The sequence below is a fragment of the Miniopterus schreibersii genome (genome assembly GCF_964146895.1).
Source record: "Miniopterus schreibersii genome assembly, chromosome: 2".
NCBI classification, from domain to species: domain Eukaryota; kingdom Metazoa; phylum Chordata; class Mammalia; order Chiroptera; family Miniopteridae; genus Miniopterus; species Miniopterus schreibersii.
The window spans coordinates 139,363,317-139,484,426 of record NC_138102.1 but is presented as its reverse complement, the minus strand read 5'-3'; the positions used below and the strand labels follow the sequence as shown (position 1 = coordinate 139,484,426).

The 121,110-nt window shown below is 47.7% G+C and overlaps 5 protein-coding genes across 10 annotated transcripts in view; 1 reads left to right on the top strand and 4 right to left on the bottom strand.

The window, feature by feature from the left end:
- The first annotated feature begins 6,690 nt into the window (after window positions 1-6,690).
- Window positions 6,691-26,759, top strand: COPZ1 (COPI coat complex subunit zeta 1). Its single transcript, XM_081130131.1, has 9 exons — window positions 6,691-6,765; window positions 17,845-17,913; window positions 19,256-19,337; window positions 19,953-20,044; window positions 21,634-21,689; window positions 22,998-23,075; window positions 23,244-23,295; window positions 24,480-24,518; window positions 25,343-26,759. Exons 1-9 carry the CDS (start codon window positions 6,748-6,750, stop codon window positions 25,388-25,390), a joined length of 534 nt encoding a protein of 177 aa, XP_080986257.1. The 5' UTR covers window positions 6,691-6,747; the 3' UTR covers window positions 25,391-26,759.
- Window positions 26,760-36,365: 9,606 nt separating this feature from the next.
- Window positions 36,366-38,437, bottom strand: GPR84 (G protein-coupled receptor 84). The gene is made up of 2 exons (XM_081130151.1): window positions 38,288-38,437; window positions 36,366-37,796 (listed from the first exon to the last, which is right to left on the bottom strand). The coding sequence occupies exon 2, from the start codon at window positions 37,786-37,788 to the stop codon at window positions 36,580-36,582; it is 1,209 nt and encodes a 402-aa protein (XP_080986277.1). The 5' UTR covers window positions 37,789-37,796; window positions 38,288-38,437; the 3' UTR covers window positions 36,366-36,579.
- Window positions 38,438-42,064: 3,627 nt separating this feature from the next.
- ZNF385A (zinc finger protein 385A) lies at window positions 42,065-62,883 on the bottom strand. Of its 6 annotated transcripts, none has more exons than XM_081129228.1 (8): window positions 62,667-62,883; window positions 56,326-56,462; window positions 48,203-48,313; window positions 46,412-46,574; window positions 44,355-44,597; window positions 43,843-44,012; window positions 43,523-43,618; window positions 42,065-43,374 (listed from the first exon to the last, which is right to left on the bottom strand). In XM_081129228.1, exons 1-8 carry the CDS (start codon window positions 62,674-62,676, stop codon window positions 43,144-43,146), a joined length of 1,161 nt encoding a protein of 386 aa, XP_080985354.1. In that variant the 5' UTR covers window positions 62,677-62,883; the 3' UTR covers window positions 42,065-43,143. The 6 variants fall into 6 exon arrangements, with proteins under 6 accessions (XP_080985354.1, XP_080985357.1, XP_080985355.1 ...); XM_081129231.1 differs by lacking the exon at window positions 62,667-62,883 and adding an exon at window positions 57,540-57,646 and having other exon boundaries at window positions 48,203-48,326; XM_081129229.1 differs by lacking the exon at window positions 62,667-62,883 and adding an exon at window positions 57,540-57,638.
- Window positions 62,884-66,460: 3,577 nt separating this feature from the next.
- ITGA5 (integrin subunit alpha 5) lies at window positions 66,461-88,371 on the bottom strand. Its single transcript, XM_081130827.1, has 30 exons — window positions 87,901-88,371; window positions 81,290-81,420; window positions 79,902-80,014; window positions 79,644-79,764; window positions 79,396-79,457; window positions 79,256-79,301; window positions 78,865-78,990; window positions 78,585-78,629; window positions 78,406-78,449; window positions 75,834-75,890; window positions 75,599-75,651; window positions 75,083-75,291; window positions 74,624-74,815; window positions 74,353-74,398; window positions 74,075-74,176; window positions 73,823-73,878; window positions 73,535-73,689; window positions 73,082-73,219; window positions 72,884-72,951; window positions 72,367-72,517; window positions 72,176-72,268; window positions 71,972-72,051; window positions 71,783-71,863; window positions 71,571-71,676; window positions 71,010-71,162; window positions 69,800-69,886; window positions 69,586-69,699; window positions 68,875-68,976; window positions 68,203-68,325; window positions 66,461-67,553 (listed from the first exon to the last, which is right to left on the bottom strand). The coding sequence occupies exons 1-30, from the start codon at window positions 88,275-88,277 to the stop codon at window positions 67,470-67,472; spliced, it is 3,315 nt and encodes a 1,104-aa protein (XP_080986953.1). The 5' UTR covers window positions 88,278-88,371; the 3' UTR covers window positions 66,461-67,469.
- Window positions 88,372-120,140: 31,769 nt separating this feature from the next.
- The window catches only part of GTSF1 (gametocyte specific factor 1), a 14,435-nt gene continuing 13,465 nt past the window's right edge, over window positions 120,141-121,110 (bottom strand). The window contains exon 9 of the mRNA XM_081128555.1: window positions 120,141-120,480. The gene's annotated coding sequence lies outside the window, so the exon portion shown is untranslated. The remainder of the gene's footprint in view (window positions 120,481-121,110) is intronic.

Genomic DNA, 121,110 nt, shown 5'->3' with positions numbered 1-121,110 from the left:
GGGAATCTTCTTTCTTAAATGTCACTAGAGAAATATTGACAACATTTTTGTTGTTGTTGTTGGAAGGGGAATTCTATGCAGACAATCTCCCCCTTCTATGAAGACAAGGTACAATTCAATTGATTGGGTTTCAGCTCCAGCTTCAGTTCCAAGTTAATATAATTGATTCTGTTTATGTTCACTCCAGCCATTTTATTATAATTGATTGAGTTAGCCTTTGATTGTATTAGGGCTCCAGCCATTTTACTTTAAGTGATTAGGCTACTAGAGCTTTAGATATATTGAGAGAATTATGCTTTCCTGAAACTACACCAGGTCATTTACTACTTTCACATATTAGTAAAAAGTGTAATCTCACCCATTACATTTTGACTTTTCCTAATTTCACCTGTACACAATCTTTTGGGAGCATTTTCCTACTGTTACTATTTAGGGAAATGCAAATCAAAATCACAATTAAACACCACATCACACTAATTAGGATAACCTTTTTCAAAAAAGAAAAATAAGGGTTAGTAAAGATGTGGAGCAATTAGAACCCTTATACGTTGGACTATAAAATGGTACAGTTGCTGTGGGAAATAGTTTGGTGGTTTGTCAAAAAGTTAAACAGCCCAGCCAGGTGTGGCTCAGTGGTTGAGCATCGACCTAGGATCCAGGAGATCGTGGTTCGATTCCCGGTCAGGGCACATCCCCAGGTTTCGGGCTTGATCCCCAGTCGGGGGCCCTGCAGGAGGCCGCTGATCAATGACTTTCTCATCATTGATGCTTCTATCTCTGTCTTTCCCTCTCCCTTCCTCTCTCTGAAATCAATAAAGATATATTTTAAAAAAAGTTAAACATAGAATTACCATATGATCTAGCAATTTTACTCCAAGTTATAGAACCAAAAGAATTGAAAATTGGTAAATTTGTTATACCAATATTCATAGTAGTACTATTTATAATAGTTAGAAGATGAAAACCACCCTAGTGTCCATCAATTGAATGTATAAACAAAACAGGATTGACTGAGCAATAGAACATTATATGGCCATGAAAAGAAATAAAATGATGATACATGCACCTTGAAAACATTATGCTAAGGAAAATAAGCCAGAGGCAAAAGATCAGATATGGTATGGTTTCACTTATTTAACTATTCATAGATACAGAAAGCAAATTGTTGGTTTCCAGCAGCTTCGGGGAGGGGGAAAATGGTAGTGACTGCTTTATGGGTATCAGGTCTTCTTTGGGGTGATGAAAAGGTTTGGAACTAGAGATACTGGTTGCACATCATTGTGAATGTACTTAATGCCACTGAGTTGTACACTTTAAATGGTTAATTTTTGTTACATTAATTTTGCTTCAATAAAGAAAAAATGCTTCCATAATCTCATGCCTCTGCTCAGAAGTATTCAATGGTGTGCAATTATTTGTAAGATAATAAATAACAACAGTAGAGCTTTTTAACAGTTTACACATATTTTTACACATATTATCTCATTTAATTCTCACAACTTTATCCCCATTTTGGTATTCACTTTTTTTATTAGTTTAAAATTATAACCCAGCTGGAGCGGTTCAGTTGGTTGAGCATTGTACCATGCACCGAAAGGCAGCCGGTTTGATCCTTGTCAGGGCACATGCCTGGGCTACCAGTTTGATCCCTGGTAGGGGTGCTTATAGGAGACAGCCGATCCATGTTTCTTTTCTCTCCTTCCTCTCTCTAAGCATGTGATCAGGTGAGGATTTAAAAAAAGAAAGAAATTATAAACATATGCTTGTTGTATCAAAGTCAAACAATACCAAGATATATAAAGAAAAACTATTTAGTAATTCACTCTTTCCATCTCACTCTAGTCTAGGGTAACATATATTAATACTTTCCTTCCACTTTTCCTCTATGTTCTCTTTGCCTGGAATGCTCTTTCCCCAGATATCCTCGTGGTTCATTCCCTGACTCGTTTCAGGTTTTTATCAAATGTCCCCTTCTTAGTAAGATCTTGACCACCTTATTGAACTTTCTCCCTGTCTCTCACTTTTCCACAAAGTGCATAGAACCACTCCAAATTGTGCAACATAGTGTGATTGCTCCCAGCCTCCTTTTCAGTTTTAATTTTCTCCATGGCACTTATCACCACTTAACCTCCTAAGCATTTACTTATTTCTTTGGTTATTGTCTGCTTCTGCTCCCCAACCATAATGCAAGGTTTCATTGAGGGCAATGATACTTGTCTGTATTGTTCACTGTTTTTGTATACTGAGTGCCTAGAGTGAGTGGCTGGCCCATGGCTGGCATTCAATAAATATTTGCTGAATGAATGGAATAAAATAGAAACATTTCAAATAGAGTTATTCATAATCAGTCTTACATTTTTTAGTGGAGAAAAAAAAGAACTTATACTACATAAATTCCTCTTCAACTTTTGTTATTTAACTTTTCATTATCATTTCTCCAAGTTAATGCATATAGCTCTAACATACATTTTTTCTTTTAAATAGTTTATTGATTACTAGAGAGAGAAGAAGGGAGAGAGAGAAACATTGATTCTAGAGCACAACATCAAGTGGCTGCCTCCTGCATGCTCCCGCCCCACCCCCCACCCCCAGGATTGAGCCGAAACCCCAGCATATGCCCTTGACCGGAACAGAACCAGCAACTTCTCGGTATACAGGAGGATGCCTAACCAACAGAACCACACTGGCCAGAGCATAACATACGTTTTTATTAATTGCATATGAATGCACAGTCTGGATGTACAATAATTTATTCAACTATTCTCCTCTTGATAGGCAATAATGTTATTTTGCCATTATAAACAATGTTGCATGAAAATTCTTATATATGTATCATTATGTAATGGGTTGTGTTTGTAATTCTTTAGGAAACGATGTACCCATGTTTAATTTTACAGGATATTGTCATAATACTTTCCAAAAGACTGTAACAGTTCCAACTCCTACAATCACCTGGTCTCCTTACAGCAGTTACCTAGGTTTGTATTCAAGGCATTTCACCGTCTGGCCACAAAGTACCTTTCCAACTTGCTCTCCATTCCCTTCCTTATTTGAATCCTCTGTTCCGTGAAATCAATCTCTCAAAGATTTCTTACACAGCCCTGAAAACATTATGTTAAGTGAAATAAGCCAAACACAAAAGGACAAATATTATATGATTCCACTTATCTGAGGTATTAGAGTAGTCAAATTCATAGACAGAAAGTAGAATAGTGGTTTCCCAAATGTTAGGGGGGAGGGGAGAATGGGAGTTATTGTTTAATAGGTACAGAGTTTCAGTTTGGGATAATGAAAAAGTTCTGGAGATCAATAGCGGTGATGGTTACATAACATATGTGAATATGCTTAATGCCACTGAATTGTACACTTAAAAATGGTTAAAATTTTAAATTTTATGTTATGTATAAAAATTTAAAATAAATATTCTTACACATCCCAGCCTCCATACCTGTACTGATGCCAAACCCTACCAGTCATTTCTTCACTACATGAAGGAATCAGTGCCTAACTCAACATCATCTCTTCTCCTGGACCTTGACACCACCACCCCCAAATCCCCAGGGATCACTCCTTTCTCAATTTCTGTGTCTTTTATTTGGCATTTAATCCTAAATTTTGCTTTAACACTGCTCATGTCTTTGTATCTTGCATTTTCACACATATTCATTCTATTCAGTAAACATTGTTTGAGTGTTTACCATTTTAGGGCTAGGTGCTAAGGACATAAAATGAGTGGGAGAAAGCATACCTCAGATGGCAAGTCTGGTGAGTTATGTGTTAAAACATGGCTATGACCAGTCAATGATGGCACCAAGGAGGAAGTGTCCAACTCCACCCAGAGAAGATGTTGATTTTGTTCTTTAAAAAAAAGCTGATTGGCCCTGGTCAGTGTGGCTCTATGGGTAGAGCATTGGCCCTCTGGCTCAAGGGTATCAGTTTGATTCCAGTCAAGGGCATGTACCTCAGTTTTTTTGTTTGTTTTTTAAATATATCTTTATTGATTTCAGAGAGAGGAAAGGAGAGGGGGAGAGAGAGAGATAGAAACATCAACGATGAAAGAGTCATTGATTGAGCCTGCAACCCAGACATGTGCCCTGACCGGGAATCGAACCCGGATTGCCTAGATCCTAGGTGGATGCTCAACCGCTGAGCCACGCCTGGCCGGGCAGTTTTGATGTTTTTTTCTCCCTCTCTCCCTTCCAGTCTCTCTGAAAAGCAATGGAAAAAGTATCCTTGGGTGAGGATTTTTTTAAAAAGCTGATTTTTCTTTTAAAATAGCACCTAGACATTTTAGAACACCTAGAAAATACAGAAACATGAAAAAAGTCCTAGCACTTTAAAACAGCCATTGGTTACAATTTGGTATATTCTTTACAGTCTGTCTTTTCTCTACATGTTTTTAGTAAATTGTCTGTAACCATATATATATACATGGTTTTAATATATTATATATTATACATTATATATATAGTTGACCCTTGAACAAATTGAACAATGCTGGGGTTAGGGGTGCTGACATCCACGTACAATTCTTGACTCCCCCAAACTTAATGTTGACTGATAACATAAACAGCCTATTAACACATATTTTGTATGTTATATGTATTATATACTGGTAATCTTATAATAAATAAGCTAGAGAAAATTTTATTAAGAAAATCATAAGGAGAAAATACATTTCCAGTATTTATTGAAAAACATGCATATATATGTACCTACGCAATTCAAACCCATGTTGTTCAAGGGTCAACTGTGTGTATATATGTATATATAGTGGAGAGAACATACACATTTTCCATTTGATTGGTTCTTAAAGGTTTTCCAGTTGAAGGGGAGATGTAAGTAAAAGGAACAAGAATGATCATAGAACTTTAATTCCAGGTTCCTATTTTCCAGAAGTGGCAGCTATAGTCCAGAGAGGGTACAAGGACTTGCCAGAATTCTCCCACTTATTAAGGCAAAGTCACAACAAGAACTAATGTCTCCCATCCAGTTAGTTGTCTTTCCCCCATTCTACAGTTACCCAATACGCTCTAGAGCTAAGAATCAGCCATCTTCTGAAACAATGTCTGACTATTAAAATTCATCAATTACTCCACAATCAAAGAAAGAGGAGCCAATCCTCTCTCCCAAAATCACACATTTTTCCTCCTCATGGTCCTTACAGATCATCTGGCACTGGTGTCGGGTACTTAAGATAGGACTGGGATACTGGGCAGCCTGTGTCACAAATCAGAGGAGTGGATTGTGGGTAAGAACATGGTTTTAGAACCAGACCCCTTGGGCTCAAATGTATGTATGTCTGCCAATTAATACTTGTATGGCCTTAATTAAATTATTTAACTGCTGGAAGCTCCACCATTCTCATCTACTTAGTAAAGGTTTCTAAAAATATTGAATAATGTATTCAAAGATTTAGCATGTGCTGGGCCCATAGTAAGGGGTCAATAAATGTTAGTATTATCATTAAACTGCCAAGCCAGGGATAGCCTTGTGATGCTAGGCTTAGTGCTAAATGTTTGAATAACTTCCCAATCAGAATAAAGGCTAAGACTTTGCTTCTTCCAAATATGAGGATTGCCACCTGGAATTTTACCAGAAAATCATATACCCTCCTTTATAGCAAAAGTTAGCTCTGTAGTATTGTTCTATACTTTCCTCTTAGGACCTCTGACTCTACTCTGAAATTATTAGAAAAACTCCTGAGTAGGTTTGGGTGCTCTTCTTGGAGAACTCCTAAAGACATAATATCAGAAATGGGGGGGGGGTCGTTTTGGGGATAATATAAGGCAATAGACGGTGTCCTTGTGGGGGCGGCGGTCGGGGACCAAGGAACAGAGGGGTAGGGAAAAGCTAAACTTCATCAAAACCCTTCCCTATTGTGAAATCCCTGAGTTCAGTAAACTTCTCTTTTCTCATTTTGCAACAGCTTGTCCCTAATGGAGAACCACAGACCCTACTCCCTATATCCTTCCTTATCCTGGACCCTTTATCCCTCTGTCCCTCCTACTCTCTCCTCTCTGGTCTCCAAAGCTCTAATAAAAGAAAACTTGCTTTTACAAACTCACCGGGTCCTTCCCTGGGTTCAGCACAACCTGGCACTCCACTTTGGAGAGATTATTACTGTAGCAATCAACTTTCTGGAGATTCGGTTTATCTACTTAACACTTGGGCAACCCTTGGCTTTGTTCTACAGTTGTACAGCCTTTCTGGGAGGATGCTTAAGTGATCTGAGCGAGTCTGAGGGAAGAGCTAGCAGTGTTGGCCAACGCAACCGTGGGTATCAGGGACTTAATAGAAGTTCTTAGTATAGGGATTGGGGTAGGATTCTATCGGGAGCAGCCAGTTTTAAGGGCTAAGGAGACATAGCGCCCCCTAAAGGAAGTGCGTATTAAAGCGGCTAAAGCAGGACGATATCACGTGCTCTTCGCCCTGCCAATTGAAAATTAATATTCGTTTCCTCTGTTCCCCATGGAAACAACCCCGCCCACGGACACTCCCGCCCCATTCAGTTACGAGGTTTTGCCATTTTATTGAGTGTTTAAACTGACAATCAAATACCTGAGCCTTCTGGCTGGACAACTTGCTTCCGCTAAGCAAACTAGTACATTTATTGGTCAATAAAGCAATAACTGGCAGTCGGTAGTCCAATAATCACCATGCTGGGCGGAGTCTAATGAGGGTGTAGGGCCAATCAACGGTGGCGTTGTTTTTGTGGCTCCACGTCGGCACCAGCTGCGGGGCAAGATGGAGGCGCTGATTTTGGTAGGAGCCGGGGCAGCTGAGATGCTGCGGTGTCTAGAGGGGCTGGGAGTCGGGGTTCAGCCTGACTGGGAGGGATTTAAAAGGGGAGTTCCGGGTAATCCTCGGGGACAGAAGGTTTTGTCAGTCCCTGGAATAGCGTGTGGCCTAGAGCAGGAGCTAAAGCCTCGGTTTAGAGTAGGAAGCTCTGCCGCGGAGAGGACGGAGTCGGTGGAAAGTTGAAGGGAGCACATGGAGTCCTTAGGACGCAAAGGTTCATGAGGGTACTGAGTTGGGGTCTTCCAGGTTCCCCGATTTTGAGCATTGTGGATGATATCCTGATTTGAGTTTCCCCAAACCTCCAAATTCGCCCCAAATTGTAAGAATAGAGTTGCAGGTGTTTGTTTTCACAGGCTTCTCCAGTTGGTTGTCACAATTTGACACTCCTTTGATAATTGCCTGTCACATTCCTTCAAAAAACTGTTTTCTTTTTACTTAGGTTTCCTGTTAATCCGCTTTATATAGATTTGTCATGATAAAGAATCAGTATTCCATCAAAGTTCTGGAATACGTGGTAGAGTTAGCGTGGATTGTGGAACATTTTTTCAGACTTCTTATTCTGCTCTCCTTTTTCCTACCCATTTAAATTTTAGGAATTATTGTAGGATCTGGGATGCTAACTCTCTCTTTGGTTATATGAAAATTTTAGTGGTTAAAGGGGTGTATTAGCTCCCTTGTCCATATGATCTTTTTTGCTTGTTCAAACAAATAAAACACTATTACCCCTTCTTTTAAAATTGGACCAGAGAATTTCTCTTAAAAGTGCCCCATCTGTTTTGCAATTTGGAGATGTTAACACAGATTTTGTGTGTGTGTGTGAATTTAGCTCCCAGCTCCTTTCTTAATTGAGTTGAACTCTAGGCCTCTTTCTTGTCTTTTTCTTTCCTTCAGCTCCCAGCTCTTCATCAGGTAAAAGAGAATAACAGGTTTCAGTTACCCTTTTTCAAAATAGCAGATAGAGATTCTTTATACCATATGAGTTGGTCAAGTCTAAGTAGAAAGCTTAAAATTTGAGTGTTGTTTTTTTTTTCGTTTTTGTTTTTTAATTTGAGTAGTTTTTAATGAGATATTTTCTGTCCCAAGAAGTTAACCACTATTAATCAGTTAACAGATTGGGTAAGTTCTAGGGTAGGGTGGGGAATGTCCTGCCTGAGAGCCATACATAGCCCGAGAAATCTTTTGGTTTGGCCTTGCCAAGGCAACTGCAGGTGGGACTAGAAATTCATTAAATCTAGGAACTTTTTTCATAGCTAGTTTTTTTTGTGTGTGTTTTTTTTTTTTAAATATATCTTTATTGATTTCAGAGAGAGGAAAGGAGAGTGAGAGAGAGAGAGAGATAGAAACATCAATGATGAGAAAGTCATTGATCAAGCCCGCAACCGGGCATGTGCCCTGACCGGGAATCGAACCCCGATCGCCTGGATCCCAGGTCGACACTCAACCACTAAGCCATGCCCCGGCCGGGCTCATAGCTAGTTTTTAAAAAAACAAATATCTTTATTGATTTCAGAGAGAGGAAGGGAGAGGGAGAGAGAAAGATAGAAACATCAATGATGAGAAGAGAGTCATTGATCAGCTGCCTTCTGCACGCCTCCTACTGGGGATCAAGCCCACAGCCCAGGCATGTGCTCTGACCAGAAATGGAACCCCGATCTCCTGGATCATAGGTAGATGCTTAACCCCTGAACCACGCCAGCCGGGCTCATAGCTAATTTTTAAGTTGATAATTTTGTATGGCCTGCAAATGATGTAAATATCTAAATGGCCCTGGCAGAAAAAAGATTCCCCACCCCTGTTCTAGGGAATTGGTTTCTTTAGAAGTTTTTAGAAATTTTTAGACTTTCCTACACCTGTTTAGAAGGGAGCCTGTTTATAGGTAAATGAGTGAGGGAGATGATACTTGGGGAGCTGTGTCTAGTGGTCAGTTGAGGGACTTATATGTAAAGTCTCACATTTTCTCTTTCCTCAGTTCTCTGTCTCTGTTTCCTCAGTGAAATGTATTTCAACCTGCTTCTTTCTTATATCCATTTTAATCTGTACCTAAGATGCTGAATTCACAGATCCCTGTTAACCTGGTCAGGTACCCCACCCCTGAACTTTGCTTTAAAAACCATACTGATTCTGCCTGGCTGGGTGTGGCTTAGCAGTTGAGCATAGACCTATGATCCAGGAGATTGCAGTTCCATTCCTGGTTGGTCGGGGCACATGCCCAGGTTGCTGGAGGCAGCTGATCAATGACTCTTTCATCATTGATGTTTCTATCTCTCTCTCCTTTCTCTGAAATCAATAAATAAAAATTCAAAAAAAATAAAAACCATACTGATTATTTGTCATGATGAACCTATATATTGGGGTTAAGGGAAACCAAGGTATAGGGAAAAGAGCTTGTTCAAAGAAGTACAATGTCAAAACTAGATTAGATTTTGATTTCTAATCCCAGACTAATTCTCTCTCAAATGTTACCTCATCATTAGCTTCCACCTCTTCAGTATACAAAATTGTACTTTGACTATCAGTTATATAAAGTGTCAACAGGTATCAATTCTTGTGCTGATTTCCAGAGTTCTTAGGATATTAAGCTAGTATTTTCCTTCGTCTGTGTCAGCTCTTTCCAACTTTTTTTTCTTTCTCTTTACAATTTCAATATATTTGGGGCTCCCAATTAAGAATTTATATACTTTTCTCACCATTCTAGCCATTTTCAACTGGAGTTCCAGGAAAATTAAGCCCTAATGACATAAGGCATTCATTGTATGTAATGAATCAACTTCTCTATCCACAATGGCACTAGTTTTGTACCATGCTTCGGAGAAGTGAGAAAATAGTCATGGAAATAATTTTCAGCACTTAGTGGTTCAGATGAGGAACCCTAGTTGGAAATTAGGTGGTATTTCCTAAGTTTTTCATTTTCTTCTCACTACCCTCACATACTGGCCCACAAAATTTAGCTCCATCTGATTCAGAATCACCCTCACTGCTCCTTTTAATCTCTTCCCCTCTTCTGTCTACTCAGCAGTATCTCCTGATTCACAGGTCACCATCCTCATTATGAAAACTATGAAGAATCCTTGGATCTTAGCTCTCTTCTGAACTAAAGAGTTTACTATAACTGGATAGTATTTAACAAGCCATTCCTTAGAAAGGGAGACAACTTCTAAAGTTCCTCCTTTTTTTTTCCTTTTTTTTTAAATTTTACTTTTTAGTAATTTTTAGAGAGAGGAAGGGAGAGAGAAACATCAATTTGTTGTCCCACTTATGCATTCATTGGTTGATTCTTGTGTGTGCCCTGACTGGGGATCGAACCTGAAACCTTGGCATATTGGGACAACACATTAACTGAGCTACCCAGCCAGGGCCAATAGGCTTCCTCCTCTCACTTTTTAAAAAAAATATTTTTTTATTGATTTTGAGAGAGAGAGAAAAAAACAATAACAACACATCAATGTGAGAGAGAAACATCATTAGGCCGCCTCCTGCATGCCCCTTACCAGGGATGGAGCCTGCAATTCAGGCATGTGCCCTGGCCAAGAAGGGAACCGGCAACCTTTTGATACACAGAATGATGCCCAACCAACTGAGACACTGGTGAGAGCCTCCTTTCACATTTTTATTACCTGGTTTGGCTGGACCTCTGTGGAAAGCTGATCAAAGCATATTCTGTCCTCACCTCTGCAAGCGTATAGCCATAGAATATTGAGAAGAAGGGAAGGGTAAGCTAGAGGAGGTCAAGAAGAACCATCAATTGAAATTTGATCTGATTATTGGTATAACTAAATATCAATATATTCCCTTCATTTAAGGATTTTACAATAGGTCACATTTCTTTCTTGAATTAAGTAATCCAGCCCTAGCTCTCAAGCATATTTGTCTAATCTTTCTCAGGTCTCCTTGTAGTTTCTAAGGAAAGAGAACTTTTCATTTCCTTCTGTTCCCAGTACTTAATAATGATGCTCTCAGCCTGCATCTTTGGACTTAGCTTTCTCTCTCCTGCTGCTTTCTGCTGGTTATCCCTTCCTTGGGAATGGAGAGGGATCTCTGCAGGTCACCATTCTCCATTAATAACCTGTGGAATCTTAAAGATAATGGCTTATCCCCTTCCTCCTTTGGTCTACCTTTTTTTCTCAAAACTGAATTACTCTAGCAGACTAGGTCCTTAAATCTTCCCTCATAGATTTCATTTTTCCTGATCCTCTTAGGATTCACTTTCAGAGTGCTTTTCCAGTGCTTTATGGATCAGACTTCTTGTTTGTATCCTTTCTCTCCCCTTAATAACATTTTTACCCTAAAAAAATGACAAAATCCTGAATTGTAAGCCTCATTCAAACATCAGGGCATCCAAAGTGCACAAGAGTATGCATATATATGGAGGAGGAGACTATGCAGAATACATCAGTGACTCTTAAAGGTTGATATTGCTCTGTGGCCTTCGCTTCCTGAATCATCTTAATGGGGCTTTTGTTAAATTCCTTTGGCACTAACAGTAGAGGTACTTGGCCTAAATGTCCCCTCCTCCTGCTCTGGGCAAAGGTATCAATTACATTAAGCCCCCAAAGCACTCCCATCTCGTTCCTGGCAGTCCCCTGTGCCCCTCTCCCAGCTGCGTCCTTGCTGGTGCCTGGCCCCTCCATTTCGTTAGGAGAAGCAATCTCCTCGTTCCTGCATTGTGGAGATATATTTCTCAGCTAGGGCGCGAGCAGTGCCAGCACTGCCCCCGGTGAGGTCCCTGGCAGCCATAAAAAATTTTATTGTGATTATGTTGGTGTCGGGGTGTCCATCTGGGTTATTGCACACCTAGTTTAATTGATTGAAGTTTAATTTATTGACACTTCAAATTAAATGATCAGAATAAACTGTGCTGTTACTCTGGCCGGCTTGTTTTAATGGTTGATTGCTGGAAGCAGACCTCAGCTTGAACTAAAACCCCTAAAGAGCAATTGACGCTGCTTCTAACTCTCCCCATGTCTTGCCCTCCAAGAAGACCTCGTTATAGATTTCCGACATATTTATATATATTTTTTCCCTCTCCCTCACAGTGGTGGGAAAGAGTTGGTCCCTGGCAAGGTATAAATTACATCGAAGGTCTAAGGGAGCCGTCACATGGTCAAAAAAGGAGGAGGGGCCTCCACATGAAGAAAGCCAGACCCTTGAGAAGCCAGGTCTTCCCTGGGAGGTAGAATATGAATGCAATTATCAAAATATTTGAGGGAGCATAGTGACGGATTTAGAGTCTTTCTCATCTAGATATTTGCTACTGTTTTTCACTTTATTCCATCAACATGACTTGGTTAGGCAGGATATTGACAAGCAAACTAATTATGGAAAAGGAAACTAAAGAAGCAAATAAAGGATAGAACAAGAATAAAGAATTAGTGCCAATCTACCCATTTGTGCTAGAGTAGTTAAGAAGACAAAGGCAGAGTATCCACAGGCAGCTGATGAATATGGATTGGGAGATTAAGTCCATGAACATTTTAAGATGCCTCTGTTATCAAGGGCTGGCCCACATTCTGCCTCTCCTGATTCTGCACAGAACAGGCTTTCTCTCAGATCAGATTATTATTAGAGTTATCCTGTCCTTAGAGTCCCTAGCCTGTGTAATCTCTTCTGGTGTTTGACCACCACATCTCTTCAGGAAATCTTTCCTGTTGTGTAACATGAGTCTTACATGCTGCAGATGAAGCCTAGGTCTTCTTATTTGACTTTAATTTTCCTAGTATCAAGGCAGATAATTCCTATTTTCAGCCAGTTGGCCTGGATAGCTCTGTCTACCAATTTTCTCCCTCCTTTTCTCTTATTTGTATAGTTTTTAGAAGGAGACTGAAACTAGGGGAGTGGCTAGCAATTCTGCCTCAAGGATTGATTTGGGGGAGCAAATAGATTGAAAGATGAACACAGAGGCTGTCAATTCAGTCTTTTAAAAGACTAGCTTTTGGGTGCTTGCTTTGGCAGCACATATACTAAAATTGGAATGATACAGAGAAGATTAGCCTGACTCCTGCACAAGGATGACACACAAATTCATATTTAAAAAAAAAAAAAAAGACTAGCTTTTTGTTTTCAGGAGCAGATGGAGGGGGAACTTGGGAATAAATTAGGATACAGATCATGACCAAGGACTCGTCAGAAATGGATCTACCCCTACTTGATTTTTCCCTTTGCTGAGTGATATTTAAATGAGGGCTCCTGAATTACCAAACTGGTAAGGCAGAATATTCTAATGTTGCACCCAAGCCTCAGGTGGAGAGTACTCTGATTTCTGCTTGTTCAGTTCATTTCTCTTCCCAGTAAGTACTACTTGCTTTGTCCCACATTTCTGTAATTGTTTCACTTCCATAATAGTGGAAGAATTAGGGACTGTGTGACCCCTGGGCATAAAATTCTCTGGCTTTCTGAATTTTAATAAAGAACCTGAAACTTTGCATTCCTGAAGAGCTCGGGAATTGATTATCTTTGTCCTGCCTGTCTCACAGCCACCAAATTTAGTCATTGAAAGCTGAAGGGATGTGGTGCTGACCTTTGGTCCCCTTGCTGGCTATGTTAGTTTTCTCAGTCATATTTATTAATTTATGAAGGCCACACACATTGTCATTACTTGGTGCCAGGCAGAGGAAAGGGGGTGATTTACAAAAATATCACTCATTTCTCCCCTTTTTCATTCCCTCCCCACACCTTCTCTCTTCCTAGAGAGAATCTTACTTAATTCTAAACCTAGGTCTATGAACTCCTTCAAGTCATAACAGTTTGTGAATGTGTATTTTTCTGGTAACAAGGTCCATAAATTTCATAAGCTTATCAGAGGGGTCTGCTGTACTTCAAAAAAGGTATTAACATTAACTGATTTAGCTCAGGCCTCTCATTTCTCCAGTGAGGAAGCTGAGTCCTAGAGAAAGATAGAACTTGAAGTAATGGCTGATCCAGTCTATAATACAAGGATTTTTTAGGAGTTTAAAGACATTTTCTTCTGTAGTGTCAGAATTCTTGGTGACTATGCATTCATGTTTTGTATCTATGTCAGATAGGAAGATTCTTTCTAGGTATCTCTTCTGCTGTCAGTTTTTCCTTCCCAAGATGTGTTCAGTTTCCTCGGTATAAGCAATATTTGGTCTCATATCATTTAGTTCTGTGGTACCTGTGGTTCCTATTCTTTCCTCAACTGTATTTCTTGAATCAAAGAAAACCTCTGGGTAGTATGTGAAAACTGCTCTTCCCTGTCACAACATTTACCTAATTATTTTCTTTTCATCTGAAGTCCCTGGGCTCGTGGCTGGCAAATTGGAGCCCTTCACCCCAGAGGAGCTTTTCATTTTCAAGAAGTTGGCACAGAGTTAGGGAGCAAATACCTGCTTAGGCCATGTAGAACTGGGATTGGTATCTAGGAATTTCTCCTTCTAGTTTTTACTGTCTTGGCTTTACTTTACAAATAGGATTGAGGGAGAGCATCTTGTTTCTAGTTGATAAAGATCTATTGCCAAGCCAGGGTACTACTTTTTGGCATGACCATAAAGATTTCTTTTAAGTGGGGAATGAAGAACTTTCTAGGAATCTCAACCAGATTCTTACTTGTGCCCTTTCAGCTCTGGGGATAGCATCTTCTAACTTCTCGAAGGCTTCTTGGTCCCCCTCCTCCAAGAGAATCAAATAAAGTAATTAATCATAGCCCCCCAAATATTGTGTCTACCTTCTCCAAACACTCCCCCAGTCCTCTACTGATGGCATATCATGATCTTACCCCAGAATGTTCTCTTACTGTATACATTGTGAACACAATTTAGTGCTTTTTTGGAGCCCATCTCTCCTAGTTTGACTTACAAGACACACAAATAGAGAGCTTTTATCCAGGGCTGCCTTTTTAATACTTTTACTAATGACTATAATCCTTAGGAAGCTGCAGGTCATGGGAAGGCCCACAGAGGGCAGCACTAGGAATGGCTCTTTCCCTCTAGTCCTCTGTGCTGGAGGAGGGGATACTGGGAGATGTTGATTTTTTTCACCAGGCTTCAGAATCCCCTCTTTGAGATAAAAGACTCCTTTGCAGCAGGCTGCTTGCTCAGTGTTGTTTCAGCTCTCCTGAGGAGTCCAGTCTCGGTTTTTCTTGATAATAAAAACATACATAAAAATCTATCTGAGCCACCCAGCCTCCCACAAACTAATCTGCCTACACATCATTTCCAGGCACCATTAGCATTTGAGGTGAAGTTCTGTTATACACTCAGGCTGTGGCTCTCTGAAAGTCAGTGCATCACAGAACTTTGTCTCGAAAGCTTTCTAGCAGCTACCCATTTGGGAGTGGGAGGGAAGAATAGATCTTTTAAATCCCTTGAACATGGCTCTAAGCTTATAGGGTCGTTCTCAGTAATCAGCATTTAATGTGTTACAAGTTCAAGCCTAGTCTATTGTCCATTTCTCAATAGCTGGGAGTTATTTATAAACTTGCCCTTTGCAAAAACTTAAAAATGAAGTTACATTATTAGTAATGGCTTTTGGGGCCTTTAAACTGGCTGGCTTTATGGTGTGAGAGGAACTCCTGGGCCTCCCCACTCCTGAGAGGTAATGGGCCTGGGCTGAAGTGGAACCAGCTGCAGTCAGGAGGTGGCAGGAGAAGTAAAGAAGAAGCTGCTGGCTCCAGCTGTAGCAGAATGGAGAATTAAAGCAGCATTTAAGCTCTTGCCTAAATTCTCAGCTTGATTTAGTGTAGTTATTCCTTTGGAAATTTGAAATGACCAGCCTTTTCTCTAGTGCTTTCTTACCCCTTTTAGAGCTGTAAAATAAGTCAGATCTGATCTTGTTGACTTCCTCTGCCTGTCTTTTATCTTTCCCAGGAAGATCCAGTATTTTTATTTTGGGGGTTTCCTTGATAACGTCTTCTAAAAAGCTAGTGAAAAGTGCCAGAAATTTGTTTCTCTCTTTTTGCCAGCTGTTTTAGGTCCTCACACTTTGTTGGCCACAAAGGACGTTGTCTGACTCTCCTAATTGGCAGGTGGCCATAAGGGTTTTTCTTTTCTTTGGGATCCCATTCTTTACAGGGATGCCAGACTCTGTGGTGCAAGAACCAGTTACCTATGGCAGTTCAATGCCCAGTTTAAACCATTAGGAAGCTCTCTAAGGTTGCTGTGAATGCAGATAGAAGAACAGAGCCAAAGATTTCCAGGGAAAAGATTGTGGGGGAAAATATTTCTTCTAAATTCCTTTCCCTATGGACTTCTTTTCCTCTCTTAAGGAAACTCATTCCCATCGGTATCTTTCTTTTGGTGAATTGAGGATCCAAGTTGCTATAGAACTGAGCCTGCTTTATGGGATGACCTTTCTGTGGGGAATTAGGAGTTAGGAAAACTGCTTTACTTGTGACCTATTAGATGAGACTCTAGAGACTTCCCTCTGTTAGACACAGAGTTCCCTTCATTTGAGAGAGGAGTTCCTCATACCTTGTTTATTCCAAAGAGTAATCTATATAAGGTGGGCATCTCTAAGGAGTGTTTATCAGATGAGAGATAAGTTGGTAGTAATATCACCCAAAATGGCCACACTAGGTAAGCTATAAGAGGGTCCCCTAGATGTATACTACATCAAAACATTTTTACTTTATTCTGAAACTTTATCTAGTCTCATAATCATTCAATAAATATTGAGAGTTTAGTATGGGTCAGGCATTGTTTTGGACACTTGGGATAAATCAGTGAACAAAACACAAAAATTGCTGTCCTCAAGAATTCAGTTGGGGAAAGCTTACATTCTTCACCTTGTTGTCAAAAGACTGGGTTACCTATACTCTCATTCTTAACTCCCTGAGCTAGGGTTGGTCCTTTGCATGGAACCATAAACCTCCTGGAGCCTCAAGGGACAGTTTACCTTTATAGATACTGCAGTTTCTGGATCCTTGGCAATGATTCTTTCCTCCTCACTCTTGGGTCTTTGTTAAACACATGCTTGGAGAGTATATTTGGCTCCTGTGAGGACTGTGGTTTTCCTAAGCAAGCCAGGAAAGGGAGGTAGCAAAGCAACAGCCTTGTCTTATAGCACAGGGGAGAGATATCAGTGGTAAGTAATATTGATTAGAAAGTCAAGGAATGAGAGCCTGCAAATACCTATACACATACCACTGCCTTCCCTCCCTTCTCTTTCTTCCTCCCCTGGTTAGTTGGTTCTCTAGAAGTTGCAGGCGTAGAGGAGCTTTTTGCAAAGTGATGTGCTATGCAGTTATTTGAGTTGTAGTGTAACCATTAAGGCTGAGGCTGTGATTCCTTTATGAGAGCCAGTGTCCTCCAACTTTGATTCTTGATAGTGAAGAAACACCCCCTCCTGCTCTTTATTTCCAGGCCCCAGAGTGTTTCTTAGATGGATCCTCTTCGCATTGCTTCTAAACTTCTCCAAAATTCAGATTGGTTTTTGTCCTGGCAAGTTAAGTGGTGGTGGTCAGGGTATATTAGAGGAATTGGGATCATAAGGGAAGTCTTGGAAGATGGATGCCTCACTGGGCTACATTCAGAACTGGTGTGTGTGTGTGTGTGTGTGTGTGTGTACACGTGTGCACACATGCACTGACATTTCCCTCTGGTCAGTGTGTGGGTGGTTTAGGGAAGGCTTGCTTTATGCCTCTGCATTGCTACTGCATTGGGACTGCAGAAACTTCCAAGTACATTAGGGCATTCAGCCCTGATTTCAGATAGCTTCGTGCAGTGCGTATTAATTAATCTGGTCACATTCCATACCCACCTGTGCATGGGAGACCAGTGAGGGAGAGTAATTTGGAAATAACTGTAGCATAATATTTGGAAATAACAGCATGACCTTCTTTGATTAAGCACTCTTTGGGTCTGGCTCAGAGAAACTGTTTATCTGATGCTGCTTTTGAGTCCTTTGTTAAAATGCCCCCTCCCTCAATTCACTTCACTCATCACTTGGTCATTCTCAGTGGGAAATGTCAATATCTAATCAGGTTGGGATAGGAGACACACAGAAACACCCCAGTGGGACTAGGAGAAGGTATATGGTTTGCCAGTAGTGTCAGGAGCATTCAGGACTGAAGGTATGTTCATATCTCTTCAGGAACCCTCCCTGTATACTGTCAAAGCCATCCTGATTCTGGACAATGATGGAGATCGACTTTTTGCCAAGGTGAGATTCCCTTTCAAATTAGTTTAGAAGCAAGACAAAAACTTACTCAGATTTGACTTTTGGAACTGGCCCTATTAACTCATATTCCTTGATACGATACTGTAAATTTGAGAATTCTTCCATCTTTTCCATGCCTACTCCAGATAAAACCTGAACTGCTTCCATCCCTTAGTTGGCCTGCTTCTCTGCTTACTATCCTCAGACTTTGACCTCTTTTGTTGTCAGCATCAGAGCTGTGGAGAACTTTGGAACTTTGGTTTCCAAACAAAGCAGTGTCTAGATGTGAGATGTAGCCTGCCCATGCCCATCACTTCTGTCCCTTTCCCTTCTACCTTGTCACCTGCCTGGGCTTTTCCAGGGAAATTTCTTGTACTTCCAGAGTTCCAGCCCTAGGCCTGCAGTTACCACCAAGCTTGTTACCTCCTGATTTTCCCAGTGTGTGATGTTTCTAACTTTGGATCTATTAAAAAAGAAGAGAAAGGACACCCCTCTGCTCTCCTCTATATTCTCCCCCTCCTGTAGAAATTTTTTCTGTCCCTGGTGTATTAACTCCGGGCAAGCATAACATAAATCAATCAGCAGGTAGAGATTAGTTTAGAATTCACCAGCTGTTCCTCCCTGTAATTGGATGTAACTATGCAGGACACCTTTTGAAACAGTTATCCAGTTACTAAATGCCAGACCTGTCATAGGTCTTCAGCTGACTGCGACGGATTAGCCCCTAAAGAGCTGAGCGATTTAGCAGCCTTCATCTCCGCCCCCGTGCCAGGGAGAGCTTGGGAGTGGGCTTAGCAATGTGCTAGATTGCCTCCTGCTTCTTTCAGTTTGCAGAAAAGAAAGCTAAGATATGAGAGCACATAGGGTAGGGTTTTCTTTTCTTTAGAGAAGATTTTTGTAGCCTTTCCCCATTCTTCACCTTCATATAGTGAATGAGGGTCTGCAAGAAGTGTTCTGTGCTCTTAGGGCCTTTTGTGTTCTCTAGCACTGCTCCCTGACATGGGGTAGCTTCTAGGAAGCACTTGAAGAGAGTGGCCTCAGGATTGCTCTCTTAGAGTACGGACAGGAGCAGAACCTCATCATAGGACTCGTAGACCTCTGCCTTTACAGTCTTAGAAATGTGAGATGGGGTTGCTTAGAGCAGAGTCCTTAAAAAGTTATTTTTGTATTTGATTACTTGCTGCCCATTCCCTGCCTCCATAGTTCTTCCTTCTTCATATCAGTATTTCTCCCTTACCCCATGCCTTGAAAGAGAGAAATCCAAGATCAGGTGCAAAACACAGTCACTAATCATTCTGGGCTCTGAGCTCTAATGACCCAATCCTTCTGCTTTCCCTCTGACCAGTACTATGACGACACCTATCCCAGTGTCAAGGAGCAAAAGGCCTTTGAGAAGAACATTTTCAACAAGACTCATCGGACTGATAGTAGGTCATTTTCCTTTCACTATTCCCTGTGTTGGGGGAACCATGGTGGGAAGGGGGTGACAGCAGGACTGCAGAGAAAGGATAAAATGACTGTGCCTCCTTTTTCTCTTTTTTTCCTCCTCCCCTCATATAATAAACTCTTCAGAAATGTAATGGGGAGGTGAGTGTACCTCACACGGGAATACTGTGCTGGAAGGTTGGCTGTTAGCTACCTGTCTAGTCCCTGGATTTATGAGCCTCACTTGACAAATTTAACTGCAGCTCTGCTTATTGTACCGCATCCATTAGGGCAGGTAAATGGAAGTCTGTAAAGGTGACCGCTCTGCATTTTCACCTCCGAAGGATCGACTAGTATCCTGTCTCTTATACAAAGAGGGAAATAAGGGTAGTCGCGGGGAGGGTGGTTAGAGGAGAAGATACATTTAGATTTCCTCAAGTTTATACTTCCCTTCTGCTACCACCTGAAAATAAAAAGCAGGTCAACTTTGATCTTTGGGGGTTATTCAACCTACATTATCTCAGCCCAAAACAATTGGATACCAGGAGTTCATGATAACTCCCGTCCTACTTCCTTGTCTTAGGCCACCTACTTTTTCCACCTTTTTTCCCCCCTAGGTGAAATCGCTCTCTTGGAAGGCCTAACAGTAGTATACAAAAGCAGTATCGATCTCTATTTCTATGTGATTGGCAGCTCCTATGAAAATGAGGTGAGAATCCCTTCCCCTCTTTGCTATCTCTGATCCCACTTCCTAAACCATAGGCAGGACATAGTTACTGGTTCTGGGCCTTAGGAGTACCACATCCCTCTGGCTTCTGACTGGGCTAATGAAGTTGTCAGAGATTCCTGCTAGCCTCACAAAAATGGCCTAGCAAATGAATCGACCTAAAATAGAAGTTTTCCCAGATCTTTTTTTTTAATCTTCATATAGGAGACACCACATGTGTTTTAATATATATTAATGGACAATATCAATGGCCTTTCCTGGATAGTGTGTTTTAAGATGGATTTCTGAGATATGGTCAAGGTAGGGGAATGCTTGCTCTTGCTATGAAGATTTCACACCTGACTGAGTTTGGGTCAGTTAGCTTACATTCTGGGTTGAAGCTATATATTCTGACTGGGTATAGTCCTTGAGACTTGAGACTTGTGCACTTGAGAAACTGGGTATAGTCCTAACCTGCTTCCTCTGTACAGGAAAAACTATTTACCTCAGGTAGCAAGTACCAGGAAGGAGAGTAGATAAGTAAAAATAAGCCTCCACATAATGAGGCAAAAGTAAAAGTTTGAGAGAACCAACTCTTACTACTGTAAGTGCTTTGTACAGTACATTGTTATTTAAACCTTACAATACTTCCTTTTTTTTTAAATCCTCCCCTGAGGATATTTTCCATTGCTTTTCAGAGAGAGTGGAAGGGAGAGAGAGAGAGAGAGATAAACATTGATGCGAGACGCATTGATTGATTGCCTCTCCAATGTGCCCCAACCAGGGTGGGGATTGAGCCTGCAACACAGGTACGTCCCCTTGGCTGGAATTGAACCCAGGACCCTTCAGTCCGTGGGCTGACGCTTTAACCACTGAGCCAAACCAGCTAGGGCTGCAGTATTTAACCAGTGTTGAACTACAAAAGTGGCAGTTTCATGTGGTTCAACCTAATTTTCCCAGGGTTACACATCTAGAAAATGGCTCAGCTGGGATTTAAGCCCAGATCTGTCTGACTCCAAAGCCCATGCTCTTTCCACCAACTTTCCGACCTCAGCTATTGCTTGGTTAATGATTCTTTATCTAAGACTGGTGGGTAACGTCCAGCCCACAGGCCCTATGTGGCCCATGAAATCATTTGGTTTGGCCCTGCAAAGGCAGGACTAGAAAGTCAGTAAATCTAGGTGCTTTTTTCATAGTTAATTTTTAAGTTGATAATTTTGTATGGCCGGCGAATGATGTTATAAATATTCAACTGGCCCTCGGCAGAAAAAAGGTTCCCCACCCCTGATCTAAGACATCAGGTAACATACACAGTTGGTAAATACATGAGAGGATTGTGATAGGAAAGTTCTGTTTGAACAGACTCATCAAAGAGAGACATCAAATTGTAGAATCATGTAGCAGAATTTATTTCTGTGAGAAACCACAGGTCCTCTTTCTGTTTTGCTCTCACTTGCACCTTATGCTTTTGGTCCTTTGTGAAAGCCTGTGTCTTTTGATGCTTAATGAATTAGAGGGTTTTATTTTTTATTTCAGGTAGCAGCTTTCAGGGCCTTGAACCTTATCCTTCTGCTTCTTCTATTTCCCAACAGTTGATGCTCATGGCTGTTCTGAACTGCCTCTTTGACTCATTGAGCCAGATGCTGAGGTGAGCAGCCCATTCTTGACATCTGTTTGGGAGAGAAAGTCACTATTCTTCAGGCACATGGATTTGTAGGGAATCAGCAGAGGCTCCAGGGAGCTGATTTACCTTGAGAAGTTGGGCTTTTTTTATTTCAGAGTAATTCACACTGAAGGGAGGACTGGATGGAGGGGAAAGTATGTCCTTCTGGAATAATTCTAAGAAAGGGAGCAGAATCTTCACCTCTGTGTCTATTCTGTTCCCCAGTGGCTCTGTCAGAGTTCTAAGCACCCTCAAAGTGCTTTTCTGAACTTCATTCTTTATATTAGGTATAGGTAAGGGGCAAGCATAGGGAAATGTCCCAGATAAAACATCCGTACCTTGGGAATGGAGGCAACACTCCCAGTTTTTCACTTTTAGCCCTTAGTTTTTCCCTTCTTTAGAACAGGAAGAACGTGCCAATTACCTCTCCTCCCCTTCCACTACTCCACCAGTCCTTTGTACCCCATGTAGATGGGCAGTAGAAAAGACATAAGATACTTTTCCTGAAAACATACAGGGCTCTGAACTTCATTCCCCCAGCAGCTCCCAAGTGAACCCAGCACAGACAGCCATCCGGAGCCGAACAGCAGGCATTCTCAGCCTCTCAAAATCAGCAGGGTGAATGGCTCAGATTTCCTCAGGAAGGGGTGATTTATTTCTTAGCCAGGTGAATGAATAGACTTCATTTCGGGTAATCTAGTATAAGAGTCAAACTGACGGATGTAACTGGCCACAAGCACCAACCACCGGATCTGAGGCTGGTGGATGTGGGCCCTGACTGTTCCCAGCCCCCTTGTTGGGCTTCTTTTCAAGACCTGAACAAAGCTGGGGAGGAGGGGGAGGGGTTTGAGCAGAGAGAGGCTTGAAGATTTGTCAGAGCTTGAGTGCAAATAGAGTTTGCACTCAACCCCTCTCCACCTCCTGCCACCTTTAGATTGAGTTTTAGCTCTGTTTATTTCCTTTTTTCCACCCACTGATGTCAGCATTTATGAGCAATGTCATGAGCAGCATCATGGCAGGTAGGAAAGAGACAATAGCTCTGGATAATCAACCCTTGAATAGTCAGAAACTAACCGTATTTTTTGGATCTCTTTCCTGACATTCCTGATCCTTTCTTAGCAAACAAGAGTAGGAAGGGATTTAGAGTGAATTAGCTAAAAAGTTATTGTTTACCTTATTTCTTGGTGTGGTTGGTGGAGACATTTATTGGTCTAGTGTAGGATCCCAACTCAGATTGTGTCCTAGGATTCCTTTCACACATGGGCTGTTTCTTCTTTTTTCTTGGGGACTCAGGAAAAATGTAGAAAAGCGAGCTCTGCTGGAGAACATGGAGGGGCTCTTCTTGGCTGTGGATGAAATCGTAGATGGAGGGTGAGTTTTCTGACTTGCCTGGACCTCCCTGGATCTAGGGGGTATGCGGGGGGAGGGGGCAGGTAACTGCCCCTATCCTAAAGCAAGTGGGCTGAGTGACCAGAGTATCTCCACAGTAAGTAGGTCCTTCAGGAGACAGCGAAAGGTGGTCTCTTCTTTGTCTTTTAGGGTGATCCTAGAGAGCGATCCCCAGCAAGTGGTACACCGGGTGGCATTAAGGGTAAGCATGAGTGTGTTCCTCTATATTCCTCCATCTACTCACTCTCCAGGGCCAGACTTGCCAAATGTATTTTAAGGGTCTGGGCTTGTAGAATACATACAACCTTTTCCTTTTTCAAATTCTTATTGTCTCAAAGGGAAGCAGAGGAATGTTATTTCTGCCCCTAACCTGGTACCTAGTACTTCATATGATCTTTGCATAGAATGCACATTTAATTGAATCAATGATGAAATAAAGAGATTTTAATATTGCTGGTCCTGAAACTATAAAGGAACTTGAAGTTGGCTTATTCTTCCAACTTCACAGGATAGATCACAGTCCTTTAAAGAGTGTCTTCCTTGTCTTTTAAGGTCTTATAAAACTGAGGATAACGCCTCTCCATCAGGAAGTATTTATTTGCTAGAACCTCAGTCCTCTGGTGCTAGTGATATTAGAAAGGGGCCTCTAAGTTAACCATAGAAGGTTCCAGATCTGCTGAGGAGATAATGATGGGTGCAGAGAGAGCCCACCAGCAAATTGGGGGGGGGGGGTGCAGAGATGTCTAAGCAAAGCAAATCTCCCCATTCACAGAATGTCCCAGCTCTGACCTCCACAAAGTGAAGGCTGACAGTGCTGGGTAATGGGAAATCTTCTCCCTTAACTGCCGTGGGCTCCATTTGCATACTTTAATCTTCTCCTCTAACATATGTCTCTATGTGGCAAGAGAGAGGGTCCCCCCCACCAACTCCCTCCTTTCCCTTCTCAGGCTGCTGTTGCAGCAGTTTATTTCTTCAAATTAACATGCTGTCGTTACCCATCAGGCCTTGCGGGACCCATTAAACTATCCCTGGCTCCCCCTCATCCTTTCCCTTGTGATATTGATATTCAGGGAGGGTCTTCTCTGACTAGGGAATCAGGTCCTCCTAAGTTGTGGATCACATAACCTGCTGATTACTTGGAATTGAATAAATTTTTTAAGAAGTCCTCCTGCCTTAAAATGGATGAAATGACCGTTTTTTGCTCACAGTCCCTCTGGCCAAGTAAAATTGTGGCTATACTAGTCCTTAGAAGGGACTGGTAATTTTTAAGATATCTGCCCTTTGCTTCAGTTTAAAGGACCATCTCTTTCTTGTCTCCTGCCAAACTTTGATCAGGCCCTACTCCAGCTTTCTCCCACACTAACTGCTTTTTCTTCTGTGTTGTAGGGTGAAGATGTACCCCTTACAGAGCAGACCGTGTCTCAGGTATGACTTTTTCCTTTCTTCCTCTCCAGATGGGACTGGGTCACTCAAGAGGCTAGAATAGCATTCCACCCCCAATCCACAAAGTCTGAATGAGGCTAGAGACTGAAGACACATCTTCCTTGGCTCCCTCTTATTCTAGAGAACTGGGATTCATACAGCCAAATGCTCCTACCCCACTCCAACTACCATCCCAGTTTGCTATGAGCAGTGGCTGTCAACCTTGGTGTGTACCCTTCAAACTCTCCCTGCCTGATGCCTCATTCAGTGATTTATTCCCCAGCAGAAGTTTCCCTTAAGCAGATGGTCTGTGTGTATATACACTCTCTCTCTTTCTCTCTCTCTCTCTCTCTCTCTCTCATTATTCAAATGAGGGCTAGGCTGGAAATGCATATTCTAGAATATGCAGGTTTTACAGATCCATCCAGCTACTTTGCAAATAGATTTGTCTACCTGATTGGGGGTGGGGGCAAAGGAGAGATTCTGTTTTCTACCCATTTGGAATTCTCACTAAGAAGTCCATCTAGATATGGTAACACACACACACCCCTTTTAACATATGTCCAGTAACTCCCAGTTTTTTTCTTTCCTCCCAGGTATACCTCTTCTCTCTTCATCCTCCCAATGGATTTGAATTTTTTTGCAATTTCCCAAACTGACAATCCTCTAGGGTCTTAGAGAGCTTCTTACCATTCCTCTACCTTTGGGGATTTTCTCTTTGCCATTCTTCTCAGGACAGGGAAGGCAAGTGAGGGGAAGGAAAGCCCCAATCCCCATCCCCACCCTATCCCCAAACAAGCCCCTCAATGCTGCCCTTGTCCCTGCAGGTGCTGCAGTCAGCCAAAGAACAGATCAAGTGGTCACTCCTTCGGTGAAGACCCCACTGGTCCTGGCTCCTCACCCCCTCAAAAAAATCCACATGTCTGCTGTGACTTCTCATCCAGTCCCCCAACTGATGCTCTCAGGATCATCTCGGGGATCACAAGGGATCCTTAAATCTCCATCCTGTCTGTGGTTGCTGCTCCCAAACCCCTAGAAGCTTCCCATTCCTTCTCACTTTTTTGTAGTTCTGGGAGTAAAGCTCCCAGGAGATCTGGATGCAGGGCAGGGGAAGCACCTCTTCCTTTCTAGATTGGATTATGCTCCCACGTTCTCCTACCCCGCATATTTTCTTCTTAACTTCTGTGCCCTTTGCTGCAGCTACGTGTCAGATCAAAGCAGGAGAACGAATGTGCTGAGTGTTTTTCTCCCTTTACCTTTATCCGGCCTTCATCCCAACAGTTCATATGTCCAGCAAGGGGAGGGAAAGAGAATTCTTTTCTATCGAATGAGTGGGGGGTGGGGAGAGGTATATCTAGTCTCAGTCACCCTACCTCCCCCTTACTGGCCTCAACATTTTCTCCCATTCCTTCTTAATGCTCTGTCCTCCAGCCTTGGAGGAAAGATTGGAACAGCTCATAGGTAGGGGACAGAGCAGAAGAAGCAATGATTTAAATTTTATTGGATAGGGCTTATAAAATTCTGTATTTCAGTCACAGCTGCATTCTTTACCCTGATTCTGGCTTATACTTTAAAAACTGCTGTGGTCTGTGTGTTCATTGTGGGAGTGTCCATTTCTTGGTCCCATACCTTAACTCTACCTTCACTACCCTGGGATCTTTGCCTGGCTTGTCCTCTCTGTGCCCTGGAGGAAAGCCAGTTCCTGAACTAAAACTCCATTCTAGTCTTGGGAAGAAGCCTTTCTGCTCAGAACTAGGGAGGGGGTAGAATTTATGACTTGGGCCTCTGGGCTCTCTCCGTCCTGTTTGCTCCCCCACATGCTTTTCACTCCTCTGCCTTGGGTCTGCAATCCTCGCCGCTTAACCCTATCCTCTCTCTGCCTCAGCCTTATATCCAGGCAGTAGGTCTGGGCTCTTCCCCTCCCTAGGTCGCTGAGAGAGGTGCCTTCAGAAAACCTTCAGGATATGGATTTCCCCAGGAAGATGGAGGATGGAATACCCGCTCTTGGGTCGAATCTTTTCCCTTGACCCAAAACTTCCCATGAAAATGTCTCAAAAACCTTCCTGAGACTTAGGGTTCTGTCCTACCCATTACCTGCTGATTCTCCAAGACTGAAGTGGGGCACATAACTGGGCATATTTGAGGGGGCATTTCTGTGTAAGAGATATATGGAGTCAGGAGATAGCCACCTTCATGTACTGCTCTGTGCGAAGTGGAATAAAAGGAGATTTCTTTTTCCAAACTGCCTTTGTGTGATGTTTCTTTTCCTCTTCCTCTCTTTTTGGCAGCTGCTCCTATTCTTCTAGCATCCCCCTCACTCCCCATCTTATAATATTTCTTCCCTCTTACCTCAGAGACTCCCCGGCATTCTCCCCCACCATCACTGCCGTCCCTAATTTACGGGCCTGTTTGCCTCCTTGGCATCTCTCAGTCCCCTTGCCTGGAAATTGGCGCCAGGGGTGGGGTGGGGAATGGTATTTTCTCAGTGGGAGTCCCAGGGAACTGAGTTCTCCCCCACCCCCCCCAAAGCCAGCTGCCTGCTCCCACCTCAGCCATTAGTAACCCGGAGACGCGCACCTGCGTGGAGGCTCTCCTCCAGACCCTGCTCCCTTCCTGAACCTCCCACTCCTGCTCTGAAATGGCGCTGAGCCGGTTATTTATCGGAGCCAGTGCTGCTCCAGAAGGTCAGGACGGTGGTGTAAATAACCTCTTCTCGCCATTTCCCCGTCCCTCCAGAGCCTGCTCCCCTCCCCCTCCTCCACCTTTATTCTCACAAATGAATGTGGCTGGGCTGGCGCAGAGCCTGGCCCTGCATCTTAATGGGGCAGTGAGCTCACAAGATGGATTTAGCTGGGGGTTTTATGGTTGCCGCGGCGACAGGAGAATGCTTTGGTTTTCTTTCCCCCTTCCTCTGCAGGATTTTAAGGAGGGGGAAGTGTGGGGAGCTTTCCTCTGCACTGCTATTTGAAGGGTCTCCTCAGTCACCTCTGCTGCTCATAAGATGGGCCCCTGCAATTCCAGGATTCAGCAAGAGAGACCGCATTTAGGACCTCAGGAAAGGATGAGGGAAAGAAGGTTAACGAGTGCAGAAGAGCCTCTCCAGTATCAAGACATGAAACCTAGAGTTGTCCAGTCTTGCCTGCTCTTCTGTGAGAACCTGGCTATTAAGCTGAGCAACTATGGGGCACCTGTGCTCAGGATACCCCTCAGCAGATAGAAAAAAAGAAAAATGCTTGGGTATACCATCCCTGTATTGAAAATTGGCATATAGAGGCTTGGATGAGGGGTAGGTATGTGTCTTTGCCTATCTGCAATGGGGAAGAGCAGTGTCAGGCACTACCATCCTGATATTCTTACAGATCACTCAACATTGACCCTGGGCGGGAGGCCTGTCAGTGTGAGAACTGAGAGGTGATCATTGACCATGTGGAGAATGGAGTTCTATCCAGCTCTCAAATTTGAAATTCTCTGAGCTTGTTTCCCCAGCCTGGCCTGTTTGAACTTTTCCTGCCTTCTCTTTCCCATGGACCTCTGGTGCCCTGACCTACCCAGTCCTCTGGCCAACAATTTTTTTGCAAGACTATGAGCAAACCATCGCCTGCACTGACTAAGCAGAGACTGGGGAGCAGGGTCTGATTATCTCCCTCCTTTGGTCTCTTTCTGTTTGATTCTGGGCCTCTGTCTCTGTTTGTGAGCCCTTCCCTCTTCCCCAGGGAACCCGGGTAGCCCCTCCTCCCCTCGCTCCCTTCCTCTTCTTTGGCTGGGAAAGTTACTGCAGCCTGAACAGTGCCAGACACCTGCCTGCCAGATGTGGCGATTCTCCATTCTTCTCTTCCCCCTCCCCAAATGTCTATCCTTTCCCCACCCCACTGAGCTCAGGCAGAGAGAGCCCCCCCACAGGGTGATTTAGTGCCACAGCCCCTCTTCCTCATCTACCCCTCCAGTTCCTCTCCCTCCCCCTGGTCTCATGCCCCTCCCCCCTTTTTTTCCACCAAGTCCTGCAGAGTCCTTACTGGTACTGCCTCCTCCCACTCCCACCCTGGGGAGCTGGCTGGTATAAGCCCCAGCTCCTGGACTGGAGAATGAATGGGTGGGGCAGAGGTTATTGGCCTCTGTTTCACCCATGGGAGAGTACATCAGCAGGACTGAGGACAGTGGCAGCCAGAGCTGATGTCATTCTCACTGGTGGGGAGGGGAGGTGGTCAGGGAGGGGGAGGTGAGTGGGGAGGGAACCAGCTCTCCAAGACTGCAGAGGAGAAAGAGGTCTGAGAGGTCTTCTGAAGTAGGCAAGAGAGCTCAGAATTGTGGCTGCCTGGTGGACATCATATCTTTGTTTCTCTGGCTGGTTTCCAGATCTTGTCTCTGGATCTGTGTCTCAATATGACTCAGTAGATGCCCCTCATCTCCTCCTCTTCAGATTGACCTAAAACACACACTTAAAGGGAACTCTTAGTCCTTAGCCTTTTCTCTTTAGTGTCTTTATAAATCTCTCTTCCCTCCCATTTCACCCCTCCTCCCTTAGATGAGCTCTCTTGGTCACAGGCCTCCCCCACCCACTTTCATCCCATATCATAACACAATATGATCCCAGACCGCCCACCAAGGCAGGGACTCATTCAGAGCCTCTTTTCTCTTTCCCATCCCTCCTTGAAATCTGACTGTCCCCCTGGGCCAGGCAGAGGTCTCTGGGGGTGGCAGTGAGGTAGGGGGATGGCTGGGCCTAAGAGGGCAGAGGTAGGGCAGATAGAGAGTCTAATGAAGTAGGAGAAGGGGGAGGAGTGGGGCAGGAAGATTGAAAGAGAAGCACAGTAAGAAAGAAAGTGACTGAGAGACAAAGGCAGAGGCTAAGAGTTAGCAGAAAGCCAGCATAACAAGCTGGGAGAGTGAGAGAAACCCACCTAGAGATCAGCAAGACTGGGAACAGAGAAAAAGAATGGAGAGAGAGAAAGCAAGGAAAGCCACAGCTAGAGAAGGCAGCTGGGGAGGGACTGGGCAAGGGGCAGGCTGGCTCTCCTGGGCTCTCTCCTTCGGATGGACCATAAATCTGTGTGTGTGCACACGTGTCTGTCTGTCCATCTATGTGCATGTGCACACTGCACGTGTGCAGGGGTTTGTGGTGGGCATAGGGATGATTCCCACAATATTCTCATTCCCCAATTTCTTTCAAGGGCCTCCCTCCTCGAGGCACCCCACACCAACCCCTCATTTCCCAGTATTCCTGGTGCTCCAGGGGCCATTCCAAAGGTATTTCCACATCTCAGGAATCCTGGCTTTCTCACTTGGAATGCAGACCTCCTGGAATGTGCAGCCAGAATCTGTAGAATCAAGAGGCCCATCCCCTCACTGCCCACCCCCCCATGCCTGCTCACCAGCTGCTCCTGTCCATCTTCTCCTCCCACTCCTGTATCTCTCCCTCCTCCTCAATGACCCCTCCCCCAGCCTCTTACCCCTAGCTGGCTGGGGCCCAGGTTGGAGGGGAGACAAAGACAGGATTTATCACCAGGACGGAGAAGCAGCCAGAGACCAGGGCAAGGGCAATGGCTGACCTCTCTGGGATGGGAGGGAGTGCTTGGCCAGATGCTGGGAGGCTGGAAGCCTGGGTTCCAATGGCTCTTGCTAACAATCCCTACCTTTTCCCATTCCAACCTTGTTCTCTTCCTTGTCCCTGAAAACTTAGGAAACAGAGAGAGGATGGCCTCCAGCTGATTTTAGGCCTCTGAAGGAAAACCTGGGAGGAGATTGATGTTTTATGGTTATTCTCTTATGGATACTGAGGAGGATTTGGAAACCAGGTAGCAATCACACACCCATTATTTCCAGGACTAGAAAGAAGTTCAGGCTTAGTATTGCAACAGATGAGATGAAGAGGGACTTCCTCTAAAATAGAGGAACTTCTCTCAAGAACAGGCCCTGATTGCCAGTAGAGAGAGATAAAGGTAATTATTGGTCCAGAAAGATGGGAGATAGGGTCTCACCTGGAAGTAAAGGAAGAAATGGAATTCCCCAAGGGTTACTAGCTCCAGTCCCTCTGAGGCAGCCTTCCTTCCTGAGACCCCCGCCCCCCCAACTGCCTCCTAGGAGGTACGAGGCTTGCAGCTGGACCCTGCCTTACAGTAAATAGACTATTGGCCTGAAATTGTCTCTACTCAGCAGGCAGGGTGTGTACTCAGAGAGGGAACTGTCTGATCCAGGAGTTTCCGAGAAACCAGACCATATATCTTTTAGTGGACAGCTCCTGTAGCTTCCCTAGCTGTCCTTGGAGGCCCATCAGCCCCTCCAACATCTTGGTGTATTAGAGGCCTCCACAAACCCAACTCTGAAGCTCTCGCACCCCTTTCACCTCCTGGAACCCAATATCCTGCTTCTTGCCTTCACCCTACTGTCCTGGGAGAAAGCTGTTAGAGTTATATCTAGTGAGAAGACGGTGGAGGGAAGAGAAACTGAGGCAATTTAGTGCTTCCAGATTACCAGTCCCACCAATCCATTCCTATCCAGATCTGGTATGGGAGACCTTTTTGTGGTTTCCTTTTAAATGCTTCTACAAGTTGAAACCATTCCTTCAGTTCCTGATGGAAAGCCAAAATTTGGAAATTTTCAGTAGGAAGGGGTTATGAATTGGGGGGAAGAGACTGAGAGTGTACAAAAGAATTGGGGGGAGGGGTAGCACAAGGTAAGGGAAAAATAAGAAAAGGGAAAAGAGAACGTTTCATTTTTTCCTCACTCCCCCTTCCCCCAATTGAGAAGGCAGATTTACAGCCTTGGTTTGGGGAGGGGGTGGTGAGCATAAGGAAGACAGATCTGCAGTTCTGCCCTCTGAGTGTCTGGGTACTTAGCTTTAACTCCCCCATTAGCATCAATCCCCATCTTGCTGCCCATCCGTCTTCTGACATCAGCTCCTTCCCCTTTCTGTAGCCCAGGCTTTCTGACCCTAAGTGGCTCTTAAAGGGCCAGTCTAGACTCTTCTCTCCCTCCCTTCTCCCACTCCAAGCAACACAGTCTGGTGTGTGTGTGTGCGCACACGCATGAACTGTGTTCATCCTTGCTTGTGTGTGCTTGGGGGATGAGAGCTCTTCCCTAGCTCTCTTTGTTCTCTTTAGACCTCTCTTATATCATGGACCCCACTTTTTGTTCACTACCTACCCAAGCCCAGAACAAGCCCTCTCACTGGGCTGGGGGTCACAGACACATGGCTCTTGGAGCTGAGTGCTGGAGAAGGCATGTGGATCCCTGGACAGATCCTCTTTCCTCCCTCATTTCCTGGAGGCCCAGGGCAAGGGGTTTTTGATTCTCAGCCAGCAGTGGGGGTGGACTGGTTGGGGACTGAGACTCCTTGGAGACGCCCTGAGCCCCACATTCCTAGCCTCCTTTCCCAGGGACCCAGGCTGTGGCGTGTGGGGGGGAGGGGTGGAAGATTTCAAATCTTCCTCTCCCTGTGAGGGAGGTGACTTGCCAAAGAAACCTGCCTCTGAATTTCCTGGCAATTCTCCTGTTCCTCAGGAACTGAGCTTAGGGCAGCAGAGGGGAAACTGGTTTCTCCCTATTTCTCTCTATCTTCTGCAGAAATGCTGTAACTGCACTCCAGGGGCTATGTGAATGCCAGGATGCTTGGAAAGTTCCTCTCCCATCTGCCTTCAATCCTTTCTGCTGCAAAGATCTGTAGTCCTCTGAGGGGCTCTCCAGGAGAGTTAACCCTCCTGCCTGATATGTGAAACTCATTCTCCACCTCCCTCAGTGCTCCCTTCTCTGGTTTAGGATGAGAGGGAAATGGTGGGTGGGGGCCTTGGGAAAGTGGCCACGCTAAAAATAGGAACCCCCAACTGCACCCCCCAGCCCCTTATTTATCACCTTCCAAACCTCACCCTCAAAGAAGCATAAATATTCCTAATTCCTGAAGACCAGCCCTGAACTCATAAATTTGACTGGGGAGGTGGGCAAGGGGGAGGAATGAGGTGTATCGGGAATGGGGAGCCTACTGCAGCCTGGAGGAAGTAGAAAATCTCCTGCAGGAGGCACCTGGCTTGTCCTCTTGCTAGCACCTATGGGTCTTCATTGAGAGGAGGAGTAGGAGTTGTTTCTCTTAGTGGTTCCTCTGAGGATTAGACTTTTCTCACCACCCCGCCCCCGCAAACAAATAAAAAACCACCCTAGTCCAGTCTTCTGCAGTACTTCTCCGTCCTTCTCCCTCCCTCTTTTCTTTGCTATTACCTTCCAGTTCTCCTCTCCGGCTCCTCTCTCACCTCTCTATTGAGCTTTTCTCTAAGCCTTTGCTCCTCTAAGCCCCCCCTTTTTAGAGCCACTGTCTGAAGAGCAAATTTCCCTTCTTATTCAATCTGGACAGCGATGTTTGAAAGGAAGTCTCTCTCAGTTCCCGATCTCCCCGTTTCAGCCCATTTGCCTCCTTCAATGCGCCCTTTCTTTTCAGTCTCCTTCTTTCTTCTCCTCAGATCACCTCCTTTTTCACTCCCTCGGTCTTTTCTCCTCAGCTTTTTTTTTTTTTTTTTGGTCACCCCTTTGGCCTCCTCAGTTTCCCCTTAGCTCTTCAGGTCAGTATCCTCTCTCCTCCCTCCCTGTTCAGTCGTCTCTTCTCCCCTTACTCCACCATCACTCCCACCCCTCAGATTCCTCCGCCCAAATTTACCCCCTCAGACCCCATCCTCCGTTTCAGTTCCCACCACCACACTCCATTTCCCCCTCCCGCAGGGTGAAAGAGGAGGGAGGAGGGGGCTTGAGGAACAGGTAGAGGGGGTGGAGTTCCTTGAGGGGAGGGAGAGAAAGAGGAGAAAAACCTGGGGAGAGGGAGACGGAAGAGGTGACGAAGGGAGGGGCATCTTCACTCCCCGCTACTCCCCCCTTCCCCGCAGTCGCTGAGCCATAAATCAGGGCCGAAGCGGTTTGGCCAATGGTAGAGTGACTCGTAAATCGGCCTGTCAAGCTCAGCCAATGAGAGGCGGCGTTAAATCAAGTCCTGTCAGCGCTTGGCCAATCAAAGGCCCTGTGTTAACCATAAATCTGTCTGTGAGAGACAGCGAAAGAGAGAGAGTGTGTGACCGAGCTAGAGCGGCGGGGGCGGGGGTCAGGGGAGCGGACAGGAGGAGAGTGGAGCGGGAGGATGGAGAGAAGGAGCTTAAGAGTAAAAAGGCGGTAACAGAGGTACTGGGAGGTGAGGACAGCCTGCAGAACAGACGGACAGATGGAGAGACAAAGAGAAGTCTTGAGAGAGAACATCAGAAAGTCATAGATAGAGCTCGGGCGCGACACTGACAGAAAGGGACAAGGAGACAGACACTGACTCACACTCAGGAGGGCCCCCAAATGCACATACTCTCCCGAGACACCCGTGGGCTCCGAATTATGAGGGACTTCAGGCGTGGACTCACGCGCACCATGCACACCCGCCAGAGAGAGAAAGCCTGAGCGAGAATTTTCTTTCTCTTTCCCTTCACTCAGCCCTAATCGAAATTGAGGGGGTGGGGGGTGGGGGAGGGGGGTGTGTTTGAGCTGTAGAGGGTGGGAGAAAAGGGGGTTGTTTTCTTGCTAAGATCTGTCCTTTTGGATCTCAGACTCCAGAGTTTCTTCCTGTGTCCTCTTGAGTCATTTCTTTCCAGCGACTGATAATTGGGAAGTCCCTCCTGAGGTCTAACCTCAATCCCTATTGCTGCTCATTTCTACTTGCTAAAACTTTTAAATTGTTTTCATGGAATATGAAAACTGAACACTTACAAACTTTCAGAGAACTGTCAATTTTCAGAACCTTACAAGGTCTGAGCAAAAGGGACTTAGGGATCAATTGGTCACTTGATTCTAGTTTTAGAAAGGCTGCTGTCCTGTTATGGTTAGATAGGTGGGCTGGTACTGAGGTCAGACTCAGCCCTCAACTCATGCTCATACCACTTACTAGCCCTTTGACTTTGGAAAATTGCTTAACCCAAATTGCCTATTTATTTATTTATTTATTTGGAAACAAGATATTATAAGAGGTACCTTATGGTAAATTTTGTGGGGATTACACAAATAATATAGTTATAGGATTTATGTGCCCTGTATATTTAGGACAGTACTGGGGCACATAAGAGTGCACACCACCCCCATCTTTGTACAGATAATAAAGCCTGAGGCCCAGAATGGTCAAGAGTCCTGCCCAGGTTCACAGCTAATTATCAGAGAACCTTGACTGGAACCCTGGTCTCTACACTCCTGGGCAACTTCCAGAACCTTAGAAGGTCTGAGCAAAAGGGACTTAGGGATCAATTGGTCACTTGATTCTAGTTTTAAAAAGGCTGCTGTCCTGTTATGGTTAGATAGGTGGGCTGGTACTGAGGTCAGACTCAGCACATGTTCTTTTCTCTCTCTCTCTCTCTCTCTCTTTTTTTAATCCTCACCTGAGTATATTATTTCCATTGCTTTTCAGAGAGAGTGGAAGGGAGAGAAAGAGAGAGAAACATCGATGTGAGAGAGACACATCAATTGGTTGCTTCCTGCATGTGTCCCCACGGGGGCCAGGGATAGAGCCTGCAACCAAGGTATGTGCCCTTGGTCAGAAATGAACCCTGGACCCTTCAGTCCATGGGACAACACTCGAACCACTGAGCAAAATCAACTTGATTTTGCTGGGCACATGTTCTTTTTGGTCCTTTATTGTTCACCCCACCTGTGGGGGCCCCTCCCTGCCTCAGTACCCTTGAACTCCTGAACTTGATTCAGCTTAGGCTGCTGTGATTTTTGTGGAAGAGGTCACTTCAGAAGCTCATGTTCCAGATTAGGAGGCAGAATTCCTGGGCCCTGGAAGTATGTTAAATGTGAGAGTATAGATCTGTCCACCCCACTATCTGAATCTCTCTGGACTTGACTTTGTTCTCTCAAACCATGGACTTGGGGGCAGGGAGGGAACAGCATGCAGCCAGAGCAGTGTCACTGTCAACATGATTCTCCCATTCCATCCCCAGTGCCAGCAGTATGCCCACCCTGACCCACCACCCTAAGTACTGTACACGATAAATATCTCATGAATAATAAATGTATAATTAATTCTTTACTTTTCTTCCTAAGTTTGAGGAAAAGGGACCTATACAGATACCCGGGTCTCCACTCCTGCTGAAAGGGGAGGGGGTACCTCTGGACTCCCAGTCCCTTTGACACCTTCTGTCCTCAACAAGGAAGCCAGAAAGAAAACACAGAGAACCAGCGTCATCTGGTGGTCATGGATGCTTTAAGTTCGGGTGTGTGAGTGCACAAGGGTGCACAGGATGTTGGTCAGTCTGGAGGAAGGGAATGGTATGATTTCCCCTCAGCCCGGCCCCTGAGCCCTCTTAACTAGAATCTCTGTTCTGCTTTCATAACCCAGGTGACAAGAGCAAGTCTGGGGGAAGTGAGGGGTCAGGTAAACTAGCTCCATCCAGTGTGATCCTGCAAGGGCAACTAGAACTCTTGTCTAATCATTGCCTCAGCTAAGCTCAGTTCCACTTCCACAGAGTGAGAGTCCTCTCTCATGACCATTCTCTTTGGATAAGGCAAGAGCCAGGGGCTAGCCTCACTGAAGTTGTTATCAAAGCTGGATTTAAAAAAATTTTTTGAGCTGAAAAACATCTGTTTGTAGGGATTGGGGGGGGGGGTCCTGGCAGCAGTAGATAGGGGTAGGGACCATTTCTGGGAAGTTTTTTAAAAAAGCAGATTAATCCTCTTAAACAAACTCACATGTTTTTTACCTAGAAATTCCTCAGCTGAAGACTATGTCCCTGGCCCACTGCTTCCTGCTCTTACTCTGACATGGGCCCCCCCCCCCCACTATTAAGTTTCAGTTGCAAACCAACACTGGCCTATTTCCTTCTTCCCCAAAGACCATACCTGAGAATTAAAAGCATGGAATTCATTTATTAATAATTAATAATGCAACTTGGGCAGCCTAGGGCTGAAACATTGAGCAAGAGATAGAGAGGTCTGGTTTGGGGGTTAGGGGGAGGTTGTGTGTGAAAATGGCCACAGGTCTTACTTTCATCTACTCCCATGCCAGCTGGCCACTCTAGTTCTGGATGAAACAGTCCCAGATTCTGGTGAATGGAACACAGTTCTAGCGAATCCTATGGAAACTCTGGAGCCTACGGAAACTCTGGGGTCCTCGTTTTAGGAGGGAGCTATAAGCTTGGCGGAACTGGCGGTTCATGGCTGCATAGAGCACAGGGTTGATGCAACCATTGAGCCATGTGAAGTTGGCAGCAAGCATATGGACAACCCGGGGAGCCCGGACCCTGGCATCCAGGATGTTGAGCAGCAAGAAAGGGAGGTAGCTCAGGGTAAAGCAGAGGAACACAGCAAAACACATCCGAGTCACCTTCCCAAACTCTGATGGAGAGTCCTGAGTTTTTTGGGCTCCTTTAGTTGGCCTGGCCTTGGCAGGTGCTTCTGGAGGGCTTTTCTCTGCCATCTGCTTAGCTACCTTACTGGTGCTCTGGTCCCCCACTTCTGATGAGTCTCCTTCCAAGGTCTGGGTGGTGACAGTGCTGACTGGCTCAGATGAAATTCCCTCACTGGGCCTTCCTGATGCCACCCTGCTGTCCAGTTCCTGGAAATGACTGGGCATGGCTTCATCTGTTCCAGCCACGTGGCTGGATGGGATACTTGTCTGGTGCAGCTTGTACTGAGCCAGCGCCTGTGCTGCACGCTTCACCTGGCAGTGGATGAGGCAATAGAAGACGCCAACACTGCTGAGCCCAAGCACAAAGTAGATGCCCATGAGGATGGTGGTGTAAGGTCGGCCTCGGATGCGGTCAAAGCTGCAGGTGCAGACTACTGGCACCAAGATATAGACAGACCAGAGGGGGGCAAAGCTGGCCACACCCACCACCCAGGTGCCCACCAGAGCCAGCACTATCCCCTTGGCACTGAACACTTGGGGAAATAACTTAGGGTGGGCAATGAGGAGGTAGCGTCCCAGGGCGATGAGGCAGAGGGTGAGGATGGAGACAGAGTTGGATGTAAAGAGGAGGAGCCCAAAAACTCTGCAGAAGGTGGCGCCAGTTCTCCAGTGCAGGTGAAGGTAGGTGTCCACAGAGAAGGGCTGGAGAAGGGTGCAGTAGAGCAGATCAGCTACTGTGAGGTTGGCGATAAGCAGGTTGAAGTGGGTACGGAGCTTGGGCTGGATGGCCAAGGCCAGCAGGGTGAGCACGTTGCCCACGGTGCCTGTCACAGCCACCACCACCCCCCAGATAACTGCCACGTAACGATAGCCCAGCACGGACTCATGGTAGCAGGAAAAGTTGGCATCAGAGGTGTTCCGCATGATGGAGGCTGAAGGGAGTGGGTAGAAGAGGAAGAAGGAGTCAGAACTTGACTTTGAATTTATATCTCTTGAACTACTCTGGGCCCCTGGACACCTGAACTGCTTTGGTTGCTCAGCAGCCTCGCAAGCCATTCCCAGGCCTCCTCATCTCAAGATTCCCAGCCCTCTCCTTAGGCTCTCTTAGTCCTTTCCCATTCTCAAAGATTCTCCCAAATTCTTATCTAAATATCTCTTAGTTTCTGTACACTTCAAACTCAAGGCCTCATTCAATATTTATCCAGATACTGTCAGTAACCCCAGTGCCCTCTAACATTTTTAATTCCTCCCCTGTCCCCTAATACCGCCCAGGAGTCCCCTCTCTATATCCAGGATGCTGCTATAGTCCTCTCTGCCCTGTTTTGCTACACACACATGCTGGTCTCAGTTTTTTTTCTGTTTTTACCACCTGGGAGATGAAGAGACAGAGAAAGAAAAGTGCACCCATCACAAAATTACTCACCTGAGTCTCCCAGCCTTCAATTCTCTCTCCAGTGGGAGGAGAAATCAAACTCGTTCAAAGGGCAGTCCTTTCTAGCGGGCAGTCAGGCATCAAACAGGAGGAATCTTGCTTTCATGTCTCTTATACTAGACTGAAAAAATAAGAAACTCCTCAGTTACCCAACCTTAGCCACTTCCTTCCTTGTCTCTGGTCCTACTTGTTCTCTTTGACTAGTGAAACTTGGGCTTCTCTGTTGAAACTCCCCTGCTACTTACTCCAAGGCCATTTCATTCCTTCCTTTCTCCTCTCTCATACCTGAGCTCTGTTTCCTTCCTCTCTTTGCATAGCGGAACACCCATAAGATCAATGCCGAGAATTGTTGAGGCATGGAGACAGAGCATCAGAACATCCGGGCCCCTTCTCAAAGGGTCAAAGGACAAGACCAAGTTCCAGGAGCAAGTCTAGGCACCCCAGAAGCGTTGGCTTTGTTTGGGGTGAGCACTGCTTTCCCTCTTTCCAGGACTTGGAGATGGTTCAAGTCAGAGGGTACCATGTGATATCCTGGCACATGTAGGACATTCTAGACAAAGGGCACAGTATGCATAGAGTCACAGAGCTTTATTATTTTATTTTATTTCATTTTTTTAAATGTCTTTATTGATTTCAGAGAGAGGAAAGGAGAGGGAGAGAGAGATAGAAACATCAATGATGAGAGAGTCATTGATCAGCCGCCTAGCCCGCAACCTGGGCATGTGCCCTGACCGGGAATTGAACCCTGATCGCCTGGATCCCAGGTCAATGCTCAACCGCTGAGCCCCGCCCCGCCGGGCGAGTCACAGAGCTTTAGGTAGAAGTGAAAAGAGTGTGAGGTAGGGAGCAACAGAGAAGATCCCGGAGCGGTGAGCAAGGCTGAGATCAAGGAAGGCCTTGTGTATCATGCTGAGGAGCCGGGTGTTTAAAAAAATATATATGTTTTTATTGATTTTAGAGGGAAAAGAAGGGAGAGAGAAACATCAATTGGCTGCCCCCCCACTCCCCACCAAGGATCGAGCCAACAATCCAGGCATGTGCCCTAGACTGGGAATCGAACTGGCAACCTCTTGGTACATGGGATGATGCTAACCAACTGAGCCATACCAGCCAAGACAGGAGCTGGGGTTTTTCCTGAAGGTGATGCAGAGATTGGCACTAAGATGGCTGTGAGTAAGGAGTGAAAACATGCAGGCCAGAAATGAGAGCAGTAAAGAGGCACCAGTTCTGACAAGAGACAGGCAGGGCCTGAGTTAAGGCCAGGGTAGGCTTCATGGGCATGCTACCTGTGTCATCGCACTGAGCCAAGGTCCAGTGCTTGGTTTAATGTTCTGCAATCACTGTCTTTTTGAACAAGGGGCCCTGCTTTTTTCATTTTGCACTGGACCCCACAAATTATGTAGCCAATCCTGGTTAGGGCAGCGGTTGTGGGAACAGAAAACAGTGATCAGGATCTGTAGGTTGTTAAAAAGTCAAATAGGACTTACTTAGTGACTTCTTAGATTAAGGGTTAGTGAGAGGGAGGACTAGGATGAATCCATTTTCCAGGTGGATGGTGGTGATCTTAATAAGATAGGGAAGCCCTGCCCAGTGGCTCAGTGGTTAGAGCCTGCAGAATCTGGGGTTTGATTCCAGCCACAGGCTGCAGGCTAGATCCCCAGCACATACCTCGGCTGGCATATGCTGGAGGCAACCAATCGATGTGTCTCTCTCACATAGATTTTTTTTTTAATCTCCCTGTCCCTGTCCCTGTCCCTGTCCCTGTCCCTTTCCCTCTCTCTCTCTCTCTCTCTCTCTCTCTCTCTCTTTCTCTCTCCCTTCCACTCTATCTGAAAATCAATAGAAAATATCCTCAGGTGAGGATTTAAAAAAAAGATAAGAATTGTGGGGAGTACAATAGGTTTAGGGAGGGGTTAAATCATGAATTCAGTTTTAGACTAGGTTTGAGGTGGACTCTAGTATCCCAGCACCTCTAACCTTAATTTCTTCTAGCCCCTCTCTCTCCCCACATGTGACCCAGCCCCTGTCTTTTTCTACCCACTGTCCTATAGGGCCAGACTTCTGGATATACAGTCTCTGTTTTTTTGTGTGTTTTGTTTGTTTGTTTTTTTTAGCTAGAAATACCTAAAACAAACATGCAAACCCAAAACTCCTTGTTGGGTTCCATTTCTGAAACCACAGGAAACTCCAACCCTAGACTTCACAGTTGACAAACCCAGGAGGTCCCTATTCCCCTCTCCTTCCTCTTTAAGAGCCATCTTCCTCCCTCCTCCTTTAAGACTGAGAAGGGGATAAAGAGGAAATGAGCAAAGATGCAATTCAGGAGGACTCCATGGTTTAATGTTCTGCAATCACTGCCTTTTTGAACAAGGCCCCTGCTTTTTTAAATTTTGCACTGGACCCCACAAATTATATAGCCAGTGATGGTTAGGGCAGTGTTTGTGGATTTTGGTCTGGCCTTTTTTTTTTTTTCAGTCCTCACCTGAGGATATGCTCTTATAGATTTCAGAGAGAGAGGAAAGGAAGGAGAGAGAGGGAGAAAGAGAGAGAAGAGAGAGAGAGGAACATCGATTGGCTGCCTTCCTTCCGTAGCATCCAGACCAGGGATCGAACCTGCAGCCTGGGTATGTGCGCTGACTGGGAATCAAATCCGAGACCTTTTGGTGTATGGGAGGATTCTCCAACAGAGCCACACCGGCCATGGCTGGGCTGACCATTTTTGTTTGATCTTTTTGTCACCCAGCAGGGCTAGAGGGCGGGGTCACAGAGTCCCTGGCTGCTTTTGGGAGTGTGTGGTTGAACTGAATTCTGTAGATAAAGGGAACACTGCTCTTCTTCACTCACCCAACCCCCATTATGTGAGAGAGAAGAGTGTCCTCTCCTGTCCCACAGATCTTTTAGGGGACCAGATGAGAAGGTATTCTAGCATATCTGTAAATGCATAGTTCCAGTTTTTTGGTCTTGGGTACATAAAGTCTCAATAAATTTAAAATATATATATATATATTGATTTCAGAGAGAGGAAAGGAGAGGGAGAGAGAGAGATAGAAACATCAATGAGAGAGTCATTGATCGAGCCTGCAACCCGGGCATGTGCCCTGACAGGAAATCGAACCCCAATTCCCTGGATCCTAGGTCGACGCTCAACCGCTGAGTCACGCCCGGCCGGGCTCAATAAATTTTTAAAAGACCCAAACCTGCTCATTTTGCAGATAGGGAAATAGGGTACTAGAGAGGGAAGGACTAACTGAAGGACACTATTTACATGGGGCCAAGCAGAGCATAGAGCTCAGATTCCCATTCCCTGCCCCCACTCCTCATGCCTTGCATGTCTCTGGGGTGGGTTTCTCACTAGAGGCACAAAAACCTTGATTCTTTCTTTGGCTGATACTGGGTCTAGACCTGTCTCCCTAGAATCGTGAGACACCACAGGAGAGTAAGACTAGGGGAGACTCCTTTTCCATGTCGTTGGCGCCGCCTGGTGGAGTTGCGGAGAATTCTCAACAGCCGTGGCTGCAACCCGAGACCTGGGCTCGGAATGATTCCCCAAGGCCAAGTTTACACTTGAGCTGGACCGGAGTGGGGGTGAGTGGGAGGATGAGTCTCTGCTCGCTTTTCACAAGCCTCAGATCTTGCCTCTTCCCACCCCAGATTCCTCAACCCCGTCCTTCTTCTGGTCCCATTTCCTGTGTGCCAGTCTCCTTCACCATATCCCGATGTTATTGCTCCCAAAAACAGCGGGCAAAGATTGAGAGTCTGAGTCTGGGGGACAGAGGCCAACGAATCCAGACTTTATTGTCAGGGACAGGGAAAAGGGAAAGACATGGGTCGGGGGCCAGGGTTGCTACATTATCAAGCAGAAAGAGTTGAAGGCCAGTGGGGGGCTGTCCCCCTCCCGGGTCAGTATTTGGAAAGGCTGACAATACGGAAATCACAGGGTGGGGGAGGTCACGCCCCCGCCCGAATGTACTGTGGTGTCTGGTGGGAGGGGACAGCCAGGAGGTCTAGGGGCTGGGATGAGGAGGCTACAGACTCTGCGAATCCTGCGGAAGGGCGGGGGCGAGGCTTCTATTGCTTTTTGCTCACAGTTTTGCGGAAGGCGAGGCGGGGGTGGGCTTGGACTGGACACCCCTTGCCCCGCTCGGTACCCCTTGGGCGATGGGTGCTGGTGAAAAGAATGGAATCCGGACTGGGGAGGAAGGTGAGGGAAGGGTCTATAGGGGCATCTACTTGGTCCCACCCAAGTGCCAGAGATGCCTCCAAGTGCTGCCCCCTGCGATGGGCCCAGCTAGACCAGGGGCAGGTGCATGGTGCAGGGCGGGCACAGTGAGGTTGCAGGCGGTAAAACCAAAGTGCTTATGAGGGATCCCGCCTGTTCCCCTCCCCCTGTGGAGGACGGGGGTGTTCACGGAAGCGCTTCAATTTTGGGGTGTGGGGCCGGAGTCCCAGAGTCCGCTTATTGCCAAGAAAATCCAATTCTGCCCCCCGGACCCCGACCATGGCTTGTGAACCCCATTTTGTGCTAGGTTTGGGGGGAAGGGCTGGATGGACATGGCTTTTGGGAGGGGGGGTGTCTCTAAGGGGGCTCGGGGTGAGACGGCCCCCCCTTTTCTAGGGGAAAGGAAAGGGCAGGGGGTGGGGTTCCCTGAGATCTGGGGTGTTCCCCCCCTTCTGAAGCCCCCCTCCCCCACTACCCCTCCCCTTTCCTGGAACCCCGTACCTCGGGGTGGGGGGGAAGGAGAGAGATCATTCAGGGAGTGCCGGGAGAAGGAGCGGGCTGGAAGCCCGGAGGCCTGGGTCCCGGCTGGAGGTGGGGGCGTTGAACGGGAGGGGGTTCAGGGTTCAGGTCAATAGGGGGAGAACAGGATGGGTCCGTGCGCTGTTCGGATGGGTCCAGGGGCCGGGTGGAGCAGGGGATGGGTGATCGGCGGTCCCTGGAGAAGAGGTGCTGCTGGAGCTGGACGCAGGGACAGCGGGGAGCCCGCTGCTGCTGCCATTACCGCAGCCACCGCCAGGGGGCTGGGGAGCAGGCCGCCGGCCAGGGACTTGGGCAGCTCCTTGGAGAAAGTCAACGTGCTCTGCAGGGGTGGGGGGAGGAGGTGGGAAGAGAAAGGGAAAAGTCATTCTTTGGCCCAGCAAATCCCTGCTGTCCCCCAGTGCCTGCGTCCCCTTATCCTCCCAGCACCGGTTCCCCATTGCCGAATTTTCCAGTCTCCAGGGCCTTACCGCCAGCTCCACAGGGCCCCTAGGCTTCTTGTGACGGCTCAGAAGCGGGTTGGGCTTCCCGGCCACACCATCTCGGTGCCGCCGGCTGGAAATGTGCTGCAGGGGTGAGTGGATAGGGAGCTGTGAGTCCCCAGAAAAGGAGCAACTACCAGGAGGCAGAGCCATAGAACAGTAATCATCCACCAAGTACCTGGCCCCGCCCCTTCCGTGGAACCAAGGGATGACCCTGTAGCAGAGCCCTCACTCAAATTCCCTGTTCTCCCTTCAGTTAGCTAACTGGTGGAGCTCCCCAGAATTTCTGGGAAGGGCCTTGGACCCACCTGTTTCAGCTGGACCTCCGAGTTCACCTTGACATTGCAGATCTCACAGTGGAAGGTTCGGTCCTGGGCAGGGGCCTCCGGTTCCCCAGGAGTGGTAGGCCCCAGCCGAGGATAAGCTTTGATGGGGCCCAGCCCACTTCGGGCCTCCAGAATTGTCTTGTGCTTAGTACCTGAAACCCACAGAGAGCAGAAGGTAAGGAAAATTCTCCAGGCCTACTAGGCCTCAAATACCCACATTCTCAATTACAATATGGGAAACATCAAGTGTGTGTGTGTGTGGGGGGTTTCTAAGCCTCTTGGGATCTTCTCACCCAAACACAGGGTGGGTCAGGGGAGAGTCATAGGTAAAAGAAGTAAGGTGGGGAGGAGTTCAGGAAGTAAGGACTAAGGAATGGTGGCTGTGATTAGGGAGGCAGAAAAGCTGGTAGGTCTTAGAGGGTACAAGGGTATTAGAAGCTAGGGGAGTTAGGATGTAGGGAGCAGGAGTGGGCTGAGGACAGGGGAGTCCATACCTTTGTTATGTGCCTCAAGCTGGGACAGGGAATTCACTGCCACCTTACACAAAGCACAGTAGAGCAGCCGCTTGGCCTTTTCTTCCTCTTCCTTGCTACCGCCAGGAAGGGAAGCTGAGGCTGGAGTTCCCCCTTCACCCTTGGTTGCACCCTGACCAGTCTCCGGAATGCTGGGAGGGGATGGGGAACCAGGCTGTTTCTCCGGGGATCCTGGCGCTGGATCCAGTCCATTCTCCATGGAAACTGTTGTTGGGGGAGAGACACAAGGATCATCCCAGGTGGCTTTTGGAGAAGATTCTTTATGTGGAGGAGACTCACCCCCATTTCCTGGAGGGCAAGAGCCCAGGAGTCCCCACCCTGTGACAACATGCATGCTCTCATGCCCTGGGCCAGAGCCAGATGTGGTCCAGCTGCTGCAGGCTGGGTGTGAGACTGCGATGCCTGGCTCACTCTCCATAAGCTGGGAATGGCTGTGGGGGGTGGGGGAGTCCAGCCCCACTGGTATCCCCTTCAAGATGAAGCTGGTAGCCAGCCTAGACAGGGGGAGAGGCATGGCATAAGGATTCACCCCTCAATGGCCTGTCAGCCAGGGGGGCTTTCCTGGCCAGCCCCCTTCCCAGAGTCCTGTCCAGCTTCCAGGGAGGCATATGCCAAAGAACTCTAAGAAGGCACAGAGGCAGGATGAACAAGGAGAGGTTGGGAGAGACAGACACAGACATAGCAAAAGGGAAACAGAAACAGCAGAACCAGAGAGGACAGAAACAGGGATGCATGCTGCTCTATAATTCATGGCTCGATTAAAGATGCACAGGCCCTAGGCCTCAGCACTGGGTTCTGGCCTCTGTACAGGGGAAACTCTAGCGCTCCCATTCTTGCTCCAGCAGCCGATCCAGTTTCCGGGTCATGAGGAGGCTGGCAGTGGGGGTGGGGAGCTGGTGGGAGGGGACTTCCTGACCCCTGCAGGTGTCCATTTGCTTGTTCATAGTATGATATTTCCCTTTATTTCACTTACTCCTTTCTGACATCCTTTATTTCCATCTCAGCCCAGATGGCACACTCACATCTCCGTCTGGATAGGACTTACAAAAGCAGGGCAGGTATTGTTATCTCCTTAGAGAGACACCATAGGAACTAAATGATGTAATATGCATAAAGCACCTAGAACAGAGCTATTGAAGAAATGTTACCTACCACCACCATCATCTCTATTTTACTGACATGTTATCAAATTAACCCAAGATGATTAGGCTAAGAAGCAGCCAGAGCAGTTAGAGCTCAGGTCACCTGCCCACCTATCTGTGTATTCCTGAGGGATGCTTGGCTCTCATTCTGCTCAGGGTGGGGCAGGAAAGACAGGCAAGGGTAAGGAGGAAATAGGCTGCTGGGTCTCTCTGGAGGTGGCCATGACTGACATCTGATGTGGTAATACCAGGATGGGGGTAGCTCATCTTCCAGTCATGATATTCCTTCTTTCCAGTTTCTTGGCTGAAAATATGTTTAAGATGGCCATTAGCCATGAGGGAGAAATAATCTCAGAGTTGCCTTTTGTAAACCTCGAAAAGACCTCAAAGATCTTAAAGTTTCATTCCCCTGGCCCAGAGGGGTCAAAATATCTACCCAAGATTATCCAGAAAGTTGCCTGGGTGTCCTGGACTTTCAGTCTTCCCTGAGGGGAGCCCCACTGAGCAGGCTCTCAGATATCTTGACTCCCTATCCTGCCCCTCTTTCCAAGATGAAGGGGCTTCTCCCTGGATTTGATGGTTCCTTTTTTCTTGAGGAAGTTTTCCAGGTGGCCTCACCCTAGCCCCTCTCTGAGTCACTGGGCGGTGGGGAGGACAGACAGTGGGAACTCTGTTGAGAGGACCTGGGGTGGGGGGTGGGGTGACAGGATGGAAATTGTGCATCACTGTACTTGGCTCCAGGACTCACCTTGGATGGGGGTGGGGGTGAGGTGGGGGCTGAGGAAGAGAGACATGAAAGCAGAGGAGAGTTCTGGGAAGTGGGGAAAGAACAGAGGAGACAAGATCAGTTGAAGAATATAGGGGACTCAGACATACCTGGGTGGGAGGCTACACCCTCCCCATTTGGGGGTGTGCTGCCTGGGGGAGCTGTGTCTCCAGGTTCCCTGACGCCAGGCTCCCTGCCTCGGGTCTTGGCAGCCTCAATGCCTTTGACTCTTCGGGCATGGCGATTACCCTTGTAGTGTGCCTCAGCCTGGCTCTATAGGGACAGAGGAAGAAAATGGAAGCTGAGATCACCTTTCATCTGACAATTCTCCCCACAGAGCTCTTTCAGGTCCTGGGGTAGTCTCAGCAGGATGCAGTGAATCTCTCCCTACACCAGTGAGATGTAAAGCCCCATGCCAAGGAGCCCTGCTTAGTCCTGGGGCTAGGACTAGCTTCTCAAGTTTGAGTCTCTGGGAACCTGGATCCCTACCTAGCCCAGGCTCCACTCACTACCACACCCAGGGCCTGGTTGCTGATTCAAGCTTTCTACCTAGTCCTGAGGTGAGAGAAGAGGACCCCACACCTACAGAATCCTAAGTGGGAGGGGCCTACCAATCAAGCTAATTAGCATCCTCTTAGACCCTGGGCCTGTGTCCCCTGGTACCAGGATCCAGCCTTTGCCGCTTCTACCCTCAGTCTGGGTGTCCCAGAAGCTCCGAGGCCTAGGCTCTACACTGACTACTGCCCCCTGGGTCTCATTTTCCCTGAAGCCTCTGCAGACACCCTGGAGGACCCTGGCCCCAAGCCCAGTCAGCTCTGGAAACAGAGAAAGCAGCAGAGACAGCTGTCAAAACAGACTTGGTTGGGGAGGGCAAAAAGAGAAGGCTGCCTGCTATTGGCCCCCTCTTCTCTGGTCTTCCACCCTCCACCAACAAGTGGAGCCTGGGTTGGAAGAGAGGATGCCTGGGATTGAGGTAAAAGGGAGGCCTAAAGCTGGGTTGGTCCTCTTTCCCCTCCTCCTTCCATGTGTACCCCCTGTTAAGAACACACAATCTTAGAGATACAAGGTCGCCCAGACAGGAACAGAGTAGAAATAAAAGGCGAGGAGAGGCAGAAAAAGAAGATTGACAGTCCCGGTGTGGGCAGTGGTGTGCAGAGCCTGGCAGGATGGTGTGTATATGTGTGGACTGGGTAGACAAACAGAACATGCTTTATTTTCCCATACTCAGCAGAATGAGGCTCTGTTTTTTCTCCCCCAAATCTCTTAGAACCTGCACCTCACAAAGGCCCCTCTAGACCCACACAGAAGTCCCAAGGGAGCCTTGGAGGGAGGAAATCTGGGAGGCCAGACACCTAGGTTCTGAGTTCTTGGTGGCTTCTCCCCATGGGAAAGTCCCATGGGAGGGAGTAGGGGCCAGGCTGTGTGTGTGATTTGGAGGAAGGAGGGTGGAGAGAGGAGGAAGCCAAGAGGGTAAAGGGAAGTAGGTGGGCCAGGGGAAGAGTTCAGCAGAGGCCAAGGAGGGCACAGGCTTTTCAGGGGAGCCAATAACCTAACTCAGTTCTGCTCCCAAGAACCAGTGGGCCAGAGGCCACATTCCCACCCAGACACTGATGGCTACCTGTGTTCCAAGAAGTTCTGAGCCAGAGACACTAGTCTCCAAGGAAGGGAGGGCTCAGCCTTAGCAGACTGGTCTACATCATGCTGAAATATAGTCATCTCTTGGACTTCTTAAGTGCTTTCTGTCATTTCATGCCCCTCCTACAGTGCCCCATTCCCTACTCCTCTCTGATATCCCCTTAATCCCTGCCTCTTACCCAGAGCTCCCAGCCTATGTCCTTCCCCAAGATCCCCTGGCTGCCCCTGCTCCATCCATTGGGTGGGTGAGTGGCTGGGCTTCTTACCTGAGAATTGAAGCGGATCTGACAGACATTACAGGAAATGATGGGCCTCTTAGTCTTGAGCAAAGGTCCCCCAAAAGTGTGGGAAAGCACAGCCTTCTGTACAGGGTCCATCTGTGGAGGCAGGCTGGGGTGAGCCAGGAGCCCCAGCACAAGCTTATGTCCATCATCCCCCCATTGGCAGCAGCTGGGTTGAACCAAAATCCCCAGAGCCTCCTCCCTATCCCTCAGTACGCCTGAGGGTTCTGAGTCTCAGTTCCCCCTGATTTCCTCCCAGCCCTATCTTCATAGCACTAGAAGGGACCTGAGGCATCACTGGCCCAATACTTCCATTTGACAAAAAGCGGAAGTGGTTTGCCTAAGGTCACACCATGAATTAACAGGAGAGCTGGAACTTGAACCTGAACCCCTGTCTTGGTTCATCACACCTCTCATACCTGAAGATCCAACTCTGTCACCTTGACTTATCTCCTACAGCTAAGCTGATCCACCAGTGGCACACTGACAGGAAGTCTCAAAGCAGCCCAGAACCTAGGGCCTTCGGTTAAGGCCTTTTTGGCTTCCCTTCTGGGGCAAGGCTGTCTACTAAGTCAAGCTTTGGTCCCAGGAGACAGATGTTCCCAGGTTCCCATCTCTGGGCCCCAGGTTACCTTAACATACTCACTCCCTAGACCTCTTTAAGGCAACAGATTCTAGAGGGAGTAAAAGAACTCAGGAGAGGGTAGGGGGTACTAGCAAATAATGGAGAATAAGTGAGGAAACCTAAGAACCTGGGCTGGCCTGAGGCAGCCCAGAGATCTTCTAAACACTCTCTCCGGGGTCACAGGGCTTCTGGGGCAGGGCTGTGGGGCTGGGCGGTATTAGAAACAGTCTCTGCCCCCACCCTGGGTCAGCAGATGTCTTTGCAGTCTCCTGCCAAGAGTTCACATGAGGAGGGGAGAGGATGGGAGTTTCTCTCTGAGGTCTTCTGCTATCAGGGGATGAAACTAGGGGCCTAGAGGCAAGAAAACTGCCTCCCTGCACAGTCCTCCTCCCTTCTGGCCCCTAGGCAGCCAGGGAGAGTGGAGACTGGAATGCAGCTGAGGCTGAGGAGGATTGGGTGATCCTCCTGAACTTCTCATAAAAATGGAACCAAATTAGAGCTGAAACCTTATCTTCCAGGTGGAAGGATCAAGTAAAAAACAGTTGCTGGGGACTTGTATGGATTCTTAGCTCCTCAGCTGAGCCCCTCCTGTGCCTAGACTTCACGGTTCCAAGTAAGACACCAGTGAGAGACAGGAATGTGAAGCAGAGGGAGGAAGGTGGTTCAAGTCTGGAAAGGCCACACATCCGGTCTTCCCTCTGCTCTCCCCAATAGTCTCACTGGCTGGTGGGCATAATGTCAGAAAAGGGGCTTTAGCATCCCTGTGAAATGTGCTGCCCCACTTGGTAGTGGTAGAGGCAGGAACCATGACCAGATTGAGATAACTGGTCTGACTGATGAGTGTCAATCTCTTGGCCTGCCTGCCATTGGCTGGAAGCAGCTACTCGGTGGCTCACTCTCACCTCCTGAAAGCCCAGGACTTATTCAAAGAATAGCTAAATGGGAAGAATGGGTGTGTCTGTGTATGTGTCTAGGCAGGCTGTGATCAATCTGTGCATGGGTGGAGTGTGAAAGAGTGTCATGTGCTGTGTGTATATCATTTATGTATCAACATTTCTGTGTCGGGGGTTCTGCTGACACCATGAATGGCCAGGTTGTGTAATCTTCAGCTGTGTGTTTGTCTGTGTGACTGTATGATGCGTTTGGCAGAAAGAAAGACAGACCAAGTTGGGAGACGAACTTTAATCAGAAAAAGGAGACAGAAGAGTGTTCTCAGCTCCCAGTCTCCAGTCTTTCCTATCCAGAGACACCCCCGACTCTGCCCCAGGGCTCTCCTCAGTCCCTGGGCTTCCTCACATGCTGGGTGGGGAATGGAAGTCAGCCCAAACAGAAACCCAATCTGGGCTAGGAAACTTAAGTAGATTAAAATAATAGGGAGAGAGGAGTGGGGTGGAGAGTGGAAAGCAGAGGCCCCTGATTCTGTCTATGCCCCACCCATCACTCCAGCCTGCTCCCCTGAGTGGCTGAGGGCCCAGTGTCCTAAGGAAAACTTGTGGGCTGACTGTCCCAGCATCCATCCCCTGATAATGGTTCCTGACTTCCTTGAGTCCTTCCTCTAGTGTTAGAGCCTTTTCTCTTGCACAACCCACTCCTCAGGCTTAAGTCCATTAATACCAAGTAGGCATGGGGGTGGGCAAGAAAGAGGGCATCAACCCAGTCAGGTGGGTCCTTCCCAACCTCTCCTCCATGAATTGAGGAGACACCAGGCTGAAGATGAGGGCTCCTGGGCCCAATCCCTGCGCAGGTGGAATGTGAGCCACTGAAGTGCTGCTTCAGGCCAAGGTCAAGAGGCCCTGGTGACCTAGATGAGGGCTCTCTGGGGAGGGGAGGAGGCCAACATTTCCCAGAACCCATTCCACTCCAGAGCCCCTTCCCTGGGATTTTGGCCTAGGAACTGCCTGAAAATGTCCACAAAATGGTCCCCTCCCACCTGCCCTCCAGCAGCAGACATGAAGGGGAATTGCTCCCTGAAGCTGGGGCATAATGAATCGGGAAGGGCAAGGGGGAGGGAAGGGGGGAAACCAGATCAGGAACACGAAGGGGGGGGCTATGATTATATTTCCTTCCATTGCCCTTTATCTGATGGTAACTGCTGCCCCTTGTTTGACCACCTTACTTCCCCATCCCCCAAAATAAAGGTGAAAAGGGAAGGGGCGAAATCTTAGCGGTGGGAAGACCTGAGGGACAGGACAGATAGAAATAGGAAAGAAAAGGAGCTAGGGGTGTATAAAGAGCAGGTGGAAGCTGGTGGGGGAGGAATGCTGGGAAGGAGAGAATGGGATGGGGTCAGGGCTGGATAAGAGGGATCTGAGCGGCATGGTAATTTCAGGGTAGGTGTAGGACCTGACAGGATGTCTGAAGATTTGGGGGACTCCTAGGATCTGAAAAGCTGAGTCTGGGGTATCCAGTATGGTGGCAGCAGCCTGGGGGCACCAGCTGGGACCCAGAGATTGTTTCGGGCCGCGCCGGCTGTGGGGGATGGGCCGGAGAACCGGAGGACCAGGCGACGGGAGAGGTGGCCAGTCCCGCAGGGGCGGGCGGGCGGGGATGGGGTGGGGGTGGGGGGCGCTGCGGCAGCGGCGGGAGCCCGGGAGAGAGGAGGGGATGGGTGGCTTACCCTGCGGGACCCTGGGGGCCGTGGCTCCATGGCCCGGGGTGGCGGACCCGGGCGGGGGCCTCGAGCCTGGCCGGGCCGGGCAGGCCTGGGAAGCGGCTCTGTAGCCCGGTGGCTCGGGGCTGTGCAGCCGGGCGGACCCGGAGACGGGGAGGCGGTGCCAGCAGGGACCGGACCCGCCCCGGAGGCGGGGCCGAGGGCGGGCCAAGGGCGGGGGCGGGCACAGGGAGTTCAGGGGGATGAAGAGGGGCTGGGGCGAAAAGAGGAGTGAGAGTCCATGTCTAGACGCGAATTCCAGGGAAGACCTAGTAGTGCTGTGAGGGGCCGCTCGGCCTGGCGATGGAGCATTGACCAGATGACTTCGGCTTTCCTCCATTGGGGATATTTGATGGGTTTAGTGTCCCCACCAATCCTATGGAAGACCCTGTTTCTCTAGCTCGGACATTTCTCCTTTCTTTCATCCTTTCCTCCCTGCCCCTCTCTCCTCTGCTGACAGCCTCTCTTCCGAGTTCCCAGACGATCCTTCCCTTGCTCCCTCTGCACACGGGCCCTGTGCCCTTTTACATGCCACTTTCTCTACTAGGGATGGGAAACCGAGCCCAGGTAGCCAGGTGTCAGGCAGTGCTCTCTCAGTGACTCTGAACAGCTGGAACTGCGGGTGCCCAGGGCAGAACGATCTCAGGCTGGGAACCTCGTTCCTAACCTCTTCTGACCTCCTTCCCTCGCCTGCCACCTGCTGGAGAACCAGGTTCCTTAAGAGTTTATGCTTCGTGCACTTGCTGCCCTCTGGCGGTGGAGTGGGGGCAGCATTGGGGGACGAGGGCCTGGAGGGCAGAGCAGCCCACTCTCCTAGACACCTCCTCATCCTCCCTGAACAGCTTCTAGTATTACCTCTCTCATCTCTGGATCTCATCACCCCCCACTCTATCTAGGACAGAGAGATTAGTGAAGAAGAGGGCTGGATGTAGATAGAGAGAGGCTGTCTTTGGGAGACCTGAGGGATGTCCAAGGGCAGAGGGACACATAATGCAGGGAAGAGTCAGAGGGGTAGGGACTGCCCAATTAGGAGAGTGATCTGAAGGTATTAGTCCAGGGAGGGGGAGTCTCTGCCATAAATAATAATACCACCACCACCACCACCACCAAATGTTGGTTGAGCCCTTGGAATGTGCCAGCCTCCATATTGTAAACTCTTTGCATGGATTATCTAATTTAATCTTCACAACCACTATTCTAAGTACTATTATTATCTTTATTTTATAGATGAGGGAACTGAGGTCAAATAAGTTGCTCAAGGTCATAAACTAGGAAGCGGATGAACTGGGATTTGAATTTAAACCTGGGCAGCCTGACTCCAAAGCCATGTTCTTAATTGCTGCACAGTACTGCCAAAGGCCTGTCTGCAGCTTTTCTGCAGTCCTTGTTCCCCTGCAGAGTTCGACACTATTGATGCAGCCCATCATACTCACTCTCCTGGCTTCTCCAACTCTACAGGAGCCTGGTTTTGTGGTTCTGTCTCCACTCCCTCCAGTGGCTCCTCCATTACCTTTTCTCTAGTTCCCACTACCCAATTCTGCTTATTCCCCAAGGCTGAGGCCTTGGCCATACTATCTTTCTCTCTCTGATCCTCCCTTAAATAAAAATAATAGCAATAACATAATAATCATAGTAGCTATGAACACTAACTGAATATTTACTTTGTGCTGGGTGTTATGACTATATAATACAATCCTCACAGCCTCGTGAGCTGGTACTATTACTATCTTATTTTACAACTGGTAAAACTGAGGTTCAGAGTGGTTAAGTAATTTGCCTAAGGCCACACAGCCAGGACCTTTATAACGTCAATTCAAATCCTGCCAGTCAGATACCAAAGCTGGTGCTGCTCAATACCCTGCTGCACTCTTCAAGCTCTGCTCATGGCTTTAAATTGCTACTCCTCATTCCTCACTAGAGGCAGTGGAGCTATGCACCCTGGAGGAGTCAGAAACTCTGGATTATCCACTGGAATCACTAAGTACCTTTGTGACCTTGGACAAGTCATTTAACCTCTCTTGGCCATTATTTCCTTATCTATAAAATGGGGGAAGTGATGGGGGACCTGAGGGTAAGTATAAATCAGGTATTTAGATGGGAGTAAGTATTCCCAGCACCTTCTGCTCTAGTTACATCCAATCAGTTGCACTTTCTCAAGTGCCCTTTTCTAGACACTGTTCATGCTATTTGCTTCCGCTTGGAATGTTCTCTAAGGCTCCTTTTAAAATCCTACTACTAATTCTTCAAAGCCCAAATCATATATCACCTGCTGCAAATTCAATCTCTTTTTTCTCTTCTCTCTTTTTCTCTTGCTTAGCTCAGGTTGGTCCCTTAGGCACCACCACATCCAGCAAGTCTTTCTTGACATCCTCATGGGATCCCATAGAAGCTAAGTGCCTCTGACACAGTTCTTCTCACACTATAGGGTAACTGTTAACTTGTTATCTTTCCTACTAAACTGTGAGTTCCACAAGGGCGTGAACTGAGTCTTGAATCCTTGACACCAGGCACAGTGTCTGGCACATAGTAGGTGCTCAAAATAAATTTTTTTTTGGTTCAGTTGAATCATTGTTAGTGTCCATTTCACAATATTTATTAACTCTTCCTCTGGTTTGCATTGCAGATCACTGCATACATGTCTATATTTCTCCCCTGAATATAAGCTCTTTCAGGATTGGACCATATCACATTCATCCTCATGTCTCCATCATATGTAGAACAGTGCCTTGCTTATAGTAATTACACAGTTTTCTTATCTGTAAAATGAGGATAGAAATCACAGCTACCCAATCAGGTTGCTATCAAGATTGAGATATAAAAAAATGCTTTGTAAACTTCAAAATGCAATGCAGATGTTGGTTTGGATTCTTTGAGAAAAGTTTGGAGGAAGCAGCTGTGGTATTAAAAGAACTCTATTTGGAGTCACATGCTATGGGTTCAAATCATACCTTAGGCACATACTGTGTCAACTTAGATAAATTAGTAAACCCTTCTGAGCCTTAGTTTCTGTTTTCCGTATGTTGAACAGGAATAACAATATCTACTTTGTTGGGTTGTGGTGAAGATGAAATAAGAGCATGTACAGAAACATCTACCACAGTGCCTGGTGCATAGTTGATACTCAATATATGTTTATAGCTGAATATGGTTTGATGGTGGGTTATTTGAACTGAATAAGGCTGACTTCCCCCAAACCTTTAGCTCTAGCCCAGCCTCCAGGTCCCAGATTCTAACTGTTGGACATTTTTGGCTCAATGTTCCACTGGTACACCAACTCACCATGTCCTAAAGGGAGTTCAGGAGCCTCACGCCAGATCAGCTTCCTCCTTCAATCCTCTGCCCCTGTCAAGGTGACTTCTTCCACCCAATCACAGAGTCTTGGACCCTGGAGTCACCCTTGACTCACCCTTTCCTCCCCAACCCCCAAACACCAGTTGGTCACCATAGTCTGTCAATATTTCCTTGGAAATGCCTTGCCTATCTCCCTTCCTCTCTCCTCAAACTGCCACTGTCATTAAACACCCGCTAGTCTGGCTTCCCTGTCCATGGGTGGGGAATATCCGGTCACAGGGCCATATATACGGCCATGAAATCATTTGGCCTGGCCCTGCCAAGGCAACTGCAGGCGGGACTTGAAATTCAATAAATCTAGGAGCTTTTTTTCATAGCTAATTTTTAAGTTGATAATTTTGTATGGCCCTCGAATGATGTTATAAATATCCAAATGGCCCTTGGCAGAAAAATGGTTCCCTGCCCCTGCTGTAGGTCCACATTGCTGGGAGAGCCTCCTAATTGGCCACCCTCCTCCAGCCTCTGTTCCCTTCCAGCCAGCTGTTTCACTCACCTTCCTTAAACACTACTATTGATTGATTGATTGATTGATTGATTGATTTTAGAGAGAAAGGGAGAGAGAAACATTGATTCATTGTTTCACTTATTCATGCATTCATTGGTTGATTCTTTTTTTTTTTTTATTAATCCTCACTCAAGGATAGTTTTCCCATTGCTTTTCTCAGAGAGAGAGGAGAGAGAGAGAAAGATTGATGTGAGGGAGACACATCAATTGGTTGCCTCCCGTACACGCCCAGACCAGGGCCAGAGATTGAGCCTGCAGCCAAAGTATGTGCCCTTGGTGGGAATCAAACTGGGACCCTCCAGTCTGCAGTCTGATGCTCTAACCATTGAGCCAAACCGGCCAGGGCAGTTGATTCTTGTATGTGTCCTGACTGGAGTTTGAGCCTGCAACCTTGGAGTATTGGGACGATGCACTAATCAACTGAGCTACCCAGCTAGGGCTTTAAACTCTGCTCTTCCCAAGTCACTCTCCTGCTCAAGACTGGATAAAGGCTCTCTATTTCACATTGCATTAAATCTAGACAACTTTACCAGCCCTCCAAGACGTACACCACTGATCATACCCACCCAACTATGGACTCCAGAGAGCTGGAACTTACAAACAGGAATGCTTATTCCCTCTTTCTGGATATTACTGTCTTTATGGATAGCCTATCACCCCTCCCACTTCACCGAGTCACTACCACCAACCTAGGTCTTGATGTGTCTCTAGATGATGGACTAGATGAGATAAATCATATCAAACACCTAGCACAGTGCCTAGCCTATAGCAAGACCTCAGCAAATATTAGCTATTATTGCTATTGTTATTAATAATATTTCAGATAGCCAACAATACCTGTAATGACTAGAAGTAAGAGAGATGGGATTCTAAAAAGAGAATTAGATACAAAGAGAAGAGGAAAAGAAAGCAGGGGTGGGCCAGAGGGAGAGCTGAGGTCACAGGAGGGTGGGGTAGGCAGGCTGGCTGCTACTCACAGTGCTGTAGTTGCTAAAGAGGCCCAGGGTGGGGGCCGGCTCCAGTGGGAAAGGCAGGATTTGCTTGAGGTCCAGTGGGGGCTGCATTATGGGGGTCTGCCGCAGCAGAGGGAGGGGCCCTGCCCGGCTCAGGCTGCCTGAAGGACAGAGAAAATATTATGTGAGGCAGGAAGATCGAAGCCTGTCAGTTCCACTCCCCAGCTGGGGCCCCCACACTCAGAAGTATGACCCCCATGCACACATACTTCCCCTGCTTGCTGGCTCCAGAGCAATGCAGCACAGTGCCCTGTGGGTCTGGGGGAGGGTGCGGATGAGTCCTTCCCTTCTGGGTGGTTTTCACTTCCCCTTTCTCTAGTGTCCCTCCTCCAAGACAATAGGCATTAAACAGACCCAGGAAGAGCACAGACCCCTGCAGACTGCCTGCTGGACCAGCAGGACTTGGGAACCCTAGGCCCTTGGCCACTCCCTTCTTCTGGTTTTGCTTTCCCCCAGGGAATCCCAAAAGCTAGGTTTTACCCTAGGGAGAACTCTCAGGGGGGTGATTCATCCCACTACCCAGAGGGGAATATTGAGGCCTAGATTTGGAGGAGGGCTACTGAATCTTCCAGGTTCCCTAAAAAGTTATGATTTTTGTCCCAGTCATAATTCTTAATTAACTGTAGACACCTCTGGGGGTGGGTAGTAAGTGAGTGGCATTTGCTCTGGGAGGTGGGCTGCCTGAGGCCCTTCTCAGGGCCCCTTCTCCCACCCTTCCTGTCTTCCCCAATGGCCCTCTGTCTAACCTGGAGTGTTCAGCTCCAGCTCTGCAGGAGGAACTACGACCAGGCCTCTGGGAGGGGAATGCCTTGGTCTAACCCAAAGGGGAAATGAAAGTCCAGGCCAGCTACTCCACTACTCCCCTCCCCACTCAGACCTTCTCCTCCCTCCAGAGCCAAGGGAGGAACCCCTCCAGGCTCCAAAGGGGTGGCCCAAAGGCCTTCAGGATCCCTCTGGGCTTCCACTGGCTTAGCTCCCTTTTCCGACCTCCCTGTCCACCAGTGGGAAACTCTAGCTGCCCTTCACTGCTCAAGCAAGCCCGTCAGCAGCAGAGGTTCCCAGGAACAAAGGCAAACCCAGGAGGCTGCAAGCTTGGCCCTGTCCTCCCCGACCTTACAGGGCACAGGGTCCCCCATATTCTTCCTTGCTCCCTCCATAAAGACTGCCCATTTTCATACCTTCAGTTTCTGGTGCCTGCTGCCCCCAGGCAGTGGCCTGCCCCTGGCCCCCCAGGGGCCTGGGCCTGACAGCGTCCCCTTCCCTTGGTTCTGCCCCCTGCCCTCTCCCTTGCCAGCACCCCCCCAGTCCAGTCAGTAGAATCAGCCAATCAGAGTCCTGCAAAAGTGGGGCAGAGGGGAGGGCGGGGGAGCAGGGATTAGGGGAATCAGAGGAAGAGAGGGAGGGGGTGGGGAGGGCTCAGGCACAGCTGGGGGCAGGGAGCTGGTCCAGAAAGGTCTGGAGGGGTCTGTCTCTTCCACCCACTGCTAGGACTGGGTAGCCATGGTGCCTGAGGCAGAGAGGGGTCAAGACTGCAGGAAGCTTGGACTCCAGGGGTCTAAAGATTGAAGGAAAGGGCAGGATGCTTGGCTTTGACCCTTGGGCATGTAGGGGTCTGTATACCCTGTGTCCATTTCCTCTTTTTCTGTACACCCTGTGTCCATTCCCTAGGAGTTTGGATGGGATAGGGTAGGAGGAGAGAGACAGACACAGATAGATGAGAGTGAGTAATAGGGAATGGAAAAGACTGACAGAAGCAGGAATAAGTGACTGAGAAAGGGGACAGAGACACAGAGATAAAAGGATAAAGAACAATGGAGAGATGTAAGAGAGTGAAACGAGAGAGAAAAACAGGGACACTGCTGAAGAACTGGACACAGAGCTGGAGACTAGGGTAGAAAGACCAAAGTATAGGAAACAGAAAGAGCAAGACAGGGAGAGACAGACAGGGACAGACAGACTAATAGAGTAATTCAACCATCTCCCCTTTCCTGGTCTACCCCCTCATGGCTTCTCTTCTCTACACCCCACCCCCTCCTGCCTGGCATACAAGACCAGGGCAGCCTTAACGAGCCCCGGGTGGCATCAGGAATGGTGAGAGAAACCTGAGCACTCCCAGAGTCCCAGGCACCCAGCAGCCACCCTTAGCAGCTGGTTTGGGGCTGGCACTTGCCCACCCCACAGCACCAGAGACAGCAGCTCAGCTCCTTGACCCTTTTGCGGATTGAGTATTATCACATTCAATCTCTGAGGCAGTGACGACTCTGTAGGGGTAGCTGATACTATTTTTTCCCATTTGACATATGAGGAAACTGAGGATCAGAGAAGTCGAAAACTTGACTGATGTTACACAGCTTGTAAGTATCAGAGCTGGGATTTAAATCAAGATCTGTTGCACTCTGCAAATTCTTTCTCTGCTACATAACCCCAAAGGACTTCAGTCTAACTCTGAAGCAAAGATCTGAGGGCTGGCTTCCATCTTGTTCAAGGACAGGAAGGGGAGAGCAAGTTCCATGCACTTCCTAGGACTGGAAGAAAACAGGTAGCAGCCACTCAGTTTCCTACAGCCAGCAACTCATCTTTTCCACTGACATGAGCCCTGGGGGTGGGGGTGGGAGGGAAGGGAAAGTGGGAGGAGGAGGTGAGATGAGGATGGCAGTTTATAGGACAAATGGGCAGAAGCAGGGCTCTTGGTTTCAGGTAGTCCAAGACTCGGTTCCCTCCTCCACTCCTTTTCTGAGAATAATAATAGTTGCCACTTTTTGAGGGATATAGTTGCCACTATATGCAGGGCACTTCTCATATATAGTCTCCCCGTGGAAGGCGCCACTTGCTCACTAGCTGGGTGACTAGCTAGTTTCTCGGACTCTCTTGGACTCATTTCTCGTTTGTCAAATGAGACAACAGTACCTGCCTCATGGAGTTGTTGAGAGGATTGAACAAATTCATGTAAAGTGCTGGCATGCCACAAGGGAGCTCAATAAATAAATGGTTGCTAAATAAATTAATCCTTATCTTACAGATGATGACAATCAGCTCAGAGAGGGGGACTTACTTGACTAAGGCCATACAACTGGTGAGGGATTTGAATCTGTGCGTCTGGCTCTAGACACAGGGTTTTCAAGCACTACACATTTTTGGGTAGACTAAGGGTGGGAGGGGAAAGGCAGGAATGATAGTAAGGACTAGGGAAGCGGGAAATGAGGTAGGAAATTCAGGGCTATTCAGGGTTATTTGGTTAGGTAAGAGCTTCTGGCAGGTTTGGAGGAGGGGGTGGAGAGCAAATTGGAGTGTGTGTATATGTGCGTGTGTGTGTCAGGCAGGGCAGGGAGAAACTGGGGCCTGGCTGGGGCAGGCCACTCCAGAGGGTAGCTCATTAGAGTACATAATTACCTTCAGCAGATAGAGCCCCACCCAGCTCTGTGGGGAACTGCCAAATGCTTTATTAAAGACAGTTCCCAATGAACTTTAGAGGGGTGAACTCTCAGACCCTTGGATGGATGTCCCTCTGTCCATTTCTGTGCCTTACCTTGCCCTAAGCCCTTTGATCCTGCTCAGGTTTCCTCTCCAGCACCAAGCCACGGCTGACTCCTTCCATCCCACTGAGGTCTGGTCTTTTCCTTCCTCTCTTCCCCAGAAATTCTGGCCTGGTCGGAGTCCTAGCCCTTTGGCTATCTTAGGTCGGGTCTGGGGCTTGAAGCCCTTGTAAAGAATGGGAGTGTTTGCCATGAGCTGGCTCAGGGAGTGGCTGAGTAGGAACAGGAACCAGGAAAGGTGTTAGGGCTGTGGGTTAGTGTTGGTCTGGAGAATGGGCCAGGATGAGATTCAGATTAGATGGGTATCAGGGTTAGGGTTACAAGTTGTATTAGGGCCCAAGGTGGTGTGAAAAGCGGAGGAATTAGACTCTGGGGCCAAGGGAGAAATTGGATTGGAGTCTGAACTGGGATTTCTTCTCTAATTCATCTCATTTTTGCTTCAGGCCTTTTGGCCTCTTCTCCCTCCCCAGAAATGCCTAATGTTGGGGGTTGAGGGGAGAATCTTGATACCCTGGATCTTGCCTTCTTGAGCATTCCCTTCTGCCTCAGTTTCCCCTGTCTTGGCAAGAGGCAGGCTGAGGGCTGGAAGGGCTTTGAAGTTAAAGATGAAAGCAACATGGGATGATTATGAACTCAAAACATCATTCCTAATAACTTCGGGGTAGCTGTGGGTGGGGGCAGGGCCAAAGGAGAAGGTGGCCAGGAAGGGAAGAGAGAAAAAACAACCCTGGGACATCTTCCCAATCTGATGGGAAAGGGCCTCTTTCAATGGCTCCCCCTTCACCACACTAGGGGCCCAGCTGGAGAGGACAGTAAGAAGGACCTAGAACAGGAAACCTGAGTGCAGAACCACCACTTAAACCTGGCCCACAAGCTGGGCCTTCCCTGCTGGGCAGGGCCACCATGCACACAGACTCAGTAGCCCTCAGCACTCAGAACCTGAAAACCTTAGTATGGGTCCCGAAGGTAGGGCCTGAGCTCAAGCTAGCAGTTTTCTCCTCCCCTTCTTTCCTCAGAGGGCTAAGATGTATGGGCTCCAGCCACCAGGCTTCCCACCCCTCTGTGGGCTGGGCACAAGGAAGGAGTTAATTACAGTGTCCTCCAGGGAGAGGTGTGTGGGGGGGTCCAATTGCTGGATCCAGGCATTCTTCCTGTGGTGGGACCTTGGTTGGGTTTGAGCAGGTCCCTGAAGTCCTCTTTAGGGCCTATTGACCATGGAAAGTATGGCTCACACTGGCCTGTGCTGGACAAACAAGATGTTGTCTTTGGGCCTCATGCCTAGGGTGGGGCCCATGCCCAGGGTGGAGCCAGGGTACGGGAATTGCACAGGTTGGAGGAATGTGGAGCCTGTGTTCTGGGGATCTGAGTCCAAGTTGTGGTGGTGAGGGACACTCTAGAGTAGTCTTCATAGATGGGTGGGAGTCTCTTCCCTGTAGAGATACCCTTGGGAAGGAGGCAGACAACCGGTCAGTCATGCCTTCATTCCCTCATTCATTTAATAGCTATGATGGAGTGCCAGGTGGAGACGGTCAGACATAAAGTGATGAGAGAGTAAGGAAATTCAGGAGGGGGAGAGAAAGAGATGGAGGAAGATTTGAAGAAGGGAGTAAATAGTTAGTGGGAAGTCAACAGGGGTCAAATGAAAGAAGAAAAGAAAAAGAGCCAAGGACACAAACAGCAGAGGGCTGAGGCAGAAGCCAGGCAGACCCTGGGACACCAGCATGGAGCTAGGTGTCCCCAGTGTGTGTGGAGGGGCAGACCACACATGTCTGGGCCTGGTCGGTAGGGCTCCCACCATAAAGAGGGCCCAGGAACTGACCTAACCAGGGTAGAGGTCAGAGGTCAGAGGGTAGAGCAGGCCTGCAGAGTATTTGGAGGTAGAGACCTGGAGCCTAGCTGATGAGGACTCCAGCGCACAGCTCATCTGTCCCTCTCCTCCCCCACTCTGGGGTTCCCTTCCGATGTAGGTCATGAGGATGGGGTGACTGTGGCTGAAGGGCTGTCAGAGCCCCGCGGGATTCCCCTCCCCCATCCTTACTCTTTTCGTTGCCCCTTCCTCTCCTGGTCTCCCCCGCCCCCTTGGGCAGGGATGGGGGTGGGGTAGGGGAAGAAGGAAGAAGAAGGAAGCCGGGAAGGAAGGGCCCAGGCAGCCAGAGCAGGGAGAGAGAGGGGCAGGTCCTGGCGTGTTGGGGCAGGATGGTTGCGGAGACAAGATCTGAACCGCAGGGGCCCTGGGACGGACAGTTTCCCACCCCTTCTTCTCCCTGCCCCCTAATCTCCAGCCTTCAGGTTCCCACCTCCCACCATACACACCTCCAAGCTACACCCACCATCTTCTCCCCCCGCCCGCCCCTACTCCCTCCTTTCCCTCTTATCCTGGGCCCAGGAGGATGTCGGAGCGCCAGAGCGAAGGGTGCGGGGAGAGGGTCAGAACCTTTCGCTCAACTCCACCAGGCCAGGGCCAGCCCCCTCCCCCAGCCTCTCGTAGACGGACATATAATATTCATGAACCTCATGAATACGCAATGTTCTCATTATGGGGAGGGGGTCTCCCTTAGCTGTCTGCTCCTTTAGCATTCCCTAGATTATCGGGAGGAGCGGCAGCTTGGGGAAGAGGGGAAGAAGGGACCCCAGATTTGGAGCCCGATGAAGGGGGAGGGGGAGCAGGTCGCTGTCGGGCGGCCGCAGTCACCGCGGTGCCGGGAGGTTGGGGGGGGGGGGGGTGACCTATTGAGAGGGACCCAGGAGCCTGGAGCTGTGGAGCCCACTCACCGAGGATCATGCTGGGGACCCAGGCGCCCGGGTTCCGCGTCGCTCTGTCCCGGGGGCCGGTCTGGCCGGGCTGGGGGTACTGGGGGAGGAGTCGGGGGAGGAGCAGAGGCCGGTCTAGGCGGAGCCCGCAGCAGGTGAAGGAGGGAGGAGGAGGGACGCGGCGCTCAGGGCTCCGTGAGGGGGCGTCCTGGCGGCTCCTCGCTCCTTCCCGCTTTCTTGTCTCTTTGCTGCCCCTGGGTCTCCTGGATTTACGGTGTCACTGCAACCAGGGCTGGGGAACAAGACATCTAGAAGACTGTGAGATGACGGAGGAAGCTGGAAACGACGACGCCTGGGTTCCTGGGAAGGGCTGAGTCTGAGGGCGGGCAGTCTGGTCGCGAGCTGACACGGGGTGGAGGATGGCTGAGTACTCTGGGCAGGGATGGGCCTGGGTTGGCTGGGTCACCTTGATCCTCTCCAAAATGATGGGCTGGGCAGTGGTGGGGGTGGGGTGCAGAGAACGTTTGGGTCTGAGTTTGTTTCTATCACTTTAGAGCAGGATGCCCAGGGGGATTGGGTCTCAGGTAAAATGTGGGGTTGAACAGGGTTGCCAGGTTCATCTATGACTTGGGTCCAAATGCCTAGGTCCTTAGGAAAGGTCTGAGTGAAGAGGCTGTAATCAACGGATCCAAAGAGGTGGAAAGAGGAACTTGCAACTGAGGTCATTAGGACAACCAGAAGATAACAGAAGACCAGAACTGAGGCTCAACCTTGTAGAGATGACATGGATTGGGGTGGGGATAGGAGTATCTATCCAGGGCCTGAACCCAGGGCGTTCCCCACTAAGGTGAACTTGGATTGAAGAGGACTGGTGGGAGGTGTTTGGCGAGGTGGAGGGGAGAGGATGGACAGGACAGAATGTATGGGGTGGGGACAATGTCTGGGGGAGGCCGAGTACAGGACACTGAATGTATGCGAAGGACCAACAAAGGGACTTGGCAGGAGGCAGGCAACTGGGACGCCATCAGAAGGCTGGAGTCTGGGAGTCTAGAGGTGTCTGGGGAAGTTGCAGCTGCTGTAGCCTGGACCTGTCTGTACCTGCCCCAAGAGGGAGGGTGGCCGGAGGCCTTCCCACAATGCCAAGCAGCCAGCATCAGGCCAACTCCAGACAGAGGGAAAGGAGGTGTGACTGGGAACCAGAACACTTAAGATTTAGGGAGGATGGCGGCAGGAAGGAATAGGTCAGTGGAAAGGTGGCGGTGGGGCTGGAATCTTGGAACACTCTAGGAAGGGAAGGGGAATGGGGACTGGCATTCCTGGGTTCTGCAGAGTAGTTGGGACTAGCTGGCTAATTAAAGTACAGCAAGTTCAAGTTCCTGTTTCTGAGCCTCAGCAGTCTCTTGCCCCCACCCCACTGATCTGGTTGGCTTGAAGAAAAGATCTGTTTCTGCGTCTGCCAAGATGCTCCAGCTCAAGGGCAAGAGAATGCTGGGCTTGCCAATGCCTTGGTAGTGTTCTGATCCAGAGGCCAGAGATCTTAGGGTGCTGTGGCCTTGCTGCTCAAATCTGGCCTTGGGGGAAAATGTGGGGTCTTTGAGCCTACCTGAGGTCCTCTTGATCCAGATCCAACCTACTACTATGCCATCCAACCCTAGCATCACAAAATCAGCTTCTCCCCAGACCTTGTTATCCACCCACCACACATACACTTCTTGTCTCTTCCCATTTTTTCTCTTCCTAGGTGGACTCTAAGAACCAGGCATGGCTGATTGGTGATAGAGACTCCTTTGCCCTCAGCCTTGTCTACTTTCCCACTGCCCTAGGGACTTTGACTTAGGGAGGTCTCAGCAGGGGTTGCTTAGCTTACTAAGGGCTGGCAGCTGGTAAAGGGCGGGGTGACCTTGCAGGCAGCTGGGAGGGGTATGTGTGGGGTGAATTCATTATTGATGAGCCCTGCACCCCGGGCTACTAATGAGCCCAGGCCGGCTGCTCTAATTGATGTCAAGAAACTTGAGACCCCCAGATCAGCTTCCCGCCTGCCAGCTGCCTCTCCTGAGCCCCCTCCCCCTCCCTGCACCCCCAGCTGCTCTGTTCCCTTCCTAGGGCCTCCTTTCCATCTCTACCAACAGACAAGGAAAGGGCTCAGGCCTCCTAGCCCCCCACTCTCATGTCCTTCTGGATCACTCAACTGTCAAAGGTGGGACGTAGACAGAGATTGGGAAGGGGAAACAGACCAGAGTCTGAGAATTACAGTTCAGGGACAGAGAGGCTGGTGCTAGATTACATCTGCAGAATTTCTGAGCCTAAGAAATTGCTTTCTTATATTGTGAGACCTTGTCACTCTCTGAGACTCAAAGCTACAGGCAAGACACTGATACACCCATGACACCAACCCAATACTCAAAGCCTATTTCCCCTCCTCATTTCCTCCTCACAATAGTGTAAGAAGTCTCAGATCTAGCCCATGAAGTTTGGCTGATGCCATTCCCACCCCTCCCCCAAGAGGAGTAGTATGGGATTTCTTTCCTTGAGAATTCCCAGTGCCTTGTTATGCCAGAGCTGCTATCCTTGGAAATACTGGGTGGCTCTTTGCCTCATCAGGTCTCTTCTTCCCCATTAGTCCCTCTTTATTTATAGGTTCTGGGAAGAAGTTCCTGAGGTACAGAATTATCAAGAAGTCAGATTAGCGTGGAGCAGCCTTGGTTTCCCAGGAGAGAGATTATGAGGTGATGCAGGCATTGCTAGGCAGGAGCCTAGGTTAATAATAATAATCCTGGCCCTGGCTGGGTAGCTCAGTTGGTTAGAGCATCATCCCAATACACCAAGGTTGTGGGTTTGATCTCCGGTTAGGGCACATACAAGAAGCAAACAATGAATGCATAAATAAGTGGAACAACAAATTAATGTTTCTCTCTCTCCCTAAAAAAAAAAAAAAGTAGTCCTGGTGATGGGGAAAGAAGGTGAGATGGACCTAAGGACCTCGCTTCCCCAGATTTCCATAAATTTGTAACTTTGCTGCCCTCTGGTGGCTGAACTCTGGTATAGCATGATGTGGACAACCGTTAGAATTTTAGCACCCCTCTCCTTTCTCTTGCTGCATGTTAGGACAGGCCTTGAGGAGACAGAGGACCCTGAGGGGCTCCCTCACTTTCATTTCTCTTCAAAGACCTGAACCTTACAGCATGTTGGTTAAGGAGGAAGGCTTTCACAGTCAGATAAGGCTAAATTTGACTCTGCTGTGGCATTCACCGTGTGAGTTGGGCAAGTTACATAACCTCTCTGGACCTTAATTTCCTCTTGTATAAATGGGGTTAATTGTACCTACTTCACAGGATTATTTATAGAAATTAAAGGAGATTATGTATAATATTTAACACCCCCTCTACCCACCAGCACACAATAAGCAATAAAAACAAAACCCTAACTGATTTCTTCTGATTTAGTTCTATAGCTTTCTCTCTCAACCCATTTCATCAATCTGATTTAGGGAAATCCAGGTGAGTCTTCTGGACCACCTTCAACCCTTTGCATCCTTCCCTAATCCTCAAGGAGAAGGGGTTTATTTTCCCTCCCTCTTGGAGGTGTTAGGGACCAGATTTGTGGGGCTGAGTGATGGGCAGGAGTCAAGTCTTCCTTTCACTCCTTCCATTATTTCTTTTACCTAAGGGAACCCCAAAACAAGTTCCACAGTTCCTGGGAGTTAGAATCCTGGCTCCCAGTGGAAAGAAGCTGTGAGAAATGGAGGCTTTTCCTACCCACCAAACTGTCTGGTTCCAGGATGGGTTTGGAAAGAATATAAAAGATTCCAGCTCTGGTCAGTGGGGGCACCGGGCTGGGTTTATTGCACTGCAACAGAGTTTAAATAAGTCCCAGGTGTCCCGAGCCGAGGTGAGGGGAGGGTTGGGCAGAGAGAGGAAGGGCAGCGTCAGTGCAGCTGGCAGGCAGAACCCAAATCCTGCAGGCCCAAGACAGTGGGCTCCCCTTTCTCTGGGGGACCGGGAGGGCCTGTCTTTGGCCAGGCTGAGGTTCCAGATCTGTTGCCATCATGGCCCCTTCAGAGTCCTGGGCAATTCCTGACTTCTCCTGTGTCAGAGGTGGGCTGGGCCCCCAGGCCCAGGTGTCTGGTGCAGGCTCAACTGTTGTCCTGAATCTGCCTGGTTAGGTTACCAAAGTCTGAGTCTGGATTCCAGATCAACCCCAGGCCCCAGGTTGAATCTGGCCCCATTAGAGTTCTGATTCTCCTTGGAGCTGTTCTGGGCCAGCATTGATCCTTGTTTGGTATCTGTCCTGAGCTGGTCCTGGGGCACCATCCACGGTTAGTGTTCCTTATTCGCCCACGAGGGTGGGGACTGTCCAGAGCTGCCAGGTCTCACTCCCCAGGTTCCAGGTTCTTAGCTGGGGCTTTATGTGGATCTCTGGCAAAGCTGAGGACAGATCTTTGCAGGCTGGAGCTAGACAGAAAGTCCTGGTGGCAAGTTTGGCCCAGAGAACTGAGATTGGATTCCCCAGTTCTGGTTCCAAGTTGTTTTCAGGAAACTCTCTCCAAAATGCAAAGGCTGCAGGGAGGCTGGGGCCTCTGTCCCTGGGTCTAGGTTCCCCCATCCATGAGGAGGACATGTGTAAACGAGGGTCCTTCACAGTGCATGGGGGGCGAGGATCCTCTGCTCCTCACCTCCCGGCTCTGGCCCTTCAAGTATGTCTCTGGGCTGGGGAGAGGAGCTTCTCCCTGGCCCTCAGCACCTTCAGGAAGCACTCAGCCCCCTCCCTGTCAGTAGACTGAGGGTGGGGGACTGAGCCTTCAGGATTGGAGTCTGGGATTAGGAGTCAGGCATCAGAGGTGGCTGGAGGCTTGAGCTGAGCTTTTTCCATGGCGGTGCCATATGGGAGGGAGCGTTTGAAGAATCCGAGCTAATGAAGGGGAAAGGAGGGAGAGTTTAGATTCTCTGGCTCCCATTTTTCTCCAGATCTTATCCCAAGAGGGAATGAAGAGGACTCTCTAGTGCTTCCAATCTCCCCATCTTGCAAAAGTGCCCTAAATTCAGGCTGTTATGTCTACCTCTCTAAGAAGTCCAATGGGTCAGGAGGGCTATAGCTGGGGGTGCTTTGGTAGAAAGGGATCAGTGTCATAAAATGCCTCCAGGTAAGCCAGGGATAGCAAATAGGTTTGAACTCAAGTTCCAAGTCTGACTGCCTGGTATTGGCTGCCTCTGGAGGAGGATTCTGAGGGCACTGCTAGGGTATGATCAATTAGTGATAGTTGCCATGGGTCTTTGGAGGAAGTGACAGCACAAATGCCATATATTTGCCACCTGTGAGTAACACTGATGTTGCAAGTATAGGCAAACTTAACAGGTTGATTCAAGAGTCTCTTTCTAAGATAGGGGCTGTAGAATGAAGGGAAGGATCCTATAGGCAGGGTCAGGATGGGATGCACGTGGCCAGGCCACAGGTGGGGGCATGTGGCTAGAGAATTGGTCTGGAGATGCTTGGGATTGTGCTGGGTCAAGGGCAGAACCTGATGAGAGGGCAGCCAAGTCACAGGTAGGATATGGCTGACCTTGTAGAGGATGTAGATGAGCAGACCTAGGAGCAGGAGGCCAATGAGGATGGCTAGGATAATAATCCACAGTGGGACACCGTGGCTGCCTTCTGCCTTGGTCCACTGTACAACTGTGGGCACCTAGGGGGCAAGTCACGAGAAGTCACTGAAAAGCCATTAGTTCTTCCCACCTATACCCGGCTCCCACTTGCCATTGGACCTAGACCCACCTCTCATTTCCCATCTTGGGCTAACAGAATTCTGAACTTCAATGTGCATTATTGTCTCTAACTTTTGGGCCTTCACATTTGCTAGTTTCCTCTCCCCAGAGAATATTCGTTTCTTGAGTGGTTAGCCTGGTAGTTCAGGTCTCAGCTTAAACATTACTTCTTTCCGGAAGCCTTTCGTGACCCAGCAAGACTGTGTTCAAGTGTCCCCATGATGTGTTCCCATAAATATCCTGCCACTTGTCACACTGTGTTCTTATTGCCCATTAGACTGTGAACTCTAGGAGCAAAGACGCCCTGTCCATCTGGCTTATCATTATATCCCTAGTACAGGACATAGTAGATGCTCAATAAATATTTGTTATAATAATAGGGCCACCCTCCATCTATGTCTCAGTCCTAGTGCAGGCCTAGCACTCTGAACCCTATCTTTTTTGGCCCAGACCTCTGGCCCTGGACCCACCAGAAGTTCCTTTCGGGGAAGCTGCCGAGGCAGGATTCGATAAGGCATCTTCAGGGCTTCGTACACAGCTTCACATTGCAGGCTAAATGGCTGGTGCTCTCGCTGTGGGTAGAGGAAAGGTGTTCAGGGCATCCCCTGCTGCCCACTTGGGATCTAGAGGACATAGGGTTCCTCATGGTCTGGGTCAGGTTTGAGCTTTCTCTGTTTTGGGCTCACTCTCTCCTGAATCTCTATGTCCCTTACATGAGATAATAAATGTGTAATTGAATAGTTGTAACTAAATAATAATGCACAGATGACTGCATGTTCAAAAGATTTTTTTTTGAATCATTAATGTGGGTTAAGCACCCAGGACAATACCTGGCCCATAGTGTACACTTCATAAATGACTGTTCTTTACTATTCCTACATCTGCTTGTCTCTCCGCTATAGATTCATCTTCCATCTCTGTTTTTCTATCCTTCTATGCACACTGGTCACCCTCCAGCTCTCCCACCTTCTTTGAATGGGCCAGGAAAGGGAAGCTGTCACTCTTCTAAGTGTGGCCACTAGGTGGTGCCAAGGACACAGCCCTGTCTAAACAAGGGCAGGAGGGGAGCAGGAGTGCCTGGATCCCATTCCCCAAAGGATGTGGCTAGGACAGTGGGGAAAGGGAGGATCAGTCCAGGCAGGCCCGAAGGTGGGGGTCAGGGTGAGGTAAAGCTCCCTTACCTGCAGGAAGGTTTTGGCCTGTACTCGGAAATGCAGTTGCAGACTTAGGCTTTCTTGCCGGTGGAGTGACCCAAGCTCACAGCGCAGCCTGAAACACTCCACCTCTGGGCATTTCTGGGAAGAAAGAGGAAGCCTGAACCTGAAATTCTGCCCTTTGAGAATTAAAACAGGTACTCAATGCTTCGGCCCAGACCTCATTCCCAGGATGACTTACCAGGATCTGAGGCCCTGAGGAGGCAGGACTGTGGCCTGGAGCTTCCCGTCTTTGCAGCCTGTGGTTCTGGGAACCCTCGGGATCCAACTGGAAGAGGAAACAGACTATTAGCTGCCTCTTCCACCTCATTACAGCATCTAAGTCAGCCTGCACCTGGGTCTCAGAACAGCTTCAACCTGTTCTTTTATCCACTCAACTGACCACCTCCGGTGGCAAATCACCAAGCTCAGTGTGAAACATGGAAATGAATAAGACTTGATTCTTGGAGTTTACAAGAAAGATATGTGTAAATAAATAATTAGGCCCCTGTCCCCCCTTAGGGTCTTTGCATTGGCTATTCCTTCTTGGAATGTGCTTCCCCAAGTTTTCAAAGTAGGTTCATCCTTATCTTTCAGGCCTCCAGAGGTTTTCCCTGATGACTCAAACAGTCTCCAGTTCCCTTCCCAGTCCAGAATGTTAGCACTGCACTTTTATCACTTTTCAATACCTGTTAATCTCTCTTTTTAATTTGTATTGTCTATTACCCTCCACTAAAATGCAAGCTCCATGATAGTGGGAACCTTGTTAGTTTGGTTCAGTGCAATATTTCCTGAGTCTATAATAGGGTTCAGTGCAGGCACTCATTTAATTAAATATTGTTAATGCCCTGCAGGCATGGCTCAGTGGTTGAGCATCCAGGAGACTGCAGCTCAATTCCGGGTCAGGGCACATGCCCAGGTTTCAGGCTCAATCCCCAGTAGGGGGTGTGCAGGAGGCAGTCTTTCAGTGACTCTCTCATCATTGATGTTTCTATCTCTCTCTCTCCCTCTCCCTTCTTCTCTCTGAAATCAATAAAGACATATTAAAAAAAATTAAAAGGAAAACATCCTGTTTAATTAAATATTGTTAATGAGTAAACAGGTATTGGGGCCCACAGGAACAGATCTGAAGAAGGCTTCCCAGAGGTGTTGGCGTAGAGCTGTGCTCTCAGAGTATGCCAGGGCAAGAAATAAGGGAGGGTATTTCAGGCAAAATGACAGAAATTCAGTGCATAACAGAGTCTTTTTCCTTCCTAGGGCCTAGAGGTGTCTGTGGGCCTTTTGACCCCCTTCCAGTGGCCTAAGTCCTAGCTTCAGGCACATCCTCATTCGCTCTTCCAGGCCCCCAGTGACCTTCCCCAAACCTATTACCCTTGGTTCCCCCTGCCCACTCCAGTCTCCAGGCCTCTCACCTCCAGGTGCTCTGAGTTGGGGAGGTGACTGGAGGTACAGTTGCTGAGTCCTGTAAACCTGGTCATGTAGAGGAGCTGCTGACCTTCCAGACTCTGGGGACAGCTGAGCTCCAGCACACCCCGGCTAATGGAGCTGGGGCCCAGGTTGATGAGCTGAGGAGAGGAGAGAACAATCATCATGAGAAGGGAATGATTCTGCTCCATTGAGACCCTGGGTCACCATGGCCCACTATACCCTGCAGCAAGTCTCAGGAGTTAGAGGGGAAATCAATGGGCAGAGACAAAATACTCTCCAACCAATATTCTTAGAGGTGGCTCTATCTTCCTTTCCAAGTCACTCAACTGGCCTGTCCCTACTCTGGCTGTCTCTCAAACTGACCCTGCCCAGCCCTTTACATATTACTCCCCCTCCCTCCTCTCTTCCTTTCAGTCGTCATTCTGTTCCCTGCCATCTGTCACTCATACTAGCTCCTCCTTCCCTATCAATCACTGTGCTCCCACCCCTCCAATTCCCAGCTGCCTGTTCTGGTCCTAGTCTGCTCTGCCTTTATCCCTCCTTACCTCATAAACATGATGGACAGAAGGGCCCAGGTCCCCCTCCTTCTGAGGCTGTTCTGGGGGATGCCAGTCACTCACTGGGAATAGCACTGCGTCAGGCTTGGAGACACTAAGGAGGAGGGTGGTTTAGAGGACAGTGGAAGAAACCCTATATGCATACTTTCCTAGAAGTCTGTCTCCACTCCCAGCAAGACCCCATTTCCCTGGGCACTGACCCATTAAGGGAGACCTGGGCTTGAGCCTCCACCGAGAGCCGGAAGGAAACCACTTCGCTTTGCGAGTTGTTGAGATTCTTGCTGTGGGATGGAGAGACTGAGTTGGTGCTGGAGCCCAGCCAGGGAGGATTCCACTGGCACAGGCCCTGCCCCCAACTCCACTGCAGCCTGGGCCCACCCACACCCTACCTGAGGATCTGGAAGTCAAACTGGATCGTTTTCTTCGTGTCCCGGAGGTGAGGAACTGTGAACCGAAGGCCACCCCAGAGCTATGCAACAGGGAGTGAGGACAGGGAGGCTGTTAGATTGGGCATTTGCCTCTTCCAATTCCAGCCCTCCTTCCCGATCCCACAGCACTGCCCTCTCAGGTCCTCTCTCCAATCCCAGACTTACACTGGCTCCTGCCTTCATGGGGTTGCCCAGGTCACACACCAGTAGGCGGCTCTGGTTCACGGCAAAGTAGTCACAGCTCAGGCTGGAGAAGTTCTGGAGGTGGGGTGGGTGTGCAGGTAAGGTTTTGGTGCCCCTCTAGCAGAGCTTCCTCCCAAGCCCCACCTGAGAGTCCCCCCTGAGTCTGTTCATACCCCTGGGTATCTGACGAGTCCTGAGTACTCAGCCTCTGGAGGAGCCGTGACTCGAAGCTCAGCCTCATAGGCACCACCCTCACCCACATTCTGGGCATGGAAAGTTAGGTTCAGAGAATTCTTGTCGCCCAGGTACACCTGGTTCGGCTTCCTGGAGTGGGCACACAAGGTAAGGGACACTTAATCCCCAAACCAGGACAATGGGCCACAATAAAGATAACAACAATAATAATAGATACCATTTACTGAGTTTCAACTCTATGGCAGGCACTAGGCTAGATGCTTCATGTAAGTGATTTCATTTAATTCTTCCAAAAGACTAGAAAAGTAGGTGCTATTGTTCCCACTATACGGATGAAGCTGAAACTCAGAGAAGCTGAGTAACTTCCCAAGGTCACACAGCTACTAGTATGTCCCTATTGTACTTTTTCAGGTGCCAGGTACTTCCAAGTTCCACGTGTCTTGATTCAAGATCTTGGCATCTGAAACCCCCAGCTTGGTGTTAGCCTTCACGTACCCAATCACTTCCAGCTGTAGGTCTGGCACACAGATGTTGTCTTCTCCACAGTCCAGTAAGATCTGAGCCTGGGAAGCAGAGCAGCCTTCAGAGAGGCAGTTTAGAACCCCTCCTGGGCTGTAGGTGGGCTCCCCACTTCTAGGGCTCTGCCCCCAGGTGTCAGGCCCCTCTCCTGGCTTCTCCCCGCCCTGTCCTCACCTTGTCCTCTATGCGGCTCTTGCTCTGGTAATGTAAGACTGGTCGGAGGCCATGGCTGTCCACAGGGGCTTGGGGGTCCAGGGAGAAGTTGAGGGCAATGTGAATCGGGGAGAGTTTGTCTCGGAACTCTGACTCGTTCTGGGGCAGGGGAGAGGGTTCACAAGGTCAGGGGACATTGGGGATTTGATGGCCCTGCTCCTCAGCTTCTCATGTCTCCTTTTGTCCACTTAGGGCTTTCAAGAATTCAGGTGTCCAAACTTGACCATCTTCATTGCTTGAGATGCCCTGGCAGCCTGGTTCCCAGCTCTGACAGAAGGGTCTCCTTCTTCAGCCCCACCAAAGTCCCAAGCCTTTCACTGGAACCTCCCAATCTCTTTCCCTTCAGGAGGGGCCCCCCAGTTCTCTTCAGCCACCCTCCCCAGGCTGGCCCATATCCTGCCCTTGAGGTGATACCCTGAGGTAGATCTTCATCTCTCTGCAGTCCTCCCGAGCCCCATTCTGGATGAGCAGGGTCTGGGTCAGGGTCGCCTGCTTGGAGGCCAGAAACAGTGCTCGCCGTACTCCTCCCTTCTGCTTCTGCCAGTCCAACTGGAGTTCCACCGTGAAGCCTGCAGCAGGGGCTGTATGTTAGGAGAATCTGCCTCTCTCTCTCTCAACCTATTCAGAGAGAAGGGAAGTGCCCATGTCCCTAGTCCCTCCATCCTGTCCCAGTGCCTGAAGGATTCAGGGAGTCTCCTTTACCGATGGAATCAGGAACGTGTTTTCCAGAAGCATTGAGGCAGAAGCTAAGGTTGATGCTGGAGGAAGACCAAGAGTAAAGTTGATGTACCCAACTGGAACAGGCATCCTACACCTTCCACCTATCTCCCAGGTAGACCCAGACTAGGACACCCTCATTTTCCCCCTTCTACAGACCTGGTCTCCCTGCCCACTCCAAGGCACAGACTGAGGTAACCCAGACTGACCCCTGCAATACCCTGGGCCCCAGCTTACCAAGCCACAGGGTTCCCCTCCAAGCTGCAGCTGCGCTCCTCTGGGTTAAACATGGCAGGAAAGATGGTGAGGGAGGCACTGGCAGACACAATGGGGCGACCCCTGCCAAGAGTAGATGTGGGGTCAATAGAACTAAGACTCCTCTGGAACCTGGGCACAGGAAGCTGATGCTCAAGCCCCAGGATCCCAGTGTCCTTTGTATACTTTCCCAACCTCAGCCCTATTGAGGAATTCCTCAGTTCCCACTTCTCCCAGGGGGCCCACCCTGTAGTTCATACCTGTATACCACAGCCTTGTCCACACCAAAGGACCCCACAATCAGATCTGCAAGAAGTCAAGAAACTACCCTTTAAACAAGCCCCAAATCAGGACCCTTCTTTCCTAACACCCTTCTAGTTTCATTGCTCAAGGAGGCTGAAGTGAGGGGACATCGCCATCTGGTGGCAGTATCCTAAAACTGCCCCCAAGGACTTCAGGAAAGTGCAGAGAGGGGTTAGGGGCCAGTGACCAGGGAATTCTAAGATGAACAGGGCCTAGGGTACAACTCACCAGGGTATCCATTGCCATCCAGGTCTCGGCCTCCTCGAAGTGCAGAGCCAAAGAAGTCTGGAGTGTGACCAGTTGCCCACAGGGGCAACAGAACCTGGGAAGGCTTAGAGCCCAGCCCCACTGGGCTCCCAGGGAACACAAACACCACTCCTTGCTGGGTCTCGCCACCAAAGGGAGCTCCAATGGCCACATCTGCAAGAAACACAACACACACCAGTCAGCAGGCCCAGAATCCAGGAGTCTAAATCTTTACCACCAAACCCCAGGATCCAGGATCCTATTTTTCCCAGCAGTCATTCCCAGATTCTAATTTCTTCAAAGCCTCCAGACCTAGACATTGGGATTAAAGTCTACACACCGCCTTGAGAAGACACTGAGGGTCTGGGTATCTTAGCCACCCTCTTTCTAAATCCCTTCTGACTCAGGCCCCTGACCCCCTCCCTAGCTCCTTGTACTTACCGTTGTAGCCATCTTGGTCCAGGTCCCCCAGGGGGGTCAAGGAACTTCCAAATCGCCCAAACTCATCATGGCCAGTAAGAGTAAGGGTGGGTGTGGGCTCCATGCCGGCTGGCTGCTGCAGGTAGATGTAGACCCTGCCTACCTCCTGAGGTCGCCCATCGGCTGTCCGATCCATGAGCAGGGGTGCTCCCACCAGCAAGTCATCTAGCCTGGGGGTAGGGGGAAAAGTTAGGCATCCTGGCACCCTGCCTTGCCACCTCCCCTCCCCAATCCCAATGCCAGGAAATTCTGGAGGCATCCTGGATCCTAGGCTCCCTCCCACCCAAGTGATAAGAGCAGAGGTCTTCTCATCTTAGCTTTCAGCTCTCTTCTTGCCCCTGAGCAAAGGGAATGTAGGAAAAAGTGAGGAGAATCCAGGGAAGAAGCCTGGAGAAAACCTCTCTTTGCATTTTTCTGTCCCACCCCACTCTTTCTTCCTGGGAAGGGCATCATGGTATGCCTTTCCCTACTACTCACCCATCCCCATTGATATCTGTTGCAGCCACTGCATAGCCATAGTAGGAAGCCATCTGGGGAGGACAGAGGGGCAGTTCTGGGTCAGAACTAGGGGCTTAATCAATAAAATCAATAGGGGTTATGGGGGGAAGTCAGAGACTCCAGGGAGCCTCAGAAGTTGGGCTGAGCTTATTGGGTTAGAGCTGGGACTTGGCGGCAGAGGGCCAAGCTTGGTTGGGGCTGGGGGTGTCCTCACCTGTTCCCCTGAGAAGTTGTAGAGGGACCGAATGTCTGAGCCATTAAGGATGGTGACCTGGGAATGAGAAGAAACGCCTATTGGCCCAGGACTCCCAGACCAGCCAGTGGACAGAGGGCAGATATGTACAGGCTACCCAAGGGCAGGCATTCCTTGGAGACACAGACTACTTGTCCTCTAATCCCTTCCTGAGCTTTGCCCTCATATTCCCATTTCTATGCCAGTAGCTTAGTCCCACAGCAACTTTATTATTTTTCCCCATATCACTTATCAACTACTGTCAGATTGAATATTTATCTGTCTTTTGCCCATCTCTACCAACTAGAATGAAAGATCAATGCAGGCAAGAGCTTTGTTTTGTTTTTTTGCTTTCTCCCCAGAGCCTAAAGTAATGCTTGGCAAGCAGTAGACACTCAGTAATTATTAGCTGAATGAATGCACACCGAGGCCTCAGTCATTCTTCATCCTCCAGCCCCCCAAACCACAAACACTCACGTCTTCCCTATGTCTCCTCTTCGTGGCTGGCCTTACCAGTCCCTAAGTCTTTTTCCTTTTTCTTTAAAAATATGTTTTATAGCCCAGCCAGAGTGGCTCAGCTGTTAAGCATCAACCTATGATCTAGGAGATCACTGTTCGATTCCCGGTCAGGGCACATACCCAGATTGTGGGCTCGAACCCCAGCAGGGGGTATGCAGGAGGCAGCTGATCAATGACTCTCATCACTGATGTTTCTATCTCTCTCTCTCCCTCTCCCTTCCTCTCTCTGAAATCAATAAAGACATATTTTAAAAGAAAAAGAAAAGAAAAAAAAGAAACATCAATGATGAGAGAGTCATTGATCGGCTGCTTCCTGCATGGTTCCTACTGGGGATCTAGCCCATAAGCCAGAATCTCCAGCTTCAGGGATCGATGCTCAATTACTGAACCACGCCGCCACTGCCTGGGCCAGTCCCCAAGTTTTTTGACTCCTTGCTCTCTTCCCCACTGTTGCTGCTGTTAATCTGGTGAAAGTCCTGTCACAGGACTGCTGGAGAGCCTCTCAGCCACCTCCCTGCCTCAAACCATCCCTTCCTCTAAGCACCCTTTCCCCACTACAGCAGAATGATTGGCCTCAAACAGATCTAGGAGGGACACCTCTGGCTTGAAAACCCACAGTGGTGCCCTGGTCAGGTGGCTCAGTTGGTTGGAGCATTGTCCCGTACACCAAAAGGTAGTGGGTTCAGTTCCTGGTCAGGGCACATACCTAGATTGCGGGTTCAATCCCTGATCCCAGTGCGTACAGGAGGCAACCGATCCATGTTTCTCTCTGTCTCTCTCTCCCCACCTTCCTCTCTCTCTAAAAATCAATAAAAACACATCCTCCAGGGGAGAAAAAGGGACACCTGTAATATTTTAAACAAAAATAAAATTAAAAAAAACAACCAAAAAAACCCCAAAACACATCCTCCAGTGAGGATTAAAAAAACCCAAAACAACAAACCCACAGTGGTTCCCTGCAGCCACTGCCTAAAGTCTCCACTTCTTGGCTGGTCCTCTGAGGCCCTGGATAACTGATCCCAACCTTTCTGCTTTCGCTCAGCCTTTCCTCATTCTCCTCACCCTCAGTCAGCCTATGAGCCTGCTATATAGGCCTGACATGTTTTCCTTTCCTTCCACACTTTTTTTCATGCTCCTGTCTAGGATGCCCTCTTGCTTTATCTCCACTGACCCTTCACAGAACCTTCTCTGATCCATCCCTGCCCTGGAAAGGAGGTTATTCCTTTCCCCAAACTAATATACCATCTTAACCACTTTTCTGAAATTTACCATAGTGCAAGAAGAATGCTGACTTTGGGATAAGACAGACCTGGTTTTAAATTCCTACCCAGGCACTTACTAACAGTGTGATCTTAAACAACTTACTGCGTCTTTTAGAGCCTCAGCTTTCTCATGTGTCTAATGCACATGGTAATATCCACCCTCATCGGCTTGTTGTGAGGAATAGAAATCACGAGTGGACAGTGCCTGAAGCACTGAGTCGCTCATGACTAGTAGCTGTACCTTAGGTTGTAATTGTGTGTGTCTTATCTTACGTACTTGATCAGAAGCACCTCATGAGATGGGGTATGATGTCTCATTCATCCTCTTATCTCTTACCTTGCTTTAATAAATGTTAATTGAACAAACACCTATGGCATTCTTATCTGTATCCTTTTTAAAGCACTTGTCATGGTCTAATAATAACAGCTCCAGTTGTATACTGACTAACAGTTCACTAAGTACTTTCACATGCATTACCTCATTTCATCCTTACAAGAGTCTTGTGAGGTCAGAACTATTATTAGCCCATTATACAGAGAAGAATGAGGCTCAGAGAGGTTAGGCAGGCTCAAGGATTTTACGAAATGAAGTAGGGTATGAATAAATAAAAATAACAGAAGGATTCATCTAGAGTAAGTGCCAGGACTTGAACCCAGGTCTGACCCCAGAGCCTGTGTTCTGATCCACTTTTTGAATCCTCGCAAACTGCCATGCATGTTTTTTGTAATTAGCCAGGGGAGGGAAGGAAAGGGAAGGTCAAGCAGGGTCTTACATAACCATAGGTGAGGTTCCCTTTTGGCACGCCAGCAACAAAGTCTGCAAAGAGAAGAAAGTTGTGGACTAAGGGTGGGAAAAGGGGAGTCACAAGAATGGTAAGTGTCTCAGCTCCTGTGGCCCGAGACCCTGGGTCTCCATCCACCCCCTTTGGCCCTAGCCTGTAGACATACTCACCTTCTGTGTCATCACCACTAAATTCACCTACAGCCACAGAGTAACCTGGGGGAGAGGGTGGGTGAGTATTAATTAGTATTCTTGCTTTGAGGACCCATCTGCCCTGGCCCATTCTCCAATCCCCCCCCACCTCTACTGGGCCTTCATAGTCAGCCTGCCCATGACAAATATGACAGAGGGGCTGGGGATGCCTGAGTGGGAAAAGAGGAGGCAAGGGAGTGTGTGAGGACAGGAGCACCTGAGGTTCCCCCCTGCAGTTTCCTCCCACTTGCTCACTTACCCAGATAGCTGTCATCATAGATGGAACTGGCCTGGCGAGTCTGAAGCTGCCCCTGAACCAGGTTGATCAGGTACTCAGGGTAATAGGACTCTGCAATCTGCTCCTGGGTGGCCGACAGGATCTGGCCTGGGGAAGGGGCCGAGGAGATGGATGGAGTAGGAGGGGGCAGGGAAAAGAGACACTGGGGAGTGTGTGACTGGGTAGGATTTCAGAAGTCTGGTTTAAGGAAGGGAAGCTTGTGGAAGGTGGTGGAAGGGGACACGTTAAGTCTCAAAAAAGGGAGAGAATTGGGATGGTCAGCAGAGGAGGGGAGGATGGTGGTCTCAGGCTGGGAGCAGGGATGAGAAACCTTGTGCCGGGGGACTAGGTATCAGCATTAGGAAGGACTTACCTTGCCAGAAATAGCTCCCTGGTCCACCTAGGACCACACGCCCAGTCTGGGGGGGGGGAGAAGGAGGTGAGTCTGTATCTAGTCCTGATCCCCCTGTGTCTACCACCAACAGCCACATCCCTTCCAGATCACTCTCTTACCTTGGTGAACTCAGCACTGAAGCCCCCTTGGCAGTAGCCCTGTCCTGCTGCCCAGCTGAAATCTGTGAGGGAGAAGGTGGTGGGAAGGAGGCCCACATGGATGGGTCATGCAGGAAAAAAGAGATTGGGGAAGGAGGTGGGAGAGGAAACCTGAGGAAGGACCTCCCTGAATCAGAGAGTAAGCAAAAGACTAATCAGGAGGGTTGTAGGGATTCATATAGAGAGGCCCATGCTCACTCTTGCCCTACCTGAGCGGCAAGGTGCATACTCCAGAATTCGGGTGAAGTTGTCTGTGGAGAGGTAGCAGGTGCCCACAGGATCGCTCAGTGGCTCCTTCTCTGTGCGCCAACTGTATAGTGGAGCACAGGCCTAGGAAGGCCACGGGGAGGGAGCTTTAGGTTTAGACCAACAGAAATCCTCCTCCCTCCCTCCAGGCCTGTGCTCCACTACACCTGACCATTGCCCATTCCCTGGTCACCACCCCCCTGAGCCTGCTGGTCCCTCACCAAGATGGAGGAGCCATGGGCTCGAACTGTTGCTCCGAACCACTGTAAGGACTTGTACTCCACGGGTTCCTCTCCCTCGGGGATGGAGAGTGAGGACTCCAGGATCCGAGAGCCTTGGGGAAGTGAGAAAGGGGAGTCATGCAAGTAGTGGGCAACTGAGCCCTAGCAAGCCTTAAGTCCAGGACTTATTGGGAGGGGGAATAGGGAAGGGTCTTTAGATTCTGCTTTGTGTGGCCTGACGCACCCCTGCTCTATACAACATACACACACCTGGGATTTCTAGAGTTGCCTTTCCCTGGTCTAGCTGGGCCAAGGTTGCTTGCAGTGAGGTGGGGGCAGGAGGGTAGTGGGGGAAGAATGGCTATTTCCTGGGAGGGTAACCCTCTGGCTGCACTTCTCTGTCCAGGCTGTATCTCTAAGCGCCTTGTTCTTTTCTTGGTCTTTCTCACATCTCTGGATTGCTGCCCCTATGTCTCCCCCTCCCTCTTTTTCTCTGTGCATCTGTCTTTCTCTTTCTAAGTCCTAGCTCTGCTCTCTGCAGGACATCCATTTTTATTCCTCTGATTCTTACCTGTCTTTCTGGTTAAAAAAACAAATCAGTCTGTTTCATGATCTTATCTCCCACCCCATTGTCCCCATCTGTTTATGCATTCCTCTTTTTGTCCCCTTGCCCCAGTCTTTATCTCTGCAGCCAGATATATCTCAGCAGTTTATATCCTTACTCCACCATTTACTAGCTGTGTGAACTTGAACAAGTTACTTAACCTCTATTTCCTCACCTATAAAATGGGGATAATATCTCATACAGTTGTTGAAAGAATTAAGTGAGTTAGTATTTATAAAGTGCTTATAACAGTGCTGGGCACAGAGCAAGTGCTCTTGAAGTGTTGGCTGTTTTTACTGTTTATCTCTTGTCTCTTTCTGTCTCCCTCCTCTCTATCTCTGCATCTACCCTGGACCTTGAGCTCTTTGAGGGCAGTGGCTAAATCATGCTTCAATTCCCCGCAGCCCCAGCACAGTGCCTGGCAAGCACTATCACTTAGTCAGTGCTTAGTTAAATGAATCAAATAGTCTGTGTGACTCTCCCTGTCTTTGTCTGTGTTACTGCCCTGGCCTCCCTGAATTGTGGGTGATTCAGGGGAAATGAGAGCCACATGTTTCTGAATCATGCCCGCCCTCCTTGGGCTGGGCTGGACTGGGAACGTGGTGTGAGTGCCACGGGGAGCCGCGTACCGCTGCACAGAACTGGAGCACCACCAGAGCATCAGAGTGCTGGGAGGGCACAGCGCCAAGGAACCGGGAAGGCCCCACCCGGGCCTCATCCCCAGGCCACAGCCCCACCCCCGTCCCTCCCTGAACTTCCCAGGCCTACCAAGGGGGGTGGTTACCTTTGCTGTCAAACTCAACAGGGGTGCACTGTGCCAGGCTGGTGCTCCAGGGACAGAGGTAGACAGCACCACCCTGCAGCACTCCTGGCTGGCTGGTGTTAGCCTTGGGTGCTCCCACCAGCACGCTGACCCTGTGGAGGGGAAGGGAGAGGCAGTTCAGGGTGGCTCCTAGCTCTTCTCCAATTTCCCAAGGCAGGAAGGACCCAGGCTTCTGGGCCAGGGGCTGACTGGGGGGTGGGGGAGATGCCCCCTGGGTTGTATTTATATCTCAGAAGATGCCACAGATGCCAGAGGCACAGGCTGGAGTCAGGCGGTCCCCATGTGCTGCTGTCACTAACACAACCCCTCCCCTCCTTCCACCACTCTCTTTCCTCTCCTACCTTCCCGTTATTAAAGAGAGCAGGAGCCAGAGTCAGTTCTGGAAAGGAAAAGAGGGGCCAGAGGTTCCAGCCTTAGCTTCTCCATCTCTCTATGGACTTGCCAAGATTCGATGTGCAGCCCCTGGAAACCCAGGGTGCTCTCACCTAGCCTGTATCCTCTTGTCCCAAGCCAAAGCCTTTCTCTGGGCCAAGACCCAGGCATCCCGCTGCCCTGCTGCCCAGCCCAGGGGCGTGTAGGAGGAAAATGTGAGTCTTGGAAATCAGGCAGTAGAAGTGGAGAGAAGAGCTGGAGGCTGGTGAAAACAGATTGTTCCCCTGGGCTTGGGCCTGCCTTCACCTTGGGCTCTGGTGTGGACTTCCCCATTGTGGCTGGGTCTTTGTCTTATCTCCTAAACCCCTTTCCTACACACCATCTCTAGGAGTCTGAATTCAGATCCTGCTCTACTGGAGTCTTAGTTCTAGACACAGTTCCTCAGTCCCCCCGAAACTATAAGGAGAGGGTTGCCTTTGCTGGGGGTTCTATGTAATGGGGAGGGTCATAGTTAAGGTCCTGAACAATCTTTCTATCTTTTGCTTGGTCTTTACCATTCCATGGTCCCTTGCCTCTGAGGCTTCTGCACAGCAGTCAGCCCTCTTGGCTTTCTCCTCTAGGAGACTCCCATGAGGACTGCATCTGGCAATCGGGGCAACTGGCCCTGGCCCTGGGCCAGTGTCCCTGCAAGCCCTCTGCTCTCCTCCCATACCTGCCTCTGGCACTGTTTCTCAACCTCTCTGTTCCTCTGCTCCTGTGACTGCTTGCTCTCTTGGTTTGTTTTTGTCGTCTCTCTCTTGATCTCAGATCTCGGGCTTCTCTATCTCTATTGATTCCTGTCCTTTCAGTTTCAGCACTCCCGATACCCACCCCTTCTCTGATATTAGGATACCCTTTTCAGCCTTTCTTAGCAGGAAAGAGTGTCCAAGTGGGGGATTGTGGTAGAGCTGGGTTTGTCTTCCAAGAGGACTGGGTGGAGAAGTGGTGAAAAGGGTGGGGTCCAAGAGAAATAGGGGATGGGAACAACTGAGGAAATAGCTCCATGGGACTGAAGTGGGGAGTGAGCAGTCCAGAGGATGAGAATGGAGGAGGGAGAGGCCAGGGTCCAGAGGAATGGGGGGGTGGGGCCAGTGAGAGTTCCTGGAGTGATGGGGGGTGGGGTGCCAGCCTTGGTTACCCGGGGAATAGGAAATGTTTACTGCCTGTGGCTTCCTGTCTGTTTTCAACCTCTCTCTTCTCCATTTGTCTCCCACCCGCTGGGCCCCACCCTTTTCACTCAGGCATTACAAACAGTTGGGGGTGGGCCATGGCACAGGGACCCGGTCAATTACCAGGCCCAGTAGGTAAAGGTTGGTGGTGGGGAGAGGCTGCATTGTCCCAGGGCTGGGTGAGGAGAGAGGGGTACAACCCTATCTTAGCAGAGGCAGCCCCAGCAAAGTGTGGTATAGGAGGCAGTGAAAAGAGCACTGGACTGGGGGTCAGCACCGGACAAGGGTCAGGCACTTGCTCAGTATGGACTTGGGCTATATTCTTCCCCTCTTTCTCTGGGAGCAGAGATTGAACAGGTTATCTCAAAGTCTCCAGGAGCTCTGATAGTCTGTTTCCAGGAGAACACAGGGCTATGGTCAAGGGACCCAGTTCCCACTCTCAATTTTTACAACACCCCGGCTCTTGAGGAGGAGCTGAGTCTGGGCTCTCTGGGGATGGCCTGAGGAAGGAGCCTGGAGTTTGACAGGGCTGGAAGGTGAAGAGAAAGACCTTACATGCCTCCCCCCCATCATGGCTTATACCCAAGGGTTCAGTAGCCCTCCTATCCCAGTTCCTCCAAGTCAGTCTAATAACTAGTACCCTCGCCTATGTGCCAAGTGGGGCATCTGGTGTCAGGGATGGGGCATCACACAGCTTATCTTTATTCTCCTACTCTTAGCTCCTGCTTCCTAAATCCTGGAGCAGTTGGGTCTCCTTAGAGGTCCAAGAAGGTAACAATGGAAGGTCCTTGAGCTATTTTCAATTTTTCAGAAAGCCTAATGGAAATCATGCATTTACCTGATAAGGCAGCCCAGGCTAATTAAAACCTCAAGTATATTTGCTTTTGGCTGGAATTATATCAACTCATGTAGAGAACCTGACTATTTCATATTGGTCACAAGCTCTGACTGGCAGATGTCTTCTTGTTCTCACTTCCAGTTGATAAAAAAAAAAAAAATCAGAAAAAAAGATTTATTTCTTACTAAATGCAGTTTGGCAGGTAAACCCTTCTAAAAGGTAGAGTCCAAGGGAAGAAATAATTGCCATAATTTATTTTGAAGACTCAGAACCCTGAAATTCTAGAGTTGGTTCTTGGAGACACAGGCTGCCACAGCTGGAATGCACTGTAGAGGGAATCCACCGGTTTGAAGACTTTCTTGTAGATGCCTCTGGGCTACCACATGGAGTAGGGAGGGAGAGGCTAGTTTGGTCCTGACACTCCTCCTCATCTTCTTTTAGAGCAATCTCTTTTCCCTGTTTTATATAGAATGTCCTGGTAAAATATCATTTGAATTAAAAAAAAAAGGAAATTAAGAAAAAAAACGGGCATTAAAAATTGCTGACTGAGCCCTGGCCGGTTTCGCTCAGTGGTTAGAGCATCAGCTTTTGAAGAGAAGGGTCTCAGGTTTGATTTCTGGTCAAGGGCACATACCTGAGTTGCAGGCTTGTGTGTCCCTGACCCCAGTTGATCTCCGGCCACAGCTGGGGTGCATGCAGAAGGTAACCAATCAATATGTCTCTCTCACATTGATATTTCTCTCTCTCTCTCTCTCCCTCCTTCCTCCCCTCCAGTCTAAGAAAAATCAATGGAAAAAATATCCTCGGGTCAGGATTAACAAACAAAAAACTCAACCTGCTGACTGATTCCTATGTCTTTACTTTACAGATGGGAAAATGAAATCCCAGAAAAGTGAAGTAACATGTCGAAAGTCACTCAGAATCCTTTTCAACATAAAAACTAGAAGCCAGGAATCCAGATTCCTAGGCCAGTGTTCTAGTCTACCCTGTTGCCAGTTTATCCCCTGTTCTCTCCACTATCTCCCTGGCCAGGCTTCTGATTAACCAAGATCCTGTTCAATACATGCTTACTGTTTGACTCTATTGGCCTGACAAGGTCGGGGGCGGAGAGAAGCAAGTGGACCAGGGCCCACTTCCTGCAGGTCCTACAGCAGTCCTGGCCAGGCCAGAAGGAGACACCTAGTTCAGTGTCCCCCAGTGTATTCTCAAAGAAAATGCCTGCCTGGCTGGGGAGGGAGAGGTGCCTCTACCTACGGCAACTAAGTACCAGAAGGGAATAAAGAGCTGGGCTAAGGCTGGTGCACCTTTTAAGTTTGTGTCCTAGGCCAAGTCACTTTCCCTCTCCAAGCCTTGGATTCTCTGCCGATAAAATGGTGGGCTGCCCTTGAACTGCCTCTAAAACAAATTCTAGTTCTAAACTTCTATGACTCCTGCAGCTTCAGTATATAAATGGAGCGCCTGGCCAGAGTGGCTCAGCAGCTGTTAAGCACTGACCTATCATCCAGACATCCAGGAAATCGTGGTTCGATTCCTGGCAGGGCACATGCCCAGGTTACCGGCTCGATCTCCAACAGGGGGTGTGCAGGAGGCACTTGATCAATAACTCTCATCATTGATGTTTCTCTCTCTCCCTCGCCCTTCCTCTCAATGAAATCAATAAAAAAAATATTAAAAAAAAGAAATGGGAGAAAATTTAGAAAAAGAACTAGGTGGTATCTAGGAAGGAGAGAAGCAGAGACAGAAAATAGTTACCTCAAAAATCATGCCTGCCATGTACTGATCACCCTCTATGGACCCTATGGACCAGGTGCTTTTTATATATATTGTCTCATTTAGTCTTCAAAACAGCCCCATAAGTTAGGTGTCTGATTTTCATAAGAACACCAGGCTCTAACAGCTTAAGTAGCTGGTCACAGGTCAAACAAAGAACAAGTAAGTGGTAGAGCCAGGTGCATACCCAGTTCTGCCTGACTTAAGGCCTGGCCCTTGTCTATACCATGCAAAATCTCTTGTGTTCACTCTGCCCTTTGATGCTGGTTTGGTGTGCAGTGTGAGGGGTGATGCAGAGGGACTAAGAACACTGAGGCCCTCCCTCTCCAGTGATGGCCCCAGGTGAGCCACTATTTTGATCCCCTGTGGGTAGGAGGGGGTGGAAAGCCCAGCTGTGGTGGAAGGGAGGTCACTGGGGAGGTGGAATGTTCAGAGTCCTACTCTGAGAGTGTACTGTAAAGAGAAAATGAGAGGGGGAGGAGTGCAAGCTAGACACCTGGGTTCTCTTGGAAGGAGAGATGAGAAGGGGAGGGAGGAGGGATGAAAATGCTGGGTCCTGTTTTAGAAGAGGGCTTTAGGGACTGTGGGATCAGGCCAGGGGCCAGACAGACACCTAGGGAACCGGAAGTGTGTGAAAGTCCAGATGTCTTAGAGGAGTGTTTTAAAAGGGTGATGACACTCCTGTTAGTTGTGGGGTGGGGTAAGAGGAAGGTTACCCAGATATGGGGAAGGATCCCCTCCCCTCCCTGCCTCTTCTCTATTCCATTAGGGTTGTGGTAAGCAGTTTAAGGGGGCCTTGGGGGAGGCCAGGTCTGGCAGAGGTTCCAGGCCACGGTGATGCAATGGGGTTTGGGCAAGAGGCCAGGGGGGTGGGGTGGGGGGTGGGTGGGGACCTTGAATAGCCCAGAACTAACAGCTAAGGCCTATCTTTCTTTCTTTTTTTCATCCCCAAGTCCTCTAGACAATGGAGAAACTTAACCACCCCCTTCCCTAACTGAATTAGCTAGATTAATCCTTTTCTCTAAAAATTAAAGAAAATGAGTAGAGATCAGTTAATTGTATCAGGTGTAAAAACAGCTCCTTGTAAAAACAGGACCTTGACAGAGGTCCTATCAAACCCTAAGATACCAGGGATTGGGGTGGTGGTGGTAGTGGGGAGCAGTGGGAAGCTCAGAGCCCAGAGATGTAGGAGAAACAGGACTATTGTGGAGGATCAGGAATCTGGTACCTGGGAGTCCCTGGATGCTACCCAGAAACACCTTCCCCTCTTCCCAACCCCCCACATTTAAATAAAAGCCCCAGTTCTAATGTTGCCTCAGCTCCAGCTTTGGTTTCCCCATGCCAGAGGGTTCCCCATTTTCCAGGCACTCGGGGTCTCTGATGGTCACCCTGCTGAGCTGGGAATGAGGAGCCTCCTCTGAGCCTTCCCCAGGCTCTGATGTTCTGTGTTATGACGCTCCCGATCCCAGCGAGCCCCCGTCTCCCCAGCTTCCGACCCCAGCCCCCAGGTCTTAGTTCAGCTCCAGCCCACAAGCTACAGGAAACCAGCTTTTCTCTTCCTCCCGGGAGCTAGAGGAAGAGGGAAACCGCCCACCCCCCTCCACGCGCGCACACACACCCCTCCCGACATATCGGAGCACCGCCCTTGGCTGAGCCCACCCCCAGCCCCGGCGCCCCCAGTGCCAGGGTTCCGGGACTCTCCCCAAGCTGCTGGATCCCCTCATCTGAACAGAGCCTGGGGGCGGAGGGCGGAGTAGGAGACCAAGGAGAAAGGGAAGGGAGCCGCCGTCCCCCTCCCGGGTCTTTCCCAGTCTGAGTTGAGGGGGGAGGGGAGGATGAGGCTGGCCCCCATTTAACCTCTGGGCCCCTCTCTGTCTCCGACTCCCCTCTTACTACACGCAGTTCATTCTGCTTCGACCAGTTCTCTCTCCGCACAAGGGCCCTCGGGGACCTGAGGTCCCCCAGTGCTCCAAAAAGCCCTTCCCGGCCTCCGCGCCCCCTCTTCGCCGGCGTCCGCTTGGGTCCCGGCAGCTCACAGATCTCAGCCGGAGACCCTCCGCTCTCCGTTCACGCGCCCCCCTCTCCCTTGGCCCCGAGACCCCTTCCCAGACTTTTCCAGGTTCCAGCTTCGTGTCCTCTCCCCACCCCACACATGTCTCCCCGCTGATCTCTCTCAAACTCCAGGCCCCCTCCACGCCGGCCACTGTTCCCTCCCTAGTCCTGCGCAGGCCCCCAACTCTAGCGTGGGCCCCCCACTCCAGCCCTAGTCCTTCCAAACTCCGCCTCTCAAACTCAAGCCTTGGTCCCCTCCAGACTTCAGCCGCGCCCCCACTTTCCAGGCGTCCCCCACCCCCTCCATCCCGCCGCCAACTCTTCTCACTCACCCGTCTGTTCCCGGCCGATAAAACTCCACCGAGAAGCCGAAGAAGGAGCCCGGGGGCCCGGAGAGCACTGCCGGGGCCTCCGAGTCTAGGTTGAAGCCCCCGACCCTGGGTGTCGGCGGCAGCAGCAGCAGCAGCAAGGGCAGCAGCAGCGGCGGCGGCGCGGGTCGGTGCGGGGGCCCCCAGCGTGGCTGCACCGCGTGGAGAGGGGACCCTGGCGTCCGGCTCCCCATAGCGCCCGCTCTCCCCTGTCCTGGGGCCACCGACCCGGAGCCGCTTCCTAAACCTCCCAGAGGCGAATGACTCAACGCGGGGAGGAGTTTGCCAAACTCCCGGCTGAGCCCTCCCTCCGCCTGCCGGGGGGGTGGGCGAGGGGGCATTCCTGGGTCCTCGGAACGCTGCACCCGCGCCCCCCACCCCGAAGGGGCGTGGGGGGGCCGCACCTCTCCACTGCCCTCTCCCAACCCCAGCTGGAGGCCGGTGGTTCGTACTGGGTCAGACTGGGCGGGTTTGGGTTCTTCCCCCCTCTCTCCGCTTCCCCCTCCTCCTTCCCTCCTTCCTTTCCAGATGTACAACGTAAACGCTCGGAAAAGGAGTCGGAAAAAGGGAGCCGAGAATTTCCTAATGAGGAAAGGAATCACCTCTGGAGGGCGGAGGGAGCCTGTGTGTGTGTGTGGGGTCTTCCTCACGTCTTCAGGGAGGAGACTTTTGGGTCCAAAGAGACCGGAGACACTTCTGGCATCTGGCCAAGTGGGATTCCCCCTTGCCTTCCGGGGCCACCGGGCGCCTGGGTTCCTGCCAGCTGGATTTGGGACTCAGGAGTTGGGGTACAGAGCGCTCCTGATCTGATAGAGGACCTCCACAGGCTCCTCGAGTTCTGCTGCCCCTCACCCCAAGCTGCTAGAATTGAAAACCCAGGAGTTTGGGGTCACTCACCAGGAGGATTCTGCTCCAGGTCACCCCCTTCTTGGTTGTAGGGTATGGAAACCTCTCTTGAGCTCCTTCCTAGAATCTGGCAGTTGACCAAGAGCCTGGGTGTGATAGGGAGGGTGGTGCTTTGGCCCCACAGTGTCTTCTTGATAAAACCCATGTGATTCCTATAAACCTGGAAAATTGTAGCATGGGTTGGAGTGGTGGTGGTGGTGGTATCTTGCAAAGGGGCCACTCCATTTTCCCCAGATCCCCCCGGGGGATGTAGAGGAAGGAACTCTGTAGTAAGGGAAAGCAGTGACCCCCTGCCCACCCCTTCCTCCAACCTGGCTCTGTGTAATGAGATCACCTTTTAGGATTCTAGTCTTTATCTTAGTCTGGGGGAGGGGGACCTAGGGGACTAGATTCTCTCCTAACATCCTCTCCTTTCCAGCCCCCTTCCTGCCTTTTTCCTCCAGGATTTCTTTCCTTCCAGAACAGTAATTCCCCAAATCAAACTCTGCTCCCTCTGTTCCCCAGTCCCCTGCCCCCCATTCTGCCTCAGAAATTCAGAATAAAAGTGCCCAGAATCAATGCTTTTTCTTTCACTTTGAGTTTCCTTCTGCTACTCTACTTTCTGTCCCAAATCACCCAGCTTTTTAAATTTTTTAATTTTTTTAATTTTTATTTTTTAAAGCCCATCTCCAGAACCAGCTGCAGCCCAAGGGAGAAGCCAGCTGGACAGACTGTGGGATGATGCTGGCCCCTATCCCACTCTCACATCTGCAGGTCCTGACCCTTTCTTAGGTGAGGAACCCAAGCAATCTCTGGGTTAGGATTTAAGCACAGCACTACTGCAAAGGTAACCTCTAGGCAAAAACTACTCAAGCCAAGGACTGAGAACCCCCTTTGGGGAGGAGCAGGGCTGAGGCCTGACTGCTGTATAAACCAGCAAAGTGCACGTGTGTGAACCCAGCCCTCTCCTTTTCAGCCCAGGCACAAGCTCTTTAGATTTTCCCAGGATTTAGGAGTTTTGGGTGGAGGGGGAAAGGGTACAGGGAGGGAGGTGTGTGACTCAGCTCCTCCCAGGAGCCTTGGTGGGGGACAGGGGACATAGCGTCCTACTCCAGTCTTCTTCCCAGCTCCACCGCCCCCCCAGCCTTGGCCAACTCAAACAGGCCCTCTCCCTGTCCATTCCCTGCTCCTGTTTACATGGGGAGCCCCTTAGTCATTCTCTGGCTGGCTTTTCTACTCTCTCCGATATCCCTCCTCTCTTGGCTCTCTTTGCCCTTATAAGTCCTTTCCCTTGGCCCAACACCTCTTGCTTTCTCTCTCACCATGCCTGCTCCAGGTCAGGCATGAACTTGGGGTTCCCTCCTAGTTGGAGCTGCTTCAGCATAGCCCTTCAGGTCTGGAAGCTGGCCTAGAAACATCAGCCAAGAGGGAGCCCTAGAGGTCATCAGGAAAGGAAATGGGTGTAGAGAGTTTAAGTGACTTGTCCAAGGTTACATGGCTAGTCAGTTTGTGGTGAGTCTAGAACCTAAGTGTTTTGACTCTAAGCCCAATGCCTTCTCCTCTCAGCCCATTGCCCTCCAAATGCTCCGTCTCCTCTCAGCTTTTTCTGTCTTATGTATCTCTCAGCTTGTCTCTGACCCAGCCTGTGTGTCTCCAAGTGTCTCTGTTTTCTCTCTCGGATATGACCTCTCTGGTACCCTTTGTCTCTTCATCTCTCAGTAGGAATGATTTGCTGTGATGACAGACTTATTAATCATGGTCTGCTTGACAGAGAAACAGAAGGGGTGAAGGGCAAGGGTGGGACACTCACCAGGCTCCTGCTGTCACCAGCCTGCCTGCCCAGAAGGCTGGAGCTTTAGAACCAGAAGAGTGAATTTCCATAGAGATGGACGGGATAGAGGTGCATATTCTAAAGCCAGGAGCCATGCTGTGTTTCAGCAGGGTGGGAGAGGGGTGAGGGAGTACTAATAATGTTATTTAGCATATGCCCTATGCCTGGCCCTGGGCTTGACATTGAACCTGCCTTTATCCCACTTAATCTTCCCAACTATCCAGCACTAAAGGTATTATGATCCTCATTTTACTGTGAGGAAACTGAGGCCCAGAGAATGAAGTGACTGAGCCAAGATCAACAGGAATAAAGGGGCAGAGGTGGAATCCAAATTCAATTCCAGTTGATTCCAAAGCCTGTTGCTTTTCCCAACGCACTGTTAGTTTAGTCCTCCAAATTGGGCTGGGTTTCTACAGGGAGAAGACTGTGGAGCAGGGATCATTAACCTAGGTACATTGTTCCCAGGGTGGGGTGGAGGGAAGATTGGGTGCACAATCCACTAATCCTCTGAAACTGGATGGAAGTTTTTGTGTGTATGTATATGATTTCTCTGGGGTGAGACTCAATTGCTTCTTTTAGATTCTCAAATGCCTGGAAATTCTGAGAGTGCTGAGGCTGGATGTCCTGATTTCAAGGAATAGACTTGAGCCTTGTTGAGCCTGTAAAAAGCCTGGTTGGGTCCTGGCCACCGTGACTCAGTGGTGGAGCATCAACTTCTGATACAGGAGACCGCAGTTCGATTCCTGGGCAGGGCACATGCCTGGGTTGCGGGCTCGATCCCCAGTGGAGGGTGTGCAGGAGGCAGCCGATCAATGATGCTCTCGTTATTGATGTTTCTCTCTCTCTCTCCCTCTCCCTTCCTCTCTCTGAAATCACTAAAGACATATTTTAAAAAAAAAAAAAAAGCCTGATTAGGTGGCAAGCCTGGTTGGGTGGCTTTAGCTGAGTGAAGTCTTCATGAAATTAAACTGGTGTGTGATAGCACACACGAATAGGGTGTAGGTGTGCTGAGATCATATCAGTCCCCTCAACCCTTGCAGCCTGAAGACCCCAGGCTGGTGGCTTCTGGCCAGAAAGACCTCTCTTGCTTATTCCAGATGACTGTAGAATGTGATATGATGCAAAAAAGATTGGGAAGAGTTCACGACAACGGGACCAGAGGAGCTTGTTGGCTTGTGCCTCCTCACTTTGGCTCTAGGGTCCCACTCCTGCCCTGTGGTGGGTGATGAATGATGAGAGGGAAGGAAGGAGGGATACTAATGAAGATTATAGAGCTGCAAGGGGGTCTCTGGAAGGAGAACAGAAGCCCAGTTATCCCAGAAGTCTGGGTCCAGAGCCAGCTAAAGCTGGGGCACTGCTCTCTGTGTGTGTGTCAAAGAGAGAAATTGGAAAGTACAGGAGCAGGTCATTTGAACTCTGGGGCTCTGTTGCTGCCCTGACTCAAGGTCTCAGCCTAGGGAAACTGATGGCTCCATCATATGTGAGTAACCACCCATGACTTGCATACTTCCTGTCTGACCCAGGAGAAACTCCTCCCCCATGCTCCAGACTTAAAATAAACCCAAATTCCCCTCCCCTTTCCACCCCCACTTTGCTCAGAGCACAGGAGGGATGGATGAAGGGTGTTTGCTAGGGTGACAAGATCAGGCCTAGGGGATAAGATGCTTGGGTTCACTTGGTGCTCCAGGACTCTGAACGTAGGGATTGAGATGGTGACCAGATATCTCTGTAAGGGCCAAACTGGTAAGCTTTTCTTGGTTGGGCTAGACTGGGAGGGACAGAAGGACAGGGATTAGGGGAAGGGCACTGACTGGAGAGGAACAGGGCTAAGGGGACACTGGGGTAAAAAATATAAGACCCAGGGGTCCAAAACAAGCAGATCAATGAGAAGGAATTTCCCTTACCCCAGCTAGTGCCTTCTCTTCCAAACTCTCTTCAGTTTTTCTATCCTTTTTTTCCGACAACAGGATTCTACAGCAAAATGTAACAACCCCAGATAGGAAGGTAAAGGGAAATAAGATTCTCTGGGATGTCCTAAACATTGACCTCATTTGATCTGCTCACCCCCCCCACCCCCATTACTTTGTTTCTCTGATTTGTTGCCATGTACCTACCTTTGGAGAGGAAAGAAGTGCCTGAAGCTTCTGGGCTCAGGGGCCTGGAAACTGGAGGAGAGATCCTTCCGGGGTGGGAGCTGTGGCCGGAGCATCAGTTTCCTGGGATGGTCTTCACAGATGTAAGCACATCTGGAGCCCATCAGGAAGGGACCTGGAGCATCAGGATTCTCAATATACATCTGATTGAGGCTGTGAGGTACTGAGGATGAGCCACCCCCGCAAATTTGTCTGCCATTTCTAGTCCTCTCCTGGGAAGGATTACCAATCCTAGACAGGAAGTTAGGGCATTGGAAAGGGCCAGGAGGAGGACAGGAGGGCCAGGGACTGCACCCAAACCCAGACATACTTTTTCACTAGCTTCATCTCTTTCTGATTCTATAGGGGTGATGGCATCTCTGATCAGGTAGGAATCAGGGTGTGTGTGTGTGTGTGTGTGTGCATGTACAGCAGAAGTATGCCATTCAATTCATGAAAAGTCATAAGCACTCCCCATGAATTCTCATGCGTTCTCTGGACCTCTGGCACTTCTCATCCTTTTACCCACAAACACACACACATACTCCTTCCTTGGCTGCAAATTCCACCCTGTCCATCATCACCTTGTAATGAGCACATTTGTTTTCCAGGGATCATGTACAGGGCTAAGAATAGGTCCATCCACTTGCCCTTCCTCTCAGGGAGCTCTAACCTTTTGGGGTGCTGAATTAGGGGGTAAATGAGTATACAGTGATCCCTGCGAAGGATCCAGGTGTCCCCAGCAGCCAGCCCCTCGGTAAAATGGAAAGTCTCTGGGGTTGAGATTCAGGCTCAGTGATACGGAGCACTCTTGAGGAGCAGAGCTCTCTCTCTTTCTTCCACGGTTATAGCTTGAGTGGGGAACTGAGCCTTAAGAGATTTAAAAAAATATATCTTTATTGATTTCAGAGAGAGGAAGGGAGAGAGAGAGAGAGAGAAACATCGATGATGAGTCATTGATCTGCTGCCTCCTGCACGCCCCAACTAGGGATCAAGCGTACAACCTGGGCATGTGCCCTGACCAGGAATCGAACCTAGATCTCCTGGATCCTAGGTCCATGCTCAACCGCTGAGCCACACCCGGCTGGGCACCTTAAGAGATTCTTAAATAACTCCTGGACCCCAAGGTTGTGACTTAATGAGTTGAGATAATAATATAAGGCAGTGTTGTATAAAATTTGCAAGTGTTTTATTTCAGGTTCTAATTTACCAAAATTGGGTTTCCTGTCTTACCTGCAGCAAAAGTTGAGTGGCTATGCCTTTTGAGCCTCCATCCCTTATCATCTCTGGCCTCAGCCCTTGACTGGACTTCAAAACTCCAGGTGAGAAACCAAGGGGAGGAGCTTTCTGATTTTATGGCTTAGAGCCTTTTCAATAGCTGTCCAGCAGCTCAGAGGCCAGAGACCTCTCTGTTCCAGTCTCTGATATAGGCTTGGCTAGAGGGTCCCAGCTGACAGAATTGTAAGGCTGGGGCCTTCAGGTCTCTAAGATAGAGGAGGAATGTGTGATAGAGATTGACCTGGGAAGTTTGGGGTTTGGGTAGAGAGCTGAGTGGCTGGGGGAGGGAAAGGTGGGATGGAGCTCTAAACTTTTACTTCCAGGAGATCAGCCCTTTCTTCAGGCCACACCCTCACACCCAGCCTGTATTGGCTGGCCACACCCCCACAGCTGGCTGGGAAGAGATCTCAACCCTAACCCCCCCTCCAAGCCGATTGCTTACAGATGTTCTAAGGAAAGGGATGGGGGTTAAAAGGAGAAAGGGAAGATAGGGGGTGCAGGGAAGAAAAACTGAAGGAAGGAGGGGGAGATTCATGGAAGGGTGGTCAGGTGGGCAAGCCTGTGAAGATGAGAAGTGAGAGGTAAACAGTTGGAGAGGGTGAGAAGTGGAAAAGAGGATCTTGCTCCCTCTGTAATGCGTCCTACTCACTGCAGGCAAATTAATCTTATACCAAGGCTGTGATGATGTTACCTCTCAGCCCAAAACCTTCCATGGCTCCAACCTTTTAACCAATAAACATCTGTTTACTCCAAAGTGCCTAGAAGTACACAAGGCACACAGTCAATGCCACTGACCCAATTCGGTATACAGTTTTGAGTGATAACTATGTGTAAAGCTCAGTAGCCATGCTGGGGGAACAAAAAGGGAGGAAGAGAGGGAACTGGGCTAGGATAGAAATGTAAATAAGATCAAAGAGGTGGACAGAGAGAGGCCTCAGGAGGAGGGAAAAGGCAGAGGAGCGAGGGCCAAGAGTGATGAGTGGAGAGTGAGAGAGAAGCGGGTAGAGGAAGCAGGAAGGAGAGTCCTGGAAAGATGGCAGAAGAGAGGGAAGCGGAAAGGAAAGAAGGAAATAAAAGGTGGGGGACAGAGGGAGAGGACTGTGGAGAGAGGGAGGCAGGCAGGGGTGTGGGGTCATGGAGAGTGGGAGATGGATAGAAATGGGGGGACAATCCTTTCTTGCTGCTGGGTCAGGAACTCCCTGCTGGCCAGAGAGGGGCAGTTTGGAGTGGGCAGGAAGCCTGCAGGGCACCTGGTGTGCTCCCTATCTCCTTCCCATTTAGGACCCAGCTTTCTATGTCCTTTGCCATTTTTAGGTCCTTGAATTGACTTTCTTCCTTCTCTGGTCCCCTGTCCTCTCTTCCTTCACTTCTTGTGTACAGATTTCTGAAGGCAACCTCCTCCTCATTCATCACACCGCAGGCCAGCCCCTTGTCCCTCTTCTCTAGGTTTGTTTCCCTGTGATCGGTGGATGGGATGAAACACCTTGAGTGGCCGTGTTTCCAGCTCCAGTTTGCTCTCAATTCAGTGGCCCTCCTCCTTCATCAAACTGGTCTCGGGCTGAGATGTTTGTGTCAGAAGTCCCTTTGGCCTCTTTCCTGCTCCTGAATCCCTGGGGTGGTATTTGAGGGTGGGAGGAGGGGTAAGGTCCGAGGTGGAAAGTTTGACGCCGAGTCCAGGCCCCCAGCCCCTCTTAGACTGGCTGAGCTCATCTCTCCAAGCAACCACAGCTGGCCATTTTCCATGTGATCACCTCAGGGAGGGGGCTGGGCTCCAGAAACTCAGACAGAGCTGCCTGAGTTCCACAACGAGTAGGCTTGGGGCTGGAGCACCCTCAGGTGCTGCCATTTCACCTCTGCTGTGCTCTGCTGGGAAAGCCCTGGGGGAGGAGCAAGAGTGGAGGAGACAGGCCTGGAGAAGAGCCAAAGCTGGAATAGGTTTTGGGCCCAAGTTGGCCCAGGTTTCTCTATCCCTGCACATGAATGTTCAACATTTGTGCTGGCCAGGCTGGGAAAAGATACTCTGTGATGTGAATGTTTATGTGAGGTGGAAACCTGTGTGTGTGTGTTTGTGTGTGTGTGTGTGTGGTCCGAACATCTGAACATGCTTCTGACGGTGTGCATGTATGCATGGGTGGGGGCACCTGTGGCCAATAGGTCAAAGTTTATGTGTGTGTGTGTGTGTGTGTGTGTGTGTGTGTGTGTGATTGTCTTGCTCTTTCCAGTGCAGAGGGAGGTGAGACAGCTGCCTGGGGAATGAGGGCTGCATGCTCTCCCCGCCATCCCATCCCTTCTCTAGCCATGGCCTTCTCTCAACCACAGATAACAGGAGAGCCAGAGAAAGCAAGCCACAGAACAGAGAAAGGAAGGGGCCACTAGCCTCTCGAGAAGAAACTGGGGCAAGGGGCTAGCTGGACTGGCTGAGGTGAGAGTCACCCCCCTACCCCAGGAGTGGATGCAGGGGCTGCTGTGAGAGTAGCCTGTGGCCCCGTCATGAAGGCTGCTGAGCTGGAAGCATTAGAGGGTGTCTAGTGTGGGTTTCTGCACCCCTTTTTCCCCTCTCCCCCAGGCTCTGAGATCTTGGGACAGACTGGAGGAGGTTGGTGAGGAGTGTTAGATGGGAAGGCAGGGAAGGGGGTGGGCAGGAAGCTGTTTTTCCCCTCTTTTCTGGCTCCTTTATGTCAGCAGACTGGCTTCCTTCCTCCTGACTGTACCTTGGCTCCCAGCTCATTTCCACTCTTATGCACAGCTCCTAGTCTGGCACAGAGGATTTTTTCCAAGCTGGGTCTTCTGGGAAAGGGGACCCCTAGATGAGTGGGAATAGGGGCAGAGGAAGCAAATGAGATGCCAGTGTGTCCCTCCAACTCACTCAAGGTCAGTAACTTAGGCCTGAATGAACTATGGAGTGGCTTAGAGGATGGGAGGTGCTCTGAACAAAGCAGGGAGCCAGGAGTTTGGTTACCTGGGGACTGCCTCTCCTTCAGCCTGGGATGTGGAGAGAACAGGCTGGAGAGACACAACCATCCTCACCCTAGCCTCACTTCCCTCTCTGTGTCCCTACTTGGCTGTCCTTGCCTCAGTCTGCCCCTGCCTGCCCCACCTCCCACCTCCATCCACTGCCCTACAAGTCAAGGAATGTAAGTTTCCTCTCTCACTCTCTCATTGATTAGTCATGGGCACCCCATCCTCAAGGGAACCGTTACTCACCCTTGGGGCCCCCCCTCACTTGCAGTCGTCTCCCCAGAACTGGCTGAATTCCTGTAGGAGGAGCTCACAGAGTTGGACGTGGGTGGGGAGGTAGTGAGGGTTGTGGGTGGTGGGCAGTGTCCTAGACACAGCCAAAGCAGGAGCCCCTCCCACTCCTCAATACACACATACCCAAGGAAGTCATACTCCTAGTTGTAGCTACTTTAATGGTCACAAAGGTTTAGGCAAAAGGGGTGGGTTTGAGGCAGAGGACCGGGTGCTGTGACTGTGTGGAGAAGGGCCCGAAACAACTGAGCATCTAGTTTCTTCACTGGTGCTGGCTTTGGGGCCAGGATGAGGGCCTGGGGCCCGCTCTTTGGACTTGGCTGAGTGCCCAGGCCTGGCCTCTGTCTCACAGAATCAGACAGGGGCCTTTCCCAATAAGGAGCCTCCCATCTCTGGGTCCACTCCCCTGTTGCCCCCACTCCCTCTCCCCTGTAACAGCTCCTCTGCCCTAAAATGGCCACATTTTCCTTCCTTTCCTGCTTTCTTCCCCCCACACCTAGCTTTGGGCCCTGGGGGGAGAAAGGGAGCTGGGTAAGGGTAAGACTGCACAGGGGACAGGTGGGCAGGTTTGGAGAAGGGTAATGGGATCTCAGGAAGAGAGGGGAATAAGGCCACATGACCTAGGTATGTATGGGGATGGGCGTGGAGGCATGGCTTCCTGGAGTTATTGTCTTTTCCATAATAATAGCATACCCTATTATTATACATACTATATAATATATATTATTATACATATTATACTGTCATTACACATATAATACATGCTATGTATTTTAAGAGTTTTATTTAATTGGCACTGCCACTCTATGAGGGAGGTGCTGTTAACCTAGCTGGTAAGATAAGGAAACTGAAGCAGAGAGACTTGGTTAAGTAACTTGCCCAGGGTAAGTGGAAAAGCTGGATTCAAACCCAAGCAATTGGCTTCACTTTAGGAGAAATCAACTTGCTCAGTTTGTCTGTGCAGTTCTTGAGCCTCACTATCAGAGGCATAAGGAATGCCCAAGTGGCTTATGGGGTCGTGATGCTCACAGAAGCTGCCACTCAAATGTGACCCACAATGGACCCTTGGGTGTTTGCATGGATTCAGACTAAACACTCCCAGAGAGCCAATGACCCATGTTTTAAAAAAACAAAAACATTTTAAAACAAATCTACTGTTGAGTGACATGCAAATGATACGTAGGTTAGCACAGAAGCCAAATAAGTGTGACTGGTTGGGGAAGGGTGGGAGGGATACAAGAAGAGGCCAAAATAAGAGTAAGGGATGAGCTGGGAGAATGAAAGATCCCACAGGGGATGTGTGGAGGGACTTCCTTGGGCCCTTTTCCAGCCTTTTCTTATGTTCCAGGCAGTTAAAAATAGTGATTTATTCTACCCAGTGAGGGGGAGAAAGGAAGAAGGGGTTGAGAATTCTAGCCCTGAAGCAGACAGGGACCCCATGGGATGGATCCAGGTACTTGACTTAGAAGTTCCAGCTTGAGCAAGACTGCCCTTTTCTGGCCCTTAATCTTGTCTTTCCTAAACTGAAGAAATTGAACTAGATGACCCCTGAGGTTCCATCTCCAACACATTTAGATTTGTATATAGGAACTCAGTGGGGAAAACCAGTGTAGGGGCTGGAGTCTTTGTGTGGGGCCAGGACTAAACAAACACTTGGTAACTAGGATGAGCTCAGGGCTCTGGGGGAAAGGCTCTGCAGGGGGTGATGGGAAGGAAGCCAGGCCAGGCAAGGCCCAATCCCAGAAAAGTGAATGAACAAAACTCATTCATTCATTCAACTGTTCCTTCAGAAATTAAAACCTAGGAACCTCAGCTTCCCATTCAAGGAGGCTATAATGAGAGTATGAGTTCTAGATGTCTAGGCAGGGCAAACTCTCAGGTCCCTCATCAGTTTTTGAGGGATTATGAGAGAAATTAACATTTGAAGAAATGTGCCGATGTCACCTGACAAATACCAGGTACAAATCTAAGTATTTTACATATATTACCTAATTTAACCACAAAATAATCCTATGAGGCAGCATTTTATATATCTTTCACATCAATTTACCTATTTAATCTTCACAACAACCCTCTAAAGTTAGTAAGTCCATTTGCTTGATGAGAAATCTGAAAAAGCAGGAAAAGGGGAAATTAGATTTCTAATAGGACTTTTCTGACTGGTAAAGGTGGAAGACCCTGGAAGGAGGTAGGGGACTGTTGCTTCTTAGGAAGATCTTTTCTGGCTCTGGGTTCAGACTGGCTTAGCTGAAGGGAGGGTTGGTGTGCTGGCCTTCCAGCTCTTGACAGCTGGGAGATGAAGATACACACTAACGTCACCGACGTGTTACAAATCAGAAGAAAATGGCAATCTGATATCTTTGAGAATGCTTCTGAGAAGTCTTTGGATAGGAACCTTAAATCAGCAAAAGGATCTTGAAAGGCCAGAGGCAGAATTCTGATTAAACTAGCTGCTATTTGTTTCCACCAACTACTGGTGCACAGTAGGAGATAAGGAAATTAAATATGTAGTGGGACTTCCTTATTGTTTGGGGCTGAAAGGGGGATCTTGCCTCCTCTGGTGATTGTGAAGTTAATGCAATCTTCCGTTACTAGGCAGGAAGGAGGTGGCCGTATGAGTGGTAGTGGTGGTGGAGGAGGGGGTGGTAGTGGAGATGGGGTGGTTCCCCTGGTTGACCTCTGACCAGGTAGAAAAGCCTGAGCTTTCTGAGAAGGAAATTTGCTAAAAGGGCACTTGGGGGAAGGGTCCATATGTTTGGGCTCCAGCCTAGGGTGAAGTCAGACACTTAAATCATACCTCCCAACTGCCCAATTCCTCTTTGAGCTCAGTTCCCAGCCAAAATCCTAGCTATCCTGCCAGAGGAGTGACTGTGGACATGGGGGAGGGACTAAGATGCTGGAAGTGGGTGGTTGGAAACTGGAATTAGTGGGAATTTGCTGGGAACACAAATCTGTTCTCATTAGTGTTATGAAATGGGTTCAAGGTCAGGGCTGGTAGGGCAAGGAGCCGGGAAATCTTAACAGAACTGAATTGTAGACTCCTTATCCCCTGGGACACAAGGACAGCCACACCCAGTGGGCTAAATTCCCCTCTCCCACAAATAAAACCACAGAGAAGTGCCTAGAGGCACAGATACCTACATAGACACACCCACTACTCTTCCCTCATCCAACTGTTGTTCACTTTTGACAGAAACCCCTGTACCTTCTGGAGCAGCAAGCAGCACTAGGAAAAAGGTGTGGGGGTTAGAGGGATGGGTATCCTGGATTTTCATTAAGAAACATCCTCCTCTAGTGATCGCAAAGGCCTGCACTATGTCGGCTCTTTTGCCCTTCCCCACCGGGGATGGGTCTGGATGATCTTCCCTCTCACTCTAGGAGAAACTTGGTCTGTTGCCCTCCTGGTGTGCAACACCTCTTAACCACAGTGATGCAGGAGCAGGAGCAGGAGGCATGAGGACGGAGTGTGCACGTTGGGCGGGGAAATCAGGGCAGGGCGTTGAGAAAGCTACTCAATGGTGTTTTCCACTGGCCGGGATCCAGGTTGCTGGGTCCTGTCTGACCCAATAGCCAGTCCTGCTTCCTTCTTTTGTCAGCTTCACACTCAATGCTCATTTGGGGGTAAGGCAGGAGAGGCAGGGTTCCTCCAGAGGAAACGTATCCCTTCTGTGAGCGGTTTTCCAGGTGACTGTTCTGGATTGACTAAAGGGACTTGGGGGCATGAGTAACCTCATCCAGCCTGGGACCATCCCACCCATGCCTAGTGTTCTCTTCCATGTAAAGGAGTTTGTCCTGGCCCCGTCATGGTATAACTATAAGCACTTAGACATCTAATAAGAACCATGATGCTTTTATTTTGGGCTAAGCTAAGTTTGCCCCATTCTGTTCTATGAATTCTCTGCTTATATCCCCATTAGACTGGAAGCTTTACTGGAACAAGAATTGTGTGTGTGTGTGTGTCAGTTGTTACAATGTTGTAACCCCGCATGAGGAAAGCAATACGGGGTGGGGCAAAATAGGTTTACAGTTGTTCGTATGGAAAAAGTACAATTATTAATAAACAGTACAAAAATAAACTCTGTGTTTCACAACTGTAAACCCGTACATGTTTGCCCCACCCTGTACATGTTTCTTTATATGCAAAGTGACAGTGTGATGATAATACCAGAGGAGGGAAGATCTTGGAAATGCTGAAATATATTTTTTCCAAGAAAAGGGGAGGGCCACTGAAATGGGGGTAAGCTGACATGAAGGCCTCCCTGCTCTCCCATCCCTGAAAAACAGAAAAAAAGCTTCATTTAAATACATCCTCTATTGCAGTTGCTTGAGTCTCAGTGTTTAAGTATTGTCTCACTGATATGCCCAGTCTAGCTTGGTTCCTGTGATTCCAGTATCTGGAATGTACTGTCTTCATTCATCAAGGCCCACCCAAGCCCTGCATATGTTTCTCCAGCTCATTCTAACTCTCAGTAATGTCCCACTCTTCTAAATTCCTGCATTCATAGTCTGGACTACACAGTCTAACACATAATTATAACAGGGTATTTATAAAGTCTTTGTACAACTTAGAAATTGAATATATTTGGATATACATATGATAGGAACAACTACAAATATTTTATGAAAGCAAAGCCCATAAAATTTTTAATGCTAATGTTTGCTTTTTGTTAATGTGCTTTTAAATTGTACAGGAAGGGTATGTATTATACTGGAAAGAAGACCTGGGTTTGAATGCTGACTCTCTCACTTGATAGATATGTGACCCTGGCAAGTTACTTAACTTCCCTGGGTCTCAGTATTTTTAATCTGTAAAATGGGGACAATATCTTCCTCACAGATTTGTTGGGAGAATTAAACTAATATACTAAATGTACAATTACCTACCACAGTGGTTAACTGCAAATATTAAAGCCTCATTCAGTCTGTCTGATAAATCTGAAATCTATTCAAAGTCTGAAATGCTTTCTGAATGGAATGGAATATATTTTATAAGTCAGTTCTGAACACATACATTAAAAGCCTTCCTCAATCTCCCTCCCCAGTACCCCAGATTTCACAAGTCATAGCATTTACCCCACTGCATTGCTTCTGAGTTCCTGACCCAAAGAAATTAAATTACTTTTAAGCCACTAAAGTTTGGGAATAATTTGTTATGCATCAATGGGTAACTAATATAGTCTATAAATCCCTTGAAAGCAGCATTTGTTTTGTACTTATTTTACTTCAAGTTACTGCATCAACCACCTCCCTGCCCCTGCATTGGAGATTAGAGCATACTTAAACATCTGGTGGAATATAAGAGGTGAAATGACATTGCCCTTGAAATTCAGCACAGTACAACTGGACGAGAAAACCAAGATGTTCATGAGTCAGAATATTCTGATCATTTTTTCTTCCCTGAGGGTATTTGAGATCTCCCAGGGTGGAGGTAAGGACAAAGGAGTAGAACTCAGATATTATTTGTCATTTTGGAGTTTCCCAAAACTCTGTTCTCAATTCTCTTTTTTAAAATTATTTTTTATTATTGATTTTTAGAGAGAAAGAAATAAATATTGATTTATTGTTCCACTTATTTATGCATTCATTGGCTGGTTTTTTAATGTGCCCTGACCGGGATGGAACCCACTATCTCGGTTTATTGGGATGATGCTCCAACCAAGTGAGCTACCTGGCCAATGCCTGTTCTCAATTCTTATGTGGAATATTTTCTTAAGCCTGGGTATAGAGGGAAGTTTTGGTAAATGTGGAGTTTCCAGTATACTATGGAAACTCACCTAGGCAAAGGAAGTGAGACAATGCCTGGAGGAAAAGGGATGTTTCTCTTCACAGGATAAATTCAGGCACAGGTCCTTTCCTAGGGACCAGGTAAACACTGCTCAGGCATCCAGGACCAACAGAGTCATCCCACTGTGAATATGAATGTGCACGAAGGGGCCTGAGGAAGGACAACTCTGGGGGCAATGAAGATTAGATTAGAGACAGAACCACATTAAACCCAAACTCTATTAATAGGTGGATGTTACCCAGATGAGCATCATTTTCTTTTTGACATGGTAGCTTTAGATTCTCTTAGTTACATGGTTGACTAGAGCCTCTGGCCTGTCAGTATATAGAGAATCAGGAGGTCTGGACCTCTAACCTTCAAATCCCTGTGGTGGTGGGTGCCTAGTGTGGGAGCAGGGACATTGTGAACTCAGAACTTTAACTTCCCCCACTCCTCTAGTACATGGTTCCCTTAGCTTAGGCATAGCTTATGCCTGGGATCACATGGGTTCTGTGGGTGCTAGACTGGTAACCCTCAAGAAGAGAAAGTCAATCACTTCTCAAAATTGAATAGCAGATGTTGGAGGAGGAAGATATTATAGGTACCATTTAGCCCAATGTCCTCATTTTATAGACAAGGAAATTGAGGCTCAGGGAAAAGAAATGCCTTGCCCAAGGTCATACAGCTAATGTGGGATATAATCCAGGTGTCCTTATTCCAAGTGAGCTCTTTCCACCATGCCACACTTGCCTTCACTTTAGTTTCATCATATATTCCCTTTTATCCCACTAACTCCCAACTTTATTCTGGGTTATATTCAGAAAGGTCCATTTCCAGACTCCCCCCCCCCCCCCCCGAAGGGTAAAGAGCCTCTGTTTTTGTTTTTGGGTATAGAGCATTACTCCCTTTCCCTGCCTCTCTTTCTCCTGTTGCTCTCAATGAGGAACTGAGTCTATTTCTCTCTATATAGGAGGGTTATTAGAAGTTCTGGGCTCCATTCAGTTTGTGGCAGGGAAGCTGATGGGCACAGTGCCTTGGGATGCCCTCCATGTTGGCAGGCTGACTGTACCCAACTGGTGGTCATGGCCTAGTGCCCACCGGCAGGGAGGGTACCCATCCATGCATTCATTAACTTGATGCCTGGCATCCATGGATGCTAGATGGCTGGCTGGCTGAATACCTATGCTGGTCCTGGTTTGTGTCAATTTTAAAGATACTGGCAGTTCTAGATTGGCAGGAAGGACATCTCATTGCCAACCTAGAATCTGTGCTAAATCTGTGCACAGGACCTCCTGGACTTTAGGTAAGAGCTTTAAATGTCTCTGTGATCCCCCTCCTCTTCTCATCCTTACTCCACTATAGAGTTCTTTGTATCACCTTTTCCTAGCCTGATACCAGAAGCTGACAGGTGACAGTCTCAGGCCAAAGTTTCTCAGAAAGGGAAGGAAGAGAAATGGGGCATATGTGGGTTAGGCTGAATAGGAACTAGGAAGCAGCAAAGGTACCCTGCCTACTCTCCCCACAAGCTTCAAAAGACTCTGGAAGCTACCTATTGCCCAATTATTTCCACAGCAGTCCCAGGCAGCCTTAGACTGCATCTCCACCTGCTGGTCACCAAGAAGATCAACAGCCCTGTCTCAGCTCTTTCTTTAGAATATAGAAACTAAAACTTCACCAATACTCCCTCTTCATTTCAAGGTTAAATTCTTCCTTCTCATAATCTGTTGAAGTTACAGTTTTCTCTCTTGGGAAACTGCCTTTTCAAGAGACTGAATGTAGGGATACCTGGGTACAATTTCCCTTTCAAAACATCTCTGAAGCTAGTTGCCCTAGGTGTAGGGTGGTCGAAATCTATGCCCCTCCTCACCTTGGTTAACTATACCCACAGGTAGAAACAGCAGGTAGTGAGGTCATACTTAAACAAAGATCACAGGATCCCTGTTGGCCTTAGGGGCAGGGAGAAATAAGTCTTAAAGAACTGCTCTTATTTTTCTCTCTGTCCCTATCTGATTTAGATATGGGAGAGCCTGAGGGAGTCCTCTAATGTTTTTTGTTTTTTGTTTTGTTTTTTATCTCTACTGTTCTTTTCATATCTTTCTCTTTATTTTCCTCTTCCCATCTCACTAGCAAAGACAACTCCTTTAGAACCCATTAGCTATCATTCAGTCCATGTTGAAACCATGGGCTAGGGAATCCTGAGAGTCCCTAGGGCTACACCTTGAGAAGTGAAGGTCATCTTAAGCAGGACAGCTCTCAAATTAATACTTTATTGGTGAAATTGGACAATGTCAATAAATACCCTTAAAATTGACCAGGATACAGTTTCAATTCATGGAGGACATAGGGCTAGGAAAACAAATCAGATCCAGAAATTTACTCTCCTTTCTCAGCTGACAGTCTGATCTACCCAGGTTGAGTAAAAAGTAATTTCTTTTTTATTTTCTGGATGCCCAGCCTTGACCGAAAGGATGCCCTTTAAATGTCTCAAATTTTGTCTTAACAGGAAGAAGTCAAGGAGTTAAGACAGTATAAGGGGATAATCTTATGCTATATGCACTTCATGTCATCTCTGTGTTAGGTATCCTCAGTTTATGCATTATAGCTGAAATGTATTGAGTGCTTACTGTTAACACTCTTAAAAACTTAAATGTGCCCTGGCTGTTGTGACTCAGTGGTTGGAGCATCAGCCCGAGCACCAAAGGGTCAAAAGTTGGATTCCTGGTCCAGTGCATGTACCTGGGTTGTGGGTGAGGATTAACAATGAATAAACAAACAAACACTTCAATGCATTTTCCACATTTGTATCTTTAAATCATTGTATGATTCAGATACTGTACCTTTATTATCCTCATGTTCTAATCACTATTATGCTACACTCTTTACTTGGTGATTAGTGTAATTTTGTTTTTAAAATTTATCTTCATTGATTTCAGAGAGAAGAAGGGAGAGGGAGGGAGAGAGATAGAAACATCAATGATGAGAGAGTCATTGATCGGCTGCCTCCTGCACGCCCCCTACTAGGGATTGAGACCGAAACCCAGGCATGTGCCTTGACTGGGAATGGAACCACGATCGCCTGGATCATAGGTCAATGCTCAACTGCTGAGTCATGCCAGCCAGGCAGTGTGTAGATTTTTTAAGGACCTACTTGGGTCTTTAACAACTCAGTGTAATTATCTTCCTTGTAAATGCCTTTGGAAAAAAAAGCCTTTCTTCAGAGTGATACATCGTTGCAGAAACTTTATGCATCAGAATTATATGAGGTGCATTTTGAAACACCCTAGTTGGTTTGGCTCAGTGGATAGAGCACTGGCCTGGGGACTGAAGTGTCCCGGTTCAATTCTGGCCAAGGGCACATACCACAGTTGCAGTCTCAATCCCCAGCCCTGGTCTGGGAGCCTGCGGGAGGCAACCAATCGATGTCTCTTCCTCTGTCTCTCTCCCCCGCCTTCCAGTGTCTCTGAATAAGCAATGGAAAAAATATCCTCGGGTAAAGATTAAAAAAAAAAGTGTATTGTGAAAAAGATTCCAGTGTGCTGCTTCTAGATAATCCGATTCAGGAAATCTGGACCAAAGCCCAGGAATCTGCATTTTAAAATAAGCACCCAAGTAACTGTGATGTAGGTGATATTTGGATTATGTTTTGAGAAACACTGCCTTTGAGTATAAATGGCCTGAGGGTAGGGCTGTTAACTATAACAAATCTTCATGTGTATATCCCATTTAAGTTGGCTGCTTGTAGCAATAGATGTAACACTGGGCTTTGGATCATCCTTGGCTAAGAACTAAAGGATGCTCATTCACTCTGATCTTTTTTTTTTTTTTTTTACACCAAGGAGAGGCAGTCCTAGGGCCTCCCTATCTGTTAGAGGCCCTTAGAAACAAGACTATGTTACATGTTGTAAGTGGCTTTTTCCCTTATTTCAAAAGGTTTGATGAAGGCTGTACAGTTTTGCCATACTGGCCCTAGTGATTCTGCAGTCTCCACTGGAGAGGGCTGAGAATGATATGTTATTTTTGTCTACCTTCTGAAATGCACAATGCAGGGGGCAGGGTAAAGGGAGGAGAGTCAAGGGCTAAGATAGAGTCTGAAGCAAACTAAGAAAGCATTTTAGCAGGGGAGAAATGAAGGGTTGCACATGGCTCCAGTAACACCACAGCATTCTCTGAAGACAGCACCAGTCACTGCTGGCTGTTTCCTATTTTGAAGGAAAGAACAACAAAAAACAGTATTGGCAAACTGACCCTCGGTTTGTCTGGAAATGGTGTTCTGGAAAGCAGTTTGCATCAGAGAAGCACAAGAATGAAGGTCTTGAAGAAAAAAAAAATGGGGCCAAAAAATACAGCAAGCACCTCATATAGCCCAAAGGAGGCGGCAGGGACATTGTGGAAAACTCTATTTAATCCCTGGCCTGGCTAACAGCCTTTTAATGCACTTTTTATAACAAGTCTGGCTTCTGAGGTTGTGATGAGCGTTCTAGCTCCTAAAATCAGTTACGGTTCTTTGAAAAATTTCTTACTCCCTTTACTCCTGGGACAGATTAACCAAAACCCCAAACTGGGAAATTAGGGAGCTCCAGTTGCTCTGCATGTTTTAAAAGGCTATATTTGATTCAATATGGTGAAGTCAAAACCCTTTAACTTTCTAGGTTACTTTCTTTTCCCACTGCTTCTCTCACCTCATCTGGATGGCCTCAGAGAGTATTTTCAGGTTGACAGAAAAATTTTACAGAATGATCAAAAGCAAAGCAAGCCCTAGAAATGGCTGCAGAATCTTCCTCCTCTTTACTTTAAAATGCCTTTTTTCAATTGAATAAGTAGAAAAACAAAATTTTCCAGTTGTACCAACCATGGAGGTCATCTAGTTCAATCTCCTCACTTCATAGAGAAATGAGGTAAAGAAAGTTTAACTGACGTGTCCAACATCACAGGGCTGTTCTTACAATCAAGAGAAGTCTGTCAAACTCCCAGTTCAATGTTACCTCTCTTAACTGCTTTCATAACCACTTTTCTCAAGTAGTTTTTGCCTGCCCATGACTTAGTACTCAGGTACTATAGCAACAAGTTTTTGGCTTTTTGGGGGGAGGCTGGGGAGGCTGGCATAGTACCTTTTTCTGTGAACTTTGAAGTAACTTACTTGCTTTTAAAAAAAGGCTGACCTCAATCTTATTACAAAAACAAACATTGAAAAACTCTAACACACTCTAGAGCAAACTCTGAACGCTCCAGGTACTGATTATCCAGTTTCCTTTTCCCTTTCTCTGCTGACCATGCATTTGGATGTTTACATTGGTCAGTAGCCCTGCAAAAAGTCTGATACAGCCCAGCCGCTGTGGCTCAGCCGTTAAGCGTTGACCTATGAACCAGGAGGTCACAGTTCAATTACCGGTCAGGGCACATGCCCAGGTAGTGGGCTTCATCCCAAGTGGGGGGCGTGAAGGAGGCAGCCAGTCAATGATTCACTCATCACTGATGTTTCTATCTTTCTCTCTGAAATCAATAAAGACATATTTTTAAAAAAAGTCTGGTACAATATATGTTGTGGTACTGTTTGTGGCAGCTTCCTGATCCCTAATAGTATCTACGGTGCTATGTTCTCAAACTCAGTATTCCAAAGGCTGGAACTTCCTTGCTGGATTAGTTTGTTAGTGTTCTAGGAGTCATTCCTATATACCTGCTCCTCCAGCAAAAAAAATAAACTAGACCACCTTCTTATACCATATATAAGAATAAACTCAAAACGGATTAAAGAATTAAATGTAAAAGTTGCAATCATAAAACTCATAGAAGAAAACATAGGCAGTAGCCCCTTTATATTTCTCTTAGTAATATTTTTTTTCTGATATATCTCCTCAGGCAAGGGAAACAAAACAAAACAAAACAAAAACAAATGGGACTACATCAAACTAAAAAGATTTTGCATAGCAAAGGAAATCATCAACAAAATGAAAAGACAACCTACTGAATGGGAGAAAATATTTGTCAATGATACATCCAATAAGGGGCTAATATCCAAAATTTATAAAGAATTCATATAACTAAACACCAAACAATCCAATTAAAAAATGGGCAGAGGACCTGAATAGACACTTCTCCAAAGAGGACATACAGATGGCCAATAGACTTATGAAAAGATGCTCAATGTCACTAACCATCAGAGAAATGCAAATTAAAACCACAATGAGCTATCACCTCACACCAGTCACAATGGGTGTCATCAATAAATCAATAAACAAGTGTTGTTGAGAATGTGGAGAAAAAGGAACCCTTGTGCACTGTTGGTGGTAATGCAGATTGGTGCAGCTACTGTGGAAAACAGTATGGGTACTCCTCAAAAAATTAAAAATAGAACTATATGACCCAGCAATTCCACTTCTAGGTAAATATCTGAAGAAATCCAGAACACTAATTTGAAAAGATATGTGCACCCCTATGTTCATGAAGCAACTCAGGTGTCCATCGACAGACAATTGGCTAATGAAGAGGTGGTACATATATAAAATGGAATATTACTTGGCCATAAAAGAAAATAATCTTGGACATATCAAGTTGGCGGCGTAGGTTAACAGCTGTACCCACCGTCTCCTGCAACCACATCAAAATTACAACTAAAATACAGAACCATCATCACTCAGAACCTCCTAAAATCCAGCTGAACAGAAGCCCTACAACCAGGGAACTGAAGAACCATCCGGACTGGTAGGAGGGGCAGAGACACGGGCGGATTGGGGATGAATCCCGGAGACTCAGTAGCGGGCCCACACCTGGTGCTGTGGTTTAAAGCCCGGAGGGGCATCTCGGTGGCAGAGGTTTCCTGGAGGAGTGAGGGGTCCCAGCCTCAGATCAAGCCCCTAGCCCAGGGCTCCAGGGCTGGGAATAGACGTCCCCACAACTTTGGGCTGTAAAAACCAGTGGGGACTGTGGCTGAGGGTCCTGGAGGATGCGGGAGTCCTAGGCTTTCCTCTTTTTTAAAATTTTTTATATTTTATTATTATTACTTTTAAATATATCTTTATTGATTTCAGAGAGAGGAAGGAGATGGAGAGAGATGGAAACATCAATGATGAGAGTCATTGATTGGCTGCAACCCACAACCCGGGCATGTGCCCTGTCCGGAAATCGAACCCCCGATTGCCTGGATCCTAGGTCGGAGCTCAACCGCTGAGCCACGCCTGGCCAGGCCCAGGCTTTCCTCTTAAAGGGCCCGCGCATGGACTCACTCAGATGCGCTCCCTCTGAGCCCCAGCGCCGGGCAGCAGCTTGAAAGGAGCCTGGGACACTTGGGGAGAAACTAACCTGCCTGAAATGGGGGCGACAGGTGGAGGGGCAGCTTTTTCCCCAGGCAGAAGAGCTGGCAGAGGCCATTGCTCCTTTGGGGAGTCCTCCCTGCACACAGCCAGCAGGCAGGCGCCATGTTTAAATCTCCAGCGCCTGACTCACACCTTTGGCCCCGCCCCGTGATTCCCGGAGGCCCCGCCCCTCCCCACCTGCAGCTCATCCAGGCCATTTCCAGGGGCTTTTCTGTGCAAGTGGCCTCTGGAGCCTCAAGCTTAGGACTTTCCTAAAATCTCTCAAGCAGCAGCACGCCCCATATGACTTGATAAGTGGCCCCAGGCCTGGCACTAGTGGCAGCCTGCACTGGTTCATACTTTGGCCTCTTCTGGACACTTCCAAGCCCAGCACAAGTAGCAGCCAACTACGGTTTGCTCTGTAGCTCATGCTGGGTGACCCTGGGCAAGGCACTGGCAGAGGCCGACTTTGTACCTCCTGGGAGGCCCCAGAGACAGTGCACCTGGTGGTCAGACTCGACCACGCTGGATTACAACCCTACCACATCCATGAGTGACACACTCAAGGGATACACTTGGTGAACACAAAAGCCCCACTGAAGTAAATCCTGCTCCACAGGGGTGTCTCCAGCACAGCAGCTCTTTGGCTGTAGTTGCAGCTGGTCCTGAAGCTGATTGGTCTGGGGGGTCAATTCCTCCCAGTGATGCCAACAGCAACCAAGGCTCAACTACAACAGGACAGTGCACACAGCCCACACAGGGGAGCACCTACAAGGCCCAGCTCAGGTGACTGGGGAGGCTGAGCCACTGGACCCTACAGGACACCTACTACACAAAGACACTCTACAAATTCCAGGAGACATAGCAGCTCTACCTAATACATAGAAACAAACACCTGGAAGCAGCCAAAATGTGGAGGCAAAGAAACATGTCACAAAGGAAAGAACAGAAGAAATCTCTAGAAGAGGAACTAAATGAAATAGATCCAAGCAAGCTGACAGAGTTCAGAATCTTGTTTATAAGGATGTTTAAGCATACTATTATGGAAATAACTGAGAAAATCGATAACATAATAAAGTACCAATTTGAAATGAAGGCTACACGAACTGAAACGAAGAATAATTTACAAGAAGTCAACAGTAGAGTAGAGGATGCTGAGAATCAAATCAGCAATTTGGAACATGAGGGGAAAAAAAACACCCAACCAGAAGAGCAAAAAGAAAAAAGAATCCAGAAATATGAAGATAGTATAAGGAGCCTCTGGGACAACTTCAAGAGGCCCAACATTTGTATTATTGGGGTACCAGAGGGGAAGAAAGAGAACAAGGAATTGAAAACCTATTTTAAAAAATAATGACAGAAAACTTCCCCTACCTGGGGAAAGAAATAGACTTACAAGTCCAGGAAGCACAGAGGGTCCCAAACAAGAGGAACCCAAAGAGGCCCACACCAATAAAAATGCCAAAAGTTAAAGACAAAGAGAGAATTTTAAAAGCTGCAAGAGAAAAGCAGTTAGTTACCTACAAAGGAGCACCCATATGACTGTCAGCTGATTTCTCAACATGAACCTTGCAGGCCAGAAAGGAGTGGCAAGAAATATTCAAAGTGATGAAAAACATGAAACTACAACCAAGATTGCCCAGCAAAGCTATCATTTAGAATTGAAGGTCAGATAAAGGGCTTTGCAGATAAGAAAAAGCTAAAGGAGTTCATCACCACCAGACCAGCACTACAGGAAAAGTTGAAGGGCCTTCTTTAAGAAGAAGCTAATGAACAAAAGAATCTGATGAACTAAATAGATCCAGAGACATTGACGCATGTAACAGACGATCATATTTCAGAGGAAAGAGGGAAGGGGGGTGGAGGGTGGGAAGAGATTAACCAAGGAAGTTATATGCATATATGCATAAGCCATGGACACAGTCAATAATGGGGTGAAGGCCTGGGGAGGGGGTGGGAGCAAAGTGGAGGGAGTCAATTGGGGGAATAAAACCGGACACATGTAATACTCTCAACAATAAAGATAAATTAAAAAAAAAATAGCCCGGCTGGGCCTGGCTCAGCGGTTGAGCGTTGACATAGGTTCCAGGTGATCGGGGTTCGATTCCTGGTCGGGGCACATGCCTGGGTTGCGGGCTTCATCCTCAGTTGGGGGTGTGCAGGAGGCAGCTGATGAGTGACTCATCATTGATGTTTCTATCTCTCTCTCCCTCTCCTTTCTTCTGTCTGAAATCAATAAAAAGACAAAAAAAATAAAAAAATAAATTAAAAAAATAAAAAATAAATAAAATCTTACCATTTATGACAATGTGGATGGACCTAGAGAGTATTATGCTAAGTGAAATCAGTTGGACAGAGAAAGACAAATACCGTATGACTTCATTTATATGTGGAATCTAAAGAACAAAATAAATGAAAAAAACAGAAATAGACTCATAGATACAGAGAACAAACTGATATTGCCAGATAGGGGGACCTTGGGAGGCTGGGTGAAAAAAGGGACGTGATTAAGAAGTACAAATTGGTAGCTATAAAATAGTCATGGGGATGTAAAGTACAGCATAGAAAATATTGTCAGTAATATTGTAATAACTATGTATGGTGCTAGGTAGTTACTAGAATTACCAGGGGGATCACTTGTAAATTATATGTGTCTACCATTATGCTGTACACTTGAAACTAATATAAAATACTGAATGTCAACAATTGAAAAATTAAAAGTTACCCAAGGAGGCAACATTTGAGTTGGAACTTGAAGGTGGAATATGCTAAGCAGAAAAGTGTTGGGAAGGGAGGGAACATGTGCATTTTAGGGAACATGTACATTCTAGGAAACAAGAGTGTGAAGGTATGGTCATTAAAGAGTACAACGTGGCCTGGCTGGATGTGGCTCAGCAGTTGAGCATCGGCCTAGGATCCAGGAGATCATGGTTCCGATTCCCAGTCAGGGCACGTGCCCGGGTTGCGGGCTCGATCCGCAGTCGGGGGTGTGCAGGAGGCAGCCGATCAATGATGACTCTCTCATCAATTATAAAATGTAGTGGGAATAATAATACTGTGTTTGGGGGTAGCTGGCCTGACTGCAATTATGGTTCCTCCATACAGTAACTAAGTAACTCTGGTCAAACCTTGTATTGAATATGATCCTCAGTTTTCTTTTTTATTTATTTTTTATTTTATTTTATTATTATTATTTTTAAAAAATATATCTTTTATTGATTTCAGAGAGAGGAAAGGAGAGGGAGAGAGAGAGATAGAAACAATGATGAGAGAGTCATTGATCGGCTGCAGCCCGTAATCCGGGCATGTGCCCTGACCAGGAATCGAACCCTGATTGCCTGGATCCTAGGTCAACGCTTTAACCACTGAGCCACGCCTGGCCGGGCTCTTTTTAATTTTTTAAAAAAAATACATCTTTATTGATTTCATAGAGAGGAAAGGAGAGGGATAGAGAGATAGAAACATCAATGATGAGAGTCATTGATCAGCTGCCTCCTGCACACCCCCAACTGGGGATCGAGCCCACAACCCGGGAATGTGCCCTGACCAGGAATCGAACCCCGATCACCTGGATCCTGGGTTGACGCTCAACAGCTGAGCCATGCCTGGCCAGGCCCTCAGTTTTTTTTATTTACCAATGGAGACCTAATATTATGTATTTCATGGGGTTATGTGGAATTAAATTAACAATGCATATACAGTACTTTGTATAGTGCTTGGCACATGTTAAAAGCTGAAAAAGCGTTTGCTATTATTAGGTAAACTGGGTACAGATTTCTAAGTACCTTGAGCGCTATATTAAGGCAGGTGGAGAATAAACTGAAATGGGGAAAACCTAATGGCTAAAAGACTACTTAGGAGGTTGCTCAATAGTTCAGGCAAGGATGACGATTTGAAATAGGACAGTCGCAGCGGAGAAACAAAGAACTGGTTGATTTCAGTAGTCATTTCTGGTATTGAAATACCAAGATTTGGTGGCTAACTGAATGTGAGGGAATTCTGAAAAAACTGAGTGAACAGTGACATTATGAAGAACAGTTCTAAGTGGCAGCTGAAGGCTCTAAGCGCCTCCAAGTCCAAGGCCTGATTGAGGCAAATGGTCTTAAGTATTTTGTGCATAACATTGATATGGCTCCTCTCATAAGTATTATAAGAAATAATCTACTGCTTTGTGAATGCTTCAGGGAATAGGACTAAAACAGACCACTGGTCTTGGAAATGAGGAGGTTGAGTGGCGACGGTGAAGACAGAGTAGACATTTGCAATGGATTAAGGAGTAAGCAAGGACTGGAGATCTAGTACAGACAACTCTTGCAAGAAATGCCAGCACTGAAGGGAAGAAATAAGCAGGCAATAGCTCAAGGGGGAGTGTGGAGGGTTCTGTGTATTGGTTTACTGAACACGTGGGTTCCTCTAGAAGTTGGAAAGCTAAAAACTACATTTTCCACATTCCCCTGTAGCTGGGGGCGGGAGGTTCAGATGTGATTTAAATTTTGCCTATCAGATGCACTAGTGTATCACTTGGATTCTGGAGCCAGCAGGGGTTGAGACAGGGTGCAGGGCATCTCTATGGGGTTGCTGACAGCAGCAGAGATATTGTGCTTCTTGAACTGGGAGCTGCAGTGGCAGCTTCCTAACTGTAGAAGAAGTAACAGCTCCCTGAGCAGCCTTTGGGAGTTATTTTTGGAAATTCAGTCTTGAGTTTGTTTCTTCAAGCCTTCCTAACAATTCTGTGATCCATTTAATTCCCTGTAACACTTTCCCCCTTCCTGCTGAGACAAGCTCATATGGATTGTTTTCTGCAATGGAACCCTGACTGATACAGAGGACAGGGTATGTGTTTCTTTAAAAAAAGGAATGTAACCTTAGCATTTTTGTAGCTTAAAGGGTTAAACATCTAAGAAGATAACCCATTTATTAATGAAAAATGTAATAAAAATGTAATACATATAAAGAAAAAAGTTAAAGAGAAACAGAATTAAAGTTAAGAGAAAAGAGGGAATAACTTAAGGAAGATATTGGAGGATAGAAGTTGGGTGTGATAGCCAGCTACCAAGATGGCCACAATGATCCCTGCCTCCTGATATTCATGCTCCTGTGAAGTCCCCTCCCATAATGAAAAGACTCACCAGTGTAACCAAAAGCATATTGTGGAAACGATGGAGTGTGACTTCTGAAGTTAGGTCATAAAAGAATTTACAGCTCTCACCTTGCTCTTAGGCACTCTGGGGGAAGGCAGGTGACATATTGTGAGGACAAATAGGCTGTGGAGAGTCCTACATGGGGAGGAACTGAGGCCTTCTGCCACCAACCAACAATGACTTGCTAAACATGTAAATGAGCCACCTTAGAAGCAAATCCTTCAGCCTCAGTCTGAAAGTGTGAGGGTAATAAATGTTTATTATTGTTTTAGTCCACTATGCTTTGAGGAAACTTGTCATGTATCGATAGATAGCTAATAAATTGGGATATAGTATAGGTAGAAGGATGACTTAGCCTTGGAGACAAAGTATATCTCTGAGATAAAGGAAAAGATCAATACTGTAAGAGTTAAGTCTAGAAATGGAAAAAAGAGGAAGCTTGATGACCAGTATTTTATCTAGAGTGTAACAGGCACAGCCATTGGCTGAAAGTGGGGGTGGGAAGTACAGACTATAAAGTTGAGAACAATACAAAGGGTGAATGGTAACCAGGTAAATCTAAAAAAACCAATAGGAACGAGTGCCTGACATAAGAAATCATGAATCTGCAGTGGAGTCAGTTGGAACACTTATGTGATTTTCTATCACTATGCACAATAACCTAAAATAGAGTAAGAGATAGTGGATTTCACTTGACTTGGGAATTTGTGAAGTAGAACAACAGTGGGGTCAAGGGAACCCAGGGTGATAATTTAGGCTATTAAAATGACTGACCATGGAGTCGAAGGTGGTAGACATGGAAAGGAGTTCAGAAAGGAGCTCATAACCTGAAAGAATGAGAGGCTGAGTACAAAATCAACATTTAGGGAAGCAGGGTGCTTATAGAAGCCAAAAGCAGTAAATTAGAAAGCGGAAGTCCCACATTATGGTCACAGCTCACTACTGACAAGCTGTGTATCCTCGGCAAAGATAAAATTGTAAAGGCTTGTTCTCCACTCCTCCTCTGGATTAAAATATGTGAAATGCTAAGCAAGAACAGTGGCTTGCCTACAGTAAACACCGTACAACAATTTTAGCAATTACTCTTAAATGTTTTAAAATTATATAGCATTTGATACATACATATGAAGTATAAGATAAACCCTGGGAAACCCACCACCCAACTTAATAAACAGAATACTATGAATACATTGTACTTTTTCCTGATCCCAACCCTCTGGCTTCTCCCCTAGAGATAACCACTACCTTGAATTTTGTGTTTATCAGTCTCATTACTTAAAAAACAAACAAACGTGCACATTTGTTCAGGGCCTGTTTCTTCATATGTAAGATGAAATTTTGGATTAGGTGCTCTTTAAGCTCCCTTCCAGCTTTAAGAGTATATGTGATATGATAGGTGGGTATCAGAGTTTCATACCTAGAGGAACCATATTAATGCTTATTTTTCAAGGGTTTTGTAAAGTTGAAACACAGGCTCTTCTGTTGAAATCTCCAATTCAACAAAAGGATATCTCAATGGAGCTTCTAACCGAAAGATCAAGACGTTCCATCACTTTCAATTTGCACCTGTGCTATAACGTTCTACTCTAGAGAAAACCAACACAAGGACCTAAATAACCCTGCCAAAGGAAAACCTTAATCCAAAGCCGAGGAAATAAAACCAAAACAGATGAACCAAGAAAGCATATACTTTATTTCAGTAAGTATTTTACTAAACATTAAGAGGCATGGTTGGATTCATACATAGCTTTTCTCTACAGCCCAGATTTCCTTTCTATCTATAATATGTGTGTGTTATATATTATAAAACTAATCATCTTTTCTTCACATTTCCTCAAAGGTTCTTACACTATTTTAGTTTCATATGAAACAGTCTTTAATTAAGGTAAACACAAATACCTATCTGCTGACTATATGGTTGTTCTCTAGGGTTACTGTTGGCCTAGGATGCTGATCTTCCTAGTAATATACAATCTTAGATTTTACATGTCTCACCAGTTACTGAGTTTATAAAAGTTAAGTGAGTTCTACCAGGCAGTAGAATGGCTGTGTAAAGTCCAAATGCCCTGTTCATACACAGGTCTACATTCTTCAGACTGGTATGGCTGGAACAGAAGGTCAGCTGAGACTGCTGGTATGAACAGGTTAATGTCTTCAGTGGCCTCTAAAAGGCCATGACTGTAAAGTAGGATACGAATATGTTCTGAAGTAGGATACGAATATGTTCTGAAGCTTAACACTACCAGGAAGACAGGGATCAAAAGAATGAGCCATCACTACAATATTTTTCTCATGGAATTTAGGTAGTTTTCCTTATTCTACCCATTGTGTTGATATCAGAAATGAATGTTTTCTAAGAGGTCTCTTCTTTGCAAGGCTAGTCCTGCTTCGATCATTTAAAATATGGTATACACATCAACTTGATTTTTATAGCCTGTATCTTTAAAAGAGTATAATGTTATCTCCTTGGTTTCTACCTACTTTGGAGCTTAATGTGAATTGTGAAAAGCACAAGTAAAGGACTCTTAAGAATGCCAGTATAGGTATGTACATTTTGTCTAAGAGACTAACGCAAGCAGCTACTCTTCTGCCTCACCAATGAAAGGGTATTGCGGTGCATTATTTGAAATTAAATCTACATACTCTCCTTGTTTAGCTCAGGTACAGCTACCAGGAGAGCTAAACATCCCTTATTACTTGCATTTGTTTATTCCTGGTAATAACATTTGCAAATCACATTGGCACTTCTAGAACCCTTATAGAGAAAGGCAATCTTCTAAAAAGCAAATCCTCTCTTTGGGGTAGAATCTGGAAGCCCTGCATAAGATCAAAATGTAGGACTCAGAGGCTCTGGACTAAGGTTCTGAAACACCTCTGTATTTAACCTTTAACCATAACACCTGACTGTAAATGAAATTAAGATAGACTATTCAACTCTTTATCTTACACTGTTCACATTCCAAAGGGAGGGTATGATCTCAAAAAGTGGGTGTCAGATAAGTAAGCTTCTCCTCTCAACATCTGATGGAAGTAGTAAATAGTCACTTCTTTGTTCTAGTTTTTGGAAATCTCTAAAAATCTCCAGCAAACAAAGTCTAGACTAGTGAATCCTAGGCCCAATAAAAATCCCAAGCAGTCTCTGAAAGCTCCTAGATCAGACAAATTGGTTGCTTTAATCATTAGTTTACCAAAGAAACAACGGATTGTCAATTTTGTGAGCTAATAACACAGGCAGCCATTCATTCTCCTATGTGAGCGTTATACTCCAAAAGGTCAGATGAATTGTGACTAAGTTCTAGTAGTCATAAACAAAGAGTGATCTAAAATAACAAAATCAGGGTTTTCATGTTTTTCATAAGTGACAGATGTTAGCTTATCTCACCTTTAGATATTTAAAAAAACGAAGTAACTATTTTCTGTTTAATTCCTTTGTTGAGTTGTATTCAAGCAGCTAATTCTTTGCAATGAGACTCATGCCCCTACTTGTTTCTCCTAAACTAGGTAGGAATTCTGGGTTACAAGGGTAGCAGATGATAGTTTTGTTCTGTTATCACCCAAACAAAGGAAATCAAAAGAGTTTTGTATTTTTCATTAATAAGGTGTTGATTTATACACAAACATAAATGACCAGAATTAGGGGCATAAAGGGTGTTTTTCCCCCCTCAATATATTCACCACTCTCTCCAGACGAAATGGCCTAATTATTCACTTAAGATTATTCACTTAAGATCATGCACCTAAGCAGAAATACTACTGTACTGATACTTATCTTCAACCTGTTTTTAGAGTTTGGAACTAAAGAAACAGCTCTGTTTCATCAGGGAAGAATCCTGTTTCGTATAAAACTCTCGGAAGAAGGCATTCCATAAGAGCCTACTTCCCCTTATCTGTTACTCTGCTAGAGAGGTCATTTTTGGAATTATCTGCCAGTATGCTTCAGCCAAGTTCCTATCTATCTATACCAGATCACAAATTCCTCTCCATGCTAGACAGTTTAAAACCAAACCAAATCAAACTTGAAAACCACCACACAAAAACAATCCAAACAATCTCTGGGGAGATTATGAAGTCTCCCTGTAAGGGCCAACAAGATGCTAGGACAGCCAGAGCTTTGGCTGTTTCAAAATCTTACTTATACATACACTCCAGGGTAGTAAGCAGGGCCCTCACACATTTAAGCTTTGAAGCTTAATTAAATTTCACACACAGGTGGAAAGCCTCTCTCTTCTCTGCATGTACACTTGTTCCTCCCCTCTATGCCAATCTTCACTCCTACATAATCCACACCTAGTTTGACAACTAGTACAATGTCTAGTTGGAATGTGGAAGAAATAAAGTAAATAAAAGAACCCTACCCTAGGTTGGAAATATTTAGGTAACAAGTTATCCTAAACATTCTAAACAAGAATGGGGTATTTTGCTCCATAAATGCTACCAATATCTTGGAGACTCTGGATAAACAGATGCACTGATCAAATTGGTCCATTCCTACTAATGCTAAAAAGAATTTGGTTCATGTGTATCAGAGAACATGAATACACAGTTACTTCTCCCAACCCAAGTTTCTTGCCTGCTTTTGCTGGATTCTTCCTTTTTTCTTTTTCTTTTTCTTTTTTTTACATTTTATTTTTGTTTAAAATATTACAGATGTCCCTTTTTCTCTCTCCAATGACCTGTTCCACCCAATAATTATGTTTCATTAATGTGGAAAGGGATGTGATTTCTGATCTTGGGGCTCCAAGTACTTAACCAAACTATCAACCTATCTACATCAATGGTTTATTTGAAACAGTTTTTCTAAGTATGAGGGTTCACTCTTGCATCAAATGAGTGAGGACTCAAAAAGGGGGTGAAAAAAAAAGGCATCTGTCAGTTTGAAAGTCACAGATAGTTTATCTTTCTATAACTAGATTAGGAGAAAAATGAAGAACCCACTGGTAGCAGGAAGAAGCAAGAGTCTTCTAGGTTCACTCATCTGTAAGGAAATGAGAAAAAAAGGAAAATTTAGTTCCTTTCAATGACAAAGGCACCAACTACATGTGACAATGGACCACACAATTACAACCCAATTAAAATCTCTTGGTCACTGGAGGAATCTCCTGTTGTTAATGGCACAGCATCAAGTACCTTCTGACCCTGAGCTCTTCAGTATCACTAAGCACACAGAAACTTGTTAATTGAATTAAAAGCATTCTATGAAGAGATCAATGTATACTCCTGTGTCAACAGTTTTATGACTGAGGAGAAAATAAGAATTGACTATCCAGGCAATTGACTCCTACAGACAATTCTGGATTAATTCTAATCAACTTATATTGATTTTTTTCCTTTTCATTCACTCTACTACTCATTCATTTAACAATATATTTTGAACTGTTACAGTGTACATTAGAAGAACAAAAATTAATATTACCTGCTTTTGAGGCACTTATCTAGTAAAAAATGGAGTTGTTGATAAACACACAAATGGGATAAAGCATATTGAATACAAGGTAAACAAACCCTTTTCAACCTTATGTATATTCAAAAAACTCTCCACCCATAATTAAGTTCCTTAAGGGAATAAATCATGTCTTCTATTTCTTTTGTATCCTTCCAAAGAAGC

What these genes read in the sequence shown, in the direction of transcription:
- ZNF385A (XM_081129228.1), bottom strand. An exon ending in TCTTTAGCAACTACAGCACT is followed by an intron (nt 48,314 to 56,325) that starts GTGAGTAGCAGC and finishes CTGCCTCCACAG; the next exon opens with ATGGACCCTGTACAGAAGGC. An exon ending in GCTTGAGGCACATAACAAAG is followed by an intron (nt 44,013 to 44,354) that starts GTATGGACTCCC and finishes TGTGGGTTTCAG; the next exon opens with GTACTAAGCACAAGACAATT.
- GPR84 (XM_081130151.1), bottom strand. Translation starts at nt 37,788, where the DNA reads ATGCGGAACACCTCTGATGCCAACTTTTCCTGCTACCATGAGTCCGTG.
- ITGA5 (XM_081130827.1), bottom strand. Translation starts at nt 88,277, where the DNA reads ATGCCCCCTCGCCCACCCCCCCGGCAGGCGGAGGGAGGGCTCAGCCGG. An exon ending in CCCATGGCTCCTCCATCTTG is followed by an intron (nt 79,765 to 79,901) that starts GTGAGGGACCAG and finishes TGGCCTTCCTAG; the next exon opens with GCCTGTGCTCCACTATACAG. An exon ending in AGAGCCGCATAGAGGACAAG is followed by an intron (nt 72,952 to 73,081) that starts GTGAGGACAGGG and finishes TCTGCTTCCCAG; the next exon opens with GCTCAGATCTTACTGGACTG.
- COPZ1 (XM_081130131.1), top strand. An exon ending in GCAGCTCCTATGAAAATGAG is followed by an intron (nt 20,045 to 21,633) that starts GTGAGAATCCCT and finishes ATTTCCCAACAG; the next exon opens with TTGATGCTCATGGCTGTTCT. An exon ending in GATGAAATCGTAGATGGAGG is followed by an intron (nt 23,076 to 23,243) that starts GTGAGTTTTCTG and finishes TTTGTCTTTTAG; the next exon opens with GGTGATCCTAGAGAGCGATC.